Here is a 132,389-nt window from a genome sequence, read left to right as displayed (position 1 = left end):
AAGCAGAGTATACTCTGCGCATCAGTGTTTTTCTTGCTGAGACGGCCGCAGTGCTTGCGGAAGTGTCCGAAGGGCAAGAGAAGATCATCTCAACTACCGTATTGCTCAACTTCAAAGAGGGAGGTTTCTCATTCACAGAGACTGCTGGCTTGAAATCATGAAAATAATGGTCAATCAGGTATGCTGATAGAATGTGTTGAGATATCGTAATATCTCCTTGGATCTGATTCTGCACCAAGAAGTTTTGAAACGTCTTTTTTCCAAGGGGTGCTTTTGACAGATACCCCTCATAAATGACTGCATTGCAGCTAGAATTAGGGGAAGATAGTGTGGTCAGTGGAGAAGGCCTGTGACATGAGACCATACATGGTTGGTTTTCCAATCCATCAGTGGGAGTAACCAATCCATCAAGCCTGCTCCAAGTAGCAGGGGTTCAGATTAGAGGCTGGTAACATACACAGAGCAATACGTCTTGGAAGTGTAGTTTCAGCATGATTCTCAATGTGAAAGGCGAGGTAGTCTGAGTGAAACCTTGAAGTGTAGTTTCGCATCGTTCCACTTTTAACCAACTTTTAGTTGGCTTCAAAGCCATTTTGAGATCATTGAACAATGCTTGAGAGACGAGTGATATTGTCACGCCCAAATCAAATAGCACATGACAAGTTAAAACCTCACTAGGGTATGTGGGACCTCGTCAACAGCCAGTGAAACTGCAGGGCGCCAAATTCAAAACAACAGAATTAAAGTTCCTCAAACATACAAGTATTTTACACCATTTTAAAGATACACTTGTTGTTAATCCAGCCACAGTGTCCGATTTCAAAAAGGCTTTACGACGAAAGCACACCAAACTATTATGTTAGGTCAGAGCCAAGTCACAGAAAAACACAGCCATTTTTCCAGCCAAAGAAAGGAGTCACAAAATGCAGAAATAGAGATAAAATGAATCACTAACCTTTGATGATCATCATCAGATGACACTCATAGGACTTCATGTTACACAATACATGTATGTTTTGTTCGGTAAAGTTCATATTTATATCCAAAAATCTCAGTTTACATTGGCGCGTTATTTTCAGTAGTTCCAAAACATCCAGTGATTTTGCAGAGAGCCACATCAATTTACAGAAATACTCATAATAAACATTGCTAAAAGATACAACTGTTTTGCATGGAATTTTACATCCACTTCTCCTTAATGCAACCGCTGTGTCAGATTTCAAAATAACTTTATGGAGAAAGCACACCATGCAATAATCTGAGTACGGCGCTCAGACACAAAAACAAGCCATACAGGTACCCGCCATGTTGTGGAGTCAACAGAAGTCAGAATAGCATTATAAATATTCACTTACTTTTGATGATCTTCATCAGAATCCACTCCCAGGAATCCCAGTTCCACAATAAATGTTTGTTTTGTTCGATAAAGTCCATAATTTATGTCCAAATACCTCCTTTTTGTTCGCGCGTTTAGTTAAACAAATCCAACGACAACAAAGTCAAGGTATTGGAGTGGCCATCACAAAGCCCTGACCTCAATCCAAAAGAACATTTGTGGGCAGAACTGAAAAAGCATGTACGAGCAAGGAGGCCTACAATCCTGACTCAGTTACACCAGCTCTGTCAGGAGGAATGGGCCAAAATTCACCCAACTTATTGTGGGAAGCTTGTGGAAGGCTACCCGAAACGTTTGACCCAAGTTAAACAATTTAAAGGCAATGCTACCAAATACTAATTCAGTGTATGTGAACTTCTGACCCACTGGGAACGTGATGAAAGAAATAAAAGCTGAAGTAAATCATTCTGTCTACTATTATTCTGACATTTCACATTCTTAAAATAAAGTGGTGATCCTAACTGACCTAAGACAGGGAATTTTAACTTGGATTAAATGTCAGGAATTGTGAAAAACTGAGTTTAAACGTATTTGGCTAAGGTGTATGTAAACTTCCAACTTCAACTGTAGGTAAGGGTAAAGTGACTAGGCAACATGATATATAATAAACAGTAGCAAGGGCGTATGTAATGACTCAAAATAGTTGCAAATAGGGTCAATGCAGATAGTCAAGATAGCTATTTGTGGCTCGGGGATAGAAGCTGTTCAGGGTCTTGTTTTTTCCAGACTTGGTGCATCGCTACCGCTTGCCGTGCGGTATCAGAGAGTACAGTCTATGACTTGGGTGGCTGGAGTCTTTGACAATTTTTAGGGCATTCCTCTGACACCACCTAGTACAGAGGTCCTAGATGGCAGAGAGGTTGGCCCCAGGGGTGTACTGGGCCATATGCACTACCCTCTGTGGTGCCCTGTGGTCGGATGCCAAGCAGTTGCCATACCAAGCGGTGATCCAGAAAGTCAAGATACTCTCAATGATGCAGCTGTAGAACTTTTTGAGGATCTGAGAGCCCATGCCAAATCTTTTCAGTCTCCTGAGGGGGAAGAGGCATTGTTGTGCCTTCTTCACGACTGTGTTGGTATGTGTGGACCATGTTAATTCCTTAGTGATGTAGACACTGAGGAACTAGAAGCTTTCGACCCGCTCCACCACAGCACCGTAAATGTGGATGGGGACATGCTCGGCCCTCCATTTCCTGTAGTCAACGATCAGCTCTTCTGTCTTTCTGACATTGAGGAAGAGGTTGTTGTCCTGGCACCACACTGCCAGGTCACTGACCTCCTCTCTATAGCCAGTCTCATCGTTGTCTGTGACCAGGCCTACCACCATTATGTCGTCAGCAAACCTAATGATGGTTTTGGAGTTGTGCGCCGCCACACAGTCGTGGGTGAACAGGGAGTGCAGGCATCCCGAGTGGTGCAGTGGTCTAGGGCACTGCATTGCAGCGCTAGAGGCGTCACTACAGATCCGGGTTTGATCCCGGGCTGTTTCGATTGATCCCGGGCTGTCTCCTCATGGGAGACCCATGAGGTGGTGCACAATTAGTCCAGCGTTGTCTGGGTCAGGGGAGGGTTTGGCCGGCTGGAGTGTCCTTATCCCATCACGCTCTAGCGACTCCTTGTGGCGGCCGGGCACACTGATTTCAGGTCGTCAGCTTCCTCCGACACATTGGTGCGGCTGGCTTCTGGGTTAAGAGAGCAGTGTGTCTTGGCGGGGTCGTGTTTCGGGAGACGCATGGCTCTCGACCTTCGCCTCTCCCGAGTCCGCATGGGAGTTGCAGCGATAGGAAACGACTGTAACTACCAATTGGATATCACGAAATTGGGAGAAAAAAGGGGTAAAAAGTACCCCCCAAAAAATTATGAATAAAAATAAGAACAGGAAATGCAAGAGGGGACTAAACACACATCTCTAAGGAGCCAAAGTGTTGAGGGTTAGCGTGGCGGCTGTATCGTTGCCTACCCTCACCCGGGGGCGGCCTGTTAGGAAGTCCAGGATCCAGTTGCAGAGGGAGGTGTTCAGTCCCACGGTCTTGAGCTTAATGATGAGCTTGGAGGGCACTATGGTGTTGAACAGTGAGCTGTCGTAAATGAACAGCAGTCTCATGTAGGTGTTCCTCTTGTCTAGGTGGGAGAGGGCAGTGTGGAGTGCAATAGAGATTGTGTCATCTGTGGATCTGTTTGGGCGGTATGCGAATTGGAGTGGGTCCAGAGTGTCTGAGATGGTGTTAATGTGAGCCATGACCAGCCTTTCAAAGATTTTCATGACTACAGATGTGGGCGGGGCGATAGCCATTTAGACAGGTTACCTAGACATTCTTGGGCACAGGGACTATGGTGGTCTGCTTGAATCATGTAGACACTACAGACTAGGTCAGGGAGAGTTTGAAAATGTCAGTGAAGACACTTGCCAGCTGGTCAGTGCATACTCGAAGTACGCGTCATGGTAATCCTTCTGGACCTCCGACTTGTAAATGTGACCCATCACCTGGATTCGGTCTTATGTCGAAAAATTTGAAATTGTGATAAAAGTAGAGACTCAGAGCTACAAAATCGCATATCATACACTGCATTTTTAGGGAACAATGGGAATGTAATTCTGTCTGTAATCCATGGCTTCTGGTTGGGATATGTATGTACGGTGACTGTGGGGATGATGTTGCCAATGCACTTATTAATGAAGCCGGTGACTGATGTGGTAAACTCCTGAAGGCGATCACATGAATATGTTTTGGCATTCCAGACACTGCTGGCGTCACTGGTACTTCCTGTTTGAGTTTTTGCTTGTAAGCAGGAATCAGGAGGATAGAGTTATGATCAGATTTGCCAAATGGAGGTTGAGAGAGAGCTTTGTATGTGTCTCTGTGTGTGGGGTAAGGTGATCTAGAGTTTTTTCACCTCTAGTTGCACAGGTGACATGCTGTGGTAAAATAACAGCTATGAAATATATGGATGAAAACTCTTGGAAAAGAGTATGGTCTACAGCTTATCATGAGGTATTGTAACTCAGGCGAGCAGAACCTTGAGACTTCCTTAATATTTGAGATTGCGCACCACCTCCCTTGAGTTTACCTGACGCTGCCGTACTGTTCTGCCGATGTATAGAAAACCTAGATTCATATTTTCCATGTCCTTGTTCATCCACTGTAATAAACATAGGATATTACAGTTCTACAGATTACGTTTATGATAGGATAGTCTCAAACGGAGCTAGTCCAGTTTATTCTCCAGTGATTGCACGTTTGGCAATAGAGGATAGAGGCAGTTTATCCACTCTCCGATGCAGTCTCATCAGGTGTCCCGCACGCCGGCCTCTATAACGCCGCCTCTACCTTTTTTGAGTATCGGGGATTTGGGCCTGGCCCGGGATGAGCAGTATGTCCTTTGCCAACCGACTCATTGAAGTAGAAATCCTCATCCAAATCGACGTTACTGATCACTGTTCTGATATCCAGGAGGAAATGATGGCAGTAATAGGAAATGATGGCAGAAACATTATGTACAAAAAAATTTAAGATCAGTAGAAAAAAACCACACAAAATAGCATAATTGGTCAGGAGCCCTTAAAACGGCTGCTATTCCCTCCAGCACCATTCTATATCATGACTCCCAGTCCCATTATAGTAAATCCAGAATGCCGTCAAGCCTGAGTTATCAAGAGCAAGTGATAACCCAAACAACATGCCCATTCTCATAAAAGTAGATGGCTACCTAACTTGCAAATTCATGTTAGTTATCAATATCTTTGTCTGAGTTTAAATGAATTGGCTAGTTAGCTAACGTTAGCTAGGAGGGATCTAAACGTGTATGTGACCAATAAAATTGAATTTGATCTTTTTATCTAGCCAGTTTGAGTTGAAACCATATCGATAGGAAGCTGGCTAATGTTACATCCTATCAAATCGTATTGTCAGGTGCAACGTTAGCTATAAAAATCTTCTTTTCTAGGACATTACACACTAGGGAGAGGCTATATATTTAGCTAGTTACATCACAGTATCGTAGCTAGCTAGCTAGCTGCTCACCACACACCAGTCACAGCCATCATGTCGTACGTTTGTTGTATGTAATCCATTCCTTGCCATCTTGAGCAAAATTATGAATGCATTAGATGTTTGCACAAACTTTATGGAAGCCCATTTTCACTCCTATGCCGAGCAAGTGTGCATATATTCCAGACTTGACAACATGTCCATAACACATGGCAGCTGGGTGCGGACCACACCTTGTTGTCTCTGGGCTATTGGATATCATTGGCAAAAGCGGCCTTGTAAATAATCCATACCCAACCCATCCATACACGTCGTGACACACTCACTTACACATCTCGTTTTGGATGAGACTGACTTTATGACCAAAATTATCCTATTTACGGTATTTGGTCAATTTTGACACTATAATTAATGTTTCTGACTCAAATCAATGCCTTATAGGCCGTTTATAATCAGAGAAGTTGGTTCTAGGAGGCAGGTCCCCTTTAAAGGTGCAAAATGCAGAAATTGCTCTGCCATTTCCTGGTTGCTAAAATCCTGGTTCGCCTAATTTCAGTTTATGTGAAAAAACAAGCAATACAAGCACAAAGTGTAGAGAATCATTGTACCATCTAATCCACTGTGAAATATATTTTCAATAACCAAACATATTGTATTTTCAGCTGGTGTATAAAACCGAATGTAAATGACGCAAAAACTAAACTTCAGAACGGCGAAGCATAGAAATAGTGCACATAGAACAGATCTACGGATTCTTAGACTTGCTTTCAAATGAGAATGACAGACTAATAACACACATTTCTATGTGCATTTGGTTGGGTCACCTAAAAAGTTACATATTGCAGCTTTAAGTGTTCTTAAATTTGGCCACAAATAAAAGTGTAGGATGAGTCAACAACATTATTTGGGCATGTGTTAACAGAATATGAAAAGTGAGATTTTCACTGGACAGTTACTTTAAAAGGACTTCTTATAAACTCATCACAGTGCTAGTGATTTATAGTGCAAAACAAAGCAGCCCATTCACTCACTGCTGACTCTATATTACTACAGTAACATTATCAGAGTAAGATTTGAATAGACTTTGTATGCTATCTATTGAAAAGGGGATGATAGGATCATGCATTGTACTGTGTATCGTACAAAACATTTTTTATCACAGAGGCATTTTTTTTTTTGCTACTCAATGTTATAATGGATGTCTTAATCCATTCAAAAACTGTTTAACTATTTAACAGTTGATAAGAACTGGAGAAAACCAGAGCCATCTAGTGGATAGGATGTATTACTGTGGCATAACCCACTGTAGCCTACTAGATATTTTCAGGATACAATGAGGTGAATCTTATACTTTTTTTACTAGATACCACAAGAAAACGGAAAACAGAGTACATGCCTTGGTATGCAGCCCACCTCCAGTAAAATATGCACATTGTGATTTATTTCATTCATTCTCACAGCCAACAAGACTGAATTAGGCAGAATGCAAAGTAACATGTAGACAATCCTTCAAAAACACAAGATACTACATCTGCCCACTGCTCTCTGACAGTAACCAATACTAAACCAAATTCTTTGTACTGTTACCCTTACCCTAGCCCAGGGTGACAAGGGGAGGATACTGGCCTGAAAACTACCTAGTACCATCCTGCCAGAGAAACCGATCCCTCCACTGACGACCCTGATCATGTATTGAGGGTGAAGGCCAATAGAGGGGGCTGCTGCCACACACTACATCTAAACATTATTTTGGAACAGTGCTTTTCCCAGGTGTGCAGATTTTGCGTCCAGCACAGCACCATAACATTTTCCTGCCTACCCGAAACTCCTTGCTCCAGCCAGCAGCTATGCCACACCCATGGATGTTAGTTTCATCTCCGCAATGAGTCTGGATCTGAGTACCCCCCAATGATTTCTAGAACGGTCTAGAATTTTGTTTCTGGTGTCCTTTGACAGCTCTTTGCTCTTGTCCATAGTGGAGTTTGGAGTGTAACTGTTTGAGGTTGTGGACAGGTGTCTTTTATACTGATAACAAGTTCAAACAGGTGCCATTAATACAGGTAACGAGTGGAGGACAAAGGAGCCTCTTAAAGAAGTTACAGGTCTGTGAGAGCCAGAAATCTTGCTTGTAGGTGACCAAATACTTATTTTCCACCATAATTTGCAAATAAATTCATAAAAAATCCTACAATGTGATTTTCTGGATTTTTTTTCTTCTCATTTTGTCTGTCATAGTTGAAGTGTACCTATGATGAAAATTACAGGCCTCTCTCATCTTTTTAAGTGGGAGAACTTGCACAATTGGTGGCTGACTAAATACTTTTTTGCCCAACTGTATATTTTATTGGGACAGAGTCACAGGGAGAAGGTAGGATGGCAAACGGCAGCAAAGCTACCACCACTAATCCAAGTGGCATGTGCCAGTGTTGTGTAATTGTACACTACTTCATGCTTGACTCTCACTGGAAGATCCATCTGATATGATCCTGTGTGTAGGATCAAATGAATTTACCATTCCTCCGTGTCAGGCAGTCGCTTGTCAGTCCAGTCGTAAAGTTTATTTTGTTTCCCATTCGGGGTGAACGTCAGGACAAGCTTTTGAAGTGGGTAAGGCTGGAAGCAACGGGCTCTAGTTGCTACTGTGAAGAGCTTGACTCTAGATGATAAGAGGCCTATAAAACAGACATATGGATGAATGGATTCAAGTCAGTAATCACTAAATAACAGGTATAGTCATCCCTTTATTAATTAACAGATTGAGCTGACACTCATAAGACTGTAGAAATAGTTGAGTGCAATAAGACACATTCACAAAAAGGTCAGAATGGAGAATGTCCAGAAAATGAGTGGGTATAACAGAAAGCTGCCATTGTGAAGGAACGTTCAGGTTTCAGAAACAGTTGTGTTGTGCTTTACAAAGAAGAGATTCCTACAGAGATAAAGAGAAAATGTAAACAAAAATCAATCATAAGTCCATCTGAATACTGCTCAAAGAAAATAATGGATCGAATGTGTAATACCATAAGCACACTACATAGATGTGTGTGCATATATAAAACAAACTTTGGTTATACATTCTACCCAGAATTGTATATTCAATACCAGCAGCATTTGATCAAGTTCAGGTAATGCCATAAACCACAACAAACAGGATCTAAGACTCTCTGGTGAAAGATGCATTCCTTGCAGACACTGCCTGCCCTCCAGGACATCTGCAGCACCCGGTGTCACGGGAAGGCCAAGAAGATCATCAAGGACCTCACCTGCCCAAGCCGAGTTCATCGCGCTACCATCTTGAAGGTGGAGATGGGGCCTCACCAGTGGCGCAGCGGTCTAAGGCACTGCAGTGCTTGGGGCATCACCACAGATCTGGGGTTGATCCCGGGCTGTGTCGCAGCCGACAGCGACCGGGAGACCCATGAGGCGTCGCACAATTGGCCCAGCGTTGTCCGAGTAAGGGAAGGTTTTGGCCGGCCAGGATGTCCTTGTCCCATGGCGCCCTAGCGACTCCTGTGGCGGGCCAGGCGCACGCATGCCGACATGGTCTCCAGTTGAACGGTGTTTCCTCCGACATTGGTGCGGCTGGCTTCCAGTTAAGCGAGCAGTGTGTCAATAAGCAATGCGGCTTGGAAGGGTCGTGTTTCGGAGGACGCCTCTCCCGAATCCGTACGGGAGTTGCAATAATGGGACAAGACTTTAACTACCAATTGAATATCCCCAAATTGGGGATAAAAAGGGGTAACATAAAACTAACTAAAAAAAGAAGGTGGAGATGGTATAGCTGCATCAAAACAGCTGAAAAACAGCTTCCATCTCCAGGCCATCAGACTGTTAAACAGTCACCACTAGTCGTCCCTGAACCTTAGAGAATGGTGCCCTATGTAAATAGAGTCATTGAACACTGGTCACTTGAATAATGTTTACATACTTTTTTACTCACTTCATATGTACAGTTGAAGTCGGAAGTTTGGAGTCATTGAAACTCGTTTTCAACCACTCCACAAATTTCTTGTCAAAAAACTATAGTTTTGGCAAGTCGGTTAGGTCATCTACTTTGTGCATGACACAAGTCATTTTTCCAAAAATTGTTTACAGACAGATTATTTAACTTAAAATTCACTGTATCACAATTCCAGTGGGTCAGAAGTTTCCATACACTAAGTTGACTGTGGCTTTAAACAGCTTGGAAAATTCCAGAAAATTGTGTCATGGCTATCAGAAGCTTCCAATAGGCTAATTGACATAATTTGAGTCAATTGGAGGTGTACCTGTGGATATATTTCAAGGTCTACCTTCAAACTCAGATTTGTAGACCTCCACAAGTCTGGTTCATCCTTGGGAGTAATTTCCAAACGCCTGAAGGTGTCACGCCGTTGAAAGAACTGGACCAAGGTGCAGCGTGGTAAGCGTACATTTTATTTTATTTATATGAAAAGACGCCGAACAAAACAATAAACACTACAAAACCAACCGTGAAGCTAAACGCTATGTGCCATGAAACAAAGTAAACTTCCCACAAAGACAGGTGGGGAAAAAGGGCTACCTAAGTATCGTTCTCAATCAGAGACAACGATAGACAGCTGTCCCTGATTGAGAACCCTACCAGGCCAAAACATAGAAATACAAATATTAGACCATAGAATACCCACCCCAAATCACACCCTGACCAAACCAAATAGAGACATAAAAATGATCTCTAAGGTCAGGGCATGACAGAAGGGACCACTTTCATCTATACAAACAACAGTACGCAAATATAAACACCATAGGACCACACAGCTGTCATACCGCTCCGGAAGGAGACGCCTTCTGTCTCCTAGAGAAGAACGTACTTTGGTGTGAAAAGTGCAAATGTAACGGCAGTCTAAGTCGTCCTCCTCCTCAGACGAGGAGAGGCGAGAAGGATCGGAGGACCAATGTGCAGTGTGGTAAGTTTCCATAATTTAATAACATGAAAACTAGACAAAATACAAAACAACAAACGTACTAATTGTCACAGTCCAGTGTGGCACAAACACTGACACAGGAGACAACCACCCACAAAATCCCCAACATAAAACAAGCCACCTATATATGATTCTCAATCAGGGACAACGATTGACAGCTGCCTCTGAATGAGAACCATATTAGGCTGAACAAAGAAACAGACAAACTAGACACACAACATAGAATGCCCACCCAGATCACGTCCTGACCAACACTAAAACAAGCACAACACATAAGAACTCTGGTCAGGACGTTACAGTACCCCCCTCCTGAGGTGCGGACTCCGAACGCACCCCTAAAACTCAAGAGGAGGGTCTGGGTGGGCATCTGTCCGCGGTGGCGGCTCCGGCGCAGGACGAGGACACCACTCCACCATTGTCTTTGTCCCCCTCTTTAGCGTCCTTTGAGTGGCGACCCTCGCCCCCGACCCTGGTCTAGGAAACCTCACAAAGGTCCCCCCTAGATAGAGGAGACAGCTCAGGACAGGGAGACAGCTCAGGACAGAGAGGTAGCTCAGGACAGAGAGGTAGCTCAGGACAGAGAGGTAGCTCAGGACAGAGAGGTAGCTCAGGACAGAGAGGTAGCTCAGGACAGAGAGGTAGCTCAGGACAGAGAGGCAGCTCAGGACAGAGGGGCAGCTCCGGACTGAAGGGCAGCTCCGGACTGAAGGACAACTCATGACTGGAGGGCAGCTCATGACTGGCAGGCGGCTCATGACTGGCAGGCGGCTCATGACTGGCAGGCGGCTCTGGCAGCTCCTGACTGGCTGGCGGCTCTGGCAGCTCCTGACTGGCTGGAGGCTCTGGCAGCTCCTGACTGGCTGGCGGCTCTGGCAGCTCCTGACTGGCTGGCGGCTCTGGCAGCTCCTGACTGGCTGGCGGCTCTGGCAGCTCCTGACTGGCTGGCGGCTCTGGCAGCTCCTGACTGACGGACGGCTCTAACGGCTCGGGACAGACGGGCGGCTCTGACGGCTCGGGACAGACGGGCGGCTCAGACGGCGCTGGGCAGACGGATGGCTCAGACGGCGCTGGGCAGACGGATGGCTCAGACGGCGCTGGGCAGACGGATGGCTCAGACGGCGCTGGGCAGACGGATGGCTCAGACGGCGCTGGGCAGACGAATGGCTCAGACGGCGCTGAGGAGGCAGGCAGCTCAGACGGCGTTGGGCAGACGGCCGACTCTGACCTGCTGAGGCGCACAGTAGGCCTGGTGCGTGGTGCCGGAACTGGTGGTACCGGACTGGAGACCCGCACCTCAAGGCTAGTGCGGTTAGCAGGACCAGGGCACACAGGACTCTCGAAGCGCACTATAGGCCTGGTGCGTGGTGCCGGCACTGGTGGTACGCACCTCAGGGCGAGTGCGGGGAGAAGGAACAGTGCGTACAGGGCTCTGGAGACGCACAGGAGGCTTGATGCGTGGTTCCGGAACTGGAGGTACTGGGCTGGAGACACACACCACAGGGAGAGTGCGTGGAGGAGGAACAGGGCTCTGGAGGCGCACTGGAAGCCTGGTGCGTGGTGTAGGCACTGGTGGTACTGGGCTGGGGCGGGAAGGTGGCGCCGGGTATACCGGACCGTGCAGGCGTACTGGCTCCATTGAGCACCGAGCCTGCCCAACCTTACCTGGTTGAATGCTCCCCGTAGCCCGACCAGTGCGGGGAGGTGGAATAACCCGCACTGGGCTGTGTTGGCGAACCGGGGACACCATGCGTAAGGCTGGTGCCATGTACACCGGCCCGAGGAGACGTACTGGAGGCCAGATATGTTGAGCCGGCTTCATGGCACTTGGCTCAATGCTAAATCTAGCCCGGCCAGTGCGGGGAGGTGGAATAACCCGCACCGGGCTATGCACGCGTACAGGAGACACCGTGCGCTCTTCCGCATAACACGGTGCCTGCCCGTACTCCCGCTCTCCACGATAAGCATGGGAAGTGGGCGCAGGTTTCCTACCTGACTTCGCCACACTTCCCTTTATCCCCCCCCCCCCAAGACATTTTTGGGATTTCTTCTCGGGTTTCCGTGCTAGCAGCGTACCTTCATAACGCCGGTTCCTCTCTCCGGTTGCCTCTGCTCTCCTAGCTGCCTCCAGCTGTTCCCATGGGAGGCGATCCTTTCCAACCTTAGCCCAGGGTCCTTAACCGTTCATAATTTCCTCCCATGTCCAGGAGTCCTGTGTAGTGGGCCGCTGCTGCTGCCCGAAGCCACGCTGCTTGGTCCGAGTTAGGTGGGTGGTTCTGTAACGGCAGTCTAAGTCGTCCTCCTCCTCAGACGAGGAGAGGCGAGAAGGATCGGAGGACCAATGTGCAGCGTGGTAAGTTTCCATAATTTAAAAACATGAAAACTAGACAAAATACAAAACAACAAACGTACTAACCGTCACAGTCCCATGTGGCACAAACACTGACACAGGAGACAACCACCCACAAAATCCCCAAAATAAAACAAGCCACCTATATGTGATTCTCAATCAGGGACAACGATTGACAGCTGCCTCTGATTGAGAACCATATTAGGCTGAACACAGAAACAGACAAACTAGACACACAACATAGAATGCCCACCCAGCTCACGTCCTGACCAACACTAAAACAAGCACAACACATAAGAACTCTGGTCAGGACGTTACAGCAAATCAATCCCAGAACAACATCAAATGACCTTGTGAAGATGCTGGAGGAAACAGGTACAAAAGTATCTATATCCACAGTAAAACGAGTCCTATATCGACATAACCTGAAAGGCCGCTCAGCAAGGAAGAAGCCACTGCTCCAAAACCGCCATAAGAAAGCCAGACTACGGTTTGCAACTGCACATGGGGACAAAGATCGTACTTTTTGGAGAAATGTCCTCTGGTGTGATGAAACAAAAATGTAACTGTTTGGCCATAATGACCATCGTTATGTTTCGAGGAAAAAGGGGGAGGCTTGCAAGCCAAAGAACACCATCCCAACCATGAAGCACGGGGGTGGCAGCATCATGTTGTGGGGGTGCTTTGATGCAGGAGGGACTGGTGCACTTCATAAAATAGATGGCATCATGAACCAGGAAAAGTATGTGTATATATTGAAGCAACATCTCAAGACATCAGTCAGGAAGTTAAAGCTTGGTCGCAAATGGGTCTTCCAAATGGACTATGACCCCAAGCATACTCCCAAAGTTGTGGCAAAATGGCTTAAGGACAACAAAGTCAAGGTATTGGAGTGGCCATCACAAAGCCCTGACCTCAATCCCATAGAAAATTTGTGGGCAGAACTGAAAAAGTGTGTGCGAGCAAGGAGGCCTATAAAAAACTGACTCAGTTACACCAGCTCTGTCAGGAGGAATGGGCCAAAATTCACCCTACCCGAAACATTTGACCCAAGTTAAACAATTTAAAGGGAATGCTACCAAATACTAATTGAGTGTATGTAGACTTCTGACCCACTGTGAATGTGATGAAAGAAATAAAAGCTGAAATAAATAATTCTCTCTGTTACGGCTGTCGTAGGAATGAGAACAAGGTACAGCGTGGTAGGCGTACATTTTGAATTTATTAAATGAACACCAAAAAAACAAGAAAGATAAACGACACATAAAGTATTGTAGAGCTAAACCAGCAACTAACAAAAACAAGATCCCACAACAGAAAGTGGGAAAAGGGCTGCCTAAGTATGATTCCCAATCAGAGACAACGATAGACAGCTGCCTCTGATTGGGAACCATACTCGGACAAAAACAAAGAAATAGACAACATACAATGCCCACCCCAAATCACACCCTGACCTAACCAAATAGAGAAATAAAACGTCTCTCTAAGGTCAGGGCGTGACACTCTCTACTATTATTCTGACATTTCACATTCTTAAAATAAAGTGGTGATCCTAACTGACCTAAAACAGGGAATTTTTACTAGGATTAAATGTCAGGAATTGTGAAAAACTGAGTTTAAATGTATTTGGCTAAGGTGTATGTAAACTTCTGACTTCAACTGTATATACTGCATTCTAGTCATTGAACACTGGTCACTTTAATAATGTTTACATACTGCATTCAGGTCATTTAACACGGGTCACTTTAATAATGTTTACATACTGTACTCTAGTCATTGAACACTGGTCACTTTAATAATGTTTACATACTGTTTGACCTACATTATATGCATATACTGTATTCTAGTCATGGCTCATCCTATATACCTACTGCTGTACACACCTTTCCTATTAATATATTGTCCATACTGTCTTTACACACCATTATATGTATATATATATATATTTACATACATCAGTGGAGGCTGCTGAGGGGAGGACAGCTCATAATAATGGCTGGAATGGAGTTTAAGGGAGTGAATGGAATGGTATCAAACTTATGAAAACCATGTGTTTTTTTATACAATTCACTCCATTCCAGCCATTATTATGAGCCGTCCTCCCCTCAGCAGCCTCCACTGATATACACTTTAAATATAGTGCATTCGGAAAGTATTCAGACCCCTTGATTTTTTAAACATTTTGTTATGATACAGCCTTATCCTAAAATGTATTAAATGTTTTATTATCAATCTACACACAATATCCCATAATAACAAAGCAAAAAAAATGTTTTTTTAGAAACTTTAGCAATTGTCTTAAAAAAAACAGGAAATAGCACATTTACATAAGTACTCAGACCATTTACTCAGTACTCTGTTGAAGAACCTTTGGCAGCGATTACAGCATCAAGTCTTCTTGGGTATGACGCTACAAGCTTGGTACACCTGTATTTGGGGAGTTTCTCCCATTCTTCTCTGCAGATCCTCTCAAGCTCTGTCATTTTGGATAGGGAGCGTTGCATCACAGATATTTTCAGGTCTTTCCAAAGATGTTCGATAGGGTTCAAGCCGAGCTCTGGCTGGGCCACTCAAGGACATTGAGACTTGTCCCCGAAGCCACTCCTGCTTTGTCTTGGCTGTGTGCTTAGGGTCGTTGTCCTGTTAGAAGGTGGACCTTGGCCCCAGTCTGAGGTCCTCAGCGTTCTGGAGCAGGTTTTCATCAAGGATCTCTCTGTACTTTGCTCTGTTCATCTTTGCCTTAATCCTGACTAGTCTCCCAATCCCTGCCGCTGAAAAATATCCCCACAGCATGATACTGCCACCACTATGCTTCACCGTAGGGATGGTGCCTGGGTTCCTCCAGACGTGACACTTGGCATTCAGGCCAAAGAGTTCCATCTTGGTTTCATCAGAGCAGAGATTATTGTTTCTCATGGTCTGAGAGTCCTTAAGGTGCCTTTTGGCAAGCTCCAAGCGGGCTGCCATATGCCTTTTACTGAGGAGTGGCTTCCGTCTGGCCACTCAACCATAAAGGCCGGATTGGTAGAGGGCTGCAGAGATGGTTGGCCTTCTGGATGCTTCTCCCATGCACCTGAGCTCAATTTCGAGTCTCATAGCAAAGGGTCTGAATACTTACGTAAATAAGGTATCTGTTTTTTATCAATTCTAAAATTCTAAAAACCTATTTTTGCTTTGTCATTATGGGGTATTGTGTGTAGAATGATGAGTGGAAAAAATGATTTCATACATTTTTGAATAAGGCTGTAACGTAACAAAATGTGACAAAGTCAAGGTGTCTGAATACTTTCACGAATGCACTGTATGTACATATTTAGATTCCGGTTTCAGACATTTCTTAATTATGTGTGTATTATTTTTTTTAATTATTATTATTATTATTGCTAGGCATTACCGCACTGTTGGAGCTAGAAACACAAGCATTTCGCTGCACCTGCAATAACATCTGCAAATCTGTGTACACGACCAATAAACTTTGATTTGGATATGAGAAAAGTTGAAAGGTACATTCACGTCTTGCACACTGTTACAGGATTGTGTGTGTGTGTGTGTGTGTGTTGGAAACAGAGAGAAATTGAGAGCGCTATTGCTTTCTGGGTTGTAGACATAATTCCAGATGTCAACGTGTTGCCCTGAGTGGAGTATTGCTATTAACTGCTGCTAGGAGATTTTAAAAACATTACATTGGACTAGGACGAGTCTACTCTCTGCTTACACCGTTAAATCTGGAATTAAATACAAAACAGATTTGTTTCTACTGTACAGTACGTACAAATGATACATGCAAATTAACTTCTATATATACACTGCTGTGTATATTGTATACAAAGGTGCTTGATATAAATGCATTTACATTGTGGTAAAATACGCATTAATTGACATGTATCATAAATAAATACAAATCATATCCTTATTGGGTTAAACATACTCAAAAAACACACACCCCCATAATTACACAAATATTGTATATAGATACATACACCTGAGTACATAAAACATTAAGTACATCTGCTCTTTCCATGACATAGACTAAACAGGTGAATCCAGGTGAAAGCTATGCTCCCTCACTGATGTCACTTGTTAAATCCACTTCAAATCAGTGTAGATGAAGGGGAGAAGGACTTTCAAGCCTTGAGACATAAATTGTGTGTGTGCCATTCAGAGGGTAATTGGGCAAGACAAAATATTTAAGTGCCTTTGAACAGGGTAGTAGGTGCCAGGCACACTGGTTTGTGTCAAGAACTGCAAACCTGCTGGTGTTTCCACGCTGAACAGTTTCTCGTGTGTACCAAGATTGGTCCACCACCCAAAGAACATCCAGCTAACTTGACAACAGTGGGAAGCATTGGAGTCAATATGGGCCAGCATCCCTGTGGAATGCTTTCGACACATTGTAGAGTCCAAGCCCTGACGAATTGAGGCTGTTCTGATGGCAAAAGGGGAGGGTGCAAGTCAATATTAGGAAGGTGTTCAATTTTAGGAAGGTGTTCTTAATGTTTGGTATACTCAGTATATATCACATGAATATTGCAGTGTTGTGCCAATCCATTTCCACTATTTCCAAGTAGATTTGAAGCTAAAGTCAAGTATTGCAACATATTGGGAAATAATTCCAACTCTGATGTATTGCTTCTTCTTCTTGGATTGATGTCTGCTCAGAGATGGGTCCCGATTTTCCGACCTAGTGTGCACTTGCACAATTCATTCATGGGAAGGGTGGAGGTGGAGAATCTGGACACAGTCTTAAAGGGATACTTCGTGATTTTGGCAATGAGGCCTTTTATCTACTTCCCCAGAGTAAGATACACTCGTGAATACCATGTTTATGTCTCTGTCTAGTATGAAGGAAGATAGAGGTAGTTTCAAGAATGGGTAGCTGTATCCCAATATGGGGGCGGCTTATGGTAGAGAAATGAACATTAAATTATCTGGCAACAGCTCTGGTGGACATTCCTGCAGTCAGCATGCCAATTGCACGCTCCCTCTAAACTTGAGACATCTGTGTCATTGTGTTGTGTGACAAAACTGCATATTTTAGAGACATTTTGTCCCTAGCACAGTGTTCACCTGTGTAATGATCATGCTTCTTCATAGGCCACACCTATCAGGTGGATGGATTATCTTGGCAAAGGAGAAATGCTCACTAACAGAGATGTAAACAAATTTGTGAACAACATTTGACAGAAATAAGCTTTTGGTGTGTATGGAACTTTACATGTTGCGTTTATGTTTTTGTTCAGTTTATATGTTACGAATTTGCCAAATGTATGATATGTTACAAATTCTTGCTAGATGGCCAACGCCAGGCTAGTGGTTAGGGTTAAGGTTAAGTTTAGGAGTTAGGTTAAAATGTTAGGGTTAAGGGAAGGGTTAGCTAAAGGGTTAAAGTTATGGTTAGCTAAAAGGGTTAAGATTAAGATTAGTGGAATGGTTAGCTAACATTTTTGTAGTTGAAAAGTTGCTAATTAACAAAAACGCTAAAGTTGTTCGTGATGAGATTTGAAAAATGATTGCAACCTTTGGGTTACTAGACGTTCATACTGGACACAGACATAAAAATGGTATCCACAAAGTACATAAAAGGCCTCATTGCAAAAATACTGAAGTACCCCTTTAATAAGGTAATGAGAGCCTGGTCAGACAGGAAACTGGAAGCTAAGTCAAAACTTAGTCGTCCCCTGATGGCTCTAGAGAGCAGAGGTCAAATGAGATCCCCTGCTGGCTGCTGAGGTCAGAAGAGATCCTGAGGACCCAGGTGAATTATAATAGGAGTGGCAATAGTCTGTGGCTGGTAAAAGGCACTGTCAATGTACAGGCCACCTAAAGAGAGAGGGAGAAAGAAGTGGAGGGAGCAGAGAAACTGTGATTACAGCCGTGGCCTATAGGAGGCAGTGTTACAAACGAAAAGGCACATTTTGATATTGATAATGTGGTTTGATTATGGAGAGATCGTGTGTTTGATTAGATGAAGAGTGGTAGAGGATTGTGGTGGATATGAAAAAGTGGTGAATTGGGTCTAGCTGTGAATTTCAGAATGCTATGCAAGTTAAGTACTGGTACTCAACTGATGAATAATATATGATAAACACATTTTAATTGTATAATTTAAAAACATATATCTCAAAATAAGTCTCAAACAAATCAAGTAACCAATTAAACTTAAGTATTTAGGTCTTAATCTATAACAAACATTTGTGGACAAATCAATATCCAATGAACAAGATTAATGTCACTGTGCATTCAACCATTTTTGTATGTATAAAAATATACATCATACAAAAATATATATATATATATTTTAGTTAAGGTTCTCCGTCTGTTGTACACATGGGGGTGAACACCTATCCTAAAATGGGTAGTAGTGGCGGAAAACAGGAGAGGCTGGGGACAATCGCATGACAGGGAACATTACTGAAGGCATCCTCGAGAGAAAACCTACAAAAAAAATAACCAAATTGTACAGTCTATCCATTCAAATGAAACTTAGAACATACAGTACCAGTCAAAAGTTTACTCATCTACTCATTCAAAGGTTTTTCTTTATTTTTACTATTTTCTACATTGTAGAATAATAGTGAAGACATCAAAACTATCAAACAACACATATGGAATCATGTACAGTTGAAGTCGGAAGTTTACATACACCTTAACCAAAAACATTTTTACTCAGTTTTTCACAATTCCTGACATTTAATCCAAGTTAAAATTCCCTGTTTTAGGTCAGTTAGGATCACCACTTTATTTTAAGAATGTTAAATGTCAGAATAATAGTAGAGAGAATATTTATTTCAGCTTTAATTTCTTTCATCACATTCCCAGTGGGTCAGAAGTTTACATACACTCAATTAGTATTTGGTAGCATTGCCTTTAAATCGTTTAACTTGGGTCAAGCGTTTTGGGTAGCCTTCCACAAGCATCCCACAATAAGTTGGGTGAATTTTGGCCCATTCCTCCTGACAGAGCTGGTGTAACTGAGTCAGGATTGTAGGCCTCCTTGCTCGCACCCGCTTTTCATTTCTGCCCACAAATTGTCTATAGGATTGAGGTCAGGGCTTTGTGATGGCCACTACAATACCTTGACTTTGTTATCCTTAAGCCATTTTGCCACAACTTTGGAAGTATGCTTGGGGTCATTGTCCATTTGGAAGACCCATTTGTGACCAAGCATTTAACTTTCTGACTGATGTCTTGAGATGTTGCTTCAAAATATACACATTATCTTCCTTTCTCATGCCATATATTTTGTCAAGTGCACCAGTCCCACCTGCAGCAAAGCACCCCCACAACATGATGCTGCCACTCCCGTGCTTCACGGTTGGGGATGGTGTCTTCGCCTTGCAAGCTCCCCCAGCCCCCTTTTTTTCTCCAAACATAATGATGGTCATTATGGCCAAACAGTTCAATTTTTGTTTCATCAGACCAGAGGACGTTTCTCCAAAAAGTACAATCTTTGTCCCCATGTGCAGTTGCAAACCATAGTCTGGCTTTCTTATGGCGGTTTTGGAGCAGTGGCTTCCTCCTTGCTGAGCGGCCTTTCAGGTTATGTCGATATAGGACTCGTTTTACTTTGAATATAGATACTTCTGTACCTGTTTCCTCCAGCATCTTCACAAGGTCCTTTGTTGATGTTCTGGGATTGATTTGCACTTTTCGCACCAAAGTACATTCATCTCCAAGACAGAACACATCTCCTTCCTGAGCGGTATGACGGCTGGGTTGTCCCTTGGTGTTTATACTTGCATACTGTTGTTTGTACAGATGAACGTGGTACCTTCAGGGGTTTGGAAATTGCTCCCAAGGATGAACCAGACTTGTGGAGGTCTACAATTTATTTTCTGAGGCCTTGGCTGATTTCTTTTGATTTTCCCATGATGTCAAGCAAAGAGGCACTGAGTTTGAAGGTATGCCTTGAAATACATCCACAGGTACACCTCCAATTGACTCAAATTATGTCAATTAGCCTATCAGAAGCTTCTGATAGTCTTGACACAATTTTCTGGAATTTTCCAAGCTGTTTAAAGGCACAGTCAACTTACTGTATGTAAATTTCTGACCCACTGGAATTGTGATACAGTGAATTATGAAATAATCTGTCTGTAAACAACTGTTGAAAAAATGACTTGTGTCATGCACAAAGTAGATGTCCTAACCGAGAAGCCAAAACTATAGGTTTGTTAACAAGAAATGTGTGGAGTGGTTGAGTTTTAATGAGGCCAACCTAAGTGTATGTAAACTTCTGACTTCAACTGTAGTAACCAGAAAAGTTGCATGAACTAACTGTGTACAATAATGGTGTTTATCATGATTTTTGAATGACTCCCCATTGCTGTACCCCAATTTTCTGTAAGGTCCCTCATTTGGGGCAGCAGGTAGCCAAGATTAGAGCGTTGGGCCAGTAACCGAAAGGTTGCTAGATCGAATCCCCGAGTTGACAGAGAGGAAGGAAACTGCTGAGGGATTTCACCATGATACCAATGGGGATTTTAAAACAGTTATTACAGAGTTAAATGGGTGGATCAACAATACTCCACAATACTAACCTAAATGACAGAGTGAAAAGGAAGCCTGTACAGAACAATACTGCAAAGAATGGGGCAAAGAAATTAACTTTTTGTCCTTTTTTAAAATTTTATTTCACCTTTATTTAACCAGGTAGGCTAGTTGAGAACCAGTTCTCATTTACAACTGCGACCTGGCCAAGATAAAGCAAAGCAGTGTGACACAGACAACAACACAGAGTTACACATGAAATAACATGGATAAACAAGCCAATAACACAATAAACAAGTCAATGACACAGTAGAAAAAAAGAAAGTCTATATACAGTGTGTGCAAAAGGCATGAGGAGGTAGGCAATACATAGGCCATAGTAGCGAAGAATAACAATTTAGCAGATTAACACTGGAGTGACAAATGAGCAGATGATGTGCAAGTAGAGATACTGGTGTGCAAAAGAGCAGAAAAGTAATTAAAAACAGTATGGGGATGAGGTAGGTAGATTGGGTGGGCTATTTACAGATGGACTATGTACAGCTGCAGCGATCGGTTAGCTGATGTTTGAAGTTGGTGAAGGAAATATAAGTCTCCAGCTTCAGCGATTTTTGCAATTCGTTCCAGTCACTGGCAGCAGAGAACTGGAAGGAAAGGTGGCCAAATGAGGTGTTGGCTTTGGGGATGATCAGTGAGATATACCTGCTGGAACGTGTGCTACAGGTGGGTGTTGTTATCGTGACCAGTGAACTGAGATAAGGCGGAGCTTGACCTAGCATAGACTTATAGATGACTTGGAGCCAGTTGGTCTGGCGACGAATATGTAGCGAGGGCCAGCCGACAAGAGCATGCAGGTCGTAGTGGTGGGTGGTATAAGGGGCTTTGGTAACAACACGGATGGCACTGTAATAGACTGCATCCAGTTTGCTGAGTAGAGTATTGGAAGCTATTTTGTAGATGACATTGCCGAAGTCGAGGATCGGTAGGATAGTTAGTTTTACAAGGGTAGGTTTGGCGGCGTGAGTGACGGAGGCTTTGTTACGAAATAGAAAGCCGATTCTAGATTTGATTTTGGATTGGAGATTTTTAATATGAGTCTGGAAGGAGAGTTTACAGTCTAGCCAGACACCTAGGTATTTATAGTTGTCCACATATTCCAGGTCAGAACCGTCCAGGGTGGTGATGCTAGTCGGGCGGGCGGGTGGTGAACGGTTGAAGAGCATTCATTTGGTTTAACTAGCATTTAAGCGCAGTTGGAGGCCATGGAAGGAGTGTTGTATGGCATTGAAGCTCGTTTGGAGGTTAGTTAGCACAGTGTCCAAGGAAGAGCCAGAAGTATACAGAATGGTGTCGTCTACGTAGAGGTGGATCAGGGAATCACTAGAATGTGATTGAAAACAGCAGTGTATTTGGAGGGCAAGTTGGTCAGGATAATGTCTATGAGGGTGCCCATGTTTACGGATTTAGGATTGTACCTGGTGGGTTCCTTGATGATTTGTGTGAGATTGAGGGTATCTAGCTTAGATTGTAGGACTGCCGCGGTGTTAAGCATATCCCAGTTTAGGTCACCTAACAGAACAAACTCTGAAGCTAGATGGGGGGCAATCAATTCACATATGGTGTCCAGGGCACAGCTGGGAGCAGAGGGGGGTCGATAACATGCGGCAACAGTGAGAGACTTATTTCTGGAGAGATTCATTTTTAAGATTAGAAGTTCGAACTGTTTGGGTATAGACTTGGAAAGTATGACAGTACTTTGCAGGCTATCTCTGCAGCAGATTGTGACTCCTCCACCTTTGGAAGTTCTATCTTGACGGAAAATGTTGTAGTTGGGTATAGAAATCTTAGAATTTTTGGTGGCCTTCCTAAACCAGGATTCAGACACGGCAAGGACATCAGGGTTGGCGGAGTGTGCTAAAGCAGTGAGTAAAACAAACTTAGGGAGGAAGCTTCTGATGTTAACATGCATGAAACCAAGGCTTTTCCGATCACAGAAGTCAACAAATGAGGTTGCCTGGGGACACGCAGGGACTGGGTTTACCTCCACATCACCCGAGGAACAGAGGAGGAGTAGGATGAGGGTACGGCTAAAGGATATCAAAACTGGTCGTCTAGAGCGTTGGGAACAAATAATAAAAGGAGCAGATTTCTGGGCGTGGTAGAATAGATTCAGGGCATATTGTGCAGACAGGGGTATGGTGGGGTGCGGGTAGAGCGGAGGTAAGCCCAGGCACTGAGTGATGATAAGAGAGGTTGCATCTCTGGACATGCTGGTTATAATGGGTGAGGTCACCGCATGTGTGGGAGGTGGGACAAAGGAGGTATCAGATGTATGAGTGGAACTAGGGGCTCCATTGTAAACTAAAACAATGATACCTAGCCTAAAAACACGTCTGCACTGCTACGGCATCTCTGAGAGAATCCTGAATACAAAACATTATGTTTAGGGCAAATCCAACTAAACACATCACCAAGTACCACTCTTCACATTTTCAAGCATGGTGGTTGCTGCATCATCTTATGGGTATGCTTGTCATTAGCAAGGACTACGGAGTTTGAACACTGAATGTTCCTGAGAGGCCTAGTTACAGTTGACTTAAATCGGCTTGAAAATCTATGGCAAGGCTTGAAAATGGCTGTATAGCAATGATAAATGACCAACTTGACAGAGCTTGAAGAATCCAGGTTTGCAAAGCTCAGACTTAGACACCTAGAAAGACTCACAGCTGTAATCGCTGCCAAAGGTGATATGTATTGACTCAGGTGGTTGAATACAAACTTTTCTTCCACTTTGACAGAGTATTTTGTGTAGATTGTTGATTAAAAAAATATGCTAATTACATGCATTTTAATAGCACTTTGTAATTTAACAAAATGTGAAAAAAGTCAAGGGGTCTGGATACTTTCTGAAGGCACTCACATTTGACTGTTCTGCATCTGAGCACCCTCGCTAAGAATCAGGAAAGCAGAAAATGGCAAGGTGAGTTGGAAAAGTAAGCGCATGCGGGGCCTCCCGAGCGGCACAGCGGTCTTGAGGCATCACTACAGACCCAGGTTCGATCCCAGGCTGTCTCACAACTGGCTGTGACAAGGAGTCCCATAGGGCGGCCCACAATTGGCCCAGCGTCGTCCGGGTTAGGGGAGAGTTTGGCCGGGGGGGGAATACTTTGCTCATCGCGCTCTAGTGATTCCTAGTGGTGGGCCAGGTGCCTGCAGGCTGACTTTGGTCGTCAGTTGAACGGTGTTTCCTCTGACACATTGGTGCGACTGGCTTCCGGGTTAAGCGGGCGGGTGTTAAGAATCGTGGTTTGGTGGGCATATTTTGGAGGAAGGATGACTCGACCTTCACCTCTCCCGAGCCCGTTGGGGAGTTGCAGCGATAAGACAAGATTGCAATTGGAGATCACGAAAATTGGGGAGAAAAATGAGGATAAAATATAAAAATATATATTTTAAAAACGCATGCATGTGTGACACTGTCTAGTAGCTGCTGGTCCTGGCTCTGGTATGAACAATGTGCTTACCATAGGCAGGGAGGTAAGCTGCAGTACCATAACCATATGGAGCTCCATAGCCTGGAAAGAGAGGTCAGGGAACTTTAACTACAGGAGCAGTGCTTACATAGTGACAACCTAACAAACACACATTTACAAACACCAAGCCCCGGGTCTTACCTATTGGGAGGTAGCCATGGGTGGGGGGAGCGCTGATGGAGGGTGCTCTATGCATCACTGGTCTTGTTCTAGGCCTGGAATGGGCATGGGCTGGGATAGTCACAGTTGATGACACAGTTCTCTTCACCTGCAAACAAACACACACATTCGTTACGGTTATAGCGTCACCTTTGCATACATTTCCATACTTTCAGACGTATACTGCACAACTAATATTGATAGGCTCATTCGAATTCTATGGATGGGCTGAAAGTGATCTTTGTCCACCCACCAGTGTGGTAGGTCTCCTCTTCTTGTTGCAGGGGTCTTTGGAGTCAGAGAAGAGTCTCATCAGAGCAGCCAGGGCAGCGCAAGCCTTCGCCGCTTTCTTATTGGGCCCCGAGCCTCGGAACTTCTGTTTATCAACCTCCACCTACAGTACAGTACAGACACTCAATCATTCAGAACTACACTAGGGCCACTTGTCCTGACCTACTGGGCTCTAGTTTAGTTTCTCTTGTTCAGGTCAAAAGACTTAAATAAAAGTCAAGCAGGTGCTAGGCTGCTGGGTGTGTGTGCAAGTCTGTGTGTGTGTATGTATGTGTGTGTGTATGTGCGAAGCACCGCCACAGAGTTATAATTTACAACAAATGCTGCAGAAGAAGCAAACTCCTTCGTAGGCGACTCTTTTGTCCACACCCACACGGCTGGCGCGCCCCAAATGTCTGGTGCGCCGCGCCCGCACACACACAGCTGGCTGTCTTTGTCTATAAAACATCTGTGCTGTATGCGATTGAACAAGTCACAGGAAGCATGCACTTTTGTTGCCTTCCTTGTTAGAATAAAAGAGATTACTTGAAAAAAGTAATACCTAATCCATTAGCCTACTAATTCATGTATTGATAAATTAAAAACGTGCACATATTCAATAGCCCAGAAGAAACAAATAAACCAAAAGAAAAATTATTTTAACCTGGTAATAATAAATGTTCTTTCAATTTGCTCCAGAATCTAATTACATCAATAATAAAACTAGGCCTAAAATATTTCCTTGAAATGTTAATTCAAACTGCATATGTTGGATAGAAATTGCCTTTATTAGAGATTCTACACAGCGACTTGTTCTGGCCAATCCCCTCAAACTTATCAGCAGCACACAGAATCTCTCCATCGATTGGAGGAGTATTAGGCTATTGGCACCAATATGTCAAGTCTGACTGAAGCCTATTCATTTTTCTTTAATTTAACCTTTATTTAACTAGGCAAGTCAGATAAGAAAAAATTCTTATTTACAATGACATTCTAGCCCGGCTAAACCCTCCCCTAACCCAGACGACGCTGGGCCAATAGGCTAACAGCAAAAAAAAAAAAAATTAAACGATATGAAAAGACTGAATGTGACTGACTTGACCTGGGAAAGTGTCCAGACGACTGTGTGCTGGATGACTAGTGGGTTAGATGTGAATGTTCTGAAAGATTCATTCTAATTAATCACCTGAAAAATTTAAGAGCCCCCATCAACAGCCAATGGGCCATCAGCAGGACAATAATTCTTGCTTTGTCTGAGATCAAATCAAATCTTATTAGTCACATGCACCGAATACTTACAGTGAAATGCTTACTTACAAGGCCATAACCAACAATGCAGTTTAAAAATTACGAATAAGAAATAAAAGGAACAAGTAATTAAAGAGCAGCAGTAAAATAACAATAGCGTGACTATATACAGGAGGTACCAGTACAGAGTCAATCTGCGTGGGAACCAGTTAGTCGAGGTAATTGAGGTAATATGTACATGTAGGTAGAGTTATTAAAGTGACTATGCATAGATAATAACAGAGTAGCAGTCGCGTAAAAGAGAGGGTGGGGAGGGGGGTGGACAATGCAAATAGTCTGGGTAGCCTTTTGATTAGATGTTCAGGAGTCTTATGGCTTGGGGGTAGAAGATGTTTAGAAGCCTCTTGGACCTAGACTTGGTGCTCCAGTACCGCTTGCCGTGTGGTAGCAGAGAGAACAGTCTATGATTAGAATGGCTGGAGTCTTTGACCATTTTTAGGGCCTTCCTCTGACACCGCCTGGTATATAGAGGTCCTGGATGGCAGAAATCTTGGCCCCAGTGATGTACCGGGCCGTATCCACTACCCTCTGTAGTGCCTTGCGGTCGGAGGCCAAGCAGTTGCCATACCAGGCAATGATGCAACCAGTCAGGATGCTCTTGATGGAGCAGCTGAAGAACCTTTTGAGGATCTGAGGACCCATGCAGAATCTTTTCAGTCTCCAGAGGGGGAATATGTTTTGTCGTGCCCTCCTCACGTCTTTCATGGTGTGCTTGGACCATGTTAGTTTGTTGGTGATGTGGACACGCTCAACCTGCTCCACTACAGCCCCATCGATGAGAATGGGGGCGTACTCGGTCCTCATTTTCCTGTAGTCCACAATCATCTCCTTTGTCTTGATCACGTTGAGGAAGAGGTTGTTGTCCTGGCACCAAAAGGCCAGGTCTCGGACCTCCTCCCTATAGGCTGTCTCGTCGTTGTCAGGCCCACCATTGGTGTGTCATCTGCAAACTTAATGATGGTGTTGGAGTCGTACCTGGCCGTGCAATCATGAGTGAACAGGGAGTACAGGAGGGGACTGAGCACACACCCCTGAGGGGCCCCTGTGTGAGGATCAGCGTGGCGGATGTGTTGTTACCTACCCTTACCACCTGGGGGCGGCCCGTCAGGAAGTCCAGGATCCAGTTGCAGAGGGAGGTGTTTATGTCCTTAGCTTAGTGATGAGCTTTGAGGGCACTATGGTGTTGAACACTGAACTGTAGTCAAAGAATAGCAATCTCATATAGGTGTTCCTTTTGTCCAGGTGGGAAAGGGCAGTGTGGAGTGCAATAGAGATTGCATCACTGTGGATCTGTTAGGGCAGTATGCAAATTGGAGTGGGTCTAGCGTTTCTGGGTATAATGGTTTTGATGTGAGCCATGACCAGCCTTTCAAAGCACTTCATGGCTACAGACATGAGTGCTACAGGTCAGTAGTCATTTTGGCAGGTGACCTTAGTGTTCTTGGGCACAGGGACTATGGTGGTCTGCTTGAAACATGTTGGTATTACAGAGGGGTTGAAAATGTCAGTGAAGACACTTGCCAGTTGGTCAGCGCATGCTTGCAGTACACGTCCTGGTAATCCATCTGGCTCTGCGGCCAGAACAGCTGGTGCTCTCATGCATGTTTCAGTGTTGTTTGGCTCGAAGCGAGCCTAGAAATAGTTTAGCTCATCTGGTTGGCTCGTGTCACTGGGCAGCTCTAGGCTGTGCTTCCCTTTATGCTTTCCCGGTCTTCCCGGTGCGCTAAAGGCCAGTGAAGACCGTTTTGATGTCTCCACATTGGATTCAATATCTCAAAAGGTATGTTGGTCATCTGCCATTGCCTGCTTGACCTATAAAAAGGTCCCCCATTCTGCTGATGTGAGTTGCTGAACAGCACACCAACATTTGAGATGCATTTAGAAAGTGAACTTGCCATTTCCAAAAAGGTTTTAAATGTAGGCCATTCATATGAAATATGTGCACAGTACTTTGTTTTAAGCATCAATTTATCAAATCAGTTCTTGTTTGCTTGCTAATTGCGAGAAGCACCTGTCAAACTCTGCAATGTCTCGGAACACACAGGGATGTCGTAGCGCATGAGAACCTTGGAGTTTGCCAAAAAACAGTTTTCTAGTATTGTTACTCTCCCGCCATGCAAAAATGACTGACATGGCAACACTGATGGTAATGAATGAATGCCGATTGAAATAATAAGAAAGCTGATAATTGTGCATGTGACTTGAAGGTGAGAGCACAGTAATAGATTGGCATGCAGTCCCTTTAATCATAGGGTATTGTTACTTTGTGTCTCTAAAACCACAATGGGGGGGGTACAATATTAATCTTAATATTCAGTTAATTCTTTACCTTTTATAAAAAAGGTACACAACGTGCCTTCGGAAAGTATTCAGGCCCCTTGACTTTTTCCACATTTTGTTAGGTTACAGCCTTACTCTAAAAATGTATTAAATTGTTTTCCCCCCTCATCAATCTACACACAATACCCCATAAGGACAAAGCAAAAACAGGTTTAGACATTTTTAATAATTTATTAAAAATAATAAACTGAAATATCACATTTACATATGTGGTACACCTGCATTGCTTGCTGTTTGGGGTTTTAGGCTGGGTTTCTGTACAGCACTTTGAGATATCAGCTGATGTAAGAAGGGCTATATAAATACATTTGATTTGACATAAGTATTCAGACCCTTTACTCAGTACTTTGTTAAAGCACCTTTGGTAGTGATAACAGCCTCGAGTCTTCTTGGGTATGATGCAACAAAGCTCGGCACACCTGTATTTCAGGAGTTTCTCTCGTTATTCTCTGCAGATCCTCTCAAGCTCTGTCAGGTTGGATGGGGAGCGTCGCTGCACAGCTATTTTCAGGTCTCTCCAAAGATGTTTGATCGTGTTCAAGTCCAGGCTCTGGCTGAGCCACTCAAGGACATTCAGAGACTTGTCCTGAAGCCACTCCTGCATTGTATTGGCTGTGTGCTTAGGGTCGTTGCCCTGTTGGAAGGTGAACCTTCACCGCAGTCTGAGGTCCTCAGCGCTCTGGAGCAGGTTTTCATCAAGGATCTCTCTGTACTTTGCTCCGTTCATCTTTCCCTCGATCCTGACCAGTCTCCCAATCACAGCCACTGAAAAAAATCCACCACAGCATGATGCTGCCACCACCACCATGCTTCACTGTAGGGATGGTGACAGATCTAGGAAGTGTCTTGGTAGTTCCAAACGCCTTACATTTAAGAACGATGGAGGCCACCTTCAATGCTGCAGACATTTTTTGGTAACCTTCCCCAGATCTGTGCCTCGACACAATCCTGTCACGGCGCTCTACGGACAATTCCTTCGACCTCATGTCTTGGTTTTTGCTCTGACATGCACTGTCAAATGTGGGACTTTATATAGACAGGTGTGTGCCTTTCCAAATCATGTCCAATCAATTGAATTGACCACAGGTGGACTCCAAGTTGTAGAAACAACTCAAGGATGATCAATGGAAATAGGATGCACCTGAGCCCAATTTCGAGTCTCATAGCAAAGGGTCTGAATACTTATGAAAATAAGGCATCTGTTTTTATTTTTTGAAAATTTGCAAAAATGTCTAATAAACAGTTTTGGCTTTGTCATTATGGGTTATTGTGTTTAGATTGCTGAGGAAAAATGTAATATAATACATTTTAGAATAAGGCTGTAACGTAACAATGTTTAAAAAGCAAGGGGTCTGAATACCTTCCGAAGGCACTGTAGATACAAAGTATTGATCATTGTGACCCTATTAAAGTTAAGAAAAGTAATACATTTAGTATGTAAAGGACAATAAACAAAAAGTAGCCAACCTCCCATCCCGTTTCCTAACCCCACCCATCCATGTATCCATCCAACCACCCACCTGACCACCCTGAAACCATGTCTTCCACCCCTTCAGAGCCATATCCCTGTAATGCTTAGAGAAGATCTCATGTCAAGTGTTATTGAAGTGTGGTTGCATGTTCACCTGCCTTATTATTTTGGGGTGTTCATATAGGCCACCAAGTGCTAACAGTCAGTATCTAAATAATGTGTGTGAAATGCTTGATAGTGTATGTGATGTAAACAGAGGGGCCTACATTCTTAGGGACCTGAATATTGACTGGTTTTCATCACGCTTTCCGCTCAAGAAGAAGCTTCTCACTGTAACCAGTGCCTGTAATCTGGTTCAGGTTATTAATCAACCTACCAGGGTGTTTACAAACACTACAGGAACAAGATCATCCACATGTATCGATCACATTTTTACTAATACTGTAAAACTTTGTTCTAAAGCTGTGTCCGTACCCATTGGATGCAGTGATCACAATACAGTGGCTATATCCAGGAAAGCCATGGTTTCAAAAGCTGGGCCTAAAATATTATAGAAGAGATCATACAAAAGATTTTACTGTGACTCTTATGTGGATGATGTTAAAAATATTTGTTGGTCTGATGTGATTAATATGGAGCATCCAGGCGCTGCATTTGATGAATTTATGAATTTGTTTCTTCCAATTATTGATTAACATGCGCCTGTTAAGAAACAGATGGTTAGAACTGTTAAGGCTCCATGGATTGATAAGGAATTGAAAAACGATATGGTTGAAAGAGATGGGGCAAACGGAGTGGCTAATACGTCTTGACTGGCTGGCTTACTGTCAATTGAAAAATTGTGTGACTAAACTCAACAAAAAGTTTCAAATGAAAGTATAGGAAAAAAGACATATTCAACTCAATCTTTCATCAAATTATTATTAAGAGTAAAAGTACTGCAATATGATGACTTGCCGTAAAAAAAAAAGTATATTGTGGGAGGTGGCAAAATTATTGTTATCGATCAATAATGACAAACCTCCTGGCATAGCCACACCATCTGTCATATCTTTAATCTGAAAGGATTTAATCGGAAAGGATTTGTCCACAGGCCTGGAGGGAAGCCAAAGTAATACCGCTATCAAAGAGTGGTAGTGGTCTTTACTGGTTCTAACAGCAGATTTATTAGCTTGCTGCCAGCTTTTAGCAATGGAAGCTAAATCCATTTTAGAATAAGGCTGTAACGTAATTCTTTGGGGGAAAAGTGAAGGGGTCGGAATACATTTCCCAAATGCACTGTATCAGTGAATGCCACCTCTTCCAGGGATTGAGATACACTGTAGTAAAATATTGTCTGTGTATAATGAGATGAAGTGATCAGTAGATTTGAGGGAAATTGGTGTTATTTTTATCGTTTGACAAATTGCCTGGGCCAGGGGTCCCATGGATAATAAAAATAGCCAAGGAAAAACTGGATTGCCTTGTCTGCTGCTTCTTGTGATTCTGAATAAAGCAGAACAGATTTTGCCTGCTATAAAACTATGGCTGAGGGATTGGTATATAGTGTGTTTAACAAATTATTTAAACTGGAGTCAATTCACATACAGTACCAGTCAAAATTTGACACACCTACTCATTCTAGGGATTTTCTTTATTTGTACTATTTTCTACATTGTAGAATAATAGTGAAGACATCAAAACTATGAAATAACACATATGGAATCATGTAGTAACCAGAAAAGTGCTAAACAAATCCAAATATATTTATATTTGAGATTCTTCAAAGTAGCCACCCTTTGCCTTTAAGACAGCTTTGCAAATAAATTAATAAAAAATCCTACAATGTGATTTTCTGGATTTTCTTTTCTCATTTTGTCTGTCATAGTTGAAGTGTACCTATGATGAAAATTACAGGCCTCATCTTTTTAAGTGGGAGAACTTGCACAATTGGTGGCTGACTAAATACTTTTTTGCCCCACTGTATACCAGGCCTTGTTTCCTAGATTTTTCATAGTGTTCTATTGTTTCCAGTACTTTTCTTATATCATCTCCAATGTATCGTACATGTACTTTCTAATTCTATGCAGTTTGCACTATGCATTTTGCGCTATGCATTTTGCATCACAACACTGAAGTGTAAGGGGGTGTAACAGTATAACTTTAAACCGTCCCCTCGCCCCGACCCGGGCGCGAACCAGGGACCCTCTGCACACCTCAACAACAGTCACCCACGAAGCGTCTAACTAGCTAGCCATTTCACATCCGTTACAGGGGCTCCAATTTTTGTTTTATGGACTGGATCTTTATATTTACCACAGGGGAATTGTGGACGGGCAGATTATGCTATCTGCTGATGCGAAATAAAACGTGTTTTTTTAGTTTCAATAGAATGAATTTCCCACACTTGAATGTTATTTACTATATATTTTTTTAAACAAGTCCGTTAATTCATAGTAATTACGCAATAGAAAGCCACGATAAGGCCACACATTTCAATGCAAGCCACCGGGAAAAAAACGTTACCAATGTTGGCCTTTTATCTGATCCAAATATTTTCGCATGAACTATAACTGATTTCAGTAGGATATATATATACACACACACACAGATATATATATTCACACACACATATGTAACACACACATACACACTAAAGATATTCCGCCCATATGAACTTATTTAATTTATGCCAAAAAACAACCATACATGATTTAAAGAAAATCAGCAAACACAATTAATTTTTCTTCACATTCTTTAATAAGACTCAAACACAAACACGCAATAGGCTACAGCTCGCTTCACAGCTGCTTCCCAACGAAATACAAGGAAACTCAAGGATTTGGAGCCTACAGTGCGCTGAGGGCGAGTGCGCTGAGGGCTCTGTACGCAGCGTTGGGCCCTTCCTGAAGCGTTTTGCGCAACAAAAAGCAGCTTAAGCGTGTTTGTGTGTATAAAGACTTGCCTCCATGATGAAGCGTTTGTCGTAGCTGCCGCCGGTCTCTGATAGGAGTTCGTACTTCAGGCCTCTGCGTTTCTCATTCAGCTCCATCACTGGGTTCTTGCCCCCTGCCGTAAGGAGAGGGCCTGGGGTGCGGGACTAGGGATAATAATAGGATGAAATCACTACCTCTCTATAATTGTAAGAGATGGGGTTCAGTCGGTGAATCACACAAAACATATCCATTATGGATGCACACCAGTTGAACAACTATCGCATATACTGTAGGCAATCACAATGAAAGCCACCGGACACAATCTGGACATGAATATAAAGCTTTCAAATTCTGTTAAGATTTATAATAGGTTTCCATGTTCGTGTGACAGTTGTGTGGTAACATCATGTTGTCAGTGTGATGGTTGTGTGGTTAGCTAGTGTTCGTGTGACGGTCGTGTTGTGTTGTTAGCGTGACTGTTGTGTGGTTACCTCGTGTGCGTCTGAGGAGGAGGTGACAGAGTTTCTGCTGGAGCTGGTGGACATTCTGTCGTTTCTATCACTTCTATGGTTGGGTCCCTCGCCGTCAGCACTCAGGGAGTCCAGGTCCACATCGAAGTCAGCTGGGCAACCTAGTGCCTGTAGGACCTGGAGAACAGGAACAAGAGGAACAAAGATAGTAAAATAATATATACTGTAAGATCAAGAGGAGGAGCACTTCCTTGGACTGTGTGTTATCATGGTAGAGTGCACCCAATAGTTGTGTCATATCTGCAATGTATCAATGTAATAATACTGTCTGTGTCACAGTTCTACAATACATGTACAGATGATTCTACATCATCTTTCTTAAAAATCCACTCTTCTCCATCAATCCAATACAATGCTTCTCTCATGTTACTGGCCTCTGCCTGTCCTAACTGCTCGTCTTCATCATCTCGTAACATGCATCCCTCCATGTATTCTTCCCATGCCATTTACTGAAATAGGTTTGTTGGATACCTTAAGTGCTACTCGTAGTTTGGCCATCTTCTTGGAGCCGCCGGAAGCCTCGTAGACAGTGCCGTGGACGTCCACAGACATGGTGAAGACTGGATCGTGGACCGGGCCGGACTGGGACATTAGCTTGTACTGCAGCCCTGGGTGGACCTGGTTCAGTCTTATCAGAGCGTTCATGGGGTGGTTTGGGTCCATCATGTTATTGTCCAGAACTAGGAGGAAACATGGAGACCATATAGGTTTCAATTACATAAATTAAAACTATATGAGATAGATTGAGATTCTGAACAGTACTTTATAAACTTAGCAAAAAAAACGTCCCTTTTTTCAGGACCCTGGTCTTTCAAAGATAATTTGTAAAAATCCAAATAACTTCACAGATCTTCATTGTAAAGGGTTTAAAAGACTGTTTCCCATGCTTGTTCAATGAACCATAAACAATTAATGAACATGCACCTGTGGAACGGTCGGTTAGACACTTAGACGATTGGCAATTAAGGTCACAGTTATGAAAACTTAGGACACTAAAGAAGCCTTTCTACGGACTCTGGAAAAACACCAAATGTGAACGTGCTTTAGGCATGCTGCAAGGAGGCATGATGACTACAGATGTGGCCAGGGCAATAAATTACAATGTCCATACTGTGAAACGCCTAAGACGGCGCTACAGGGAGACAGAACGGAAAGCTGATCGTCCTCGCAGTGGCAGACCACGTGTAACAACACCTGCACAGGATCGGTACATCCGAACATCACACCTGCGGGACAGGTACAGGATAGCAACAACTGCCCGAGTTACACCAGGAACGCACAATCCCTCCATCAGTGCTCAGACTGTCCGCAATAGGCTGAAAGAGGCTGGACTGAGGGCTTGTAGGCCTGTTGTAAGGCAGGTCCTCACAAGATATCACCGGCAACAACGTGACCTATGGGCACAAACCCACCGTCCCTGGACCAGACAGGATTGGCAAAAAGTGCTCTTCACTGACGAGTCACGGTTGTGTCTCACCAGGGGTGATGGTCGGATTCTAATTTATCGTCGAAGGAATGAGCGTTACACCGAGGCCTATACTCTGGAGCGGGATCGATTTGGAGGTGGAGGGTCCGTCATGGTCTGGGGCGGTGTGTCACAGCATCATCCGACTGAGCTTGTTGTCATTGCAGGCAATCTCAATGCTGTGCGTTACAGGGAAGACATCCTCCTCCCTCATGTGGTACCCATCCTGCAGGCTCATCCTGACATGACCCTCCAGCATGACAATGCCACCAGCCATACTGCTCGTCCTGTGCGTGATTTCCTACAAGACAGGAATGTCAGTGTTCTGCTATGGCCAGCGAAGAGCCCGGATCTCAATCCCATTGAGCGCGTCTAGGACCTGTTGGATCGGAGGGTGAGGGCTAGGGCCATTCGCCCCAGAAATGTCCGGGAACGTGCAGGTGCCTTGGTGGCAGAGAGGGGTAACATCTCACAGCAAGAAGTGGCAAATCTGGTGCAGTCCATGAGGAGGAGATGCACTGTAGTACTTAATGCAGCTGGTGGCCACACCAGATACTGACTGTTACTTTAGATTTTGACCCCCCCCCTTTGTTCAGTAACATTTCTGTTAGTCACATCTGTGGAACTTGTTCAGTTTATGTCTCAGTTGTTGAGTCTTGTTATGTTCATACAAATATTTACACATGTTAAGTTTGCTGAAAATAAATGCAGTTGACAGTGAGAGGACAGTGGATTCTGAACTAGGTTAGCATGGCAGGTGTCAAGGCATGTCTAATCTAAATGCCCAGGCAGACAAGGAATGAAATTGAGGAAGGGAGCAGGTGTGTCAGATAGTGGGAGAAAGTGGTGCGTCCTATAATGTAGGTAAGTGTCCTGTGAGAGGTGGCGAGGTGTAGAAAGATAATTGTGTGAGAGACTGCCTGGAGGGGGATTAATCCCCAGTCCATTTCAACCCCCTATCTGTCAGTCACCTGCTTTGAACTGTGGAAGATCAAAGTCCTGTGGGATTGGAGTCACAGTGAGGGGAAATTTAATTACTGTGACACAGACAGCCTTACTAGCCATAAGGGGTAGATGAGAGATGGTATGGGATGAATGCCCCACTCAGAATGCTATTTTTGAGTATTGACATTCCTCTAATGTACCAGCATTCTATTATAGAGTTCTTATATGGGCAATTGGCATAGGCTGATCTACAGAAAGTCTATGCATCTACATTACATCAAGTAGTTCTCTAGGCTGAACGGAGAGGAAATGGATTTCCCTACACTGCGGAAGGATTTAGCCAGAGCAGCAGTGAATCTGACCTCTCATCATGTTGTGTTTCATCCTCTTGAAGAGCTGTCTGTCGTCAATGTGTCTGTCTTCGTGCTGCCTTTTACGACAGGTTCCTGTGTAATAGAAATGATGGTTTCACCTTCAGGAGCAGAGACAACCTGAGATCTCGAGCATGCGCACACACACACACACACACACACACACACCTTTGTCCAACCCGGAGATTCTGTGTGACGGTTTGGTTGGAGTGAGAGGATTCATATTCAGGACCTTATAAAGCTGTCCAAAGGCTAGGAGGCGTAGCGCATGCTGAAACAGACAGACACAGTATGAAACCAGACAGAATGAGGGCACAAAACAAGAGTCAAAAACAACCACAAGCCCTATAGGAATGAGCCATGCTAGAAATACCTACTAGAACGTAATCAATGGGTGAATTAAATATAGAACTATCGATCAATAGCATGTATTTAATATTATACTGCGAGATTCTGCTATTTAAGTCTATATGAAGGAAGTTAGCAGTACTTTCACAAGCAAATAATAGCATGCGTTAGCGCAATGACTGGAATTGTACAGGTACAGTAGCATTGCTATGCCAAAATCTAGCACTACCCCATTAATTTATTTGATTTGATTAGTATTTTACTATTTTATTAGGATCCCCAATTAGCTTTTCCTAGAGTCCAAATAGGAAACAAAACAAACAAAATACATAACACTACAATTAATAATACAATACAAAAAATATTTTAAAATGCCTCTTAATACTGTGCATTTCCCAGCCTCTGTTCTGGACCTGGGGAATGTGAAGAGACCTCTGGCTGCATGTCTTGTGAGGTACCGATGAGTATCTGAACTGTGTGCAAACTGCTTCAGTACCAGTTCAGTAGATTTGGCATAGGTCCCCAGATCCTCAAAAAGTTCTACAGCAGCACTATCAAGAGCATCCTGACCAATTGCATCACCGCCTGGTATGGTAACTGCTCGGTATCTGGCTACAGAGGAGTGTGTACGGCCCAGTACATCACTGGAGCCAAGCTTTCTGCCATCCAGGACCTATATACTAAGAGGTGTCAGAGGAAGGCCCAAAAAACCATTAAAGACTCCAGTCACCCAAGTCATAGACTGTTCTCTCTGCTACCGTACGGCAAGAGCTACCGCAGCGCCAAGTCTAGGACTAAAAGGCTCCTACCCCCAAGCCATAAGACTGCTGAACAATTCATAAAATGGCCAACCGGACTATTTACATTGACGACCCCCCCCCCCCCTTTGCTTTTACGCTGCTGCTACTCCCTGTTTATTATCTATGCATAGTCACTTTACCCCTACCTACATGTACAAATTACCTCAACTAATCTGTACCCCTGCACACTGACTCGGTACCGGTACCCCCTGTATATAGCCTCGTTATTGTGTTACTTTTTAATTAATGTTTTACTTTAGTTTATATAATGAATTTTCTTAACTCTATTTCTTGAACTGCATTGTTGGTTAAGGGCTTGTAACTAAGTATTTCACGGTAAGGTCTACACTTTTATTTGGCGCATGTGACAAATAAAATTTGATTTGACCTCTTCCCATTTTAACAACCATAGAGTCAACACGTTTTGATCATTACAGCTTGCTATCTAGGCTTACCCCCAGCAGTTTTAACTTTCTCAATCACCACATTATTCAGTAAGAGATCTTGGAAAGAGCTGTTACATTGGGAACATATACACAATTGCAACAACCTTGACTTACACTGTACAGTGCATGGACAGAACAGAACCGAGAGATCCTCCTCACCTTCCTCTACCCTCCCTATAGTATTACATTGCATTCTGCTCAGGGACAGGGCAGTCAAGAAGTGTTTTTGTGTAAGCAGCGCTAAGCAGTGCTGGTGCGCTGGGAATGCTTTCCCACGCTCATTAGTGGGCTAATTAGGCCTCCATCATGAGTAATTTCTTTCCTGATGTATACAAGTCTGACTTTACAGCATTGTAGGTATGTAATATAGAGTTGAAGTCGGAAGTTTACATAAACTTTAGCCAAATACATTTAAACTCAGTTTTTCACCATTCCTGACATTTAATTCTAGTAAAAATTCCCTGTCTAAGGTCAGTTAGGATCACCACTTTATTTTAAGAATGTGAAATGTCAGAATAAGAGTAGAGAGAATAATTTATTTCAGCTTTTTATTTCTTTCATCACATTCCCAGTGGGTCTGAAATGTACATACACTCAATTAGTATTTGCTAGCATTACCTTTAAAATTGTTTCAGGTAGCCTTCCACAAGCTTCCCACAAAAAGTTGGGTGAATTTTGGCCCATTCCTCCTGACAGAGCTTTTTCAGTTCTGCACACAAATTTTCTTTGAGATTGAGGTCAGGGCTTTGTGATGGCCACTCCAATACCTTGACTTTGTTTTCCTTAATCCATTTTGCCACAACTTTGGAAGTATGCTTGGGGTCATTGTCCATTTGGAAGACCCATTTGTGACCAAGCTTTAACTTCCTGACTGATGTGTTGAGATGTTGCTTCAATATATCCACATAATTTTCATTCCTCATGATGCCAACTATTTTGGGAAGTGCACCAGTCCCTCCTGCAGCAAAGCACCCCCACAACATGAATCTGCCACCCCCGTGCTTCACGGTTGGCATGGTGTTCTTCCGCTTGCAAGCGTCCCCCTTTTTCCTCCAAATAGAACGATGGTCATTATGGCCAAAAAGTTATTTTTGTTTCATCAGATCAGAAAACATTTCTCCAAAGTACAATCTCCGTCCCCATGTGCAGTTGCAAACCGTAGTCTGGCTTTTTAATGGCGGTTTTGGAGCAGTGGCTTATTCCTTGCTGAGCGGCCTTTCAGGTTATGTCGATATAGGACTCGTTTTACTGTGGATGTAGATACTTTTGTACCTGTTTCCTCCAGCATCTTCACAAGGTCGTTTGCTGTTGTTCTGGGATTGATTTGCACTTTTCACACCAAAGTACGTTCATCTCTAGGAGACAAAATGCGTCTCCTTCCTGAGCGGTATGACGGCTGTGTGGTCCCATGGTGTTTATACTTTGTTTGTACAGATGAACGTACAGATGAACGTGGTACCTTCAGGCATTTGGAAATTGCTCCCAAGGATGAACCAGACTTGTGGAGGTCCCCAATTTTTTTCCTGAGGTCTTGGCTGATTTATTTTGATTTTCCCATGATGTCAAGCAAAGAGGCATTGAGTTTGAAGGTAGGCCTTGAAATACATCCACAGGTACACCTCCAATTGACTCAAATTATGTTAATTAGCCTATCAGAAGCTTCTTTCTAGAGCCATGACATTTTGTCACGCCCTGACCATAGAGAGTCTTTGTTTTTCTATGGTATAGTAGGTCAGGGTGTGACTGGGGGGTTTTCTAGTTATTATTTTCTATGTGGGGTTCTAGTTTAGTTTTTCTATGTTGGTGTTTGGTATGATTTCCAATTAGAGGCAGCTGGCTATCGTTGTCTCTAATTGGGAATCATATTTAAGTAGCATTTTTTCCACCTGTGTTTTATGGGATATTGTTTTGAGTTAGTGCACATAGCACCTCTGTGGTCACAGTTCGTTGTTAGTTTATTGTTTCTTGTCTTGTTTTGCTAAATTTCACTTTCTATTAAATTATGTGGAACTCAACATCCGCTGAGCCTTGGTTCGATATTTATTCCAGCGAACATGACACATTTTCTGGAATTTTCCAGGGCTGTTTAAAGCCACAGTCAACTTAGTGAATGTACACTTCTGACCCAATGGAATTGTGATACAGTGAATTATAAGTGAAATAATCTGTCTGTAAACAATTGTTGGAAAAATAACTTGTGTCATGCACAAAGTAGATATCCTAACTGACTTGCCAAAACTATGGTTTAAAAAATAATAATTGTGGAGTGGTTGAAAAACGAGTTTTAATGACTCCTACCTAAGTGTATGTAAACTTCCAACTTCAACTGTATGTATTATAGGTATGTAACTGATGTATTTAAGTGTCTCACCTGTGCATTGAGAGTGATCGCCTGAGCCTGTTGGCTTGTGATCACTGACAAGGTGTCTGTTGGCTCCTTCTCACAGGGGTCGTGAACTCCCGGCCCATCTGGAACAGCAGTAAAAATCCACATACATTGTATGGGCTAACTCAGCCCATCCACCCCCAGTGAATGGGCACAGTAAGTCCCATTGAGGTCAGCAGACCACTTTCCCAGGGGATACCTGGATAGAAAACCTCATAGTCCCTGTGACTGACCTGGGAGGAGGATCCCTGAGGCGATGCACTCCATGACCCTGCGCAGGGCCTCTCCGGGCCCCAGAGGCCGGTCACAGGTGGCTATGGCCTTCTCACAGATCAGCTCTAGGGGCTGGGGGGAGAGAGTATTTAGTATTTTATTAGGATCCCCATTAGCTACTTCTAAAGCTGCAGCCACTCTTCCCGGGGCCCACACAAAACATTAAATAACATTAATAGTCAAGTAAATCACAAAAGGACAGAACTACATACATTTACAATACAAATACACGCTTTCATACATGTATGCCTTAGCACCCCATGCATTATGTACTCATTACAACAGCAATACTGCATTTTCCAATATTTTATAACCCATTGCTCCCTTTTGTTCTACTTTACTGCTTTGTCTAAGCAGGTCCTGATATCCTAATCTCACAGCACCAGTTCTGTAAACACCAGGAGAGAATCTCACAACATCAAGAACAATCTGTGATTTTTCCATTTGACGTCAACACTATGCATAATCATGTGATTCATAGACGCTAGTGAACGCAAGCGCAACACACAAAAGAGAAAATGCAATAATCATAAGGAGTTTCACCAGTCACCAAGTCCTGCTCAGTTCCACCGTGAACAGAGCCACATATCACGCAGCAACCCTGAATCGTATGGAGTTGCACCAAAGTATCACTCCTGCTACGTTCCCCTAAAGCAAACGCAGCAACCATGAACAGAATAGCGTCTCACGCACTCAGGTAAATTCCCGACGTCAATAAAGCTACCTTGTTTTGCTAAATTCCCCTGATGTGAATAAAGCTACCTTGAGAGGGACAACACCACACACAGAGGATATCTTAACTCAACATGTACAGCACCAAATATACAGTGCATTCCTAAAGTATTCAAACCCCTTGAATTTCTCCCACATTTTGTTACGCAAGACTTATTCTAAAATGGATTAAATCGTTTTTTTCCTCATCAATCTACACACAATACCCCATAATGACAAAGCAAAAACAGGTTTTTAGAAAGCTTTGCAAATTTATTAAAAATAAAATCTGAAATATCACATACAAGTATTCAGACCCTTCACTCAGTACTTTGTTGAAGCACCTTTGGCAGCAATTACAGCCTAGCGTCAATGACGCTACAAGCTTGGCACACCTGTATTTGGGGAGTTACTCCCATTCTTCTCTGCGGATCCTCAAGCTCTTTCAAGTTGGATGAGGAGCGTCGCTGCAAATCTATTTTCAGGTTTCTCCAGAGATGTTCGATCGGGTTCAAGTCCGGACTCTGGTTGGGCCACTCAAGGACATTCAGAGACTTGTCGCGTAGCCACTCCTGCGTATCTTGGCTGTGTGCTTAGGGTCGCTGTCCTGTTGGAAGGCAAATCTTCGCCCCAGTCTGATGTCTTGAGTGCTCTGGACCAGGTTTTCATCAAGGATCTCTCTGTACTTTACTCCGTTCATCTTTCCCTTGATCCGGACTAGTTTCCCAGTCCCTGCCGCTGAAAAACATCCCCACAGCATGATGCTGCCACCATGCTTCACTGTAGGGATGGTGTCTGGTTTCCTCCAGACGTGACAGTTGGCATTCAGGCCAAAGGGTTCAATCTTGGTTTCATCAGAATCTTGTTTCTCATGGCTTGAGAGTCCTTTAGGTGTCTTTTGGCAAACTCCAAGCAGGCCGTCGTGTTCTTGGTCACCTCCCTGACCAAGGCCCTTCTCCCCCAATTGCTCAGTTTGGCCGGGCGGACTGTTCTAGGAAGAGTCTTGGTGGTTCCAAACTTCTTCCATTTAAGAATGATGGAGGCCACTGTGTTTTTGGGGACGTTCAATGAGTCAGACATTTTTTGGTACCCTTTCCGAGATATGTGCCTCTCCACAATCCTGTCTTGGAGCCCCACGAGAAATTCCTTCGACCTCAGGGCTTGGTTTTTACTCTGCCATGCACTGTCTACAGTGGGACTTTATATAGACAGGTGTGTGCCTTTCCAAATCATGTCCAATCAATTGAATTTATCACAGGTGGACTCAAATCAAGTTGTTGAAACATCACAAGGATGATCAATGGAGACAGGATGCACCTAAGTTCAATTTCAAGTTTCATAGCAAATCATCTGAATACATATGTAAATAAGGTATTTGTTTTTTTATTTAAAAAAATATTAAATGTTTTTATTTAATCCATTTTAGAATAAGAATGTAACATAACAAAATGTGGAAAAAGGGAAGGGGTCTGAATACTTTCCGACTGCACTGTACATGATGTGCATACAAACATACACCTCTTCCTCCTCTCCCTGGACAACTTACCCATCCTTTGAGAGGTTCCCACACAGTTAGTCTGTTGCACATGTCTCTGAAAACACGCATGACGATGACACACGACTTCAGATCGGTCACTCTGGCCTACAAAGTGAACAGACAATGTGAACAGACTCACAAAAAGAGCCCAGTGATGATAAAAAACATGTACAATCCACCATCAGTATTGCTCAATTCTTCAGTCATACAAAGGATATTAAGCCATTTAATGTTCCCCAAATATCCCTCTAGGGAGCAAACAGTTCTGAATGAGGTATGTGAAATCAGAAAAGATGTTCCACCTGGAACCATTTGGTGTGTCTGAGCGTTGCCAGGGCAGCCTGGCACCACCGCCCGTCCAGCACCTCATCAAGCCCCTCCACCTCCACACCTTCCTCTGGAAAGAGAGGCAGGATGAGGACACAGATTGCATTGCCCAGGGGGCTTTCAGACAGACTGCAGAACAGACACAGGCTGCATCTGAAATGGTACCCTATTCCCTATGCAGGTGGTGGTCAAAAGGAGTGCACTTTAGGGAATAGGGTGCCTATTTAGGACGTACCCATAGACACACAGGCAAGTAGGGTGGCTGGCTATAATTAGCGTCCTACTGGTCTGATAATTTTTTTTATGGGGAGAATGGAAGGGGATAATGTATGGAGATTAGTTCTGTAACTACTGTCTTGAGGATCTCAAGGATGTTTAGAGAAGTAGTGGGAAAGCATTGCTATTGTGAAGTTGAAAAAATGTAATTGAGTCATAATTAAATTTGTTGGTCAGGCATCGTAGTAGGACGCCATGCTGGTATTTTCTGTCTTGCAGGTCAATCAGATGTTTATGGTTACTAAACCACACTGGCTTACTGTTGGATAAAACCTGCCCTGCCATGGCTGGAACTGAGCCATGGGAGAAAACAAAAACGAACAGTAGAACATAAAAATCAGAGTGAGGACGCCACCATGGAAAGAAAGCGAAGGCTCAGATTCTCGGGAGCAGCTAGCTATGGGGTGATTGCTCTGGGATGAGAAAAGAGACCGGAGACTAAAGAACTCTGGGCTTAGTAAGAGAGATATCCTCTTCATCCCCTCCAAATAGTTCATGTGGAAAATTGGCACCAACATTCAATTACAACATCTACTGTATATAGACTTACAGCTAGAACCACAACCAATTATGGCTATTTCAAAGTTACAAAAAGATAACCACACTCCGCACAATCAAATGCCTTTTTTGGCATGAATTATATTCGCTAGTACCTCTTATTTTAGAATCGGTAATTGTATTATGTGATGAATAATTGACTCCAACCGTTGGGACAGGTTTTTTGCTCAAATATTTATATTACCATCGACTAACCAAATTGGATAGTCATATCCACTTATTTTTAGGTTTTAAATGTTAATTCCTGGCTTGGTTTATTGAGCGAGTTTGGAAATAAAATAGATTTTCTGATTTCTTCAATTGCAAATTCTTGGTCTAAGATCATTAGCTTTTGAATTTAGTGGTCACACTGGCCATTTCAAATGTAAGGTTAGTAGCCATGTCCAGCAGCATACTGTATTTACGGAGGGGATTGTAAGAGCAGTCTGTGTGTGGTTTTGCAGCTCTTTGCCATAGAGACCATTGTGAAAGCTGGACATTATGGAAGAGTTGGAACACAAACAGGGTGAGAAAATGATGCGAATGGGTCAACCCATGTCACACCTCCTAATGCTAGACTGAGGGGTCTGCCCCAGGGGAGACCTGGGAAAAATAAAGTACAGTCATCTGCTAAGGATCTTGGCCCAGGGAATGCAAAGACTTTAATAGGACCATAAAGGCACAGAATATACACTACAGTGGCAAGACAAAGTATGTGAACCCTTTGGATTTACATGGATTTCTGCATAAATTTTACATCAAATTTGATCTGATCTTCATCTAAATCACAACAATAGACAAACACAGTGTGCTTAAACTAATAACACACAAATTATTGCATTTTTCTTGTCTATATTGAATACATCATTTAAACATTCACAGTGTAGGTTGGGGGAAAGTATGTGAACCACTACGCTAATGACTTCTCCAAAAGCTAATTGGAGTCAGGAGTCAACTAACCTGGAGTCGAATCAATGAGATTTGGGGAGAGCTGCCCTGCCCTATTACATTTTTAAAAACTCACAAAATTTGAGTTTGCCATTCACACGAAGCATTGCCTGATGTGAACCATGCCTCGAACAAACGAGATCTCAGAAGACCTAAGATTAAGAATTGTTGCCTTGCATAAAGATGGAAAGGGTTGCAAAAGTATCTCTAAAAAAGTCAGTCCACGTTAAGACAAATTGTCTATGAAATTGAAATAGTGAAATTCCAGCACCGTTGCTACTCTCCCTTGGAGTGGCCATCCTGCAAAGATTACTGCAAGAGCCCAGCGCAGAATGCTCAGTTAGGTTAAGAAGAATGCTAGTGTCAGCAAAAGACTTACAGAAATCTCTGGAAGATGCTAACATCTCTGATGAGTCTACAAAACGTAAAACACTAAACAAGAATACTGTTCATGGGAGGACACCATGGAAGAAGCCACTGCAGGTCGGAAGTTTGCAAAAGGGCATCTGGATGTTCCAGAACGCTACTGGCAAAATATTCAGATGAAACTAAAGTTGTGTTGTTTGGAAAGAACACACAACACTATGTCTGAAGGTACAGCACACCAACATCAAAACCTCATCCCAACTGTACAGTATGGTGGAGGGAGCATCATGGTTTGGGGCTGTTTTGCTGCCTCACGGCTCTGGATAGCTTGCTATCAGATGGAAAAACGAAACATTTCGCAGGAGAATGTAAGGCTGTCTGTTTGCCAATTGAAGCTCAACAGAAGAAAATACGCCTTCTGGAGTGGCCCAGTCAGTCCTGACCTCAACCCGATTGAGATGCTGTGGAATGAGCTCAAGAGTGCGATTCACACCAGACATCCCAAGAATAATATGGAACTGAAATAGTTTTGTAAAGAGGAATAGTCCAAAATTCCTCCTGACCGTTGTGCAGGTCTGATCCGCAACTATAGAAAACATTTGGTTGAGGTTATTGCTGCCAAAGGAGAGTCAACCTGTTATTAAATCCAAGGGTTCACATACTTTTTCCAACCTGCACTGTGAATGTTTACACAGTGTTCAATAAAGACATGAGAAATGATCATATTTAGTGTGTTATTAGTTTAAACAGACTGTCTTTTGTCATGACCAATTTATGCAGAAATCCAGGTAATTCTAAAGGGTTCACATACTTTTTCTTCCCACTATATATCTCAGTCCCTCAAGGATTTCGCAGGGATTTTCTGTGATATTTACAGGTAAAAATGATTGATTTTGCTGCAGCAATTCCAGCATTCTGTAAGGCAACATGCAATGATTTTGTCCAATTTGTCGTGAAAATGCACTGACGAGGGAAAACCGTTTGTTGGCATGTGGCTTGAATGAACCATATTATGCGGTGATTGGTTAAAATTGCGAGCCCTCTTTTTGTACTGCTGTGATGCGTCTCAGTTTCATGCGATAATATTGCAATGATTTGACTGTTTTATGCAGAAATAGTTCAGTGATTGGTGAAATTTTCAAGCCCTCGCATAAAAAAATGAAAAACCAGGCGAATGGAGCCTTAAGAGCCCTTCCTATGCAGAATTGTCTCCCCAGTTTCCACCAGCTGCAGGTCATGACGAAGCCATCAATCATAAGGAACTCATTCCAAAAAGACAACCACAATTAGAGCTCTCTGACATCATCAGCTTAGACTTTGATTAGTGACCACAAAACTACAAAAATGAATAACACGTATTAATATCTTGGCAGCAGCTAATGGGAATCCATAATTTATACAAATAAAACTGGCTTTAAAACATGAAGTTATTGGATGTCATTCTGAGCAAATCAACAGTAAAGTTAGAGTCGTCGAATATCAATGGGCAAAGAAAAACTATCAAATATGTTGAATATCGGCAATCAAGAAGGCAGTTGGATACCAGTTGCCTGTCGGTCGGCTCTCAATTGGACATTGACCAGAATTTCATGGTGTACAGCAGGGCTATTCAATGTCGGCCCTAGTGGGCGAAAACACTTCTAGTTTTCATCCTCTCCTTCTAATAATTCAGACCTGGGACAGCTGGTGAGTGCAATTAACCTACGAAGTAGAAACAAAAAACAGAAGGGTTTTGGCCCTCTAGGACCGGAATTGAACAGCCCTGGTGTAGAGTAACCCAGAGAAGATAAGTACATTGAACAGAGTGGGGAATAGGAGCGATGTCTAGGGCTAGGCAGAGAGTGGTTTTATAGGGGGAGCCCCTTGTAACCGGGCGTCCTGCACTGGGCCTCGTCGCTATGCTGGCTCCAGCCCGGCGCTCCCAGGTCTGATAATCCACAAACACTGCGCTGGGGTGCTGTGGTAAAATAAAGACATTTGCAAACTATATAATACTCCCAAACATTCTATGGAGAGAACAGTTTCAGGGCAATGTGTCTTCCTCAGGGTTGAGGATGCTGTGGTAAGAAATAGAATCATGATTCTATGGATAGAACAAACTTCAGTATAGTCAGTGTTCTACTCATGTTGTTCCCCAGAACTAGAGGTTGCTTGAGAGCTTCTGCTGAAGTGACATATTGTGTTGATTACACAATTAAAATGAAACTTCTTGCTTGTGCTGTGTGGAATATTTAGAGGCTGAGGGCAAAATCTTTCTCTCCTAGCATTCATCTGCTCCAGTGTTTCAAAGTTTTTTTAACTTTTACCCCAATTTCGTGATATCAAATTGTTAGTTACAGTCTTGTCCCATCGCTGCAACTTCCCCATGGACTTGGGAGAGGCGAAGGCCGAGAGCAATGCGTCCTCCGAAACCCGACCCTGCCAAGCCGCACTGCTTCTTGACACACTGCACGCTTATCCCCAAATGTGTCGGCGGAAACACCGCCCAGCTGGCGACAGAAGTCAGCTTGCAGGCGTCCCGCCACAAGGAGTCGCCACAAGGAGTCGCTAGAGCGCGATGGGACAAGGAAATCCAGGCCGGCCAAACCCTCCCCTAACCCAGACGATGCTGGGCCAATTGTGCGCCGCCTCATGGGTCTCCCGGTCACGGCCGGCTATGACACAGCCTGGGATTAAAACCCGGGTCACTGCGATGCAGTGCCTTAGTCCGCTGCGCCACTCGGAAAGCCCTAGTGTTTCAAAACTAACACTCAATGCAACATTTATGCTGCGAGGACCTTTTGTACAGAACGCTGAAAAGATTTTCTTTCCGGTCTCCCCTAGTGGGGTTGACACACTACAATAGGTTTTACTTTCCGGTCTCCCCTAGTGGGGTTGACACACTACAATAGGTTTTACTTTCCGGTCTCCCCTAGTGGGGTTGACACACTACAATTAGGTTTTACTTTCCGGTCTCCCCTAGTGGGGTTGACACACTACAATAGGTTTTACTTTCCGGTCTCCCCTAGTGGGGTTGACACACTACAACAGGTTTTACAGAATTGCTGCTCTTCCCATCCTTGAAAACATTTTATTTTCATTCCCTTTTTTTTTTTTTTTAAGCACAGCATAAGCACTTCTCTCAGTCTCCAGTGCTGCATTTTGCAGTTTCCCACTAACTGGATGTTGGGCAAGGATAGGATAAGCGCCCTGACTCTCTGTTAGACAAAAATAATGAGAGAACGCTGTACGGAGAAACCGGAGACAGGCGGCTATTTTCACAACCCTCCTTTATCACCCTCGCTCCATTACCTCTTTTCTCCACACCCCATTATTGTCATCTTTAACCTCTGCTTTGTACATCCCTCATTCCCTCAACCTCTCCTAAATTGTCCTTCTTTTCTCAACCGTGCCTTTTTAATTTAAGGACCATAATGAAAATAACAGTGCAGGTTTTAAAAGTACATGTTGATAGATTTGAAAAGTTTTATTGTCTCCAGCTGGAACAGCTTTATGTTTATTTTAATTATCAGATAAAAATCATACATTCAATAATTACATTTTAAAGAATCTCATTAGAGGACAGACAGAGGGGTAAATACCTTGGTCTTTGGCAGTGTGTTCATCTCTCATGGCCAGTGAGGACAGGGTGACCTTCAGGGAGAATTTGGGGTCGTTGATGTTGACCACCCAGATGGCGGACTCCGACACGCTCGACCGCACCTCGTACTTGTCCTCCGTCAGCGTCTGCAAGGGCAACCAACGAGGGTTGAGGCAGCTGTGGCTATGTACACAACATGTTCAACACATTCCCATTACACACTATTATAGTACTACAATTTAAAATGATCAGAACATGTTTGAACTTCATAGGCATAACAAAACTTCCAATTCCATTTTCAATACATAATTTTGTATTGTTATGTTCACAAGGAGTAATGTGTATTCTCTAGTCTAGTAGCTAGTTCCTTTGAAGAATGCATAATGTCTCTCCTTGTGTCAACCTCACTCCACTGCCTTTGCTGAAAAGCCGAGAGGTGAAAATGGAATCATCCCTTGATGATAACCTGCACAGCAGACTGGATCGGTAATTAACTGGGTGATAAGCAGGGAGGAAGCACAGGGAGACCATGTACAGTAGTCAGCTCTGCACTGCACTACAGAAAGCAGTGGTGGATGTAGTCACGTCTGCACTGCACTACAGAAAAGAGTGGTGGTATGCTCAGGTCTGCACTAGAGGGGATTCAAGTTCTAGAGTCAAGTTCAGGACAGGATCAACAGTCCACAGGAACAGGCAGTACAGGAATAGTTATAAACTGAGGTTTGGGGGAGGGGAGGGATAGAAATATGTAACGTGTGGAGCATTTCATAAAAATAAACAGTATTTCATCCCCTCCCCTTCCGTCGGCTCACACTAGCGCGCCTCGCTCCAGTTGTAGCCGATCCCTACTTTACCTCAGAAGCTGTGTGTGCACTGCGCAGGCAACTGTCTCGTGAGCATGGAGCTGCAGCCAAACGGAGCATTTGCTATTGGCTACGCATTAGTGGATACTCAGACTGGTCTCAGGACAGGTCTGCCGTGTTTTGACTAGCAGTGACTTTTTCTAGCAGGTTAGGAGAACATACCCAGCATGTTAGGAGAATTAACGTGGCATGTTAGGATAATTAGGTTAAGGTTAGGAAAAGGGTTAGAGTTAGCTAAAATTGGCCCTCGACACACCTAGCTACAACCAGGCCTGCCCTAAGAACAGTCTCGGTTTCCACTAATGCAATTCTGCATGCAGAGCGGTGGACAGACAGACGAGCAGCTAACGGAGGAAGTTATTTCTGCTTTCTGCGCCTAAAAATTACCACAGGACAGGAGTGACTTATCGGGACAGGACAGGAAAGTTCAGGGGTTATAGAAGAACTGTTGCGGGATCAGGACAGGATGGTTTTTGTAACTGGACAAGACGGGATAGGAATTCATTTTCTCTCCCGTGTCAACCTCTAGTCTGCACTACGTTACAGAAAGGAGTGGTATTCGGAACTCACGTTGAATAATGTGCCATCCCATTCATTTTAAAATGTTACGGTTAGTTTGCTCATGTAAAATGTTTGAGTAAAAACGGACCTGTAGTTGCAAGGGCAGGTTGGCACTAACAGTGTACAGAAGTAATTTGGTGGGTTTGTCTCTGCACATCAGGACCAGCTCCAAATCCATGTCTCCTTTAACCAGGAGGCCCTTAGCCACAAGACCCACCCGCATCACCCCACACAGGATCGACACACTCTGGGTCCTGGTGAAGACAGAGCAGTGCAGTAATCAGCCACATCACACTATAGTTTCTAAGGATGCCATTAAGAGAGGACAGAAGAGTTATAAACTAAAATGTTTTGTTTTCAGACACTTGTCATATGTCAAAGTTACATTTATGTAGTTTACACATTTTCACCAAAACAAAGGAAGAAATAACTACACAACTGCTTTGTTAAAACCTAGTATGTAGAGCAATGGAATCAAGTGTGTAGTGCTAGGCCAAAAACAAAAATGTGCACCCTTTTGGGTCCCCAGGACCAGGATTAAGAAACACTAAAATGTAAAAGTACCTCAAGCCTTTGTGAAATTGTAGAAGAGAACTCACTTTGTGCTGCCGTGGGTGCCGGTAGAGTCTCCAGCAGCCTTGATGTTGATGGTGGTGGTTGGGGCCTTGCTTAGGGAGGCGTTGAGGTTGTCCATCCAGTCCGACACCTGTTTGAGGGCACATTCCACGGTGGATACCAGCTTCTGGACAGCCTCCAGCTCCTCTGGCGAAGGGTAGATGTCGGCATGCTTGGCCATGACGTGGCAGTCGTCGTTGGCGAACGATCGGATGGACCTCTGAGAGGAGGGAAAAACAAATAAAAAGCGAGTCATTCAGAACATGTGATCCTTTATCAATATTCTAAAGACAAATGAGTTGGCCAGTTACAGTGAAGTGTTTTCTGGGTGCCAGACATGCCATCTTACGCTGCATATATTCGATAGTGACACCTAGCAACCGGTGCTGCTGCCAAATTCCATTTGTCCTACATACGAAGCCAGTGTGTGCTTTCCTAGAAATCAGCGAATGTGTGCCGTTTTGCAAGACCAACTGTACACAGTACAGGGAGAGCACCATGTGGAGCCCAAGTTCATCTTTCCATCCCTCTCTTTCTCCATCTCTCTCCCGTCGCTCCATCCCTCTCTGTCTGCAGTGTGTAGGCACCTCTCATTACAGTGGGTTATTTATGAGAGGGTTGAATAATTCATAGGCTAGTGTGTGGAGACTGGGGAGGGGAGGCTCAAGTCCTCAGAGGTGGAGGTGGTGAGGTGGGTCATTTAATACAACCTAGCTAATCTCTTTCATTACCACCAGGGCATTCACACCTCTATATCAAAAGAGAGCGGAGCACATCAACAACACATACAGTACACATCTCCTGTATTTCTCTTCCTCCTCTCAAACAACCTGTCTTTATTCAAGATGTGACATACAGACGCATAAAAACAGACAGCCAGACCCGAACATACATTATAGCAACAGAAACATAGCCTACTCAGACAGACATCCTCGCACTCAGCCAGGCAGATTCTCACACACACACACACACACACACACACACACACACACACACACACACACACACACACACACACACACACACACACACACACACACACACACACACACCTCACCATCTCTAGAGGTCAACAGACCTCTCTGGTCTAGGAGTGTGACTGGGTTTGGTCTAAGTTCGGACCAGGGTCCCCTAACTCCGCCTCCTCTGACCCATCAGCTAGCCCTTCTGTCCCACGTGGCAGAGATACAGGTAAATCAGCACAGCTGTGGGAGGGAAAAAAGGAGATGGGATACAAATGATGAGCATTTAGCACACTGGTATATGCCATAACTACAAACAGCCAACATCAACCAAACAAGCAGATGTATGCTATCAATGGCAACCAAGTGTACAGTGCGCAGTCGGCAAGTACTCAGACGCCTTGACTTTTTCTAAATGTTGTTACGTTACAGCCTTATTCTAAAATGGATTAAATGGATTTTTCCCCCCTCATTAATCTACACACAATACCCCACACTGACAAACAAAAACAGATTTTTTGAAATTTCTGCAAATGAATCAAAAATCAAAAACTGAAATATTAAATTAAATGTTGAAAAAGGGAAGGGGTCTGGATACTTTCCGAATGCCTTGGTATTACTCCAAAAAGAAAGATAGTGAGTTATTTATTTGATATTATGGGTAACAAAAATGTCATCATAGATATCTGATATTCTGACCATGACCTAATATCTAGAATACAAGCTATGCCCCTCTATTCATCAGAGCATTCCTTGTTTAACATTTTCAATTTAGATCCGCGATCACATTATGAGTGTCATTATCTCAACCTGAATGGAGAAGCTAGGTGATTTTATTAGGGATAATTAAAAGTAAGCCACACTGATTACTTTTTAAGCACTTCGAAAACCTCTGCACCAGCAGCAGAAGGTTAGCACAGCATGAGACAAAGGGAAAGAGACACAGAGGCTGACACAACCCTCTTTTAAAAAATGTAAGGTTATGTTCTGACTGAAGTTACGAGTGTAAAAAGTCATAGTAAATAGGCAGGCCGGCTGTTTTTACATCCATTGAGAATGACTATAGTTCCTCAATGTAGCCTATTTGAAAAATCTTTCCAGCTCTCTCCCTTCCCATAACCACTCAGCTGAAAGCGGGAGGGAAAAAACATGTCATGCTCTGATATTGTGGAAACATCATAAAAAAGGCCTACCTGATTTGCGCAAGGCCTATCCCGTGTGCAAGTAGCCTACATCTGTGTCTGTCAGTCCGGAGTTCACTGGCAAGGAAAACTGAGGGCCCATAATATTTTAGACAATGTTGTAAGTTTGCTAGCAAGAGCTTCAGGCCGGACCAAGTTAATAGTTGATACAATGTTTCAAGTTCCTTGCAGATGGGCCATCTTTATTTTTATCAGGATATTTTCTACCTGCAGGCTGCATTGTTTTTATTTGTTGGCTTTATGTAGGCTATATTTACATGTATATTTATATTTACAAGAGAAGTTACTTTTAGGCTTCTATCATTTTCATTTAGATATAATTTTTGATTAACCACATGACATTGATTTTGAGGTAAAGACTATTTTAAATTAAATGAAACCGGCACAAATAAGTTATTTCATGTTTTTTATTTTTAATACATTTGCAACTACATTTGCAACCTGTTTTCGCTTTGTCATTATGGGGTATTTTTGTAAACATACATACATACATACATACATACATACATACATACATACATACATACATACATACATATATATATATATATACACACTGCTCAAAAAAATAAAGGGAACACTTAAACAACACAATGTAACTCCAAGTCAATCACACTTCTGTGAAATCAAACTGTCCACTTAGGAAGCAACACTGATTGACAATACATTTCACATGCTGTTGTGCAAATGGAATAGACAAAAGGTGGAAATTATAGCCAATTAGCAAGACACCCCCAAAAAAGGAGTGATTCTGCAGGTGGTGATCACAGACCACTTCTCAGTTCCTATGCTTCCTGGCTGATGTTTTGGTCACTTTTGAATGCTGGCGGTGCTCTCACTCTAATGGTAGCATGAGACAGAGTCTACAACCCACACAAGTGGCTCAGGTAGTGCAGTTCATCCAGGATGGCACATCAATGCGAGCTGTGGCAAAAAGGTTTGCTGTGTCTGTCAGCGTAGTGTCCAGAGCATGGAGGCGCTACCAGGAGACAGGCCAGTACATCAGGAGACGTGGAGGAGGCCGCAGGAGGGCAACAACCCAGCAGCAGGACCGCTACCTCCGCCTTTGTGCAAGGAGGTGCACTGACAGAGCCCTGCAAAATGACCTCCAGCAGGCCACAAATGTGCATGTGTCAGCATATGGTCTCACAAGGGGTCTGAGGATCTCATCTCGGTACCTATTGGCAGTCAGGCTACCTCTGGCGAGCACATGGAGGGCTGTGCGGCCCCACAAAGAAATGCCACCCCACACCATGACTGACCCATCGCCAAACCGGTCATGCTGGAGGATGTTGCAGGCAGCAGAACGTTCTCCACGGCGTCTCCAGACTCTGTCACATGTGCTCATTGTGAACCTGCTTTCATCTGTGAAGAGCACAGGGCGCCAGTGGCGAATTTGCCAATCTTGGTGTTCTCTGGCAAATGCCAAACGTCCTGCACGGTGTTGGGCTGTAAGCACAACCCCCACCTGTGGACGTCAGGCCCTCATACCACCCTCATGGAGTCTGTTTCTGACCGTTTGAGCAGACACATGCACATTTGTGGCCTGCTGGAGGTCATTTTGCAGGGCTCTGGCAGTGCACCTCCTTGCACAAAGGCGGAGGTAGCGGTCCTGCTGCTGGGTTGTTGCCCTCCTACGGCCTCCTCCACGTCTCCTGATGTACTGGCCTGTCTCCTGGTAGCGCCTCCATGCTCTGGACACTACGCTGACAGACACAGCAAACCTTTTTGCCACAGCTCGCATTGATGTGCCATCCTGGATGAACTGCACTACCTGAGCCACTTGTGTGGGTTGTAGACTCCGTCTCATGCTACCACTAGAGTGTGAGCACCGCCAGCATTCAAAAGTGACCAAAACATCCGCCAGGAAGCATAGGAACTGAGAAGTGGTCTGTGATCACCACCTGCAGAATCACTCCTTTTTTGGGGGTGTCTTGCTAATTGCCTATAATTTCCACCTTTTGTCTATTCCATTTGCACAACAGCATGTGAAATTTATTGTCAATCAGTGTTGCTTCCTAAGTGGACAGTTTGATTTCACAGAAGTGTGATTGACTTGGAGTTACATTGTGTTGTTTAAGTGTTCCCTTTATTTTTTTGAGCAGTGTATATACACACACACACACACATTTTAGAATAAGTCTGTAACTTAACAAAGTGCTGAAAATGTCAAGGGGTCTGAATACTTTCCAAAGGCACTGTATGTATTGGATAACTGCACAATCATTTGGGCTGGTGCTCATTAAATGTCTTTAATGTAGGGGTCATAAAACGTATTTAAATCAGGCTCAGGTTACATCAGTTTTGAATTTTTTATCAAAGCTCTAATGAAATACAGACATACGTCTATTTACATGCTTTATAACGCTTTTGAATGACACTTTCATTTTTTGCAGGAAATCCCGGGTTACCCAGGAGAAAAGTGATTCATTCTCGGGATGGAAAATGTGTAAAATACTGGGAAAATAAGCAACTCTAATTAAAATACGCTGCCTGTGGCAAGGTACTCCTCGTCAAACCACCATTACTACTCTCTCACGTTGTGACCTACGGCTGAATGACATTCAACGAGCAGCTCGTAAAGTGCCTTTTTCAAGCAACCACTGAAAAATATATAGCAGCTGCAGTAGAGTGCCCCTGCCCGGAGAGCTAGCATTGTCTCTTTCCCAGGTAAAGGACACATCATGTTCCCATGCATGAGTGAGCACTGAGCAGCTGCAATCACAGTCCCATCCTCTACACACGTCAGACAGAGCCACAGGGGCTCTGATGACAGTAATGGGGAGGCCAGAGAGTAAATGGCAGCACACTATGCAAGTAGGACAACCTGGACAAGGCAGATAGACTAACGTAGCTGAATCTGTGCTTATAAACACACAACTTTCGTGCAGATAAAGTGAACACAATCTGCACAGCTTCCAAAAACCACAAACTAGTGTGGCTCTAGCCATGTAGGCTAGTAGACCTCCAGATAGCAGCCAATTCAGATCCACAATCAGTGATACTATCATACACCCCAGGTCCTTTGGACTAGCAGCAGGCCAGCCTTGGGGGATATCACTTCAACAAAACCTCTGGATTTTGTGCGTGTGCATGTGTCTCTAAGCCACTGATCACATTGGCCTACCACTGAACTGGTGCTGAGGTAAAAGACTCCTTAAACAAGGTCACCATTACCCACCACATCTTCAACTAACTAGCCTGCAGCAACCAGCGACTACCCCAAGGGACCTAGCAAGTCCTTGGGGGAGCCGAAGAATAGCTAAATGTGTCTGAAAGAAGAGAGCCTCTTGATGCTTGCTCAAAACACAGTGAAGTAGGAGAATGTGGTGCCTAGGGTTGCAAAGGGTTGGAAACTTTCTAGTAAATTTCCGGAATTTTTGGGAATTTGGGGGATTTTGATTAAATTCATTTAAAAAAAGTTTGCTTATAACAGTGAACCTTTTTTTTGTGGGATACACAAGGCAATTCTAGGTCTTGTGTCATATTTTGGTTAAACTATTCCCAATTCAATGGAATTGCAACCCTCTGCATGCACAGTGCATTCTTCCATCACATGTGCAGTGAACTCTTCCATTACATGTACAGCTGATTCTCAAGATCTTGCACACTAATGAGATGCTATTGAGCCCACACTACTACACTGTCTGAGCCAAGGACTACATGCTTTCTGGTAAGATTTGATTACAATACTGGGTGGGGTGAATACATTTTACATTTACAAAAAAATACTGCTTTTCCACCATATTTTGCAAATAAATTCATTAAAAATCCTACAATGTGATTTTCTGGATTTTTTTTTCTCATTTTGTCTGTCATAGTCGAAGTGTACCTATGATGAAAATTACAGGCCTCTCATCTTTTTAAGTGGGAGAACTCGCACAATTGGTGGCTGACTAAATACTTTTTTGCCCCACTGTATTTCTGTTAATTCCCATATATTCCCGTTAATTCCCACGGAAAGTTTCCACCTCTGAATATTCCCAAAAATGTGGAACCCTAGTGGTGCCTGTTCAAAAACACAGGCATGAATATTTCAGTCCCGGTAAAACAGTCAATAAAAAAAAGCCTCAGGCTCTGATGGTCTATTTCAGTCAGGCTGAAAACTGTAAGAGGCTGACTTCAATGAGCCATACAGTTTAGTGCTGAAGAATATAGAGTAGCAAAGAAAATAAAAGTGTAGATTGCTGGTATTCATCTCAGGAGGTAGGCCTATTTATGCCCACACCTCCTCCAAACCTAGTCTACTGTGACACTAACAACAACAATAGAGGTGCAATTCCACGGTAACGGGATTGCGCTGAAAATGTATGCCAAACAAAAACCATCGATTTCAAAGTTTAACAAACCAAATACTATGCACAGGGACTACTTTGAACAATTTACCCAGAACATTTTACAAAAACACTTTTACTGGAAGAACTGTGCAGATGCAGTTTGGTAAAATCTCCCTCAGTTTCTTGTGTCCATGTTTTCCAAAAACTCTTAAACATCCGCTCTGAATTAAGATTCAAGGATGTCTGCAGAAAGAATGGGGAGAAGCTATGACATGACACATGGACATTGAACAAATCTCTTTTTGTTATTTAAGTGCAGTGAGTGAAGTGGATTTACACCTGGTAATAAAATTGAAGTAACAGAATTTCATCATGGGTCCCTGATCTGTACTACACAGAAATGCAGAATTATGGATATGAATGTCATTCTCTTCATAGCAATGTATCCTAAATAGGTACACAAAAGGCATAAATACACAATATCCTCCTTTGCATATTTTTCTACACAATGGCTATTATTTTAATGAGCTCTGACCCCAAACAAGACCAAATTTGGTTGGTTCGGACCAAATCTGAACGAATCATAGACGTCTGTGTTACACACGTTTGGACATCAAAGTACAGCACAGTAGAGCTCAGTATAGTACAGCACAATACATTAGAGTTCAGTACAGTAAAGTTCAGTAGAACCGTACTCAACTCTAGTGTGCTCTACTGTGTACTGTACTAACCTCTACAACTGCACTTTTCTTTCTTTCTTTTCTACCATAGAGAATCAGACAAAATATTGCCTACACTCTGCCTATTGGCTTCTTTGCATATTCAAGCCTGTCTCCAAATACAACACTACCCTTTAAGGCTCTCCTGTTGGATGGTTGGCCACTCTTGGTAGTGTATAAAACATTACAATTACAACCAAATACTTATGTCATAAAATAGTTTGACATTTACGGTCATCCCTTGGGGGGAAAAAAATGATGTATATGGTTCAAAATAGACTCTTGGGACAGTTTTGGGACTACAGATCCAAAATTCATAAAGCCTTATTAAAAAAGCAATAAGGCTGATGCATCAGATCAGACCGTTTAGCTTAAATTAAAATGTTGATAGTTGTATTTGTTCATATTTTAAGCTCAACGATGCGCACATGGCTGTAGGCTATGCGCAAATGTTCCAAAATGCAATTAGCGGGAAAACATTGCTCTCAAAAGTGTTTTTGAGAGCATGTGACAGATGAAAATATCCGTTAAAACTGTAAAAGTGAGATCTAAAGATGCATCAACTAGCATGGATTATTAATATGACTTGGATTATGCCTTTGGCTGCTGGACAATGAAAGAAAGTTGATTTAAAAACCAATAGCAATTGAGAAAAATGCTGGTTTCAATGTCGTATTAAGTGTTTATAAAATAATTCCCTCAACATTTCTATGGTCGTATTTTGGCTAGTCTAGGCTACTTTGAAACAAGACGCAAAGTTAAATAGTTAAAAAATGCTGACCGCCTCCGCTCAGATTCAAGTTAGGTGATTCAATTCTGATCAGAGTAATTGTTTGATAATGTGATATTATTATTTATTTTTTTACTTGTCCATTCAGACAGGCTAAGGACCCTGGGACTAAACACCTCTGTACTGGTACCCCCCTGTGTATAGCCTCGCTATTGTTATTTTACTGCTGCTCTTTAATTATTTGTTACTTATCTATTTTTTACTTAACCAACTATGCAGTTAAGAAAAATAAGTGTTAAGGGCCCTCTTGGCGCACAGATCCCTTTGACAGGATCCTTTTCGTAAACATCCACTGAATTGCAGAGCGACAAATTCAAAAATAATTACTAAAAATATTTAATTTCATGAAATCACAAATGCAATATACCAAAACACAGTTTAGCTTGTTGTTAATCCACCTGTCGTGTCAGAGCAATCCAAGCGTTTGTGAGTTTATCGATCACTAGACAAAACATTACGAACAGCTAGCAGCAATGTAGATTGTTCACGAAAGTCAGAAAAGCAATACAATTAATCGCTTACCTTTGATGATCTTCGGATGTTTGCACTCACGAGACTCCCAGTTACACAATAAATGTTCCTTTTGTTCGATAAATATTATTTTATATCCAAAAACCTCCATTTAGTTGGCGCGTTATGTTCAGAAATCCACACGCTCGAGCAGTCCTGAAGGGCAGACAAAAATTCCAAATAGTATATATTTCAACCGGACGGTAAACTATTCAATACAAGAGATAAAGAAAATGCCGAGGTTCCACTTTCGCGCGCAAGAACTAATCAAAAGACATCTGGCAGTCCACTGACGCGATATGATAAATCTCACTCATTTTTCAGAATAAAAGCTTGAAACTATGTCTAAAGACTGTTCACAACCTGTGGAAGCCATTGGAAAATGAATCTGTTTGATATCCCTTTAAATGGAGGAAAGGCAGGCAATGGAACAAGGATTTTTCAAAATAAGAGGCACTTCCGGGTTGGATTTCCTCAGGTTTTCACCTGCAAAATCAGTTCTGTTATACCCACAGACAATATTGTGACAGTTTTGGAAACTTTAGAGTAGTGTCTATCCTAATCTGTCCATTATATGCATATTCTAGCATCTGGGCCTGAGAAATAGGCAGCTTACATTGGGAACGTTATTTTTCCAAACATAAAAATACTGCCCTCTAGCTTCAAGAGGTTAACACAGGTGTGCGTGTTGGCGAGGACAAGGCTGGAGATCACTCTGTCATGCTGATTGAGTTCAAATAACAGACTGGAAGCTTCAAAAGGAGGGTGGTGCTTGGAATCATTGTTCTTCCTCTGTCAACCATGGTTACCTGCAAGGAAACATGCCATCATCATTGCTTTGCACAAAAAGGGCTTGACAGACAAGGATATTGCTGCCAGTAAGATTGCACCTAAATCAACCATTTATCGGATCATCAAGAACTTCAAGGAGAGCGGTTAAATTGTTGTGAAGAAGGCTTCAGGGCAACCAAGAAAGTCCAGCAAGAGCCAGGACCATCTTCTAAAGTTGATTCAGCTGCGAGATCGGGGCACCACCAGTACAGAGCTTGCTCAGGAATGGCAGCAGGCAGGTGTGAGTGTATCTGCACATACAGGATGGCAAAGACTTTTGAAGGATGGCCTGGTGTCAAGAAGGGCAGCAAAGAAGCCACTTCTCTCCAGGAAAAACATCAGGGACAGACTGATATTCTGCAAAAGGTACAGGGATTGGACTGCTGAGGACTGGGGTAAAGTCATTTTCTCTGATGAATCCCCTTTCCGATTGTTTGGGGCATCCGGAAAAAAGCTTTTCTGGAGAAGACAAGGTGAGCGCTACCATCAGTCCTGTGTCATGCCAACAGTAAAGCATCCTGAGACCATTCATATGTGGGGTTGCTTCTCAGCCAAGGGAGTGGGCTCACTCACAATTTTGCCTAAGAACACAGCCATGAATAAAGAATGGTACCAACACATCCTCCGAGAGCAACTTCTCCCAACCATCCAGGAACAGTTTGGTGACGAACAATGCCTTTTCCAGCATGATGGAGCACCTTGCAATAAGGCAAAAGTGATAACTCGGTGGCTCGGGGAACAAAACATCGATATTTTGGGTCCATGGCCAGGAAACTCCCCAGACCTTAATCCCATTGAGAACTTGTGGTCAATCCTCAAGAGGCGGGTGGACAAACAAAAACCCACAAATTCTGACAAACTCCAAGCAATGATTATGCAAGAATGGGCTGCCATCAGTCAGGATGTGGCCCAGAAGTTAATTGACAGCATGCCAGGGCGGATTGCAGAGGTCTTGAAAAAGTAGGGTCAACACTGCAAATATTGACACTTTGCATCAACTTCATGTAATTGTCAATAAAAGCCTGAGACACTTATGAAATGCTTGTAATTATACTTCAGTATTCCACATCTGACAAAAATATCTAAAGACACTGAAGCAGCAAACTTTGTGGAAATTAATATTTGTGTCAATCTCAAAACTTTTGGCAAGAAGCGGTAGATATGTTCTGTGTGTACTATTTCTACACTTACAGTTCTGAAGTTTTGTTTGTGCGTCTAACTTTCGGTTTTGTACATGAGCTTCAAAAACAGCTGGTTATGGAAACAATATTTCCCAGCCATTTCGATGGCACAATGATTCTCTACACAATGATTTACTGATTTGTCAAATAAACTGAAATTAGGCGAAAAATTATAATTTTAGCAAGGAGGAAATAGCGGAGCAATTTCTGCATAGTGCATCTTTAAATCTATATTCTTCTTGCCCAACTATGTGTTTTACTTGTCCCGGACAAGAGGACAAGCATTAATGTCGAGCCCTGCCATTGTAGCCAATTCAATTGCAGAAATTCCGTTACAGATTTTTGGGAAATTACGTTTCGATTTGGTAACGGAATTTCTAGTTTAAGTCGCTTACTAATTCATAAACAAAATTGATATCAGTAAAAACATGAACTAATTGATAGGTCTAACTTTACTTATCACTTCATTATCCTCATGCGGGAGAGAAATGTGAAATATCTTAAAGATATGTGAGTTTCTGGTAACAGGCACAAGCCAATGTTTCTTAAACTTAGAAGACAAATCATTTATCCAAAACTAAATATAAGTGTTAATATTAGTTGTCAGGGGTCTTTACTTCAGAGTTTTGATGTGTTTCTACTACCTTAAGACTTTTTCCTGGTACATGTTTTCCAAGACCCCTTTTCCATCTGTTGAGCAGAAATCAAAGCCTTTGCTTATTTCTCATTTTTAGTACGTAAAATGGTTGGAAAATGTACATATAGACTCTTAGCTATCATTTGATATGCTCCTATGGGCTTCAAGTTGGTGCTCATGGGTCCTTTAATATGGAAATGACCAGAGGCAAATTGATTTATGGCCTTTATATGGAACTCATTTGGGAATTTGGTAAACAATGTGGCTACTGGCTATTAGCCTACTGTACAACCTAAGCATGATAAATGCATTGGAAACCTCTTACAGGGGCAGCAAAAATAATCTGCCCACCCACGCTCAAATTATTTTCATAGCACATCAAATGGTTGAGGAAGAAAGAAGCCCAGAGGACATTCTGCAGTCTCTCGGGGTAAAGCGCTTTTATTTCAGACATGGCTAAATGTAGAAGCCTCTGGATTTGTTTCTTTCGTCATCAGCTTTCTAAAGTAACCTATTCCACAGTACTGCGACACAATATGCACTTGATTCAGACAGTCCTCCTCCCTGGTGTGGCATAGAAAAGAGGGATTGAAATTGAGTTGAAATGAGAGGAGCGAGATGGATATGTGGGCTGATGGGAACGGGCAGGGTAATACTCAGCTGCTCATGTTTCACATCTTTACTTCGACATCTGTTCTCAGTTGCTGCTGTCATTGTTGTTGTGCAGTTTCTTCAAATCACCGATGAGACAATCCATTGACTGCACCATCTTCAGCATATGGCCTAAATAATATGGTGGCGTGACGGTCATATTTCTATAAGATCCCATCTAGACCTGTGATTAACATTTTATGGGATACTGTGTTAGATATGACAGACACACAATAATAAGCCATGTTAAGACTCTTCAAAGATTCTGTGTGTGTGTGTGTGTGTGTGTGTGTGTGTGTGTGTGTGTAGTGTGTGGGTGCGTGTAAGACATTATACAAAATCGCAATAATATCCTCAGACATCTTACCCATCAAGTCTGAGAGGGAGAGAACATCTCAACTATTATGGCTTGATTGGATTTACTCAGTGCCAAAAACCTGAGCTACGGCAGACATGGTTTCAGCTATAACACTTATGAAGCGACTGAATTCCAAAACAACCCTCTGAGCAGAGGAGTCTTGGTCATGGAAAACCAGAACATGTTGATAGGGAATGAAAGCTTTCAAAATTTAAGGACTAGACCTACTTTTAACCATTTCCACAGAATATTTTACAAAAACACATTTACTTGAACAGTGCAGATTTCTGTGGAAATTGTTAAAAGTAGTCATTGTGCAGAGTGGTATGGTTTGTTTAACTTTGCAATAATTATTTTTTGTTTGACATAAATTGTTAAGCGATAAATCTGAGCGTCAATTGCCCTTACACAAGAGGCATTTGTAACACTGATTACAAAACAAAATGTCATACACAGCTGATCCTCATTTAAAATCTGTGCTGCCGATGCCCATCAACACTATATCTAGTCCTGGCTGGGGCCATGGCGCCTTGGGAAATTAGGCTCCTGTTAACGTTTCCAATAGCATTCCATAGGTAGAGACCAGTACCTGCTAGTCTTTGCAATCTGCTGCTTACTCTGCTGTATTGAGTACAGCAAACCAAACCAGTCAACCCGAAACAAGCAACACAATGAGGATGTTTTTCAGCTGTTGAGTGTAGAACCAGGAGAGAGCTTATGCAAAGCACTTAAAAAAGCCTTTATTTTCCTTTGTCTGCCTTATTTTATTTTCTGACATTCACACCTGTTAAATTAGCTAGTTGGAGAAAGAAGATTCCCCATTTAAATTGATGTCATCGTTATCTGTATTTTGATATTAAAAATGACATTAAATTGTAAGGACCCGTAATTGAATACCAAAATACTTGCGTTGACAATGTAAATTGTAACTCTTCTTTCACAAGAGTACTGATACATTAAACAAGCTTAAGTGAATATTAACTATGCAAAAGCTCGAACCAACGTCAAAGTACATGTCGTCTTCTGTTCTTCCATTTGTTTTGTGACAATCTGGGACTCCTGAATTGTGACAACATTAACTAGCTGGGTAGCTATAACGTTAACTAGTTACAGTAGCTAAATCAATGGCATGTCTTCCCAGACATTAGATAGATTGATATAACTAGCTAGCTAGCGAAATGTCACTAGAAAATAAAACAATATATTTTTTCAATGATACTGATGATACTTGATAATTTCCCTCAACGTGTTATCAGAAACTGTTCAGCGATTTGCAGCTGTGAGAAGTTTCTAGCCCCACCGCTGACCAACAGTGCAGCAGGCTAGTATGTATGCATCCTTTCTTGCGCTATCTTGAGCAATTGTCATTGAGGAAATACTTACAGAGTTGCAGTACTTGAACCAAGGTATCCCAAATATGTCAAGGGTATAATTTCACTGGTAGAACTTCGTGTTTGCACAAACTACTCCGTTTCCCTCTCGGTTTGGGACAACGTGGACTCAGCACCCACCAGCACTCGCTTATGTTTTGATCACAACTGTTAGGGCACGCACAGTGGTAGCAATGTGGGGGCTCGATTAATCTCGCCCGGACGCCCGTGTAGACATGTTTGCACCGGCTGAAAATGATTGCATTCGATTTGGAACCGAGCTGCCTCCAGAGTGTGAGACAGGTGCCGCGCTCTGTCTAACGGCGAAGTCGGCTCAAACAAAACGGTTCTAAGCTGACATATGTCATTGTTTTAAGATGGTCATACTATGGATAATTTAGCTATTTGGTTTTGAATGCAGGACCCCTTTAGGTATAATATATATATATTTGATAAAATATTGAATTTGGCCGTTACTACTGTAGCCCAGAGAAACGGACTGTATAACACATTAATAAATGGTAAAAAAGACAGGCAAAACATAAGTCATAAGAAACAAGGATTTGAAGTGTTTGTCCTATATCTAGAAGATATAAGAAAGCTGCTCAGGAAATATATATATATATTTTTACACATAGGCCCTACTGTATTTAACCCCTTTTTTCGGGTAGGCACAAAACAACCTTCATACTTCCATTCATTTTTTTTAACCGGTACTGGTTACCTTCAGACGAGTCCCGTAACACATGTGGGCAAAACGGAGAACACCATTGTATTCGTGAAAATCTCCCCTGAATGTAAACCAGGGCGGCCCATGTTCTGAATGTAAACCAGGACGGGATCAGCCAGATACGTGCTTTCACGTCAGAGTCTCCAATAACGCCAGAAAAAGTTGCTAGATTTGTCGCTAGTCACTTTTTTGAAAATATGTCACTAGAGGGGTCTGAATACTTGCTAAATATAGCGACAAAGTCGCTAAGTTGGCAACACTGGTCACATTAGTTTGTCGCCCAAACGGTTTGGATGCTACAAACATAAATGTAAGATATATGTCTCTAGCTTAAATTGACAGATTTTGATGGGGATTTTTATATTGTGTAAGAAATTGTATTAGATATTGGTAACTTGTTTTAACAACTTCTCAACATTACCTATAAGTTGACACAACATACACACCCCCTCTTTCTCTTGGACATATGCTGGACACATAGGACATATACACGGCACCCACAATTCCCCTCCCCCATGACAATCACACAGACACACCCAACCCATGGTTGGACCTCAGGACAAAGAACTCTCAGGAACCAATGGAACGTGGACACCAGGCCTGATCAGGACTACCCAAGACCCAGATCGACCAATCGGAAGGCCGGACTCGCAGATCTACCTACTTTGCTTGTTGTCTATATAGTACTGAACAATTCTGGAAACTCCCTCTTTTCCGGACGATTCACTAGGAGTCAGACTGAAAGAGCCTTGCTGCAAGATTTTACTAAGATATCTTTACATGTAATTAAACGGCCTTATTATAAAATTATCCACCTCGTCCTATTGTCTCCTCTTGTTCTCCTGTCAACAGTAAACGTTTTACTAACAGACTTGGTAGCAGAGGATGGTTAAAACATATTTGTATTCGGCCCAATAGAAAATCCATCGGACAGGAGACGAGAGGGAGAAATTTATCCAGAGGAGAGGTGACCTTTTCGAGGGAGAATCGCGATTCAACCCACACAGGAAACTGATCAAAGAGCTCGAAACTAAAGAGGTGAGCAGATGCCCGTTTAACCAAAATCTGTATATTGTATTATAGCCAATATCTAAATTCAATGATCAGGAGTACTGTGGTGAGTGAATTGTTGCTAAATTTATGTGGAATTGTTTAGAATTTAAGGCATTGTGTACAGATATCTAAGTATTAATAGGTCAAAGACTTATTCACATAGTCTGGGCACTACGCGGTATGCTGATCGAGTAGGTGTACAGTGAAGAATAAGCTTTATAACGATTCACACAGTCGGGCCATATTTGACAGTCGATCAGGTAGGGGTTACCGTGAAGAATCCATAATTAAAAGATGGGATCCAAATAGCCGGGCAGTAGTTAGATTTGGCAAATCAGCTAGGTGTTACCGTGAAGACCCATAAAAAATAAAAATAAAAATATATAACGATTCACACAGTCGGGCCATATTTGACAGTCGATCAGATAGGGGTACCGTGAAGAATCCATAATTAATATAATACGTTTTCAAATAGTCGTGCAGTAGCTATACTTAGCTAGGTGTTACGTGAGAAATCTAATGTGTTTTCAAATAGTCGTGCAGTAGCTATACTTAGCTAGGTGTTACGTGAGAAATCTAATGTGTTTTCAAATAGTCGTGCAGTAGCTATACTTAGCTAGGTGTTACGTGAGAAATCTAATGTGAATTCAAATAGTCGTGCAGTAGCTATACTTAGCTAGGTGTTACGTGAGAAATCTAATGTGATATTGTATGTGTAAGTTGTGTTGTAATTGTATGTGTAAGTTGTGTTGTCGCAATGTGGGGGATTGAACGTTCCACGAGACCAATTGCTACTAACTAGCCATATGCTAGTTGAGGCTGTGCTAAAGTGACCGCCGTGTCGATGTGTATATATTGCTGTGAAGCAACTATTTTCTGCTGATGAGTTGACCGGATTTTTCCCTCTCCTGCTGTTGATAAATCCCTAAGGGTGAGAATCAATTTGAAAATTATTATAGAAGCGCGTGAATTACTAGTATATTGTCCCCAAAGGAAATTTCTGAAATGTTTTGGCAAAGTATTTAATTAATCGGAAAAAGTTCAAATTAAATCGGAAAAGTTAATAGAAATAATATCTTTCGAATTATATATCATATAATTGCCATTCCAATTATATCAGGAGCGCCTGAATTACTAGTATATTGTCCCCAAAGGAAACTTCTGAAATATTTTGCCAAAGTATTTAATTAATTAAATTAGCGAAAAGCAATAATGTTTTTTATTAAAAGTACCTAAAACTGTCATTCCAATTATAACAGGAGCGCGTGAATATATTCGTATATTGTTTCAAAGAGATATAGCTGATATATTGTTGGAAAACGAAAATAATTCATCGAATACACGGCAATAAAATCCTTTGTCCACGCGAGTCGGACACGAGACTGGGGGAGGTGAGGGGAAGAAAAATACATCGCTGGTTTCGATCAGTAACGGGCTAAAGTATACAAAGATAATAATAGACCCAGACATAGCTTAACGACAAAATGACCACGACTATCGTCCCCAAACACAAATTCAACGAATATTTAGATCAGAGAATGAAAGACAGAGCAGGCGGGAAATTACACTACAAACCCGTTAAAAAGATTTGGGAGGAAGTGAGGCTGAGATGGACTCAAACAGGTTTTCTTAGTGGAGTCGCCCCATCAAAAGGGCAACTCCTCATTATGGAGAAAGAATTGGAGGAAGCAGTGAAGCAAGGGATAGAATGTGAAGTTGATAAGAATAAGAGTCACTTATTTAAAAAAGAAGGGACAAAGCAAAGGGAAAAGGCACAGGCTGAGATGAGAATAGGTTTATGGGCAATTGAGGAAATTAGGAAAGCTCTCCCTTACCGGAAACCTGATACGATGGGAGTGGTCACTGGAGCACCAACTGACACCAAAGAGGGCAGGCCCAATAATAATGATGGCCCACCTACCACCACAGCAACCCCATCGGCCCCCACCCATCTATACCCAGAACTGCCACAGGGAGAGAAAAAAGCACCACCTCCCTATTTTCAAAATCCATTCACTCAGCAATCACCTCCCCCCTTCCAGGGCATGTCTGACGAATATGCTCCATGGCCCTGAAGCTGCTCACCACTAACCTACACTCATCATTGACCTGGACTACTGAAGCATCAAAGGCTTTGGCACTCTTGAAAACAGATCTCTAAGTGGCAGTAGCCTTAACAGCACCTGACTAAAAAAAAAACAAGTTCCATCTGGATGTTTCTGAAAAGGAAGGATTTACATCATCCATCCTTTTCCAGAACCTAGAGGGGGAGAGTAGAGTGTTGAGGTATCACTCCTCCAAACTGGGCCACATTGAAGAAGGACAAACCACATGCTCCAGGTATGTGGCTGCAGTGGCAAAAGCTATTGGAAAAACAGCCCACATGATAATGTGCCATCCATTGGAAATCCACACCCACATGGGGTTGCAGCATATCTAAGGACCTATGGTTATACACAGATGGATGCCGCTATAGAGGAGAAGAAGGGAACATAGCAGCATACACAGTGGTGCAGCAGCTCCCGGATAGATCACATGTGACTTTGGAATCTGCCATCATCACACAACCTGCATCAGCCCAGCTAGCTGAAATCATAGGGTTGACACAAGCTCTGGAAAGAGCTGAAGGAAAGACTGTGAACAACTACACCGACTCAGCTTATGCTCATGGAGCAGTCCATACGAATGGATCACAATGGCTGAGACGCAACGTCATCACCACAGGAAACCTTCCAATCAAACACAAGACACAGATGGAAAAACTGATTAAATCGGTCTCACTACCTAAGAAGGTGGCCATCATGAAGTGTAAAGGACATCAACAACTGAAAAACAGAGTCAGCAAGGGAAATGATGCAGCTGATAAAGCAGCCAAGAAAGCTGGTGGATACACCCCGAGACGAATGGTACTACGGACCCAACCAGCTCGGACTGAGCTCACAAAGCAACACATAAAAGAACTCCAGTTCACAGCAGGACCCTGTGAATACTCAGTATGGGGACAGAAAGAGGCCACCAAGGGACCTGATGAACTGTGGAGATGCCATGATGGCAGACTAGAGGCCCCAGCAAACCTATGTCCAGAACTAATACGAGAAGCTCATGGGCCCACACACGAAGGCAAACTAAAGACTTTACAGAAGGTGTCCCACATCTGGTGGCACCCCCACATGAAAGACATGACAGATTTGTTTCTTGACGAGTGTAGCATTTGTGGTAGACACAATCCAAAGAAACCATATCAAACGCCCATGGGTTCATACCCAGTCCCAAATGCTTGTTTTCAGGACATCAACATAGATTACACAGATATGGGGCAAGACAATGTGACAAATGGAAAAAGGTACCTGTTAGTTAGGGTAAACAGGTTCTCTAAATGGGTTGAGGCAATGCCAACAGCAGGGGAGGATGCAAAATAGGTCATTAAGTGGCTGCAAACCGAACTCATGTGTATTGTTTAATGACAAACGCTCCATGTACCAATAGGGTCGGATGTGTAAATGTCAACTGATTGTTGTTTAATGATGGGGTTAGTGTACAGGCCACAATCTCATAAGTCTCGTGGAACGCGCCAATCAAATGTATGTGCAGGTTTGAAGTTGATTTGGGTTGAAGTCCTGCCCCTGGCGTTGCTGGCCATGAGAGCCTCTCCAGGTGCAGGCACCCATCTCTCTCCTCATGAGACAATGGCTGGAGGAGTCATGCTTGGTCCACCAAGGAAGGGAGGTCATATGCCCGCCCTTGATGTACAACAAATTGTAATGTTTGATAATTGACAGAACTTTCTGCAGCTCTCTCCACACAGATTCATAAGGTCCAACGGGGAAGCAGAAGGGAGATCTGGCACACGGAAGGTAAAAATTGGTGACTGGGTGGGGTTAATGTCCACAAGAGAAAGTGGCTAGAACCCAGGTGGACTGGACAGTACGAAGTGAGGGAGGTTACTTCACACTCAGTCCAGGTCAAAGGTAAATCAGGCGCACCTTGGCACCACCTCACACATTGCACTCCAGCCCCAATCCCTTCTAGAACACTGACAGAAGTCAGAGCTGACTTAAACAGCTTAAATTCGATTCCAAATGAAGACATTTCTGACTCAGGTGATGCGGAATCAAACTCCGCCTCCCCTGATAAAGGAACCTCGCCCAGTTAGAGGGATATTTCTTCCTCCCTGGGCAAGGCTAGGGATATCTGGCCCCTTATTTGTGATATTCCTACTGATATTTGGGGTGTCCCTGGGCACTTTCACATGGTTAATAGAATAACTATAACCGGATCCCCATGGATGTATGTCACGGACACTCTAGTCTAACTAGGTAATAATAGATTAAAAAATTTAAAAAATCAAAAATTTAGAAAACAATAGTTAAAATAAGAAACTAATATGGCTCAAATTGAGAAGGTTGAATAAGAGTGGGTGGAGAGCTATGCAGAGAATGGACAGAAGATGGCAGTATTGCAGCACCCAAATGGTCTCCCAGCCGACTGGTTGAATGCTGGTGACATAATTTTGTTTTTTGGAGTAAACATTAAGGTTAAGGGTTTCCGTGTACCCAGAGATAAGATATCTTAAAAGAATACACTCATATGGGAATAGGAGTTTTACTTTCTGAGTTTTATTTAGGCAAGGGACTTTGAGAAGATAAAGGGTTCTTTTGGTATGTTTAGATATGGAACACGAATGTAGGTGTAACATTTTGACCTGTTTTCTGTTTCCATTGCATTTTCCGGCGACTTGATCACTCGCGGGGAAATGTGGTGAGAATAATGAGATTGTGTCATTTGGGATACTAGTTTTGAGGTAAATTGATTATAATAGAGTTTATAACTCTTGACCATAAGGTAAGCATTTGTATTGGCCATTAGAAGATAGAGATAGGTTAATTAAGGTTATGTTAGGACTTTAAAGGTTGACACTATAAGACCTGTGGTTATTTTTAAATCCATGCAGATAAAGTCAAAACAGTGAGACACTTAGTTAATATTGTAAAGGAACACACAGTTGTTATTGACTATTATTACAAAAAGGCAGACAGATGGGTCTACCCCGCACTGTTGAGACCTTGAAGGTTTGAGAGCAGAGTGGGGAGGGTGGACCAGGAAATGAGCAAGGTAGGCTGTGAAATAAGATAGGAGAGAAAGGGGTTAACATATATAAGCAGCACAGATACATTTCAAAGTAGATAAGTCACTTGACAGAGAATTGGAAAAGAATAGATATGAATGTACGCCCAAGGGAGAATTGGATATGCGGGGAATAAAAGGGACGTTCCTAGAATATGATGTACTAAGTTATTATTTAGAGTAGGTAAGGTTGATACCTGGCCAGAGCCAGGTATCAAACGAAGGAGGGTACATTGTGGACTAGGAAAGGATGGGGCCTATTGGATAATAAACTTATTTAAAATTAAACATTTATAGCTAAAAAAATAAATAAATAATTAGGCATAGAAGTTAAATATATAATCAGAAAGAACAAATGAGGAACTGTTTGCTAACCAAACCTGTATGTCCAAGAGTTTATACATTGCAGGTGAATTAAGGGAGAAGGTGAATCACTCGACCTGGGGGCATATCGCACTTGGAGGGTGAGACACACTGACACTGCCGAATGATCACAGAGTTAAGGAGAAGAACTGTTGCTAATAGAGCTCGGGGATCAACTCCTTAATGAAGAATTCCCTGCCCCTGACCTTTCCTCACTGTGTTCGTTCATAGAAGTGAAAGTGTGGCTTGATCTCTGGCTGATGATGTGTTCTCTGGGAGAGGGTGGGGTTTTACAGGACTGCCTGTAGTCCTGAGCTGTCTGATAAGGATATGATGGGGAGGTTACCATCGGAGTGCTGCCAGAACCACCACCAGTTCCAACGGACCAGGGTTCAGCCGGCCTCCTCCACCACTTCAAGACCAAGTCCCACGCCATCACCTAAGCTCTCCAATCTGGTACAGATAATAAATATAAAAGACATCTCAGATAGTGAACATTTGGGGACTGAAACTGTTTATGAGGAAAGGGAGAATATGTGTTTGGCCTACAAAACACTTAATAGAAAGGACTGTGTCGTATGTGGACATGCCAGACCTATTCTGGCTGCTCACCCATTTGTCCTAAGTAATGGGGAAGGTTGGATGTGCATCCAAATTTAACCCTGTGTAAAACTCTGAGTCTTGTGTTCCCAGAAGTCCCTCCTCAGAAGGACCATGGGGAGTTAAGGCATATGGGGGACATAACAGCTGTAACACTGGTACAGATAGAGGTATAGACTATGGAGGGCTCCCTGCTACTACCTGCATCACTAATACCACTATTAACTAGAGGTGTTGCTGATGTATGGTGGATGTGTGGACCTGCCAGGCGGTTGACCCCATTTTTGAAAGGAAATTGTCGTCGCTCATGTGTTTTGGCCAGTCTGATACCACCGTTGCCTATTATGATAGCTAATCAACTTCTGGGAAGCTACACAGGACACAGAGGCTTGGGACCAACCCAGGAGACGGCAGAAACGTGACGCTCCTTGGTCCGAGGGTACAGATAACATGCACACCAACCTGTTGGGGGTCCCAATAGGGGTCCCCCACGAATTCCAGACATTAACCAGGAATGATGGCCTGTGGCATCTGATGCCCATCATTGGCCCAGCTATTGTTGATGTTAAAACAAAAGGTCTGGATCAATTATAAACACACCCACACAGGACTTACAGGGATGGCTGAACAATTGGATGCTGCCTCACAAACCAGTAGACACAATAGACTAACACTGGACATAAGTCTGGCCAACCAGGGAGGTGTATGTAAAAAGATTGTAGAACAGTGTTGCACGTTTGTTCCTAACAATACTAGTCCGGATGGGAGCATTTCAAAAGCTCTGAGTGGGTTGGCAAGGTTATCAGTGGAGATGAAGGGTCTTGCAGGTGTGGAGGAGAGTGGACTGTTCCCCTGGCTGGGTGGTTGTTTTGGTAAGTACACTGCAATGATGATTACTGGATTTCTGACACTAGTTGTGGTTTTTCATTTCTGTGTTGCCTGTATCATACCTTGTTTGAAGAAGTTTGTTACAGATGTGTAAGGAGCCTCTAGTATGATGCCGTTGCTTGATGCTCCAGTTGGAGAGGCTGATACGAAAACGAGCTTCCGCAGGAGAGTGGGCTGACAGAGGAGGACCCTTGGTTTGCTGTAGTTGATGTTGAATGAATAAAAAGTGATGTTTGTCCTCCCTGTTGTGAAGGTTTGAAGTTCCCGGGTGGCGACGAGCCCACCTGGTACAGGTTGCATAGAGGGATGGACCTGAGGGTTTAACATATTCTCGTTTTTTGGTTTACTAATGTGTGGTTGGCCACTCCAGGGGTAGTTATTGGAGTGGTCTCCTTTTTGGTCCTTGCTCATTTACGACTCAACTTACATTGATGCTATTGGTCTCCCTAGGGGGTGCCAGATGAATATAAACTGGCGGACCAAGTGACAGCTGGGTTTGAATCATCATTTTGTTGGTGGTGTACAGTTAATAAAAATGTGGACAGAATTAACTACATTCATTTTAATGTCCAGAAACTGGGCAATTGGACTCAACAAGGCTTCGAGGCGGTCCATGGACAATTGGCAGCTACGTCCTTGATGGCATTTCAAAATAGAATCGCGGTTGATATGTTATTGGCTGAACGGGGGGGGGTCTGTGCAATGTTTGGTGAACAGTGTTGTACTTTCATTCCCAATAACACAGCTACGGATGGGAGTCTAACTGTAGCATTGGAGGGACTTCGTACCCTTAATGGTAAGATGAAACAGCATTCTGGAGTGGACACTACTATGTGGGACTCATGGATGGATGCTTTTGGTAAATATAAGACGCTGGTTTCCTCCATCCTAGTATCAATTTCTGTTTTTGCGGCCATTCTTGTACTTTGTGGATGCTGTTGCATTCCATGTGCGCGCACGCTTGGTAGCTGTGTTATAACTGCCGCCATAGACCCTAATCAGGAAAGGGCCCAAATGTTCCCATTGCTTGATGATGGGGAAGCTGGACCTGTCTATCTATTTGAGGACTAAGATACTTTTATGTCACGTCTCTTGTGAGACGTGAAGAGAGGGAATCAAAAATTTGTCTTCTGACAAATTTTATCCCATAGCTTTGTCTTTTTATACTTTTATGTCACGTCTCTTGTGAGACGTGAAGAGAGGGAATTAAAAATTTGTCTTCTGACAAATTTTATCCTTTAGTTTTGTCTTTTATATACTTTTATGTCACGTCTCTTGTGAGACGTGAAGAGGGGGATTTGTAAGAAATTGTATTAGATATTGGTAACTTGTTTTAACAACTTCTCAAGATTACCTATAAGTTGACACAACATACACACCCCCTCTTTCTCTTGGACATATGCTGGACACATAGGACATATACACGGCACCCACAATTCCCCTCCCCCATGACAATCACACAGACACACCCAACCCATGGTTGGACCTCAGGACAAAGAACTCTCAGGAACCAATGGAACGTGGACACCAGGCCTGATCAGGACTACCCAAGACCCAGATCGACCAATCGGAAGGCCGGACTCGCAGATCTACCTACTTTGCTTGTTGTCTATATAGTACTGAACAATTCTGGAAACTCCCTCTTTTCCGGACGATTCACTAGGAGTCAGACTGAAAGAGCCTTGCTGCAAGATTTTACTAAGATATCTTTACATGTAATTAAACGGCCTTATTATAAAATTATCCACCTCGTCCTATTGTCTCCTCTTGTTCTCCTGTCAACAGTAAACGTTTTACTAACAATTGTTACTTAGATTGACACAGTGGTGCGTCAATTGACTCTATGGGGTTTTAAGCATGTGTAGATATGACGCATTCAGTGGCGATTTTAGCATGTAAATCTTGGTGGGGCACAAAAAAAGTTAAACGTGATGCATGCCAGCAAAGCAACCACACAACAAAACACTAAACAATACATTAATTGCAATATAACGGTGACAAAAGGTGCCCATAAACTGTTATGGCCTACATAAAGCTGTCCCAACAACATCACGACCTGGCTATCAGCAGAGCCTTGTCTGGCGGCAGCGAAACAGTTCATTCAGCCTCATTTACTGCCTTTTAAAACATATGGCTGACTTCCTTAAACAAATGTGGTTTCTAATGACAATTGAGATGTACAAACTATTGCATAAGGGGATGACAAGCAGATAAGAGGCAATCCGTAATTTCGATTAAGACATTAATGAGCGAGCTAGGACGGATGTAACGTTAGTCAATATAACTATTTGTTTAGCACTTTTGAAATGTACAGCGACAGAATTCAGAACATGGGCCATTCTTACAGTGTTCTCCCAGTATACCAAGTCAAAACCGTAGGATAAATAAAGTAGGCATATAAGCAGAAAAAGAAAGCTCTTACAATATTCAATGATTACATTTCTCTAAAACAGGTTATAGGCTACATGTGTCCCACCAAGTCAGAACAGTAGGCAAAATTAAGAGGTGTAAATAGATCAAATTATTAGGTTGAGGCACATGGGCTACTAACATCTTACTACACAACATACACGTAGTATTACTTTCTCAGCTACAGTATACATATCTCCCTGGCATATTACATAATTTATGCAGCAGCATACAATATATTGTTGGACTCACCTTGTGTTGTGCTCACTTGAACAGGAAGGTGATGCGGCGGTCCTTCGTTCGCAAATTTTGTCATCAAAGTCTGGCATTCTCTCGATTTATGGTGCTTACAAAACACATGGAGGCCGGATATACAATTCCGAGTTGGATCACCGTTCAAAACCTATTTTCCCAGTCGGAGCTCGTTTATTCCTGACTTCCCAGTTGTCTTGAACTAACTGAAGTCAAGTTTTCGTAGTTCGGAGTTAAGTTGTTTTGAGCGCGGCACAAATCACGCTTCATTGACAGCATGGCCAATGTTGAATGTTTATCATTTTAAACTTGGAAAATAGCCACTTAATCCCAGATTTGAGACCACACAACCATTGTCACTGATTTCTAAAACTCTCGTTGAATTTGCGATTTCCAACTTGTTGTATAATGTTTATGTCCAATGGCCGATGAGCACTGATAGGTTTTATCTATAAATTCTCTTCATTATTTCTCTTCATATGACAAGCATTGAAAAGGATCTGCCAGTAGATTGTTGACTTGATTCATGATGATGCTAAGATTATGAAAGTATGATGTTGACAACTGTTAACTCCGGGTTAGCGCCCCACCCCCCCCCCTTGGGTTGTGCAGTGGGGGAGATCTTCATGGGCTATACTCGGCCTTGTCTCAGGATGGTAAGTTGGTGGTTGAAGATATCCCTCTAGTGTTGTGGGGGCTGTGCTTTGGCAAAGTGGGTGGGGTTATATCCTGCCTGTTTGGCCCTGTCCGGGGGTATCGTCGGACGGGGCCACAGTGTCTCCCGACCCCTCCTGTCTCAGCCTCCAGTATTTATGCTGCAATAGTTTATGTGTCGGGGGGCTAGGGTCAGTCTGTTATTTCTGGAGTATTTCTCCTGTCTTATCCGGTGTCCTGTGCGAATTTAAGTATGCTCTCTCTAATTCTCTCTCTTTCTTGCTCTCCTTCTTTCTTTCTCTCTCTCGGAGGACCTGAGCCCTAGGACCATGCCTCAGGACTACCTGGCCTGATGACTCCTTGCTGTCCCCAGTCCACCTGGTCGTGCTGCTGCTCCAGTTTCAACTGTTCTGCCTGCGGCTATGGAACCCTGGCCTGTTCACCGGACGTGCTACCTGTCCCAGACCTGCTGTTTTCAACTTTCTAGAGACAGCAGGAGAGGTAGAGATACTCTGAATGATTGGCTATGAAAAGCCAACTGATATTTACTCCTGAGGTGCTGACCTGTTGCACCCTCTACAACCACTGTGATTATTATTATTTGACCCTGCTGGTCATCTATGAACATTTGAACATCTTGGCCATGTTCTTTTATAGTCTCCACCCGGCACAGCCAGAAGAGGACTGGCCACCCCTCAAAGCCTGGATCCTCTCTAGGTTTCTTCCTAGGTTCTGGCCTTTCTAGGGAGTTTTTCCTAGCCACCGTGCTTCTACACCTGCATTGCTTGCTGTTTGGGGTTTTAGCTGGGTTTCTGTACAGCACTTTGTGACATCAGCTGATGTAAGAAGGGCTTTATAAATACATTTGATTGATTGATTGATTGACATGATCAGTCCAATCAAAGCTACTGTACATATAACGTGATTTGACATAATTTTAACTGTGTCCAATGACCTTGAGCCTTCTTGGATGGGCACTTCTAAAGTAACTCTATGGCAGCACTCAAAGGGCTAGAACTCGAGGTCTTTTAGACTTTGCAGTGATGTAGTGTCCCCATGAGTGAGAGAACACTGAGCCATTCACGGCGCAACACTCCGTGTTTTCGGCTGGCTTGCCCCATCACCACAGAAAGCATTAAGTTAGCATGAAACACCTGCATTTTGGAGCTGCCTTACTTAAGAAAACAAAAAAGAGACAATGTTTGTATGCGGCTTTATTAACTCAATGATATATATTATTTTTACATTGTTTGCAAACTGAAATGTGACACATATTAATACCAAAATAACATGCAAAACAGGCAAGCCCTCGGAATTCCAACTCGGGAACTCTGTTCTCTTTCTAGAGCTACGACTTTCCGACCTGAAGATCACTAATGTCATGATTTTACCTTGTATTTTTCAGATTTCCCAGTTGTTTTGAAAGTGGCATAATAGAGCCCCACAGTGGAGGTGTCATAATACCCATAAAACCTAGCAGTCAAACAGGGAAATGATTCCAATCTTTTTTCCACCATTCATTTTTGCCATAGGGGATTTTAGAAACACTTAATATAAGGGGTGTGTTTCGTGTAGGGTAACCTTAGCATTTCATTTTGTGGGGTAAATACAGGTGATTATATAGATAAAGTCATCTTGTCCAAGAGAGATTTACACGGTTATCAAAACGTCATGCCAGGATAAGCCTACACAAAAATCACACCCCTTGTTTTAAGTGTTTCTCAAATCCCCTATATGTTAGCCCATGAAGATCTCCTCCACCACACAAGCCCGAGGGAGTGCAAAACCGGACAGGAACATCATGTCAGTGACTCAGCACACTCAAGTAGAGTATAGCGAAAAAAGCCTGGCACGCATGATGCACCCCTCCTAGGGACTGCAGGGGAGAGCACAGCCGGCCACCTTCGCAACCCTGGGCCAGACTACACTGAATCATAGGACCTACTGAAGAGATGAGTCTTCAGTAAAGACTTAAAGGTCGATACCCAGTCTGCGTCTCTCACATGGATAGGCAGACCATTCCTGAAAAATGGAGCTCTATAAGAGAAAGCCATGCTTCCAGCTGTTTACTTAGTTATTATAGGAACAATAAGGAGACCTGTGTCTTGTGACCGTAGTGTACATGTAGGTATGTGCGGCAAGACCAAATCATAGAGATAGGTAGGAGCGAGCCCAAGAAATGCTTTGTAGGTTAGCAGTAAAACCTTGAAATATGCCTTAGCCTTAACAGGAAGCCAGTGTAGAGAGACTAGCACTGAAGAAATGTGATACAAATGTTGGGTTCTAGTCAAGATTCTAGCAGTCATATTTAGCACTAACTGAAGTTTATTTAGTGCTTTGTCCGGGTAGCCGGAGAGTAGAGCATTGCAGTAGTCTAATCTTGAAGTGACAAAATCATGGATTAGTGACAAAAGCACTGCTAGCTAGCTAAATAGCTAACAAGACTACCTCGCTAACAAGACTAGCCAAGTTAGCTGCGTTGTTCCTTGCATGTGATTGGCTGTGATCTTGGAGGCGTCACCAGTGGTGGAAAAAGTACCCAATTGTCATACTTGAGTAAAAGTAAAGATAAGTTAATAGAAAATGACTTAAGTAAAAGTGAAAGTCACCCAATACAATAGTACTTGATTAAAATTCTAAATGTATTTGGTTTTAAATATACTTAAGTATCAAAGTAAATGTAATGGCATAAATATACTTAAGTATATAAAGTAAAAGTATGAATAATTTCACATTCCTTATATTAAGCACACCAGATGACATGATTTTCTTGTTTTTTTAATTTACAGATAGCCAGGGGCACACTCCAACACTTAGACATCAATTACAAATGAAGCATTTGTGTTTAGTGAGTCCGCCAGATCAGAGGCAGTAGGGATGACCAGGGATGTTCTCTTGATAAGTGTGTGAATTAGACAAAATGTAATGAGTACTTTTGGGTGTCAGGGAAAATGTATGGAGTAAAAAGTACATTATTTTCTTTAGGAATGTAGTGGAGTAAAAGTAATCAAAAATATAAATAGTAAAGTACAGATACCCCCCAAAAACGATTTAAGTAGTACTTTAAAGTATTTTTACTTAAATACTTTCCACCACTGGGCGGTAAGCAGGCTAGCCACAGGGCTCCTTGATGAGGTGGTTATCGTGCATCTGACCAAATTAATGGATGATGCGTGGTACTTTTGATTATCTTGTGATCTTGACAAAACAACTTTTGTTATCTAGTGATCATAAGATAAATAAGATGGATCTCACATAAAGCGGGAATTATTTTGTTTATTCTGATGTCCTCTCTGGACTTCCATAGGATTCTGTTTACACATGCAAAAGTGATTGCTTTTGATAAAAATGCTTTATGTGCCTTCCCAATGAAAACTAGTGTATTTAATGGGAAATAGATGTTATATGTTTCTGGACAATCCACTATATGCTGCCTTGTTGACAACATGACCAGCGGTGCAGATGCGTGTTAATTTGATAAAGCGCTCCTCCCTCTCCGCTTTCGCCCAATGAAGTGACAGGCGATAGCTCAAGTGTACCGCAGGACCAGATTAATCGAACCCCCTCAATGAAGAGCCGTACAGTTGCGCACGCGCATTACGATTGTCGGATGCTAAATGCAACACTTTTGACTGCATTTGGCAGGCAATTAAACCGCAATACGACTGTGTGATAATAATGACTATGACTGACAATAAGTAGTTAGTCTTGTACGAGGCTGTCCAAATGATTTTAATTGTGTTGTGCTTGATTACTGTCCCAGTATTTCACAGTGAGAATTATCTTGATAAAACAGACTAGGTTTTATAGAACCCGTATGCAATTAACCATTGCAACTGAAATGCTGTACAAAATAAGACCCGGACATCATGTCAAACCTCAACGGCATGAAAAGCTCAAAGGTGTAGTAGACACGTTACGGGCATAATTTTCCAGTTTATAAAAAATTACGATTTATAGTTTCAGCTGAGAATCTCTCGCACATTCTTAGGCACAAAGGATCAATAGTTTGCTCTTTGTTCTCCAGTGTCAGATCATTCATACACTGAAAGCCCAAGACGTTATGTTTTCAATTATCATATTACAATAGTATCTCTTGTTTGTTGTTAGCTAGCTACTGTTTTTGACAGCCCCAAATGTAATCATCTTCCATTGGTGATGGGCATTTGGCTCCGTTCACAGAAAAGACCCGGCTCATTTGGCTCCGTTCACAGAAAAGACCCGGCTTCCAAACGACTCTTCATTCAAACTTCTCATAGAACAATGGGAAACATATCCCCAATGTAGCTAAAGTCCATTATGTGGACATAAAGTGTAGCAAACTCTATTTTTCGGAACAGAAATGTATCGTTGGTTGCTGCAAAAATGTCAAGAGGCGTGGTTTACGCGAGACAACGTAAATCGACCACGGCAGGAGCCTCATTTATCAACGTTGCGTAGGAGCCCCAAAACATTCGTGCAAAAGTTGGCATTTATAAAAACTTAACTTGACATGAGAATGTGCTTCATTATCCTTCAGTAAACCTTAGACTATGCCTACGCAGTTTCTTGTGGTAGAAGTATTTTATTGCAAGAAGGCAAAAGTAGCCTAGTAGCCCTATGCAAATGAGTAATATATGATGACTTATCCATAACAAAAAAGCAGGTAGCTAAATAGAATACCAAGATGCAATCATATGCTGTTAGTGAGAAGAGCAAAAATCTTTGCATTCTAAAATAATTGAAATCTATTTCCAATTATTGATTTAATTTCCATGATCTGTGCAGAATACATTCCTCACCTTTTCTGACTGTGATGGTTTCATACTTCCAAAATAGCCTATAGGCCTACAACGAGTTAAGACTACCATTCGTCCCATCTCTCGTTTATTTGGACCAATTTCACAGTAGTAAATAGATAAGCTCCCAGTATTTAAATATATTGCTCTATACGATCCTTAACGCAGTTTAACGGTTGAACAGACGGTTCACCGTTTACATTGGTTTGTCTACGTCTGAATACTGTAATGTTACATTTCTTGAGTAGCCTTGATAATATTTCATTTAAAAAACAAAATACATATATCATAACCATTGCACTTTTTCTGTTCTGAGTCTATATTCCTGAAGTAGCCATTCAACAAATTACCATGAGCATCTCTCATTTAATTGGGCCTATTACTTAGAGCAAAAACTTGAAATTATAATAGCCTATGTATCTAAAAGGGAGCGCGGTTTATAACATACGACTAGGCTACTTTGGGCATCTTGCTATGTTAGCTAGCGAACTAACAAGCTAGCAAGGTTTTTTTCAATAATATATGGTGATTCTAGCAATGTTAGAGACGTTATCTGGCCAGCTAGCATGCTATAATTTAATCTAAATAGAATAAGCTAGCTAGAAGTAGCATGTTATGATAGAAACAGTGAGTGACAGGGACACATTGCAAGGCTGTAATGAAGTTAACTGGCTAGCTAGTTCTGTGAACATGTTTCTAAACAAATTGTTACTTTTAGCAGCTAGATAGTGAAAAACTAAAAAAACTAAAAAACTAAAGTTCACAGACCATTTCACAAAATAGTATAAGATAGCTAACTAGCAAGCTAGCTACTTTTATACTGAAGCTTTGCTGGAGCAGCTATTCTACCTCATATCAGTAGATGTTACTGTTGCTTGCAATACAATTAATCCTATAACGGTTATACTACCTGCCTGTGCATTTCAAGTAACTGACATTCTGACTGTTCCGATGTTTTGATAGTGGGAACCTAACAAAAGGTTTTGGACAAATGCAATAATTTGTGTTGCTCCTCAGCTCATTTCCACATGGTATTTTTTTTGTAGTTCACCATCCAGATATCTGCTGGTATTACAATAAGTAATAATTGTATATGCTTAAATGGTGGGTGGGAGGTTTTATATATGGCAGGGGTAGGGGAATTGAAAAATGTGCTGTGCCCAGCGAGCCAGTAAGCCATTGAAATTGTTGGCCAATATACATTAATCACTAGCACAAATTTAAAGCATAAGAAAACTGCTGCCTACTAGACAGATAGCGATTTGCCATGGCAAATGGGGTAGGTATTTCTGTCATTTATACCAGCAGATACATTTACATTTAAGTCATTTAGCAGACGCTCTTATCCAGAGCGACTTACAAATTGGTGCATTCACCTTATGACATCCAGTGGAACAGCCACTTTACAATAGTGCATCTAAATATTTTAAGGGGGGGGGGGTCAGAAGGATTACTTTATCCTATCCTAGGTATTCCTTAAAGAGGTGGGGTTTCAGGTGTCTCCGGAAGGTGGTGATTGACTCCGCTGTCCTGGCGTCGTGAGGGAGTTTGTTCCACCATTGGGGTGCCAGAGCAGCGAACAGTTTTGACTGGGCTGAGCGGGAACTGTACTTCCTCAGTGGTAGGGAGGCGAGCAGGCCTGAGGTGGATGAACGCAGTGCCCTTGTTTGGGTGTAGGGCCTGATCAGAGCCTGAAGGTACTGAGGTGCCGTTCCCCTCACAGCTCCGTAGGCAAGCACCATGGTCTTGTAGCGGATGCGAGCTTCAACTGGAAGCCAGTGGAGAGAGCGGAGGAGCGGGGTGACGTGAGAGAACTTGGGAAGGTTGAACACCAGACGGGCTGCGGCGTTCTGGATGAGTTGTAGGGGTTTAATGGCACAGGCAGGGAGCCCAGCCAACAGCGAGTTGCAGTAATCCAGACGGGAGATGACAAGTGCCTGGATTAGGACCTGCGCCGCTTCCTGTGTGAGGCAGGGTCGTACTCTGCGGATGTTGTAGAGCATGAACCTACAGGAACGGGCCACCGCCTTGATGTTAGTTGAGAACGACAGGGTGTTGTCCAGGATCACGCCAAGGTTCTTAGCGCTCTGAGAGGAGGACACAATGGAGTTGTCAACCGTGATGGCGAGATCATGGAACGAACAGTCCTTCCCCGGGAGGAAGAGCAGCTCCGTCTTGCCGAGGTTCAGCTTGAGGTGGTGATCCGTCATCCACACTGATATGTCTGCCAGACATGCAGAGATGCGATTCGCCACCTGGTCATCAGAAGGGGGAAAGGAGAAGATTAATTGTGTGTCGTCTGCATAGCAATGATAGGAGAGACCATGTGAGGTTATGACAGAGCCAAGTGACTTGGTGTATAGCGAGAATAGGAGAGGGCCTAGAACAGAGCCCTGGGGGACACCAGTGGTGAGAGCACGTGGTGAGGAGACAGATTCTCGCCACGCCACCTGGTAGGAGCGACCTGTCAGGTAGGACGCAATGCGTGGGCCGCGCCGGAGATGCCCAACTCGGAGAGGGTGGAGAGGAGGATCTGATGGTTCACAGTATCGAAGGCAGCCGATAGGTCTAGAAGGATGAGAGCAGAGGAGAGAGAGTTAGCTTTAGCAGTGCGGAGCGGAGCGCCTCCGTGATACAGAGAAGAGCAGTCTCAGTTGAATGACTAGTCTTGAAACCTGACTGATTTGGATCAAGAAGGTCATTCTGAGAGAGATAGCAGGAGTGCTGGCCAAGGACGGCACGTTCAAGAGTTTTGGAGAGAAAAGAAATAAGGGATACTGGTCTGTAGTTGTTGACATCGGAGGGATCGAGTGTAGGTTTTTTCAGAAGGGGTGCAACTCTCGCTCTCTTGAAGACGGAAGGGACGTAGCCAGCGGTCAAGGATGAGTTGATGAGCGAGGTGAGGTAAGGGAGAAGGTCTCCGGAAATGGTCTGGAGAAGAGAGGAGGGGATAGGGTCAAGCGGGCAGGTTGTTGGGCGGCCGGCCGTCACAAGACGCGAGATTTCATCTGGAGAGAGAGGGGAGAAAGAGGTCAGAGCATAGGGTAGGGCAGTGTGAGCAGAACCAGCGGTGTCGTTTGACCTAGCAAACGAGGATCGGATGTCGTCGACCTTCTTTTCAAAATGGTTGACGAAGTCATCTGCAGAGAGGGAGGAGGGGGGGGGGGGGGATTCAGGAGGGAGGAGAAGGTGGCAAAGAGCTTCCTAGGGTTAGAAGCAGATGCTTGGAATTTAGAGTGGCAGAAAGTGGCTTTAGCAGCAGAGACAGAAGAGGAAAATGTAGAGAGGAGGGAGTGAAAGGATGCCAGGTCCGCAGGGAGGCGAGTTTTCCTCCATTTCCGCTCGGCTGCCTGGAGCCCTGTTCTGTGAGCTCGCAATGAGTCGTCGAGCCACGGCGCGGGAGGGGAGGACCGAGCCGGCCTGGAGGATAGGGGACATAGAGAGTCAAAGGATGTAGAAAGGGAAGAGAGGAGGGTTGAGGAGGCAGAATCAGGAGATAGGTTGGAGAAGGTTTGAGCAGAGGGAAAAGATGATAGGATGGAAGAGGAGAGAGTAGCGGGGGAGAGAGAGCGAAGGTTGGGACGGTGCGATACCATCCGAGTAGGGGCAGTGTGGGAAGTGTTGGATGAGAGCGAGAAGGAAAAGGATACAAGGTAGTGGTCGGAGACTTGGAGGGGAGTTGCAATGAGGTTAGTGGAAGAACAGCATCTAGTAAAGATGAGGTCAAGCGTATTGCCTGCCTTGTGAGTAGGGGGGGAAGGTGAGAGGGTGAGGTCAAAAGAGGAGAGGAAAGAAGGAGGCAGAGAGGAATGAGTCAAAGGTAGACGTGGGGAGGTTAAAGTCACCCAGAACTGTGAGAGGTGAGCCGTCCTCAGGAAAGGAGCTTATCAAGGCATCAAGCTCATTGATGAACTCTCCGAGGGAACCTGGAGGGCGATAAATGATAAGGATGTTAAGCTTGAAAGGGCTGGTAACTGTGACAGCATGGAATTCAAAGGAGGCGATAGACAGATGGGTAAGGGGAGAAAGAGAGAATGACCACTTGGGAGAGATGAGGATCCCGGTGCCACCACCCCGCTGACCAGAAGCTCTCGGGGTGTGCGAGAACACGTGGGCAGACGAAGAGAGAGCAGTAGGAGTAGCAGTGTTATCTGTGGTGATCCATGTTTCCGTCAGTGCCAAGAAGTCGAGGGACTGGAGGGAAGCATAGGCTGAGATGAACTCTGCCTTGTTGGCCGCAGATCGGCAGTTCCAGAGGCTACCGGAGACCTGGAACTCCACATGGGTCGTGCGCGCTGGGACCACCAGGTTAGGGTGGCCGCGGCCACGCGGTGTGAAGCGTTTGTATGGTCTGTGCAGAGAGGAGAGAACAGGGATAGACAGACACATAGTTGACAGGCTACAGAAGAAGCTACGCTAATGCAAAGGAGATTGGAATGACAAGTGGACTACACGTCTCGAATGTTCAGAAAGTTAAGTTTACGTTGCAAAAATCTTATTGACTAAAATGATTAAAATGATACAGTACTGCTGAAGTAGGCTAGCTAGCAGTGGCTGCGTTGTTGACTTTGTTTGAACGTGTAGCTGGCTAGGTAACCTCGATAGCTGGCTAGGTAACCTCGGTAACTGGCTAGATAATTAGTCTAAACTACACAATTGTCTTAGATACAAGGACAGCAAAGACAACTATGTAGCTAGCTAACACTAGCTAGCTAACACTGCACTAATCAAATCGTTCCGTTGTAATGTAATAGTTTCTACAGTGCTGCTATTCGGTAGAAGTTGGCTAGCTAGCAGTGTTAGCAGTGTTGACTAGCAGTGTTGACTAGGTAGGAGAACGGCATAAAGCTTCCGATCATTTCTTCCAGTTGTATAACCTACCTATTAATTGATCCCCCCTCTGTACAGTATCTTTCACAAATCACATATTGATTATAGCCTGTTACTGTAGCCTATCCGTTATCACATGCATTATAATATTTATCAATTGCACAATGAATGTCTAATTGCAGAGAAATATTGAGTAGTGTAGAATGACAATTATCCTACTTTATTCATTATGTATTTGTCCATTACCAAAAAAACAGTTTATGGATGGTTCTGCATAATAAATACAACCAATTTTATTCCTGAAATTATGCTGGATCTAAGGAACAGGCAAATCCGAGATTGTGCCGTTGTCGATCCATGGTGGGTGCCTACAAAGGTGATGGTGGAATTAGAGGACAGGGGGACAATGTACAGCCTTTTTTAATCGTTAGCCATTAGAAAGACTTGTTTGCTAATTAATTTGCTAGCTATCATACAGTCGGCATATATTACAAATTATATAGTTAATATAAGTAGACATGCAATCATAATTGACTGTCGCGCATATGAAGCACCCACAAGCTACAGGTGGCTGAAAACACAATCATCACGGGATGAACTAGTGACGAAAGTCTGGCCAAGGTTGGTCCATTTAAAAATCATTCCTTCCTCCCTCGCCCTGCAAGTGTATACTCGTCAGACGTCATGATACGTCATCAGAAGTGTCCACTTAATTTGAGGGCTGAGGGAATAGGGTGTCTTTTAAGTGTTTGGAATACTGCCTTTATTAAATTATGATTGACAAAAGAGCGAGATTATTTTTATTTGTCACGTCACCAGAATAAGACCCTCGACATTTATTGGAAAGGCGCATCAAATTCATTTTGCACTTTGACCACCCTGTGAAGTTCATTATAATTTATTTGTAGGCTAATAATCTGCACGCTCTCGATTTGTAGTCGGTGGACCACCCAACATTTCATCGCGTGACTCCACGTTTACTTCATATGATGGTTATTATATCAATATTTGCGCATAAAAGCGTTTCCACCGACATTTCTCGTATAATTCATTTTACAGACACAAAAAGATCCCACCTCGTCTAGCGTATTATGCTCTTACCCTAACGTATTGATCATTGGAACATGTTTAATTGACGAGTAAAGACTGAGTCACCTGATCCATTTAATCAATATCTGCACTGAACTCATGCATCATAGAAGTATCATCAATACTTAACATGCACAGAATTGAAACATGACAGCAGAGCTCTGTATAACATATCACCATGTACCTGATTGCTATGCCAACGCCTTAGTCTCACTAGACTGCAGTTCAGTTGGCACTCATCCATTTAGTATAGATGCCCATGCTATGGTAGGACCCCATCTGTTCCCAAAATAAGGCAGCAGCACTTCAAAACACTGAAATGTTAGATAACAGCTTCTAATGGCTCAGTGTGAATCTGAACTGGCACCCAATCCCCTTTTTACTGCACTGCATTTGACCAATGCACACAGCCTAGGGTACTGGTAAATAGTGCATATAGGGAATAGGGTGCCATTTCAGATGCAGACTGCCTGCCTTTTAGCAGAAACTGAGGGGTCTGCCAGTGCTGTTGAATGGGAATAATACAAGAGGACATGGGCCAGCTCAGACAAAACATTGGTTTTCCTTCAAGCTCTAGTTGCACCTAGGCGGCTCCAAGGAGCACAATGTGCCAATAGGTTTAACTTTTCAGGATCCATTTTAATAGCAGGGGCAAGGGGTGGATCCAGCACAGAAACCTCTACAGTGGATTCGCAAAACCTCATTGGCACACTGAAAGGCATAAATCATCTATTTTCAGGGGTTGAGAAGACAGGTAGATTCACCTGAGAATTACTGCAGAGAGGAAAGTTGTAAATCACACCAATAAAAGGGAGTTACTGTCTGATGTCTTCTCATGGACTATCAAAACATATGTCCCTATAAATGAGACACTGATTAATTTAGGGAGAGATACTTTCAACTAGCTTTGATGGGTAAAGGCATCAAGAAAATAGCTTTGAATTATGACAGTGAAAAACAGGGTAGTAGTGACAAAAGGTTAGCAATAAGCTCACAAAAAGATAATATTGAAATGTCCCCCATCCACAATCCTTTCTTCACATGCATCCAGTCACAAAGCTTTAATAAGATAAAGAAAACACCATTGTTTCACATCATCTTGGGGTCCCGTAGTGTCACTTTAAAAAACAATCCTCATAGACTCTGCCTTATAGAGACCATGACAATGTCAAAAACCACTATGTACTTACAGTTGTTTATTATATTTAACTAGGCAAGTCAGTTAAGAACAAATTCTTATTTACAATGACGACCTACCCCGGACGACACTGGGCCAACTGTGCACCGCCCTAAGGGACTCCCAATCACAGCCAGTTGTGATACAGCCTGGAATTGAACCAGGGTCTGCAGTGACGCATGCACTGAGATGCAGTGCCTCAGACCGCTGCGCCACTTGGGAACTGTGAAGATTTTCAGTACAACATACCAAATTCTGTCCCCACAACAACCATTGAACCTAGTAAGTAAGCCTAAAGTTTAGTAAGTATTTTCTTCTCAAGCACTGGCTGTTTATTACTTCATGAACTACATATTGGATTTAGTATGTGGACAATGGCTGTGCTACAGTATGTCTTAATCTTTTGAGTATACATTTCTGATGTTTATTTTTTGGATAAAGTCTTTAAAAAACTAATAACACAAAATAACAGATCTTTTGATTGCTTTCTCTATAAAACTTTCTAGTGGCTGATCTTTGTCAGACTCAGTAGAACATATTCTAAGTATAGTTGCTGCCACCTAGTGGCTGAAAAAAAAATGTATAAGTGACTTTTTTTTGCATAACCAAGTAGCACCATTTATTTTCTGTTGAAAATGTCCCATAAAAAGGGGTTTGAAGCCCAGTCCTGCCTCTCTGAGGATGGGTTCAGTGGGGCTACCCCTGATTGGGGTGGGTCTGTGGGGGGTAAACAGGCTCCCTCTGGAAGGGTCACCCAGCAGAGGAGCCAGGTACTCTGGACCAGAGGGTTTGAACGGACTAGTCCTCTTCTAGGGCGGTGGGGGTTTCCAGACGAACAAAGAGGCTATGGTTAACAAGACATTGGTTTAATATATGTCACGCCCTGACCATAGTGCTTATGTGTTTTGCTTGTTTTAGTGTTGGTCAGGACCTGAGCTGGGTGGGCATTCTATGTTGTGTGTCTAGTTTGTCTGTTTCTGTGTTCGGCCTAATATGGTTCTCAATCAGAGGCAGCTGTCAATCGTTGTCCCTGATTGAGAATCATATATAGGTGGCTTGTTTTGTGTTGGGATTTTGTGGGTGGTTGTTTCCTGTCTCTGTGTTTTCTCTGCACCAGCTAGGACTGTATCGGTTTGCCACCTTTGTTATTTTGTATTTGTTAAGTGTTCACAGTATTTTCGTAATTAAATATGTTGAGCACAAACTACGCTGCGTCTTGGTCCGATCCCTGTTGAGAGGGAAGGCTGCTGTTACAATATATCAAATTTGTGTCAAAATTGACCAAAAAAAGACACTACATTTAAAAAATATATTTCCTATCTTTGAATTAATACAACAAATCACCTACTCAGTATCTACTGTAACTAAGCTACAACATACACTGAGTACATTTACTAATAAATAAATAGTATTTTTGACAAGCATAAAAACAGCAGCAAAAAAGGCAGCTCAATCACCTATGAAGTTGAAGGCAAGTGCTCTTGGACAGGATGTGGTTGTAGTTGGGTGTACAACACGGTATAAGGCCCAGGACTCCTGTCTTGAAGTGACACAGGTGGCCTTGAGAGGAGGAACAAAGAGGCCCTGATGATCTGGAGCATGTACATTGCATTCAAAAAGTATTCAGACCCCTTGACTTTTTCCACATTTTGTTACGTTACAGCCTTATTCTAAAATGGATAAAAAATATAAGCAATCTACACACAATGCCCCATAATGACAAAGCGAACACAGCTTATTTTATTTTAGCAAATGTATAAAAACTAAAAAACAGAAATACCTTATTTATACAAGTATCCAAACCCTTTTCCTATGAGACTCGAAAATTGAGCTCAGGTGCATCCTGTTTCTATTGATCATCCTTGAGATGTTTCTACAACTTGGAGTCCACCTGTGGTCAAATCAATTGATTGGACATGATTTCAAAAGGCACACACCTGCCTATATAAAGTCCCACAGTTGACAGTGCATGTCAGAGCAAAAACCAAGACATGAGGTCGAGGAATTGTCCGGAGAGCTCTGAGACAGCATTGTGTCGAGGCACCGATCTCGGGAAGGGTACCAAAACATGTCTGCAGCACTGAAGGTCCCCAAGAACACTATGGCCTCCATCATTCTTAAATGGAAGATTTTTGGAACCACGCAAAACTCTCCCTAGAGCTGGCTACTCCGCAAAACTGAGCAATCGGGGGAGAAGAGCGGCGGTGACCAAGAACCCGATGGCCACTCGGACAGAGCGCCAGAGTCCCTCTGTGGAGATGGGAGAACCTTCCAGAAGGACAACCATCTCTGCAGCACTACACCAATCAGGCTTTTATGGTAGAGTGGCCAGTCAGAAACCACTCTTCAGTAAAAAGGCACATGACAGCCCGCTTGGAGTTTGCCAAAATGCACCTAAAATGACTCTGGCCATGAGAAACAAGATTCTCTGGTCTGATGAAACCAAGATTGAACTCTTTGGCATGAATGCAAAGCGTAATTTCTGGAGGAAACCTGGCACCATCCCTACGGTGAAGCATGGTGGTGCCAGCATCATGCTGTAGGGATGTTTTTCAGAGGCAGGGAGACTAGTCAGGATTGAGGGAAAGATGAACGGAGCAAAGTACAGAGATCCTTGAAGAAAACCTGCTCCAGAGCGCTCAGGACCTCAGACTTGGGCGAAGGTTCACCGTCCAAAAAGACAATGATCCTAAGCATACAGCCAAGACACGCAGGAGTGGCTTCGGGACAAAGTCTCGGGAATGTCCTTGAGTGGCCCAGCCATAGCCCCATCTTGAACCCGATCAAACATCTCTGGTGACCTAAAAATAGCTGTGCAGCAACACTCCCCATCCAACCTGACAGAGCTTGAGAGGATCTGCAGAGAAGAATGGGAGAAACTCCCCAAATACAGGTGTGCCAAGCTTGTAGCGCCATACCCAAGACTGTAATCACTGCTTCAACAAAGTACTGAGGGTCTGAATACTTATGTAAATGAGCTATTTAGGTGTTTTTATTTATATACATTTGCTAAAATGTCTAAACCTGTTTTTGCTTTGTCATTAGAGTATTGTGTGTAGAATTAGACTAACGTAGAAAACACGAATGCACTGTAGGAAACACGTATGCATGCCATTTGAGAAACATAGTGAGCTAGATACACATGTTGAGTTTTTTGATCAGCATGCCATATGGCAATAATATATAACTCTTGCAACATAAACCCATGAACACTCATTGATATATTTAATAATTAGCTGCATAATACTATTTTGCTGTAGTCCTCTTGACAGCTTTCTCCAAGACTATATGCTAATGTCAGAGTGAATTTGTCCCTCTCTTCTCAACCTGCACAATGGCTACTAGTGCAATAGCTTACAGTGGAATTACACTTGAATTGGATGCTAGGCGGGCAGTATATGTGCAGTCTCCAGTACCTCTCTGGGCCAGGGCTGATCTTAAACTTGTGGAGGGAGTCTCCCTCTGGGTTGAAGTCCTTCACGGCAGGCCCTTTTGCCAGCAGAGCAGCACTGTCCAACAGTCAACAGCTTCTGCATCATCTGGTTCCATAGACGACTATCCACAAAAAACGCAATGCTTACACTGCTATCATTTTCATTCCCATCACTTATTTTTCTTGAGGACAAGTTTGAGGTTGAAGGCAGCTGCCTGTTGCATGGTGTCCAGCTGTCCTCTCACGTCCCTCTCCTCCTCCAGCTCTCTTCCCAGCCTGTCTGCCTACCTAGGCCCAGCTCCTCCAACACTGAGGCCTGCTCCTGCCTGTAGGAACACAGAGGGTTGGGGTTCATTTCTAATTTAGTTCTTCAATATAAATTGGGTTGAAAACAAAAAAAATAGGACTCAGACTTTTTCACAGAGTTCCATGCATGCAGTTCCATTGAAGTTCAATAGATTTTGTGAGAATGTTATTTGATCACATCTCTCACTTGTTGCTGGCATTTAAGGCATTCGTGTAACAACAATTACTGAGGGAGCACCTGACATTTAAATGTCAGGCTGAATCAATTATTTTTGTCTGACATGAATAAGATATATCTTTCTTGCATATCAACGTCAGTTAGCCAGGCAAAATACAAATTGTACCATGTACAGTCGGGGTGTACAGTGCTGAAGTCCTACTCGTTTTGGGTTCTCAAAGGCATTGATAAATTCATTACACTGACTGCTCAGAGAACAATCACTGAATGACAAGGAACAAAACTAGCAGAGACTGCGACCCTCCAGGACCAGAATTGGGCACCCCTGATGTAGAGCACAGGAACTCTGGAGTCTAATTGAATTCTGAATGGAATCATCAGACCATAGGGCATGCATCTCTCCCAGCAGTGCAATATGGTCCTCCTGAACCATGGCATAGCTCAAGAAGAGAGGAATGTAACTAGTCAGCTGTCAGATCAGACTTCAGAGAGGCCCTGTCATTATCATGCGGCGGTGTCGATTCACTGAAATCATGCACTCTCCCTCACACACACCCCCCTCTAGTTGCCGAGGTTCTTGCGGGTCATCTTGTTGAACGGGGGCTCCAGGTTCTCCAGCTCTCTGCAGATCAGTTTCACTCTCTCCTTCAGGTCCTTGTTCTCCTCAAGCAGCTGCTTGCTCTTGTCCGACAGCTGGCTGAGCTAGGCTGTCAAAGACACATTATGGTCGTCTCTGGCATCTTCCTGTCCGAAATGCGCTGGAACTCGGCTGCCACGTGCTGCTGCATCCCTTAGTCTAAAGCAGGGTTTCCCAAACTTGGTCCTTGGCCCCCCGGGTGCACATTTTGGTTTTTGCCCTGGCACTACAAAGCAGATCAAAATAATCAAAGCTTGATGATGAATTGGTTATTTCAATCAACTGTATAGTGCTAGGGCAAAAAACTAAACATGCACATTGGGGGGGGGGGGGGGGGGGCAGGACCGAGTTTGGGAAACTCTGGTCTAGAGAGCACAGGGAGGGAGAGTATGAGCAGAAGTCAGTGTCCCTGACTGAAACATACATGTTTTATATTGATGTTGTTTTTAAAGGCTGGAGTTACAGTTGTATGGGACCCCCTCCCTTTCTGTCATTTAATGATTTCATGGCAAAAATGTGTTTGGAGTGAAAATCTGTTTAGATGCAGAGTGAAGGAAAGTTTTGAGCAGCAGTGACCAAATAATACAGGGTATATACAAGTATACCAATTATTAGGAATACCCTATTCAAAGGCACTTACATTTTTTGTCTTGCCCATCCACCCTCTGAATGGCACACATACACAATCCATGTTTGAATTGTCTCACGGCTTAGCAATCCTTCTTTAACCTGTCTCCTCCCCTTCATCTACACTGATTGAAGTGGATTTAACAAGTGGCATCAATAAGGCATCATAACTTTCACCTGGATTCACCTGGTCAGTCTGTCATGGAAAGAGCAGGTGTTCTTAATGTTTTGTACACTCAGTATACATATGGCACTGAACTGTCGCTGTCCAGCACGGCCTTCCTCTCTAGGCTGTAGTCGACTGTGTGATGCTCCCGCCTCTACTTCCAGAGCTGCTCCTCCAGGCGGGCCATCAGCTCCTCCTTCTGCACACGGGACTCCTCCGGAGCTTCCAGCTTACCCGCTGCATGGGGATGGAGAGACAGGAGTAATACAATTAAATGATAAACGTTTATTCATCTTTAATTCAAACCACAGGATCAGGTATGTTTGGAGCTGGTTTGAAACGAAAGCCTGGTGGTGGATCATGTGAATGGGATGATGTGGTATCGAGGTTCTTTATCTCACCAAGAACCATGTTCTCAAAGGTGAGCTTGTCCTTGTTCTCCTGCAACTCTTGGCGGAGTTGACTGAGCTGCAGCTCAAAAGGTGTCCTTGGCCTGCTGCAGTCCCCCCAGTTGCTCTGACAGGTCTGTGAGCTCATCCTCCTTCTGGGCCAGTGAGCACTTCACGTAGAGCCCCATGTCTTGCTCAACAGTAAAGTACTGAGAGGAGAAGGCCTTGTGTTGCACCTCCAACTCATCACATTTGTGCTGATATCTGCAAAGACAGTAAGAAAATAGGATGACATTTAAATAGGGGGGGAATTCAATCATTGAAACTTGATTGGTAGTTTAAAAGTTTGCAAATGATTTAGTTTTATTTCGTACTAATGGACAGTATTTAATAAATAACTTATTTTGATGATTTGCATTAATGAGTGATTCGTGTTTGATTGGCTATTTTACCGTCATGACTATGATGGGTTGTATTTACCCTACGTGGTTACATTAGGGACACCTCTTCGATACAGTGATTTTCGTTGCAAGTTAGGTGATAATTTTCGATAACCCTTTGCATAAATTTATTAACCTCAGTCTTCTAACCTGCTACGTTAATCATCCTAACCTGCTGCGAAAAAAGGCTTTCGCGGTTACGTTAGGCTATAGCCGTCTACTAGACGTCTCAACAATAGTCTGACAGTTTGTCCACGCGCAACATTTTTCTCACTCAAACCATCAACCTGTACTAGCCTAAGATATATGCAGCCAATGAAAACTCTCACTTTTCCAGTCTCGTTTCTGCGACCTGTAGAAATATATTCCACCCTGACAACGCGTCTCCAAATCCCATGTCCTTTTTCTCGGTTGATTTAGCTCTGCTTTTCATTCTATTTTGGGGTGGAGGTCATTTTTTTCATGAAACTTTTTCTCCAGCAATTGCGCTATAGAACAACTTCTTCTTCTATGGTATAATGGCGTTCGCAACAATTAAATGTGCATTCCGCCACCTAGTGTACGGGTGGATAATAATTATGCCAAAATATTTTTGGGGGGGGTAAAAATTAAACCTCATAACTAGCCAAAAAATTATTGATCTAACAGAATCAACCTGCTTTTCTGTAAAAACCTCAGTTGCAACATTTTCCATTCCCAGTTTATTCGAAATTGTACTTCTTCTATGGAGTAATGGCGTTTGCAACAATTAAATGTGCATTCTTCCACCTACTGTGCGGATGGATAATAAGGATCCCAAAAAAAGGAAAAACATTTGGGTAAAAATAAAATATTAACTACCAAAAAAAATGATTAACTAAACAAAATAAACCGGGCTTTTCTGTAAAAACCTCATTCTAATCAGGTCCTAACACAGGCTCAGAAGCCTTCTGTGAGGGCAGGACATTTCCTTGCGACAAAAGCCCTTGTAGTGCTTCTGCTGTGAAGTCTCGGCTGCAGATATAATATCCAGCAACTTGGACCTCTTAGACACTTGTGCTGTACAATTAATCACTGTGTCTATAAATGCCACAACATCCACCTTCTTCACAATGAGTGTATCCAGATCACCTGGTTGACTTAAAACACTAGCATCTGATTACAATTCATCCACTGCCATATCTTCAACACTGTTGCCTCTTGCCCTTTCGACTCTCTTCACCTCCTCCACATAGGAGATCTCTGGCAGCCCTGATCCTTGACACTTCGACCTCCTTCACCCTAACAGGGCACTCAAGGAAGTCCGGAGTATGATCCCCACCACAGTTGCAACATTTTCCATTCACAGATTCTTCAATATCATACTTCTCCCGTCTGCAAACATTTGACACGTGACCATATCCTTTACGATTTCCACACTAATGGTTTTGACACAAATGCTCTCACTTATATACATACACTTTTACATAAATACACTTTTCACTATCTTTCAAAAGTTGGTGTGCAGAGCTTGGTAGTAAGCGTCCGCTCAAGCTGCCATCTTAGAGCCTCCCGGATTCAAGCAGTCGCCATTTCCTCCAACTTGCCATCAACGCCAAGTGGTTACAGTCAGTGGTGACAAGTTCTAAATCAGGAGCTCATCTCCTATCAAACAACTAGTTAGGAACCACAACACACATTTTTTTCTCTACTCGTTCTACCATTGCTTCTTCAACTTCACTCCTTTCTTCCACTCTTCTCAATGCCTCCGGATAGGAGACATTCTGGACAGCCCTTATTCTTGCCACCTCCGTCTCCTTCACCCTAACAGGACACTTCAGAAATTCAGGTGTATGTTCACCACCACAATTGACCCTCGGGGTCTCTGTGCTGCCACCTACTGATATGTCATCTCTCAGGAAAAGTGGGGGTTTCTTAAGGTGCCACTCAAGACGTTGTTTAGGATATCGGACGTTAGTCATGGTCTGCAGAGATGGAATTTCAATTATGCAAAAAAAGTGTTAATTCACTCGCTGTGAGCTCTGTCTTTGAACGTTACCTAACGGTAGCCAAAAATGTAACATTATGTTTTCATAAATGTAAATGCTAGATAACGTTAGCTCCCTTAACTAATAACAAATGCATTAATTTTAGAATATATTATTTATTATTGAATGTTTGAAATAATAATAATTGAAATATCAAGTCATAACGGTTCTAGTTTTTATGGAATTCCAGCTCTTCTAGTGTTAAAAGACTCCTTTCGAAATCCCCACTTCTCCTGAGAGATGCACTGCATTGAGACATGACATATCAATAGGTGGCATCATAGGGACCCTGAGAGAGGACTCTTCTGAGGGATGACATCGCAGCTGGACCATATACAGTTGAAGTCTGAAGTTTACATACACCTTAGCCAAATACATTTAAACTCAGTTTTTCACCATTCCTGACATTTAATTCTAGTAAAAATTCCCTGTCTCAGGTCAGTTAGGATCACCACTTTATTTTAAGAATGTGAAATGTCAGAATAGTAGAGAGAATTATTTGTTTCAGCTTTTATTTCTTTCATCACATTCCCAGTGGGTCAGAAGTTTACATACACTCAATTAGTATTTGGTAGTATTGCCTTTAAATTGTTTAACTTGGGTCAAACATTTCGGGTAGCCTTACACAAGCTTCTCACCATAAGTTGGGTGAATTTTGGCCCATTCCTCCCGACAGAGCTGGTGTAACTGAATCTGGTTTGTAGGCCCCCTTGCTCACACACGCTTTTTCAGTTCTGCCCACAGATTTTCTATAGGATTGAGGTCAGGGCTTTGTGATGGCCAATCCAATACCTTGACTTTGTTGTCCTTAAGCCATTTTGCCACAACTTTGGAAGTATGCTTGGGGTCATTGTCTATTTGGAAGACCCATTTAGGACCAAGCTTTAACATCCTGACTGATGTCTTGAGATGTTGCTTCAATATATCCGCATAATTTTTCTTTCTCATGATGCCATCTATTTTGTGAAGTGCACCAGTCCCTCCTGCAGCAAAGCATGATGCTGCCACCCCTGTGCTTCATGGTTGGGAGGGTGTTCTTTGGCTTGCAAGCACCCCTCTTTTTCCTCCAAACATAACGATGGTCTTTATGGCTATTATGGCCATTTTTTTTTCATCAGACCAGAGGACATTTCTCCAAAAAGTACGATCTTTGGTCCCATGTGCAGTTGCAAAGCGTAGTCTGGCTGTTTTATGGCGGTTTTGAAGCAGTGGCCTCTTCCTTGCTGAGCGGCCTTTCAGGTTATGTAGAAATAGGACACGATTTACTGTGGACATAGATACCTTTGTACCTGTTTCCTCCAGCATCTTCACAAGGTCATTTGCTGTTGTTCTGGGATTGATTTGCACTGTTCGCTCCAAAGTACGTTCATCTCTAGGAGACAGAACGCGTCTCCTTCCTGAGCGGTATGATGGCTGCATGGTCCCATGGTGTTTATACTTGCATACTATTGTTTGTACAGATGGACGTGGTACCTTCAGGCGTTTGGAAATTGCTCCCAAGGACGAATCAGACTTGTGGAGGTCTACAATTTTCTTTCTGAGGTCTTTGCTGATTTATTTTGATTTTCCCATGGTGTCAAGCAAAGAGGCACTGAGTTTGAAGGTAGGCCTTGAAATACATCCACAGATACACCTCCAATTGACTCAAATGATGTCAATTAGCCTATCAGAAGCTTCTAAAGCCACCATCCCGTCTGAACGTCAACTCTGCCTAGAAGGCCAACACCACTCTCAACGTCAACAGTGAAGAGGTGACTCCGGGATGCTGGCCTTCTAGGCAGAGTTCCTCTGTCCAGTATGTGTGTTCTTTTGCCCATCTTAATCTTTTATTTTTATTGGCCAGTCTGAGATATGTATTTTTCTTTGCAACTCTGCCTAGAAGGCCAGCATCCCAGAGTCACCTCTTCAAAGCTGACGTTGAGACTGGTGTTTTGCGGATACTATTTAAAGAAGCTGCCAGTTGAGGACTTGTGAGGTGTCTGTTTCTAAAACTAGACACTCTAATGTACTTGTCCTCTTGCTCAGTTGTGCACCGGGACCTCCCACTTCTCTTTCTATTCTGTTTAGAGCTAGTTTGCACTGTTCTGTGAATGGAGAGGTACACAGCATTGTACAAGATCTTCAGTTTCTTGGCAATTTCTCGCATGGAATCATTTTGATGTTATTTTAATGGACAAAGAATGTGCTTTTCTTTCAAAAACAAGGACATTTCTAAGTGAACCCAAACTTCTGAACGGTAGTGTACATCCATGTAAGCTCCATGGGTCCACACTGTAATTCTACCAATCTGTCTTACCGCCTCTGCATGTGATAAAGCATGACTGATTCTATATCTCTGAACCTCTCTAGCCTCTCTCTCTGCACCTGGCATCTACCAAATGCTGCACTGTTTTCTCCCCTACAATTACAGCACTTAACCTTCACATTGCTCCGACATTCATCCTAATCATGGGGCGGCAGGTAGCCTGGTGGGTAGGAGCATTGGGCCAGTAACCCAGTTTGTTAACTGAGCAAAGGCAGTTAACCCACTGTTCCGTGGGCGCCGATGACTTGGATGTTGATTAAGGCAGACCCCCGCACCTCTCTGATTAAGATGGAAATGTGGAAGACACCATTCAGTTGTACAACTGATTAGGTGTTCCCCTCCACACTTGACACATCTTTTCTTTCCTTTACACTGAGCAGCACATGTCCCATTCTTTGGCGCCGACCGAGATGGCAGCCTCGCTTCGCGTTCCTAGGAAAATATGCAGTATTTTTTTTTTTATGTGTTATTCCTTACATTGGTACCCCAGGTAATCTTAGGTTTCATTACATACAGTCGGGAGGAACTACTGAATATAAGAGCAACGTCAACTCACCATCGTTACAACCAGGAATATGACTTTCCCGAAGCGGATACAGTGTTTTGCCTTCCACCCAATACAATGGATCTGATCCCAGCCGGCGACCCTAAGCGACGCCGAAAAAGGGGCAAACGAGGCGGTCTCCTGGTCAGGCTTCGGATACGGGCACATCTCGCTCCACTCCCTAGCATACTACTCGCCAATGTCCAGTCTCTTGACAATAAGGTTGATGAAATCCGAGCAAGGGTAACATTTCAGAGAGACATCAGAGATTGTAACGTTCTCTGCTTCACGGAAACATGGCTCACTCAAGAGACTCTAACGGAGTCGGTGCAGCCAGCTGGTTTCTTCACGCATCGCGCCGACAGAAACAAACATCTTTCTGGTAAGAAGAGGGGCGGGGGTGTATGCCTTATGATTAACGAGACGTGGTGTGATCATAACAACATACAGGAACTCAAGTCATTCTGTTCACCTGATCTAGAATTCCTCACAATCAAATGTCGACCGCATTATCTACCAAGGGAATTCTCTTCGATTATAATCACAGCCGTATATATTCCCCCCCAAGGAGACACATCGATGGCCCTGAACGAACTTTATCTGACTCTTTGTAAACTGGAAACCACACACCCTGAGGCTGCATTCATCGTAGCTGGGGATTTTAACAAGACTAATCTGAAAACAAAACTCCCTAAATTCGATCAGCATATCGATTGTGCTACCAGGGCTGGTAAAAACTTGGATCATTGTTATACTAACTTCCGCGACGCATATAAGGCCGCCCTCCTTTCGGAAAAGCTGACCACGACTCCATTTTGTTGCTTCCAGCCTACAAACAGAAACTAAAACAACAAGCTCCCTCGCTCAGGTCTGTTCAACGCTGGTCCGACCAATCTGATTCCACACTTCAAGACTGCTTCGATCACGTGGATTGGGATATGTTCCGCATTGCGTCTAACAACAATATTGACGAATACGCTGATTCGGTGAGCGAGTTCATTAGAAAATGCATTGACGATGTCGTACCCACAGCAACGATTAAAAAATTCCCAAACCAGAAACCGTGGATTGATGGCAGCATTCGCATGAAACTGAAAGCGCGAACCACTGCTTTTAACCAGGACAAGGTGACCGGAAACATGACCGAATACAAACAGTGTAGCTATTCTCTCCGCAAGGCAATCAAACAAGCTAAGTCCCAGTATAGAGACAAAGTAGAGTCGCAATTCAACAGCTCAGACACAAGAGGTATGTGGCAGGGTCTACAGTCAATCACGGATTACAAAAAGAAAACCAGCCCTGTCGTGGACCAGGATGTCTTGCTCCCAGACAGGCTAAATAACTTTTTTGCTCGCTTTGAGGACAATACAGTGCCACTGACACGGCCCGCTACCTAAACCTGCGGGCTCTCCTTCACTGCAGCCGAGGTGAGTAAAACATTTAAACGTGTTAACCCTCGCAAGGCTGCAGGCCCAGACGGCATTCCCAGCTGCGTCCTCACAGCATGGGCAGACCAGCTGGCTGGTGTGTTTAAGGACATATTCAATCAATCCTTATCCCAGTCTGCTGTTCCCACATGCTTCAAGAGGGCCACCATTGTTCCTGTTCCCAAGAAAGCTAAGGTAACTGAGCTAAACGACTACCGCCCCGTAGCACTCACTTCCGTCATCATGAAGTGCTTTGAGAGACTAGTCAAGGACCATATCACCTCCACCCTACCTGACACCCTAGACCCACTCCAATTTGCTTACCGACCCAATAGGTCCACAGACGACGCAATCGCAACCACACTGCACACTGCCCTAACCCATCTGGACAAGAGGAAGACCTATGTGAGAATGCTGTTCATCGACTACAGCTCAGCAGTTAACACCATAGTACACTCCAAACTCGTCATCAAGCTCGAGACCCTGGGTCTCGACCCCGCCCTGTGCAACTGGGTCCTGGACTTCCTGACGGGCCGCCCCCGGGTGGTGAGGGTAGGTAACAACATCTCCACCCCGCTGATCCTCAACACCGGGGCCCCACAAGGGTGCGTTCTGAGCCCTCTCCTGTACTCCCTGTTCACCCACGACTGCGTGGCCATGCACGCCTCCAACTCAATCATCAAGTTTGCGGACGACACTACAGTGGTAGGCTTGATTACCAACAACGACGAGACGGCCTACAGGGAGGAGGTGAGGGCCCTCGGAGTGTGGTGTCAGGAAAACAACCTCACACTCAACGTCAACAAAACAAAGGAGATGATTGTGGACTTCAGGAAACAGCAGAGGGAGCACCCCCCTATCCACATCAACGGGACAGTAGTGGAGAAGGTGGAAAGTTTTAAGTTCCTCGGTGTACACATCACGGACAAACTGAATTGGTCCACCCACACAGACAACGTTGTGAAGAAGGCGCAGCAGCGCCTCTTCAACCTCAGGAGGCTGAAGAAATTTGGCGTGTCACCAAAAGCACTCACAAACTTCTACAGATGCAATCAAGAGCATCCTGTCGGGCTGTATCACCGCCTGGTACGGCAACTGCTCCGCCCACAACCGTAAGGCTCTCCAGAGGGTAGTGAGGTCTGCACAACGCATCACCGGGGGCAAACTACCTGCCCTCCAGGACACCTACACCACCCGATGTCACAGGAAGGCCATAAAGATCATCAAGGACAACAACCACCCAAGCCACTGCCTGTTCACCCCGCTATCATCCAGAAGGCGAGGTCAGTACAGGTGCATCAAAGCAGGGACCGAGAGACTGAAAAACAGCTTCTATCTCAAGGCCATCAGACTGTTAAACAGCCACCACTAACATTTAGTGGCCGCTGCCAACATACTGACTCAACTCCAGACACTTTAATAATGGGAATTGATGGAAATTATGTAAAAATGTACCACTAGCCACTTTAAACAATGCCACTTAATATAATGTTTACATACCCTACATTACTCATCTCATATGTATTTGTATATACTGTACTCTATCATCTACTGCATCTTGTCATCTTTATGTAATACATGTATCACTAGCCACTTTTGTCAGGACCCGGTGAGAGAAACAGTCACTAATAGTCGGCAGAACCCAGAAGATGAGGCAGACTCAGCAGTACTAGAGATAATGATTTAATAAAAGGACAAGATCTTCAGGCAAAGAATATAAATCCACCACGTCCAAAATAAAGCCAAGAGGCACAAAATGGATATCCTCCAAAATACAAAGAAACTCCACAAAGTGGTAAAAACAGCAGGGAAAAACAAACCTCAAAAGACTATTTAAAAATACACAAGAACTAAACCAGAGAACCTCTGGAAAATCCAATAAGAGAAATATATGTTCACAAAAAGGCTTGGGCTGGGTGCTAACATACAAACACTGAGCAAAGAACTGAGGAACACACAGGGTTTAAATACCAACAAGGGAACGACACACAGGTGCAAACAATAATAGAGCAAGGAAAAAACAAAAGTTTCAAAAAAGGTGCAATGGGGACATCTAGTGACAAAAAAACAGAACAGTCCTGGCCAAAACCTGACAGAATCCCCCTCCTAGGAACGGCTCCTGACGTTCCTACCAGCCTTCTCAGGGTGGAGGGCCCTGAACTGACGAATGAGGTCAGGGTCCAGTATGTCCTTGGCAGGAACCCAGGAGCGCTCCTCGGGACCGTAGCCTTCCCAGTCCACCAGATACTGCCAGGACCGCTGCACCCGGCGGGAATCCAGTATCCGGTGGACGGTATAAGCCGACTGGCCTCCGATGACACAGGGCGGAGGGGGAGGTCTGCCTGCTGGGATAAGGGGAGAAAAAACAACAGGTTTTAATAAAGAAATGTAAAATGTTGGATTGATCTTAAGGGATCTGGGTAAGTGCAGGCGAAAAGTAACGGGATTGACTCTCCTGGCAATCTTAAAGGGACCGATGAATCTCTGGGACAGCTTGCGAGACTCCACCCATAGCGGTAAGTTTTTTGTTGAGAGCCATACTCTCTGGCCGGGGTACAGGGTAGGACCGGGACGGCGACGTCTGTTGGCTTGTCGCTGGTACTGCTGTGAGGAACGCAGAAGATTAAGACGGGCCTTCTTCCACGTAAGCCGACAGCGTCTGATGAACCTCGAGGCTGAAGGCACTCTGACTTCTGCCTTCTGGTCCGGGAACAATAGAGGAGCATAGCCAAACTGACACTCGTGCGGGGATATACCAGTGGAGGAGGAGCACAAGGTGTTGTGCGCGTACTCGGCCCAAACAATGAAGGATGACCATGTGGACGGGTTGTTGGAAACCATATATCTGAGGGTGGTTTCCAGCTCCTGATTCATCCTCTCGGTTTGGCCGTTGGACTCCGGATGGTACCCTGAAGATAAACTGGCCGTGGCCCCTATGAGTTGGCAGAAGGCCTTCCAAAACCTTGAGGCGAACTGGGGACCTCTGTCGGAAACCATATCTTGCAGAATGCCAAAGACTCGGAACACATGGTTAATCAACAACTCAAGGTACAAGGTAATTTGGTCAAGGGAACAAACCTGGCCGCCTTAGAAAACCTGTCGATGATGACTAGGATAGTAGTATTACCATGGGACGGATGAAGGCCAGTAATAAAGTCCAACGAGATATGGGACCAGGGTCGGTGGGGAATAGATAAAGGGTGAAGGAGTCCTTGAGGGCGGAGGTGAGAAGATTTGCCCTGGCAGCACACGGGACAGGCCTTCACGAAAGTGGCAACGTCTTCTTTTATGGTGGGCCACCAGAACTTACGCTGAATGAACTCCAAGGTGCGACCTACGCCCGGGTGACAGGTGAGGCGAGAGGAGTGCCCCCCACAGAAGGACTTGGGATCTTGCTGCCTTGGGAACAAACAACCGATTGGCAGGACCTCCCTTAGGACCCGGTTCGATGGCTTGAGCTTGTCTCACGGTATCCTCAACTTGCCACGAGATTGGAGCCACGATCTTAGCGGCAGGAAGAACAGTCATGTCAGTATCTTCTCGAATGGCAGGAGAGTAGACTCGTGACAAGGCGTCCGGTTTGAGATTCTTCGACCCGGGTCTATAGGTGAGGATAAACTGGAATTGGCTGAAGAAAAGAGACCATCGAGCTTGTCTGGAGTTCAACCGCTTCGCCTGCTGGATATACTCCAGATTTTTGTGGTCCGTAAGCACTTGAAATGGTTGAGAAGCCCCCTCGAGCCAGTGTCTCCATTCCTTCAATGCCATCTTAACCGCTAGGAGTTCACGATCCCCCACATCGTAATTCCTCTCGGCCCCGGGTAAGCCGGTGAGAGAAGAAGGCGCAAGGATGAAGCCTCTTGTCTTCACCCCTTTGAGACAGGACAGCTCCAACACCAACCTCTGATGCGTCTACCTCCACCACAAAAGGTTCATCCGCCGTCGGTAGTGTCAGGATGGGAGCAGAGAGGATGCGCTGCTTGAGTCCTTGGAAGGCCGTCTCAGCTTCTCTTCCCCACAGAAACCTTGTGTTGCCACCCTTGGTTACAGCTGAGAGAGGGGCTGCCACCGAGCTGAAGTTCTTGATGAACTTGCGGTAAAAGTTAGTGAAGCCCAGGAAATGCTGAACTTCCTTAACGGACTTGGGGGTGGGCCAATCCGCTACCGCCCCTACCTTCTTGGGGTCCATCTGGACTCGACCGGGTTCCACTACAAATCCCAGGAATTGTACTCGAGAGGAATGGAATTCACACTTTTCCGGCTTAACGTACAAATGGCTGTCTAGGAGGCGTTTGAGCACTTGTCTGACATGCTTAGTGTGTTCTTGAAGGGAGCTCGAAAAGATGAGGATGTCATCCAAGTAAACAAACACGAAAATGTTAAGCATATCCCTAAGCACATCGTTTATGAGCGCTTGGAACACAGCCGGGGCGTTGGTCAGGCCGAAGGGCATCACCAAGTATTCGTAGTGACCAGTAGGCGTGTTGAAAGCGGTCTTCCACTCGTCACCGGGTTTGATCCGCACAAGATGGTATGCGTTCCGTAGGTCAAGCTTAGTGAAGACCACTGCTTCCTGGAGCAGCTCAAAGGCTGTGGCCATAAGGGGTAGCGGGTAGCGGTTACGGACGGTTATGGCATTAAGTCCCCGGTAGTCGATGCAAGGACGTAATCCACCGTCTTTTTTGGCCACAAAGAAAAACCCTGCTCCTGCCGGCGAGGTGGATGGACGCATGAGGCCTGCTGCCAGAGCGTCCTTGATGTAGGTATCCATAGCAGCTCGTTCGGGAGGAGATAGGGGAAAGATCCGACCCCTGGGGGGGAAGGTGCCCGGAAACAGGTCGATGGGGCAATCGTAAGGTCTATGGGGTGGTAGTTTGGTGGCCCTCTGTTTGCTAAATACCGGTTTGAGGTCATGGTAACACTCGGGAACTCGGGACAGGTCGATGGATTCTAGAGACTTGGGAGGGGAACTCGGGGAACTTGGGAAGATACAAGTGGCTTGGCACGTAGGACCCCACTGCTTGATAGTGCCCACAGACCAGTTGATGTGAGGGTTATGGCTGTGAAGCCAGGGGTATCCAAGGACGAGAGGGAACTCGGAACACGAGGTCAGATGAAAGTTCATCACTTCCTGGTGTTGGGAAACTGAAAGTCGCAAGGGTGTAGTGACACGAGTGACAAGTCCAGATCCCAAAGGGCTTCCATCCAACGTAGTAACCCTTATGGGGTCACTTAGAGGTTCAGAGGGACCGCCATTCTCCTTCGCCCAGACACCATCCATGAAGTTACCTGCGGCTCCAGAGTCTACCAAGGCTTGAAGGAGAAGCTCGTGGTTGTCCCAGGAAAGGGTAACTGGAATGAGCAGGCGGGAGTTGGATGGATGGGAGGAGGTTATGTTTCCCGTTACAGTCCTCCCAGGCCTGCACGGGAGAGTGTGTTTTCCCTGGAGCCCGGGACACGTGGAGAGGAAATGGCCCGGTTTGCCGCAATATAGACAGCATCGCTCCCTCATCCGGCAGTCTCTCTCAGCCTGGGAGATGCGTCCAACCTGCATGGGTTCCGGTGGAGTCAGCGAGGATAAAGGTGGAGACTCGGAGCTGGGACCGATAGGAGCTAGGGTGAGAGATCTACGGTTGAGCTCTCTCTCTTTCAGACGCTGGTATATGCGTGAAGCCAACTTGATCAGGGACTCGAGGTTGTCCGGTGGTTCCCGAGTGGCCAGTTCATCTTGGATGGTGTCGGAAAGACCCTTCAAAAAGCACTCTGTGAGCGCCTCGTCGTTCCAGCCACTCGCTGCTGCCACCGTGCGGAACTGGATGGCATAGTCCGTCACGCTGTGCCGACCTTGGCGGAGAGTTAGGAGCTGTTTGGCTGAGTCAGGACCGCTGGTGGGATCTTGAAACGCTCGCTTGAATTCTTCAGCAAAGGTAGAGTAGCTGTCACAGCAGGGACTTTGGGCATCCCACACAGCAGTAGCCCAGGCTAGGGCTTTTTCCGACAGCAGGGTGATGATATATGCTATCTTGGACCGGTCGGTGGGAAACGACGAGGGTTGCAGCTCGAAGGAGAGAAAACATTGGGTGAAAAACCCCTTACAAACACTCGGATCACCTGAGAACCATTGGGGAGGCGGCAGACGAGGTTCAGCCAGGAGGTTAACTGCCACGGGCACTTGAATCTGATGAACTGGAGCAGAAGCGGTTGCAGGGGAAAGTTGATCAGAAATCTGCTTTATGGAAGTCATCATCTCCGACAGAAGTTGAGAATGTCCAGCCAGTAAGGTCTCTTGCTGAACCAGAGCAGTTTCGTGACGTTGGACAGTCCCCTCGTGGTGGGACAGCATGGGAAAAAAGTCCTGGGTACTGGTTGCCTCTGGGTTCATTATAATGGCTCAGTGTTTCTGTCAGGACCCGGTGAGAGAAACAGTCACTAATAGTCGGCAGAACCCAGAAGATGAGGCAGACTCAGCAGTACTAGGGATAATGATTTAATAAAAGGACAAGATATTCAGGCAAAGAATATAAATCCACCACGTCCAAAATAAAGCCAAGAGGCACAAAATGGATATCCTCCAAAATACAAAGAAACTCCACAGTGGTAAAAACAGCAGGGAAAAACAAACCTCAAAAGACTACTAAAAAAATACACAAGAACTAAACCAGAGAACCTCTGGAAAATCCAATAAGAGAAATATATGTTCACAAAAAGGCTTGGGCTGGGGGCTGGGTGCTAACATACAAACACTGAGCAAAGAACTGAGGAACACACAGGGTTTAAATACCAACAAGGGAACGACACACAGGTGCAAACAATAATAGAGGAAGGAAAAAACAAAAGTTTCAAAAAAGGTGCAATGGGGACATCTAGTGACAAAAAAACAGAACAGTCCTGGCCAAAACCTGACAGAATCCCCCTCCTAGGAACGGCTCCTGACGTTCCTACCAGCCTTCTCAGGGTGGAGGGCCCTGAACTGACGAATGAGGTCAGGGTCCAGTATGTCCTTGGCAGGAACCCAGGAGCGCTCCTCGGGACCGTAGCCTTCCCAGTCCACCAGATACTGCCAGGACCGCTGCACCCGGCGGGAATCCAGTATCCGGTGGACGGTATAAGCCGACTGGCCTCCGATGACACAGGGCGGAGGGGGAGGTCTGCCTGCTGGGATAAGGGGAGAAAAAACAACAGGTTTTAATAAAGAAATGTAAAATGTTGGATTGATCTTAAGGGATCTGGGTAAGTGCAGGCGAAAAGTAACGGGATTGACTCTCCTGGCAATCTTAAAGGGACCGATGAATCTCTGGGACAGCTTGCGAGACTCCACCCGTAGCGGTAAGTTTTTTGTTGAGAGCCATACTCTCTGGCCGGGGTACAGGGTAGGACCGGGACGGCGACGTCTGTTGGCTTGTCGCTGGTACTGCTGTGAGGAACGCAGAAGATTAAGACGGGCCTTCTTCCACGTAAGCCGACAGCGTCTGATGAACCTCGAGGCTGAAGGCACTCTGACTTCTGCCTTCTGGTCCGGGAACAATAGAGGAGCATAGCCAAACTGACACTCGTGCGGGGATATACCAGTGGAGGAGGAGCACAAGGTGTTGTGCGCGTACTCGGCCCAAACAATGAAGGATGACCATGTGGACGGGTTGTTGGAAACCATACATCTGAGGGTGGTTTCCAGCTCCTGATTCATCCTCTCGGTTTGGCCGTTGGACTCCGGATGGTACCCTGAAGATAAACTGGCCGTGGCCCCTATGAGTTGGCAGAAGGCCTTCCAAAACCTTGAGGCGAACTGGGGACCTCTGTCGGAAACCATATCTTGCAGAATGCCAAAGACTCGGAACACATGGTTAATCAACAACTCAAGGTACAAGGTAATTTGGTCAAGGGAACAAACCTGGCCGCCTTAGAAAACCTGTCGATGATGACTAGGATAGTAGTATTACCATGGGACGGATGAAGGCCAGTAATAAAGTCCAACGAGATATGGGACCAGGGTCGGTGGGGAATAGATAAAGGGTGAAGGAGTCCTTGAGGGCGGAGGTGAGAAGATTTGCCCTGGCAGCACACGGGACAGGCCTTCACGAAAGTGGCAACGTCTTCTTTTATGGTGGGCCACCAGAACTTACGCTGAATGAACTCCAAGGTGCGACCTACGCCCGGGTGACAGGTGAGGCGAGAGGAGTGCCCCCCACAGAAGGACTTGGGATCTTGCTGCCTTGGGAACAAACAACCGATTGGCAGGACCTCCCTTAGGACCCGGTTCGATGGCTTGAGCTTGTCTCACGGTATCCTCAACTTGCCACGAGATTGGAGCCACGATCTTAGCGGCAGGAAGAACAGTCATGTCAGTATCTTCTCGAATGGCAGGAGAGTAGACTCGTGACAAGGCGTCCGGTTTGAGATTCTTCGACCCGGGTCTATAGGTGAGGATAAACTGGAATCGGCTGAAGAAAAGAGACCATCGAGCTTGTCTGGAGTTCAACCGCTTCGCCTGCTGGATATACTCCAGATTTTTGTGGTCCGTAAGCACTTGAAATGGTTGAGAAGCCCCCTCGAGCCAGTGTCTCCATTCCTTCAATGCCATCTTAACCGCTAGGAGTTCACGATCCCCCACATCGTAATTCCTCTCGGCCCGGGGTAAGCCGGTGAGAGAAGAAGGCGCAAGGATGAAGCCTCTTGTCTTCACCCCTTTGAGACAGGACAGCTCCAACACCAACCTCTGATGCGTCTACCTCCACCACAAAAGGTTCATCCGCCGTCGGTAGTGTCAGGATGGGAGCAGAGAGGATGCGCTGCTTGAGTCCTTGGAAGGCCGTCTCAGCTTCTCTTCCCCACAGAAACCTTGTGTTGCCACCCTTGGTTACAGCTGAGAGAGGGGCTGCCACCGAGCTGAAGTTCTTGATGAACTTGCGGTAAAAGTTAGTGAAGCCCAGGAAATGCTGAACTTCCTTAACGGACTTGGGGGTGGGCCAATCCGCTACCGCCCCTACCTTCTTGGGGTCCATCTGGACTCGACCGGGTTCCACTACAAATCCCAGGAATTGTACTCGAGAGGAATGGAATTCACACTTTTCCGGCTTAACGTACAAATGGCTGTCTAGGAGGCGTTTGAGCACTTGTCTGACATGCTTAGTGTGTTCTTGAAGGGAGCTCGAAAAGATGAGGATGTCATCCAAGTAAACAAACACGAAAATGTTAAGCATATCCCTAAGCACATCGTTTATGAGCGCTTGGAACACAGCCGGGGCGTTGGTCAGGCCGAAGGGCATCACCAAGTATTCGTAGTGACCAGTAGGCGTGTTGAAAGCGGTCTTCCACTCGTCACCGGGTTTGATCCGCACAAGATGGTATGCGTTCCGTAGGTCAAGCTTAGTGAAGACCACTGCTTCCTGGAGCAGCTCAAAGGCTGTGGCCATAAGGGGTAGCGGGTAGCGGTTACGGACGGTTATGGCATTAAGTCCCCGGTAGTCGATGCAAGGACGTAATCCACCGTCTTTTTTGGCCACAAAGAAAAACCCTGCTCCTGCCGGCGAGGTGGATGGACGCATGAGGCCTGCTGCCAGAGCGTCCTTGATGTAGGTATCCATAGCAGCTCGTTCGGGAGGAGATAGGGGAAAGATCCGACCCCTGGGGGGGAAGGTGCCCGGAAACAGGTCGATGGGGCAATCGTAAGGTCTATGGGGTGGTAGTTTGGTGGCCCTCTGTTTGCTAAATACCGGTTTGAGGTCATGGTAACACTCGGGAACTCGGGACAGGTCGATGGATTCTAGAGACTTGGGAGGGGAACTCGGGGAACTTGGGAAGATACAAGTGGCTTGGCACGTAGGACCCCACTGCTTGATAGTGCCCACAGACCAGTTGATGTGAGGGTTATGGCTGTGAAGCCAGGGGTATCCAAGGACGAGAGGGAACTCGGAACACGAGGTCAGATGAAAGTTCATCACTTCCTGGTGTTGGGAAACTGAAAGTCGCAAGGGTGTAGTGACACGAGTGACAAGTCCAGATCCCAAAGGGCTTCCATCCAACGTAGTAACCCTTATGGGGTCACTTAGAGGTTCAGAGGGACCGCCATTCTCCTTCGCCCAGACACCATCCATGAAGTTACCTGCGGCTCCAGAGTCTACCAAGGCTTGAAGGAGAAGCTCGTGGTTGTCCCAGGAAAGGGTAACTGGAATGAGCAGGCGGGAGTTGGATGGATGGGAGGAGGTTATGTTTCCCGTTACAGTCCTCCCAGGCCTGCACGGGAGAGTGTGTTTTCCCTGGAGCCCGGGACACGTGGAGAGGAAATGGCCCGGTTTGCCGCAATATAGACAGCATCGCTCCCTCATCCGGCAGTCTCTCTCAGCCTGGGAGATGCGTCCAACCTGCATGGGTTCCGGTGGAGTCAGCGAGGATAAAGGTGGAGACTCGGAGCTGGGACCGATAGGAGCTAGGGTGAGAGATCTACGGTTGAGCTCTCTCTCTTTCAGACGCTGGTATATGCGTGAAGCCAACTTGATCAGGGACTCGAGGTTGTCCGGTGGTTCCCGAGTGGCCAGTTCATCTTGGATGGTGTCGGAAAGACCCTTCAAAAAGCACTCTGTGAGCGCCTCGTCGTTCCAGCCACTCGCTGCTGCCACCGTGCGGAACTGGATGGCATAGTCCGTCACGCTGTGCCGACCTTGGCGGAGAGTTAGGAGCTGTTTGGCTGAGTCAGGACCGCTGGTGGGATCTTGAAACGCTCGCTTGAATTCTTCAGCAAAGGTAGAGTAGCTGTCACAGCAGGGACTTTGGGCATCCCACACAGCAGTAGCCCAGGCTAGGGCTTTTTCCGACAGCAGGGTGATGATATATGCTATCTTGGACCGGTCGGTGGGAAACGATGAGGGTTGCAGCTCGAAGGAGAGAAAACATTGGGTGAAAAACCCCTTACAAACACTCGGATCACCTGAGAACCATTGGGGAGGCGGCAGACGAGGTTCAGCCAGGAGGTTAACTGCCACGGGCACTTGAATCTGATGAACTGGAGCAGAAGCGGTTGCAGGGGAAAGTTGATCAGAAATCTGCTTTATGGAAGTCATCATCTCCGACAGAAGTTGAGAATGTCCAGCCAGTAAGGCCTCTTGCTGAACCAGAGCAGTTTCGTGACGTTGGACAGTCCCCTCGTGGTGGGACAGCATGGGAAAAAAGTCCTGGGTACTGGTTGCCTCTGGGTTCATTATAATGGCTCAGTGTTTCTGTCAGGACCCGGTGAGAGAAACAGTCACTAATAGTCGGCAGAACCCAGAAGATGAGGCAGACTCAGCAGTACTAGGGATAATGATTTAATAAAAGGACAAGATATTCAGGCAAAGAATATAAATCCACCACGTCCAAAATAAAGCCAAGAGGCACAAAATGGATATCCTCCAAAATACAAAGAAACTCCACAGTGGTAAAAACAGCAGGGAAAAACAAACCTCAAAAGACTACTAAAAAAATACACAAGAACTAAACCAGAGAACCTCTGGAAAATCCAATAAGAGAAATATATGTTCACAAAAAGGCTTGGGCTGGGGGCTGGGTGCTAACATACAAACACTGAGCAAAGAACTGAGGAACACACAGGGTTTAAATACCAACAAGGGAACGACACACAGGTGCAAACAATAATAGAGGAAGGAAAAAACAAAAGTTTCAAAAAAGGTGCAATGGGGACATCTAGTGACAAAAAAACAGAACAGTCCTGGCCAAAACCTGACAACTTTAAACTATGCCACTTTATGTTTACATACCCTACATTACTCATCTCATATGTATATACTGTACTCTATACCATCTACTGCATCTTGCCTATGCCGTTCTGTACCATCACTCATTCATATATCTTTATGTACATATTCTTTATCCCTTTACACTTGTGTGTATAAGGTAGTAGTTGTGGAATTGTTAGGTTAGATTACTTGTTGGTTATTACTGCATTGTCGGAACTAGAAGCACAAGCATTTTGCTACACTCGCATTAACATCTGCTAACCATGTGTATGTGACAAATAAAATTTGATTTTAAAACATTTGCATTTAAAACACTGCAGTGCATATGGGAGAAATTCTCGAACATAAGGAATCCTATCTGTACTTTTCCCAAAACTTTCTCAAACCTCAGCATCACTGATAAGCTTTCACTTCATTGTCCCTCTTTCTTATTGATCAACCTTTTGACCTCCACTACTCTGCTTCCCTTCACATTTTCATTAATATCATCTGTGGACATATATATTGGGACCCCAGTGAGGACTCCCCTCAACCTAGAATAAGCACCATGTACATGGCTTTCAATATTCTTCCCATTAAGCTTTTCCATTTGCAGAATCTTTGCTTGCTGAGCCTGGTTACCACAAAATATTAGCAATCTACAATTTCTAATTAACCAGGCTAGCTAAACTTATCTTTCTCTACGGCATTGGTTAGTCGGATAGGGTGTAAATGAGGCCCTGTGGTCTCATCAAACACCATCTTTCCACTCCGACACATTATTACTCTTGCTTCCTATCTTGACCCTCTTTTTCCTTTCTATACTAGATGCTCCACTGTTTCAGCATCAGGATCTGTCTTCTTCCTATTTCTTTCCACTATAGACCATTCAGATCCGTGACCCTCATCCTCATGCTCCATAGGATCAGAACTGACACCCATATTGATCGCATTCCAGCACAGCTGTTGCTTCACCAACTTTCTCTCCATTTCTTCCATTTTGTTACACACTACTCGCCGCCATTTTCCTGGACCTTCTCCCACTCCTGGCATCCACAACACACGTTGTTACCAGGGAATGATGTCAGGTGCCATTGAATTGGAATGTCAGTCTGCCCACTGAAAGGGAACATCAGACAGTTCGGCTCCTGTATTACCATACTATCAGTTTAACAAACAGATATTTACAATACATCATGTTTACCTAGTTAATCTATAGAACCTACTCTGATTACAGTATTGTAGTACATGGGATTCTCTTGTTCTTTCATATAAGCACATCAATGACATGGCCAAGGTCCAAGGCTTTGGCATCGACTCTGTTCAAGCACAATAAATATTTGGGAATGTATTACTGCAAGTATGCACACAAAACTGAAACTACATATAAAGGGTATATATTTGTCAATTAAATTAACATTCCACAAGCCAACAATCGTCGTCCCCGCTCTCCCTTTTCACAGATCTACTAACTTCTATTGGAATACTGTTTCATTAATACATCTCTGTTGCGTGTAACAAAGGATTTGCAACCGTATGAATAGGCCTGTACGGTACTTGCCAGGCCCTGGCCGATTCATAGACAAGTCAGCTGTCATTAACAATGTCATCCTTGTGTTGGCTGTATAGGCCTAATTGTGTCAGATACCAAGTCATACTAAATGCTAGTGAAAATGTTAAAGCTTGTTTCGAGCTAGCATGGTGTTCTTTGTGCCTAGACAAACTGCTTACTGCGTACTGCTTACTGCCTACTATTGCTTATTTCTTTACATATGACAGGAAGTCTCAATAGGAAATTTAGCAACCCAGAGAAAATTATGCAAGACTTGTGCTGAGTGACTACTCACTATCTGAGTCAAAACCCCACCCCCAAAAAGGAGAAGCGCAAGTTCCCTCCTGATGCCCTCCTGATGTTTTGGTTTACTTATTTTTTCAGTGGGACTATTTTGTTGTTTTGCTTAATCAATATTTTGTCATCTATAGATTGTCAATCATTTATAAGCACATTAATAGATCACATCATATTCAGCCTTGCTGAAAGCTCCTTAAAATAACACAACAACTGTAGAAATAACACAACAACTGTATGTGACACTGACATGTTTTAACTTATTAGGGTAAAGGTAATGTTAATTAGAAACTTTGGTTTGATAGATTCACTAGAATGTCTGTCTTTCACATGCAGAAATGACTGCTGACGTAAAATGGATTTGCCAATTCCGCTCTCTCAAGACGACAGGAAGAACATTTCTCTGTTGGGCAAAGAAGGTATTACTGTTCATCACACTGTGGGAACTGCATGCTGTTCAAGGAGTGTATCAAAGTTGTCCTCATATAGACTGTCTAAGAACAAGGATGATAATAGGACTTGTATCCTTACACGTCTGAACCTACCCCAAACCATGAGCAAACGAAAACTGAGTAAGTTTTGTTTTTCTTAATAAATGTCTCATTCGTAATCAATTCTACAGTATATAATAAGAAGGATCACAGAATGCAACAATCCTAGAGCTCTGGTTATTTTATGAGTCAGAGTTAGGGAAAGGCAGGAGGCTTCTCATCGCTTAATGGGACTATTTGTAATGAATGAGTTCTATTGACTCTTGTTTCTCTGTCAGTTCACTCATTGTCTGCTGTTGCTCCACTTATAAAAACACTATTCAGGTTTATATGCTATTGTAAACAAAAACATAGATGGCTCATTGTTTTGTTTCAACTAGCATCTCGATTGAGCACTAAATGGAGACTGACCATGGCATACAATATAAAAACAGCTCTTAGTAATACAAGCCAGCCTGCTATAGACAACAAAGTTATGTTTGTTTGGTATTATGGATTAGGTCATGTACTTGTGTGTGTGTGTGTGTGTGTGTGTGTGTGTGTGTGTGTGTGTGTGTGTGTGTGTGTGTGTGTGTGTGTGTGTGTGTGTGTGTGTGTGTGTGTGTGTGTGTGTGTGTGTAGTTTGGAGTGTATAACGACAGTAGAAGGTCATTATGTCATTTAAACTTGACCATCAGGACCAAAAACATAATTTGAAAATAATTTGAGTGAAGGAAATCCCTCTAATATTGTGCTGAAGATGAAAAACCTGATCAGATAGTAGCCGACGTCTGTTACAGAATAACATGTTTATAGTTCTACTTCCTCAAGTCTCCCTAGATAACGCTCTCAGTGACAAAGCTAGCCGTTCAGGTCCAGAGTACACCCCCCTCTTGCCTAATGTGTCTCTGAAAAGTAAATAAATGACTAGCGTAGGGAAAATGATAGTATTCCTCTATTGTCTCCCCCAATTTCTCCCTCTCCCACTCCTTTTAACAGCCCCTGAGGAATCATATTTAGCTGGAAGCAGGCTAGAGGCATTCAATATGTCTGCATCCGAGTTTTCATGCTCTAATGGGTCCGCAGGGAAGAAACATAACTAAACAACCACAGAGTTCAGCTCTCAGTTCAGAAATGAATCCGGTGAGGGATTCAGCATGTTCGGCTTGCATGTGAAAACATTCCAGGCATGACTGAGCAGAGAGGACACAAATAATATTTTTCACATGATAAAAATGAAGAGAGGAATCTCAATTCAAAGCACATACTGTACCATAGAACACCAATGTATCAGAATATCAAATGAGCCATGGCAACAGTGGATACAGTAAGGAAATCTTGCGCTCTCTCCCCAGGTCTCAAGTGGTTTGGAAGTCTCTCCAATCTCTCCATCCGTCGTTCGTCAGACAAGACAGACCCCAAGATAACCTCAAAGCCTGATGGGAGCCACAGTGACAAAACTTTGGGGGCCAACTCAGTTGATGACATGGATACCTGCTTACTCAGCCCGGGCTATGCTCGCTCCAGTGACATGTACACACACGTAGGTACCGTGCCTCGAAAAGAGAGGCAGAAAAGCAGCAAGGGGTCAAAGAAAAAAAGGAGTAGCAAAGGTCAGATCAGTGGGGGGCAGAGCCAGTGTCAGGCTGGGGACTATGTACGAGATTCTCCTCTTCTGAGTGTCCTGTCTAGTACCCATCTTTCAGCTTTAGAGAAGCCATTGCCTGGTGGCCTTACAGGGAAAACACTGCCAGTGGTTCAGGCCCCCACTCACTCTCCCTCACCCAGCTGTGACACAGATACACTGCCATCCCGTAAAGGCTCATATGAAGTACCCAAGTCCTCTGCACTTAATAAACCCTCAGGAGATCAAGATCCACCATTGACATGTGAGGACCACTCAGTGGTCAATGCAGCCAGGACCAATCTTTGTGTGCCTGACCCTGCCACTATGCCTTCCTCCCAGAGCACTCAGTACTACTCTGACCCAGTGTCACCCACAGCGCTTACCAAGGACTTGTATGAGGTGATGGACCCTATAGCACAGGTGGTCCGCAGAGATACAGAGCAGAAGACACAAGATGATGGAAGCAGGACTCTGGGAGATTCACAGCGGATGGTGACATTTGACTGGTGAGAAACTGATTTATCACAACACAAGGGATAATATGTGTGTGAGATGAATTGATACATTCTGTAACCTTTTATATATTTTTTTCAAACAGAATATCAAAAATTGTATCTGTATCTCAGAATTCAAAAATGTGTAACTGACAGGCATAGGTTTTAAAGTCTGGAATGAACTCTAGTGCCATATAGTATCCTGCAAAAGTGCTCTGAAGTGAAGTTGCATTAGCCAACCTACACTGTAAAACCATGAAACATGTGACATGCTTATAACCTAAACGTTAGTGTTTAAAACTTAAACATCAGGCATTTCGATTTTTCAATAAGTGTTCTCACTTTAAATACAGGCATTTAGAATGCGAGACTAAACATGACAGTCAGCTTTTTCCAGTGAGTTTCCAACCAAGAAAACACCTATATCTCCTAAGTGTTCAGATTTTAAACACTAGTGTTAACTTTCCCATCGTTCTGTTTAGAGTGCATTTAGTCATTAGAAATTCCATGCCTTTTATTCAGATCAGTGTTAGGAATGTCTGTCACCTTACCTTAGCACAACAGAACAGGACATTTGATTCAAAAAATATTTTCCATCGCGTGGTGTGTTGAGTTCATTTCAGTTAACTCTCTGAGTGAAAAAGAAGGGCCTTATTATCATATTTCCCAGCATGCTTTGTTGCAGGTTGATTTTTAGAATCGTTTGTTTTAATCCAATCTGCAAGGGGTTTTACTTATTGCACCCGTTACTGAGATGGTTGTTCCAGATTAGATTTTCTGGTTTAGCAATTTTTGATTTTGAAATCCTGCACAATAGCAGTCATTCTGTGTGCAGGTTGTGGATGATAAAATATTTGAATTCTTAGAAATACTCCCTCTGGCTGGATTCCAATAGGAATTACCTGTTTGATGTGGCCCATGAGCCAGGATTTTCTGACCACAATGTGGAGTATAACTAGACCATATGAAATGTGTATGTGGTCATTAAGGATTTACTTTTAATTGAAACGCATTCACTTAGGCAGTCATCTAGTGAAGGCTCCAGGAATATAAATAATTGAATGGAACAACCACAGTCATGGGTGGGTGTCACATTCAGTTAAAAGTCATTCTGTGAAATACGCAAATATGGCTTTACACCCTACAGTGTTAAAACAACACCCCCTTGAAGTGTTACAGAAAAGTGTTTAGTTAAGTGTTCAGATCCTAAACACTTGGTTTGACAGTGTACCTGTTTCTCGAGGCGGGACGCTTAATTAATCGCCTTTAAAATTGGATGTGCCCATAAGCATGAATTTGAAAGGTCTTGTAGAATAGCAAAACGATAATTCGACTCCGACAATAACATGCATGGGCTGAAGGTTCTTCCCCTGCACGGTTTTTGCGCGTGGACGAGAGCACCCTTTGCTCCGCTTGTAGTTCAGCTCAGCGCAATGACTTGAGATCGTTACACCGCTAGAGATGTGCGAAACTCATGATATAGGCTACCGCCCGATTCCGTCTCGAGTATTTACTACCATGGGAATAAGGTGAGTTATCAGATTTCTAGATATTTTATGATAATACAATACCATCACTTCATGGTGGATGTACGTTTGATGGATGAGTTCTAGTTCATAGGTTGTTTATTGCCTGGACTGCATAGTCATGTTCTCTCTGAGCACTTTCGTTTGAAAACGGTTTTTATGTTTTGGACATTGTAACATTCACATATGTTGCAGGTAATGTCATTGTGTTACGTTGTAACATCTTGCAGTTGCAGCCTGCACACTGCACAAACAACTAATCCATCCTAGTTAATTATATTCATTAGCTGCATGGTGCCCGGAAGTGACTTACTGCCACACAGTATATCTTGATATACATGAATACATCTATTTTCTTATGACACATGAATAAACCCTATTCGCATGAAATGTTCAGCTTCGGACAGTGATCTCTGGGTTTAATGTCCTACAATAGCCTCGCCTATAGTGTCTGTTTGTCATTTGGGGAGCCTGGGATATGGGTTATGTAATGTGTATTGCTTAAGGAAGTTGGACGTTTTCCTTCATTTCAGCGAAAGGAGGACATTATTACTGCTCTCTGTCCAGTGAATGGCGACCATACAGTCTATGGTCGAGACTGACTTCTGATTGTCGTAACAGCTAGTGGAAGTAATTGATCTCTCAGCCAGTTGAACTTGACCTTATGTTCCCTGACGTTCCCCGAAGCCAGGGGTACCCAATTACATTTAGCGGATGGTCTGGTCGGGAACATAGTTCTAAATCATTTTTACACTGAAAATTGACCACAAGAAACCCAAACAGATATAGTATTTGACAATAATCATTTCAAACCTTGACCACATTGGGATACGGTCACATATGCTTCTCTATTTATGTGTGGGAATACTTTGGAACAGATTTCCTAAATTAAAATCACTTTGAGCTAATTTCCTGGTGATTTTGCAGCAATGTCCAACAACAAATATCACCCGTGGGGATCACCCACTTATTGGGGAACCCTGTCCTAGACATAATGTACAGACCGGGATTCTACTACCTATTAGTCTATAGAAGAGAGGAAACAATATTGAGCGAAATGCCGCTGGTATAGATGAAAGTGAAAATGTGAAGGATGGAAGTTCAGATCAAGGGTCATTTTACTCTCTATGCTGAGGTCAATAGACAGCTTGTCAGTAGTGATTCATTTTGCCTGATCATCGGAAAAAAAATCGAATTTAAATTAACAACAATTCTACACATTTTGTCATGAGTAGAGAAACTTATGCATTTTTCAAGCACATTTTCAGCAATTCCACACATTTTGCCTTGACTTATGCCATGTTCATATGATATCTGGGTGACTTACAAAATCAATGGGGACCCACTGTAGGCCAGGAACCCTGGGCACTGTAGGCCAGGAACCCTGGGCACCTGAATTACCCGGTCGGTAATTCAGCCATGATTACTACAAGGTTTAGATAGCTGGCCAGACTAAGTTACCTAGCAATCTACAGTGTATAAAACATTAGCTTCAAGGGCTAATTGAGTGACTGTCGGTGACTGACATAACAAGAGAAAAACTGCTAATGCACAACCACATTTCAAAATGACTACCTTGTGTATTCTACTATTCATACTCCCAACAGTAAGTTGAGACCCTGAGTGAGTTCCCCCCCAAAAACAGTGGTGGCGGGGGCCCCTAGCGGCCACGGGGCCTTGTGCTCAATGTGTAGTCTGTGTATAGGCAGAGGTGGCACTGGTCAAGTGTCTTTAGTGTAAAGCTCTAAACTCTAGACTCACTCGAAGGACATAGCTTTCATAGTCATAAGTGTGATCTGTGAAACCTCGCTCTTTCCTCTGTTTTACTGACAGTGACACTGCTCCATTATAAACCGTGTCATAAACTACTTACTGTGTCCTTATGTATATGGGCAGTGTACAATGTTCAGTGTTTGCAGGTCATACTGTATGTGATTCTTATTATTGTTTTGAGCCACAACCCACTTCAAGGGGTTGTGTGTTTGCGTGTGTCTCCCCCATACACAGCTGCCTCAAGGCTGTTTGATGACGTTAGTTTATGCTGTAAATATGGATCTTCATCTAGGGAAACTCATCCGGCCAAGTACTGAATAGGGAGGCTCCTTAGCTCAAACTGAAATGGCGGTCAGAGGAGCTTGGCTTTATTAGGCATCATAGAAACATGGGAAATGAGTCTGCAGATTCTTCTTCTTGTCAGATAATGAAAGCTAGTTCTACTGCTGGTTTTTGTCATCATTATCTCAGTCTGTGTTATTGTAGTTTGGGACCCCTGTGGGCCATCTATGTGTGTTTGTTAGTGAATGTATCTTTAGCTGGAAGGAAGGAGGGGGGAAGAATGGTATGTTGGGGAGGACGAGGAGCAGCTGTGTGTGTGTGTGTGTGTGTGTGTGTGTGTGTGTGTGTGTGTGTGTGTGTGTGTGTGTGTGTGTGTGTGTGTGTGTGTGTGTGTGTGTGTGTGTGTGTGTGTGTGTGTGTGTGTGTGTGTGTGTGTGTGTGTGTGTGTGTGTGTGAGATTGAGTTCATGTGAACAAGAGGTCATGTCTCTTGACAGTATTCTTGTGGAAACGTTCTTGGCTGAGGAACAACAGAAAGTCCAAAGTAACACTTTTCAAAAGCTCCTGACATGCCTCTCGTCTTCCATGATAGTTTTTGTTTAATGTCACCGGCTGTTGCTTGGAGTTGTCATATTAGTACATATCTTGGAGGTATTGCAGATTTGAACTCCTACTAGACTGTTATGTAATAGGCCTATTTCCCCCTAGCCGAGGCACATAGAGAAGTACATACACAGAGGACAAGGCCCTGAATGTTGTGCCATCACAATGAAGAGCATACATTTCCATTCTAACATGATGTTTTCCCCTCTCTCTTCCAGCCAATTGGATCCCATTGAAAGCAAAGGTGAATATGTGAAGGTAAGATCTTTTACCTCCTCCTCACTACTAATTTGGATGGATTCATAATAAGTGGTCCTTTTGAGACATTCTCTCGAACATAAAACTCTGAGGTGCCCGTTTTAGCATTGCAAAACAACAAAAAAAGGAGACTTGTTTACTTCTTCCTATAGAGTGTGTTGTTTTTAGAATCCCCTCTCTTGCTGTGTTTGTGTGGAACCAGGAGAACTGTGATGGGGATCACAGTGTGTGCAGCGGTCGAGCTCTAATTGAATTAGGTTCGGTGACATAAAAGAGTTGGGAAGCCTGCCCATTCCAGAGGAATAGTTTAGAGACGACTGTGTAACTGTGGGCAACTGAGCCTGATCTGGATATGACTGGTTATGCCTAGTGCAGATGGAAAGACTGAAGGAATTCAGATACATTCATTCATTGGATCCTCTCTAACGTTACAACCATACAATTGATTCTACATTTTAAATCAACTTTATTTGATGCTTTATTTTATCAATATATATTACATTATATATCTACGGTCCTGCCCAAAAAAGTGACTTTCCAAAAAACAAGACCACTTGCCAGCAGCATACCACCCTGCATCCCACTTCTGACCTACCTGTGACGCTAAGTGGGGTTGATCATAGTCAGTCCCTGGATGGGAGACCAGATGCTGCTGGAAGTGGTGTTGGAGGGCCAGTTGGAGGCACTCTTTCCTCTGGTCTAAAAAAATATCATAGGGCAGTGATTTGGGACATTGTCCTGTGTAGGGTGTTGTCTTTCAGATGGGATGTTAAACATGTGTCTTGACTGTCTGTGGTCACTGAAGATCCCATGGCATTATTGTAGGAGTTGGTTATTGAGCCTGGTGACCTGGCTAAATTCCCAATCTGTCTGTCAAACATTCAATTTGTATTTAAAATGAACACTTTCCCTCCTTGAAATGCAAAATTATCTTGATGCAGCAAACCGGTATGTTATTAATTCAATCCAAAGTATTCATGAGATCTGTAGGTTTCCTCTTCAGTTTGAAAGTGTTTTTGGAGCAGTGTCAATCAGTCCATGGGACAAACCATTAAATAGAGGGAAATGTTGTTGTTTGAGAAAACAACATGTCACCTACTGTAGTTGAAGGCTTGGGAAGGGAACAGTCGTTAGGACCAGTAGATCCGCCCATTTAAAATGAATTCCAAGAAAGATTTATACAAGTGGTGATTGGAGGGTCAGGGTGCTTGATCTACTTTGCCTGGGAGACTGTGTGTAAATAGGTGACAGCTTGCTGACTAATGGCTAAGCTACACAATAACGTTACCGCAACAACCTGCCCAAGACTGTGCTCTGGTGACATGCCAGTGTGGGAATGCCTGACTTTTTTTCTCTGACCTTCCCTGCTTCACTCCATCTACTGAATTTCACAACAGACTAACCGGGGGAAAGGCAACAAAGTGACTTGTTTCCACTGTCTGGTGCTGAATCTACGCAGATGCTGTAACTGTTGTTTCACAGGGGTTATGAAGTTGAAATGTATTTTATTTTCATCTCTTCTCTACGTCTTACCTTTGCTTCCTATGTCTTTTAAGTTCTCCAAGGAGAGGTTCTGGTTGGACGTCCCGTCTGAGAAGCTGCGCAGGGAGCTGGAGGAAGAGCTGAAACTAAGCAGCAGCAACCTGTTGAGCCATGGCTGGTACCATGGACACATCCCCTGGGAGGTGAGGCTCCCCTGCTCCCTCAAACATCTGGACATACTTATGCACACGTACACACGCATGACATTCGTAGTAATCTCTAGCTCTCCTTAACTGATGTGTCCTTTGACTGGCAGGTGTCAGAGACTCTGGTGTTGCACCATGGGGACTTCCTCATCCGAGACTCTCTCTCCAGCCTGGAAGACTATGTGCTGACCAACCGCTGGAACCAAAATACCCTGCACTTCCTAATAAGCAAGGTCCTGCTTCAGACCAGTGAGACCTACACCCGGGTCCAGTACACCCTGGAGGGAGAGGCCTTCGACTCCGTGCCTGCTTTGGTTCACTTCTACGTGGGGAACAGGATGGTTTTGACTCAGCAGAGTGGGGCTCAGATCCACAGTCCCGTTAATCGTACTCTACCACTACACTACTTGGAGGCAGCCTTCGCTCTGACCAACCACAAGGGCTCTCTGAACTCTCCCTCCTGTCAGAAAGGGGCTCTGGTCAAGACCCAGAGTGGGAATGGGATGGACAAGATCTGCCCGCTTAGGTGAGACTGGTTCTCATCTGCACTGTCCTCTGCTCTTTTGACTACAGCACCAGTTTGGCTGTGAGCAGTTCTTTTGCTGTGCTTCAAATATAGTTTGTTGATTTTGACTAAAGGTGTGTGTGTGTGTGTGTGTGTGTGTGTGTGTGTGTGTGTGTGTGTGTGTGTGTGTGTGTGTGTGTGTGTGTGTGTGTGTGTGTGTGTGTGTGTGTGTGTGTGTGCGTGTGTGCGTGTGTGCACAGCCCTTCTACTGTTCACCACAGGGGGGCAGTCAGAAGCTGTAGCTTCAATTTGGATCAGATTGAGAAAATCCATCAGCCCTCTTCACCTATTGGAGAGAACCTTCTCTCTTCGCCATTCAGTGAGTATGGGGCTGTTTTTGTACAGCAAAACATCACAAGCACATAATCAAATATCTGCACTGTGAGAGTGCCACATAAAAACTCTTCAATTGCTTCCCAGTGACTTTAGTTTCAAATAAAACACTTCCATAGGAAAGGACTGACATAATATTAATTTGATTTTTAACCCTTATTTTACCAGGTAAGTTGATTATGAACACATTTTAATTTACAGCAACGACCTGGGGAATAGTTACCTGGGGAATAGGGGAGGGATGAAGTGTGACAAAGTGTTATATTGTGTAACTCATTATTGTGAATTTCATCTGCTTGTATCTGAAGTCACCCAGCAGCCCAGGAGTCCACGTGTCATCCGAGTGCCAGAGGTGGCTCCCTCCCCATCTGTCTCCAGACGCTCCAGCAGCAGGACCCAACCCTCCCCCTCACCTTCACCCTCCCCCAACAACAACACACAACAGACCACCAGAGCCCAGGCCTCACCAACCCACATATATCTGACTCCAGACACAGACAGCAGCTACAGTCAGCTCTGTCCTGCCACCCCACCAGCTCAGAGTTATGTGAAGCGGCTGTGTACGGAGGAGGAGGAGGGACAGAGTGTTGTAGACCCTGTGAAGGAGGAGAATGTGTATGAGGTCCCTATAGTGGAAACAGCCTCTGCCTTCAGGCCTAGTAGGTACCAGTCCCCACTGATGACCAAGGAGAACAGGCCCCTGGAGGTGGGGGTGCTGAGGAGGATCAAGGAGCTGCTAGCCCAGGTGGATGCCAAGACAGCGGCTAAACACATCACCAAGGCTGACTGCATGGTACTGACACACACACACACACACACACACTCCCTCATTGCACAACCCAAACATATCCTTTTCTTACCATGTCTCTGGTCCTCAGGTCGCCAGAATATTGAACGTGACTCCGGAGATGCAGAGGAAGATGGGTGTAAGTTCTGGGATGGAGCTACTGACCCTCCCACACGGTCACCAACTCCGTCTGGACCTGCTGGAAAGGTGAGGACTGGCATTACTTTTCACATTACTTCACACACTTTTTGGTTTTTCAGATTTTTGGGTGTTTCTGTGTCAGCTTCCTTGTATTTCTAAATTCACCAGTTTAATTGACGTCTTTGTAAAGTCTCTGTTTTCTCTGTGCCTCGGCTATCCCTCTATCATCCAGGTTCCAGACCATGTCCATCATGCTAGCTGTGGAGGTGCTGGGTTGTACTGGCAGCACTGAGGAGAGAGCTTCCCTGCTGCACAAAACCATCCAAATGGCTGCTGAGCTCAAGAGCAACCTGGGCAACATGTTTGGCTTCGCCGCCATTATGAGAACCTTAGAGCTGCCACAGGTACAGCACATACGGATGGGCGTTGGAACTGAAGAGTTACTCATACATAACTACTTTAACTAGTATGTGGAGCAGGTTACATTTAGGGGAGGTAAAGCATGAGTTACACTGATCAGTGCATTGATGAGCATTTATTTTCTTTGCCTCTTAGATCTGCCGTCTGGAGCAGACGTGGATGGTGTTACGCCAGCGACACACAGAGGGCGCTATCCTCTATGAGAAAACCTTGAAGCCTTTCATGAAGCGCATGAACGATGGGAAAGGTACTTCATCCTAATTTATCCCCAAAGACATTTAGCCTACATTCCCTAAATAGTCTCCTTATTTTAACTAGAGCCTAGGGAATAGGGTGCCATTTCTGACACACCCATTGTCTCACCTCCTAAAAGCAGTGAATGCAAACATTGACCTTAATGAGAGTATACAGTGTGTCCAATACAATGCCTAATAGACCTCTTCCTCTCCTCTCTTTCTAAGAGAGCGGTGCATTTTCTAACACATCTTTCCCGCACGTGGTGCCCCTCCTATCCCTCCTGGAGAAGAGTGTGGCGGTGGCGGACGGGGCGGAGCCCTGGGAGACGGTGGAAGCGGGGATGGATGTGGTGATGAGTCATCTGGCGGCGGCACGTACTATGGCACAGCTGGGTGGCAACTACTGCGCCAACGCAGAGAAAAATCTACAGGGTGGGAGGAAGTCTTTGTACTATGTTCACCAAAACTATATTGCGATACAGACCACAACCATGTTGAGAGACAGACCACAACAATGTTGAGATACAGACCACAACCATGTTGAGAGACAGACCACAACAATGTTGAGATACAGACCAAAACCATGTTGAGATACAGACCAAAACCATGTTGAGATACAGACCAAAACCATGTTGAGATACAGACCAAAACCATGTTGAGATACAGACCAAAACCATGTTGAGATACAGACCAAAACCATGTTGAGATACAGACCAAAACCATGTTGAGATACAGACTAAAATCAGCTTGAGAGACAGACCAAAACCATGTTGAGATACAGACTACAAACATGTTGAGATACAGATCACAACAATGTTGAGAGATACAGACCAAAACCATGTTGAGATAGACTAAAACCATGTTGAGATACAGACTAAAATCAGCTTGAGATACAGACCAAAACCATGTGTAAGGGCTGTCTCTCTCCTCATCCTCGGACGAGGAGAGGAGAGAAGGATCATCAGACCAAAATGCAGCTTTCGGGAAATAAGCCATCTTTTTATTTAACACGACGATGGCAACACGAAACAAAACACTTTCAAATATACAAAACAAGAAAACGACGTTGACGAAACCTGAACATAAACTTACATAACTAAACGTAAACTCACGGACAGGAAACAGACGACATCAAAATAAACGAACAGCCAAACAGTCCCGTATGGTACATACATTCGACGACACAGGAGACAATCACCCACAAACAAACAGTGAGAACACCCTACCAAAATATGACTCTTAATTAGAGGAGAACGCAAAACACCTGCCTCTAATTAAGAGCCATACCAGGCAACCAAAACCAACATAGAAACAGATAACATAGACTGCCCACCCAAAACACATGCCCTGACCTAAACACATACAAAAAACAACATAAAACAGGTCAGGACCGTTACAGAACCCCCCCCTCAAGGTGCGAACGCCGGGCGCACCAGCACAAAGTCCAGGGGAGGGTCTGGGTGGGCAGTTGACCACGGTGGTGGCTCCGGCTCTGGATGCTGTCCCCACACCACCATAGTCACTCCCCGCTTCTGTCTTCCCCTCCCAATGACCACCCTAAAACTAACATCCCCTAAATGAATGGCCAGCACCGGGACAAGGGGCAGCACCGGGACAAGGGGCAGCACCGGGACAAGGGGCAGCACCGGGACAAGGGGCAGCACCGGGATAAGGGGCAGCACCGGGACAAGGGGCAGCACCGGGACAAGGGGCAGCACCGGGACAAGGGGCAGCACCGGGACAAGGGGCAGCACCGGGACAAGGGGCAGCACCGGTACAAGGGGCAGCACCGGTACAAGGGGCAGCACCGGTACAAGGGGCAGCACCGGGATAAGGGGCAACACCGGGACAAGGGGCAACACCAGGACAAGGGGCAGGTCCCGGCTGATATACTCTGGCAGATCCTGGCTGAGGGACTCTGGCAGATCCTGGCTGAGGGACTCTGGCAGATCCTGGCTGAGGGACTCTGGCAGATCCTGGCTGAGGGACTCTGGCAGATCCTGGCTGAGGGACTCTGGCAGGTCCTGGCTGGACGGCTCTGGCAGGTCCTGGCTGGACGGCTCTGGCAGGTCCTGGCTGGACGGCTCTGGCAGGTCCTGGCTGGACGGCTCTGGCAGGTCCTGGCTGGACGGCTCTGGCAGGTCCTGGCTGGACGGCTCTGGCAGGTCCTGGCTGGACGGCTCTGGCAGGCCCTGGCTGGACGGCTCTGGCAGGTCCTGGCTGGACGGCTCTGGCAGGTCCTGAATGGACGGCTCTGGCAGGTCATAGCAGGACGGCTCTGGCAGGTCATAGCAGGACGGCTCTGGCTGGTCATGGCAGGACGGCTCTGGCTGGTCATGGCAGGACGGCTCTGGCTGGTCATGGCAGGACGGCTCTGGCTGGTCATGGCAGGACGGCTCTGGCTGGTCATGGCAGGACGGCTCTGGCTGGTCATGGCAGGACGGCTCTGGCTGGTCATGGCAGGACGGCTCTGGCTGGTCATGGCAGGACGGCTCTGGCTGGTCATGGCAGGACGGCTCTGTAGGGAGGAGAAGGAGAGACAGCCTGGTGCGTGGTCTAGGCACTGGCTGCGCTGGAGAGGAGGAAACAGCAGGAGAGAGAACCCGGAGAGACAGCCTGGTACGGGGGGCTGCCACCGGAGGACTGGTACATGGAGGTGGCACCGGGTCTACCGGACCGTGAAGGGGGACACGTGCTCTTGAGCACCGAGCCTCCCCAACCCCACCAGGTTGAATGGTCCCCGTAGCCCTGCCAGTGCGGCGAGGTGGAATAGCCCGCACTGGGCTATGCAGGCGAACCGGGGACACCACCTGTAAGGCTGGTGCCATGTACGCCGGCCCGAGGAGACGTACTGGAGGCCAGATACGTTGGGCCGGCTTCATGACATCCGGCTCGATGCCCAACTTAGCCCTCCCAGTGCGGCAAGGTGGAATAGCCCGCACTGGGCTAAGCACGCGTACTGGGGACACCGTGCGCTTTACCGCATAACACGGTGTCTTACCAGTACGACGCCTTCTACCTCCACGGTAAGCACGGGGAGTTGGCTCGGGTATCCTACCCGGCTTTGCCACACTCCTCGTGTGCCACCCCCCAAGAAATTTTTTGGTCTGACTCACGGGCTCCCAACCGCGTCGACGCGCTGCCTCCTCATACCAGCGCCTCTCAGCCTTCGCTGCTTCCAACTCCTCCTTGGGACGGCGATATTCCCCTGGCTGAGCCCAGGGTCCTCTACCGTCCAGGATCTCCTCCCAAGTCCAGGAGTCCTTTTTGCTCTGTTGAGCACTCCCTTGCCGCTTGGTCCTAGTTTGGTGGGTGATTCTGTAAGGGCTGTCTCTCTCCTCATCCTCGGACGAGGAGAGGAGAGAAGGATCATCAGACCAAAATGCAGCTTTCGGGAAATAAGCCATCTTTTTATTTAACACGACGATGGCAACACGAAACAAAACACTTTCAAATATACAAAACAAGAAAACGACGTTGACGAAACCTGAACATAAACTTACATAACTAAACGTAAACTCACGGACAGGAAACAGACGACATCAAAATAAACGAACAGCCAAACAGTCCCGTATGGTACATACATTCGACGACACAGGAGACAATCACCCACAAACAAACAGTGAGAACACCCTACCTAAATATGACTCTTAATTAGAGGAGAACGCAAAACACCTGCCTCTAATTAAGAGCCATACCAGGCAACCAAAACCAACATAGAAACAGATAACATAGACTGCCCACCCAAAACACATGCCCTGACCTAAACACATACAAAAAACAACATAAAACAGGTCAGGACCGTTACACCATGTTGAGATACAGACTACAAACATGTTGAGATAAAGACCACAACAATGTTGAGATACAGACCAAAACCATGTTGAGATACAGACTACAAACATGTTGAGATACAGACTACAAACATGTTGAGATAAAGACCACAACAATGTTGAGATACAGACCACAATCATGTTGAGATACAGACCACAACCATGTTGAGATACAGACTACAACCATGTTTAAAGACAGACCACAACCATGTTGAGATACAGACTAAAACCATGTTGAGATACAGATCACAACAATGTTGAGAGATACAGACCAAAACCATGTTGAGATAGACTAAAACCATGTTGAGATACAGACTAAAACCATGTTGAGATACAGACTAAAACCATGTTGAGATACAGACCACAACCATGTTGAGATACAGACCACAACCATGTTGAGATACAGACCACAACCATGTTGAGATACAGACTACAACCATGTTGAGATACAGTCTACAACCATGTTGAGATACAGACCACAACCATTTTGAGAGACAGACTAAATATATGTTGAGATACAGACTTAATCCATGTTGAGATACAGATTAAATCCATGTTTAGATACAGACTAAATCCATGTTGAGATGCAGACTAAAATCATGTTGAGATACAGACTAAATCTATGTTGAGATACAGACTAAAACCATGTTGAGTTACAGACTAAAACCATGTTGAGTTACAGACTAAATCCATGTTGAGATACAGACTAAAATCATGTTGCGATACAGACTAAAACCATGTTGAGTTACAGACTAAAACCATGTTGAGTTACAGACTAAAACCATGTTGAGTTACAGACCACAACCATGTTGAGATATAGACCACAACCATGTTGAGATACAGACTTAAACCATGTTGAGTTACAGACTAAAACCATGTTGAGTTACAGACTAAAACCATGTTGAGATACAGACTAAAAACATGTCGAGATACAGACTAAAAACATGTTGAGATACAGACTAAAACCATGTTGAGATACAGACTAAAAACATGTTGAGATGCCGACTAAAACCGTGTTGTGATATTAAGTATTTCATAAAGGTTTGCCACCACGACACCAACACAATTGACCACATATCTGAACATGTATTAGTGAGGCTTCAATGTTGATCTCTTTATGTTGTTGTGTGTTGTGTTGTGGACATACAGGTTTCCAGGAGCAAGCTGAGGTTCTAGAACTCTTCCTCACAGAATTCCAGATGAGGTTGCTGTGGGGGAGTCGGGGGGCGGAGGAGAACCAGGCAGAGCGATACACCAAGTTTGACCAGGTGTTGACCGCCCTGTCCAACAAACTGGAGCCCCCCCATTCGGCACAGTGACCTTTAACCCCAACCCACATTGGACCTGAATGGGTCTGTCTTGCCTTTGTCTCTTGAAATGAGAAGCAACTCCTGTCAAGTACTCCGTGTCAACTGACATGGCTGTACCAGCAAGACTGAGTCAGGACATTTTTTTTTGTCTTGAGAGATGCTATGCTATGGCTTAAATTCATGGTTCTGGGTAATAAGGTAGGCTACTAATGCCGCTTTATTATTTCACATAGAAATGTGCTTCACTACACAGACTTGTGCTGTGAAGTAGTAAACAGAGAATAATGCTCTGTTGGCGTATGGCCAGTCCAGGGTTGTTGCTGCTCCTTTCAATATCAAATACCACTGTTATAGAAGTGAAGACCAGCCTTGCACAGAGTGCAAAAGTCTCACTGCCCTTCCCTTCATGCCTATGAGGCTGTGCCTTATGTGTGAGAGAATAATCTGAAGTAGATTTGGTCAATCCTTTGCCAGTATCAATAAATGTTTCTCTTGTATGTTATAATAAGCCTGCTTATGAAGGCTGTGCCTTACTTACGAGACTAACTAGCTTATAAGAAGAAGGGAATTTTGTTCTTTGCTCAGTAGCATTGTATTTGTTACTTTAATCATGCTACACAGAGGACAAAGAGTACACTTCAGTCAGGTAATATTCATGGTCAGTCAACACGTGCATTTCAAAACCTATTTAGCACATCCTAGTCATCTCTCGTGTGTGTACATTAACTTATACTCTAACGTTACTTACATTAAGCGGAACATTTACTTGCTTATAACGTATTATAAGTCAATAAGTTTGTAATATATGTAGGGAAAGTGTTCAAATGAATAATGCCACTAGTATTTGTTGTTGTCCTAGTTCTGTGATCAGTGATGAGACAAGAAAACCAACCACTACTACTCAATCATGTATGATACTGTATACGTCACTATGCAACACATATTTACTTTTGGTGCAATTCACAAAAATGTGTCTTTAACTTGTGTTTAGCAGTAGTGTATTTTATCATGAATTTGATCAAGCTGGTACTACATCAGAACATGCTTTGATAGGGTCAGTTATCAAACAATGCACTGTTCTTAGTTCCAAAGGTGCAAATTATTTAATGATATGTTTGGAATCAAAGCCTATTTGTCCATGTATTCAACGTAAATGCAATGGATATATTGACTGACCTGACTATATGACATATGTAATATAATTTAATAAAAATCATTTATTGGTGTTGGAACATGTCTTTTTTGTCACACAAAGTCAACGTAAGGAAGTTATCAGACCAACAGTCACATTTTATTGTCATTGTGCTTACCTTGCAGTGGCGGTCGGTGCTGATTAAGATGAGGGAGGCTGACATTTTTCTTATGAGCATGGCCTTTATTACAGCATATTAGATGACCGTCATTCATATTCCATTCACCCAGCTCAATGTAACATCGATAGGTTTAGGTTAATACTGTACATGATACTCCAATTTCCCTATATCCATCATGAGGTTGCTGCAACCTAGCCTATGAATGAAAGTTTACAACGTAGGTGCACAGGTTGAG

General features: G+C 44.0%; 2 protein-coding genes, 1 long non-coding RNA gene and 1 pseudogene across 5 annotated transcripts; 2 read left to right on the top strand and 2 right to left on the bottom strand.

Moving 5' to 3' along the window:
• Positions 1-13,779: 13,779 nt before the first annotated feature.
• Positions 13,780-64,799, bottom strand: LOC129826101 (spermatid perinuclear RNA-binding protein-like). Its single transcript, XM_055886424.1, has 18 exons — positions 64,551-64,799; positions 52,107-52,254; positions 51,034-51,269; positions 50,523-50,688; positions 49,012-49,156; positions 43,279-43,373; positions 42,986-43,081; positions 40,689-40,800; positions 40,441-40,538; positions 36,644-36,746; positions 36,467-36,550; positions 34,166-34,374; positions 33,656-33,811; positions 33,194-33,328; positions 25,114-25,254; positions 24,843-24,969; positions 24,693-24,743; positions 13,780-18,498 (listed from the first exon to the last, which is right to left on the bottom strand). The coding sequence occupies exons 2-18, from the start codon at positions 52,107-52,109 to the stop codon at positions 18,410-18,412; spliced, it is 2,046 nt and encodes a 681-aa protein (XP_055742399.1). The 5' UTR covers positions 52,110-52,254; positions 64,551-64,799; the 3' UTR covers positions 13,780-18,409.
• Positions 64,800-65,637: 838 nt separating this feature from the next.
• LOC129826100 (uncharacterized) lies at positions 65,638-75,038 on the top strand. Its single transcript, XR_008754997.1, has 2 exons — positions 65,638-66,305; positions 70,112-75,038. It is a non-coding gene; the product is annotated as an uncharacterized LOC129826100 (long non-coding RNA).
• A 12,331-nt stretch (positions 75,039-87,369) lies between these two features.
• LOC129826099 (cilia- and flagella-associated protein 157-like) lies at positions 87,370-95,782 on the bottom strand (annotated as a pseudogene).
• A 19,132-nt stretch (positions 95,783-114,914) lies between these two features.
• On the top strand, positions 114,915-132,073 carry LOC129826098 (SH2 domain-containing protein 3C-like). 3 transcript variants are annotated; one of them, XM_055886420.1, is made up of 12 exons: positions 114,915-115,068; positions 116,322-117,099; positions 121,489-121,528; positions 123,085-123,213; positions 123,327-123,742; positions 123,982-124,100; positions 124,423-124,907; positions 124,993-125,108; positions 125,275-125,446; positions 125,598-125,709; positions 125,924-126,130; positions 130,681-132,073. In XM_055886420.1, the coding sequence occupies exons 1-12, from the start codon at positions 115,050-115,052 to the stop codon at positions 130,848-130,850; spliced, it is 2,763 nt and encodes a 920-aa protein (XP_055742395.1). In that variant the 5' UTR covers positions 114,915-115,049; the 3' UTR covers positions 130,851-132,073. The 3 variants fall into 3 exon arrangements, with proteins under 3 accessions (XP_055742395.1, XP_055742396.1, XP_055742397.1); XM_055886421.1 differs by lacking the exon at positions 114,915-115,068 and having other exon boundaries at positions 116,261-117,099; XM_055886422.1 differs by lacking the exons at positions 114,915-115,068; positions 116,322-117,099 and adding an exon at positions 118,314-118,616.
• Positions 132,074-132,389: the final 316 nt, after the last annotated feature.

Source organism: Salvelinus fontinalis, chromosome 28 (genome assembly GCF_029448725.1).
Source record: "Salvelinus fontinalis isolate EN_2023a chromosome 28, ASM2944872v1, whole genome shotgun sequence".
Taxonomy (NCBI): domain Eukaryota; kingdom Metazoa; phylum Chordata; class Actinopteri; order Salmoniformes; family Salmonidae; genus Salvelinus; species Salvelinus fontinalis.
Note: the sequence above shows the minus strand (reverse complement) of the source record. Positions and strands in the feature narration are given on the sequence as shown.

Bases quoted from the DNA above. Each gene is read 5' to 3' on its own strand.
- LOC129826101 (XM_055886424.1), bottom strand. The intron at 40,539-40,688 runs GTCAGTCACAGG...CTGCTGTTCCAG, and splicing joins CTCAGGGATCCTCCTCCCAG to ATGGGCCGGGAGTTCACGAC. The intron at 36,747-40,440 runs GTGAGACACTTA...TGTCTGTTTCAG, and splicing joins CGATCACTCTCAATGCACAG to CATGCGCTACGCCTCCTAGC.
- LOC129826098 (XM_055886421.1), top strand. From the start codon at position 116,276: ATGGCAACAGTGGATACAGTAAGGAAATCTTGCGCTCTCTCCCCAGGT. The intron at 121,529-123,084 runs GTAAGATCTTTT...ATGTCTTTTAAG, and splicing joins GCAAAGGTGAATATGTGAAG to TTCTCCAAGGAGAGGTTCTG. The intron at 123,743-123,981 runs GTGAGACTGGTT...GTGTGTGCACAG, and splicing joins GACAAGATCTGCCCGCTTAG to CCCTTCTACTGTTCACCACA.